Source organism: Lytechinus pictus, unplaced genomic scaffold, assembly GCF_037042905.1.
Source record: "Lytechinus pictus isolate F3 Inbred unplaced genomic scaffold, Lp3.0 scaffold_19, whole genome shotgun sequence".
NCBI lineage: Eukaryota > Metazoa > Echinodermata > Echinoidea > Temnopleuroida > Toxopneustidae > Lytechinus > Lytechinus pictus.
This window is the reverse complement of record NW_026974140.1, coordinates 13,155,670-13,299,160: the sequence shown is the minus strand read 5'-3', so window position 1 is coordinate 13,299,160 and position 143,491 is coordinate 13,155,670. Positions and strand designations below refer to the sequence as shown.

The 143,491-nt window shown below is 34.7% G+C and overlaps 5 protein-coding genes across 18 annotated transcripts; 3 read left to right on the top strand and 2 right to left on the bottom strand.

Annotated features, from left to right (window-relative positions):
• Positions 1-26,572: 26,572 nt before the first annotated feature.
• On the top strand, positions 26,573-51,481 carry LOC129260863 (apoptosis-inducing factor 1, mitochondrial-like). 3 transcript variants are annotated; one of them, XM_064114305.1, is made up of 17 exons: positions 26,573-26,714; positions 27,270-27,426; positions 30,936-31,301; positions 32,737-32,864; positions 33,552-33,682; positions 42,159-42,249; positions 42,750-42,834; positions 43,527-43,603; positions 43,898-44,006; positions 44,491-44,535; positions 44,855-44,917; positions 46,099-46,193; positions 46,720-46,860; positions 47,324-47,466; positions 48,002-48,155; positions 48,551-48,694; positions 49,415-51,481. In XM_064114305.1, exons 1-17 carry the CDS (start codon positions 26,625-26,627, stop codon positions 49,493-49,495), a joined length of 2,100 nt encoding a protein of 699 aa, XP_063970375.1. In that variant the 5' UTR covers positions 26,573-26,624; the 3' UTR covers positions 49,496-51,481. The 3 variants fall into 3 exon arrangements, with proteins under 3 accessions (XP_063970375.1, XP_063970376.1, XP_063970378.1); XM_064114306.1 differs by having other exon boundaries at positions 26,574-26,714; positions 46,099-46,197; positions 46,724-46,860; XM_064114308.1 differs by lacking the exon at positions 30,936-31,301 and having other exon boundaries at positions 26,574-26,714.
• Positions 50,751-72,154, bottom strand: LOC129260647 (protein phosphatase methylesterase 1-like). Its single transcript, XM_064114318.1, has 13 exons — positions 71,998-72,154; positions 66,060-66,168; positions 65,370-65,462; positions 63,467-63,576; positions 61,471-61,628; positions 58,812-58,902; positions 58,307-58,372; positions 57,443-57,578; positions 57,139-57,199; positions 55,356-55,421; positions 54,479-54,588; positions 53,859-53,926; positions 50,751-53,319 (listed from the first exon to the last, which is right to left on the bottom strand). The coding sequence occupies exons 1-13, from the start codon at positions 72,075-72,077 to the stop codon at positions 53,301-53,303; spliced, it is 1,167 nt and encodes a 388-aa protein (XP_063970388.1). The 5' UTR covers positions 72,078-72,154; the 3' UTR covers positions 50,751-53,300.
• Positions 71,803-85,159, top strand: LOC129260867 (pirin-like). Of its 10 annotated transcripts, none has more exons than XM_064114314.1 (10): positions 72,573-72,652; positions 72,997-73,135; positions 74,442-74,711; positions 75,949-76,041; positions 78,515-78,595; positions 79,032-79,238; positions 80,372-80,501; positions 81,248-81,330; positions 82,251-82,317; positions 82,731-85,159. In XM_064114314.1, exons 3-10 carry the CDS (start codon positions 74,466-74,468, stop codon positions 82,850-82,852), a joined length of 1,029 nt encoding a protein of 342 aa, XP_063970384.1. In that variant the 5' UTR covers positions 72,573-72,652; positions 72,997-73,135; positions 74,442-74,465; the 3' UTR covers positions 82,853-85,159. The 10 variants fall into 10 exon arrangements, with proteins under 10 accessions (XP_063970387.1, XP_063970379.1, XP_054754833.2 ...); XM_064114315.1 differs by lacking the exon at positions 72,573-72,652 and adding an exon at positions 72,658-72,701; XM_064114317.1 differs by lacking the exons at positions 72,573-72,652; positions 72,997-73,135 and adding an exon at positions 71,803-72,031 and having other exon boundaries at positions 74,506-74,711.
• A 1,557-nt stretch (positions 85,160-86,716) lies between these two features.
• Positions 86,717-111,564, top strand: LOC129260868 (cGMP-dependent protein kinase-like). 3 transcript variants are annotated; one of them, XM_064114365.1, is made up of 18 exons: positions 86,717-86,842; positions 93,507-95,171; positions 98,761-98,790; positions 101,806-101,876; positions 102,501-102,618; positions 103,421-103,495; positions 103,699-103,787; positions 104,440-104,602; positions 104,921-105,004; positions 105,477-105,619; positions 105,985-106,045; positions 106,325-106,448; positions 106,912-107,027; positions 107,778-107,898; positions 108,318-108,394; positions 108,805-108,894; positions 109,251-109,391; positions 110,491-111,564. In XM_064114365.1, exons 2-18 carry the CDS (start codon positions 94,158-94,160, stop codon positions 110,626-110,628), a joined length of 2,655 nt encoding a protein of 884 aa, XP_063970435.1. In that variant the 5' UTR covers positions 86,717-86,842; positions 93,507-94,157; the 3' UTR covers positions 110,629-111,564. The 3 variants fall into 3 exon arrangements, with proteins under 3 accessions (XP_063970435.1, XP_063970436.1, XP_063970437.1); XM_064114366.1 differs by lacking the exon at positions 86,717-86,842 and adding an exon at positions 92,241-92,282; XM_064114367.1 differs by lacking the exons at positions 86,717-86,842; positions 93,507-95,171; positions 98,761-98,790 and adding an exon at positions 99,579-100,633.
• Positions 111,565-115,049: 3,485 nt separating this feature from the next.
• On the bottom strand, positions 115,050-139,013 carry LOC129260648 (polypeptide N-acetylgalactosaminyltransferase 10-like). Its single transcript, XM_064114593.1, has 8 exons — positions 138,995-139,013; positions 137,318-137,507; positions 128,514-128,634; positions 127,752-127,862; positions 126,927-127,148; positions 124,568-124,675; positions 122,634-122,783; positions 115,050-119,695 (listed from the first exon to the last, which is right to left on the bottom strand). Exons 1-8 carry the CDS (start codon positions 139,011-139,013, stop codon positions 119,528-119,530), a joined length of 1,089 nt encoding a protein of 362 aa, XP_063970663.1. The 3' UTR covers positions 115,050-119,527.
• Between the last annotated feature and the right edge of the window lie 4,478 nt (positions 139,014-143,491).

Here is a 143,491-nt window from a genome sequence, read left to right as displayed (position 1 = left end):
GTGTTCAGATGTAATTATAACAAAATCAGCAAGCACTTGGCACTCGCATTAGATGACTATGATGAGATTTATACTCATCATAGATTCCTAAAATATAGTCTTTAAAATCTCCCTCTTTTAGGTCTGAATATAACAAACTTTCCGCTCAGTAGCGTTGTCCTTAAAATGTCTTTATTAGGTCAGTATACCTGCGCGCACACTAATTGACTAAACAAAAATTGCTGGTGACCCCCCCCCCCCCCAATGCCGTGACCCACGGTACGCCACTGAGTGTGACATCCATTCCCATTGTTTGTATGTTTACGAGCATTTTTCATACCATGTGTATTTTGGTAGAGCACGATGAAATCCCTCTGAAACACTAATTTGGTGGGAATTGGTCCATGGTGCCTTGTCGTTTATTTTCACTTGGACTGGTCTACTAGCCATTTCGTCCAGTTACCAAATCGTCTACTATCATTGGTATGCCATCAGTCTACTACCCACATGGCCTAATTGCCATTTCGTCCACTCACCATTTTGTCTAACAACCAGTTGGTCCAATAACCATTTAGTCCTAACCATTTGGTCTAATTGGACTAAGTGTTAATCGGTTAAAATTATTGGAACTAAAATGGATATTAGACCAAAAGGTTATGAGAGGAAATTGTCATAAACGAACAGGTGATAAGACGAAGTGATGATTGGAATAAACGGTTGGAGCGAAATTTAGATGGAATGTTAATTAGACTAAATTAAAGTAGACCATGTGGGAAGTGAACGAGTTGGCAGTAGACGAATTGGAAATTTACCTTAGATATGACCTCATGAAATATGAATACATGATTTGCCCCTTTGTAATCTAGGAACCAGTCCAATGATTTATTGACTTCAATGGGGCTAATTATGGCCTAATGTAACGGGATTCATTAGGTCTTAAAGCCCCTATCAGCCTATATGCCTACGGACCGATTCCCACCATGTTTGGATGTGGAGGTATTTCATCATGCCCTACCAAACTAGGCCTATAAATCACTCAAATTCGAAGAAGAAAAATTTCGTGACGTCATCACTTTGGTACTCTATAATTTTATTTTATCTAGTAGACTCCAGTAGATTTATAAATTGGGCCACTTGATTTTCAACTGGACCACTGCCAGTACTAACAAAATTGGATGGTGCTGTTTACGTGGTTTAGTTATTTGCATTTTTTAAAAGCAATAAATCATACTTTAGAGTGACAATGCAAAAGATTCTGAAGAAGTATGTGTAGAGACTTAGAATAGGCCCTCTATTTCAAATTAGAGCAGAAAGATTAATTTATGAACCATCTATTCCATCTCATTTAGAATTAGCTTCACGGTACCGTACGCCATGACGTATTTTTCTTTACTTGGGCAAGTGTTGGTCCTGAAAAGGACCACCCAATCTCTTTAAAAAATAATAAAAAAAGACGTGTTGCATTTTGACCAAGAAAGATCAGTATGGAATCCAGTTGAGTACTACTAGATTAGGACACAAGTAATAATATTGTGACCAGTAACAAACTCCAGTAGACTAATATTATATTAAGACCACTTTAATTTCGAGTTAGTAATTCAAGATCAGTTTGACAAGTGGAATTTCAACTTGTAACTTTTTAAATTGACTGGTCTAGCTTAGTTGATCCAGTCTAATTTCATATGGACAAATATACGCGCAGCACTGAACCAGTAAGACAAGTAACCAATGTTGCAATTTCCAGATCGAGTTACCAGTTGAAATTCTACTGGTCAGACTGGTCCAGTTTAAACTGGTTCTTTGTGATTTATTACTTTCTCCATTAGTTTGTGATGGAGGGCAAAGCACGTGCTCTTTCCGTAACCCGTTGGGAGAATCACGAGACTGTCATTTCCTCTCTGGGCCTCTTCCAGGGCCTGTTTTTGAGGCACCTTTAATTTTATTGCAAATTCTTCTTCAAGTTCCTCCATATTTGCAACGCGAACTACGTTTCTGACGTCAATGTCCCATGGGTTTCAAAATTGATATTAAGGTCTATAAATCGGAAAAATAATCTGTATGTTTCTTATATATCAAATCCAAATGATATTTCAAGGAATAGATACACGTCTTATAAAAATACCTTAACAACTACTCTCCGAATAGCAAAAAAGAGGTTTTATTCAGAAAAATTAAATTCATATAAAAACGACCTTAAAAATACATGGAAAACAATAAATGGGGCCCTAAACAAAATTAACAAATCTAGTGCTGTTCATAAATTATGTGTAGATGGAAATATGGTTGAAGATACTCATTCTATAGCAAATGAATTTAATACATATTTCTCTCAAATTGGACCAAAGTTAGCTGGAAATATTATGCCTGTAGAAAATTCGTTTAAGGACTTTTTGGATAAACAAAATGAAAGTTCAATATTTCTTACTCCAGTTCATAGAGAAGAATTACTTGAGATTGTATTTAATTTGAAAGCAGAAAAGACTCCCGGTTATGATGGCATTACAAATAGAGTTGTGAAAAACATTATACATTCTCTTGCTGATCCTCTGCTTCATATATTTAATTTATCGTTGCAGCTTGGCCAGGTACCAAAGAAGATGAAAATAGCTAAAGTTATACCCATTTTCAAGAAGGGAGACCAATTAATTACTAGTAATTACCGCCCAATATCTTTGTTAACTTCGTTCTCAAAAATTCTTGAAAGGATAATTTATAAAAGGACAGTTGCTTTCCTTAAGAAATATAGTATTATATGTGATAATCAATTCGGTTTTAGAGAAAAACATAATACAACTCATGCTATATTGACATTAATAAATAAAATATCTACTTCTTTTGACGATTCTGATCACACCGTAGGGTTATTCCTCGACTTCTCAAAAGCGTTTGATACAATAGATCATGAAATACTATTATGTAAGCTATCAAATTACGGTATCAGAGGGACAGCTTTACAATGGTTTAGGAGTTATCTTACTGATAGAATTCAGTTTGTTACAGTAAATGAATCAGAATCTCCAACAAGGCCAGTTTCCTGTGGAATTCCACAAGGTAGTATTCTTGGCCCTTTGCTATTTGTACTATGTTAATGATATGAAAAATTCATCTCATGTTCTCTCATTTATTCTCTTTGCTGATGATTCCAATATTTTCTTTACACATCATGATCCACATGTACTTGTGAGCACTATGAATGCAGAATTTAAAAAAGTAACAAACTGGATTAAAGCCAACAAACTGTCATTGAATCTGCAAAAAACTAATTATATGCTTTTTAGTCATTCATTGAAACATCTACTGCATCAAATACTTTTAGATAATACTGAAATCAAAGAAGTGCAAACAACAAAATTCTTAGGTCTTACTATTGATCACAAGCTTACGTGGAATGCTCATATCAACAATATTTGCAAAACTGTGGCAAGAAATATTGGAGTCATCAATAAGCTTAAAAACGCTCTTCCAGCACAGGCGCTATCCATGTTGTATTGTGCATTAATTCTACCATATCTTAATTATGGAATTCTGGCATGGGGTAATGCCTCTCAAACGAGACTCAATAAAGTCTTGCTACTTCAGAAAAAAGTACTGAGAATAATATGCAATATGTCCTTTAGAGCTCATACAGATGAATTGTTTCGTCATAAACGTATCCTTAAAGTCAATGACCTGTACCGCTTGCAACTATTCCAATTCATGTATCAGCTAGATAGAAATAGTGTACCTAATGTCCTACAAAAGAAATTTATGAAAAACAATACTTTACATTCATATAATACGAGACATTCAAATGACTATCACTTACCCAAAAGTAGAACAGTATTTTCTAGCAAAACTGTATTTTTCACAGGACCAAAACTCTGGAATTCTCTGGACAGAGTAATAAAAGAGGCAGCTAATCTAAACCGATTTAAATTACTCATCAAAAAATTTATTCTGAATTCTTATTGATTCAATCAAATATTTTGTGAACCTCATACTTACCCACGGTAGTATTGATTATTTTAAAGTCAATATTTAATTTTGTATATAGTGTAAATACATTTGTGTTACAGTGTTTATATATAATTTTATAGAATTTTGCTGATTATTTTACTCTACTTATATCATATTACCCTTGTATAAAATTTTGATAGGGGGTCTACATTTTACAAGCTTTGCTTTTTAGTAGGCCCCTCCACTTTTTTCATTTCATTGCTACGTTTCAATCCTGTGTGTTATGCATTTTTTTCAGTGTTAAAATGATTTATTATAAATGTACTTTGATGATTGTGGAATATGAATATATCAATAAAAAAATATGAAAAAAAATGTCGACTCAATATTGACCTTGATTCTAACTTATTACATCTCTAATTTAAAAAAAAATGTATTTTGTAAACGCAGTCATGTTTGTTCATAATATACAGATTGAGATAAATATAATTTTAATGAAATGAATTCTTCTTTAAATAATGTTTTTTTTTCTATGTTAAATGCAAGCAAGATTGATATCCATTATTACTGAAATACCTAAATCGCGATTTATTTGAAAAGCAAGTTCGTGATTCGACCGAAGTTTTCTTATCTCTTCTTGTAATGCATATCTTATAAATATTCATGTTGCGCATGCGCATACATGTTTTTCATTTAATTCAACATGGCGATTCGTACGAAATCCGAAAATTGATCCTCTATTGTACGATTCCATCGAATTTTCGTAATTTTAAGGAGAACGTATCTTGAACTCAGTTTGTTTAGGTAAGGTCAGTCCTAACTGTCGTATTTTTGGTTTCGTTTTATCATCCATGTTTTTGTAATTTAGCGATTAATCTAGTGCATCAGTGCACTCCGGTGAGAACGAGTGGGAGCGTTCAGGACCTCGACACTGTCTAAAGACGTCGTGTCGAGGTTCCCGGGGCAAGGCGACACCCCAATACTTACCCGTGCTAATAAACTGGGACTCCACTCACGCGCATTTGGGCCGCCCTAGCTTAGAACTAAGCTTTGTTTTACTAAAAAATAAATCTTGTAATGATTCAATAAATGTTACTTAATAAATTAGTACTGTTAAATCGGTACTCACCGGTTCTTTTCTTGAATTTTCTGGCAATTTCCCACGCTTCTGGCTTCAATTCTGCGGCTGTTCCTGTCGCGGTAGACAACTACATATGCAACTTTATTTATAAATAGAGCGCCCCTTACGATAGTTGTTAAGAACGCGGCCAAATTGTTAGGTTTTTTGCACTGTGTCCAAGGCGTTTTTATTTTGTTTGATTTTTTATTTTTAATAAATATTTTGTTAAATAGCGATTTTTACGTCAAATATTAAATTCATATCACAAAATATTTTTAATTGTAGAAATATATATAATATCATGCAATTATTCATTCTATATATATTTTATAATAAAATTTATAATTGTTGCGGTCTTTAAAAAAGGATAGTCGATTGATCAGGTGATGACCACACGTATCACGTGATCTGAAAATCAGCTTCATACCGCTTTGATCGCACTCGACGGTGACCGGACTGACTGCCAAAAAAAGATCGAAAAATGACTCAAATGTAAGTTTCCCTTTATTTTATTAAATTCAAATTAGGAATAGGAATATATTTAATGGGCAATCTTTTAATAAATGATAAACAAACGAGGACAAAACTCATATTTTGGGAGTAATATTAGAGTTACCAAAAGGTCGGCCGATCCACTGAGCAAAATTGCTATGGGCAAATGAAAAGCCAATTGCAAGTGCGTAAACAGTGTGCATTGCCACCATCGTCTGTTCTCGACGGCAAAAATGAGCATTGAAATGCTTTTCCTCAGCAAATTAGTTCATCTTAGTGAAAAAAATTAGGCCCTGTGTTTTCTATATGTAAATTGACTTATGTGGGATGAAGTGTCTTACCTTCATGTGGTATCGAAAGTGACGTTTGGAGGTTAAATCCACGAGAAATCCACAGAGTTTCGTCGCGTGTATTCGCTATGGAGAAAAATGCGTGCGATCGCATGCGTTATTGCAAGCTCGAGACGGCGCTGTTGAACTTGGTCTGGAAATTCATAAAAAATAAACAAAAATCCTGGAGTAGGCTTACAATAAAATCATAAAAAATATGCTTTATGGCTAAAACGGTAGTTCTCTTGCCCACACATATCATACTTGTTGTTGCGTAAGAAATCCTTTTTTCATGATAAAAATATAGCAATAAATGTTTTAAAAATTATGTTTTCCACATGGAATATGTTTGAAACATCTATATTAGAAGAAAAATGTGTTTTTTTAATGAATTCAAACTAAAATGAAGTTTATACATGCCTGTACTTTTTCATACTACTCAAAAAACTAAATGGGCCGTCAATCAACGTTGGTTACCTCGGCAAGTAGGCGTGGTCTATCGTGAAGTTCGCTGGTGACGTACCTTTCTCGCTAGACTTTACTCAGCCGCCGAATTTAATTCATTCTCCGCGCACGTGCAACTGCAACTTATTATCGTCACTGCACTGCTGGTGTTTGCCGCATTGAGGACAGATGAAACAATTCAGATAGAGTTGCGCGTGTACAATGAGTGAAACAGCGCGATCGTTTCATGATCGAATGAAACAGTGTGCCTGTCGAGATAAAATTCATCTGTCATGTTATTTTCTATCGTGTTTTATGCAACTGCAATTGATTTGTTATATAATTTTTTCTTTGATATTTCCTGTATATGTATGTATGAATTTTATTTGAAGTGAATGAATCATGCTGGTGTCCTTGCCATTGAGGACAGATGAAGATGAAACAACACTGATAGCAAGGCTCCACATTAACTTTTTTTGGTGGTGGCCCATTCGGGCCACCAAAACCTTCAAATAATTTTTTTTGGTGGCCCGATATTAAAGTTTGGTGGCCCGAAAAAATATAAAGAATAAACATTAAAAATGAATAAATGGGTATAAATGGTTTAACCACTGTCAAAAAAATGAAAGAAAATAATAAAAGGGCAAAAAAAAGTGTGAGAAAATTCCTTCCCTAAATTTGCCAAAATGTTGGAAAAATTCACATTTCATATTAATGAAATGCCTTCCCAAAGTATTTACTTTCTCAAGAGTTGTTTAAGAAGTCATTTATAAACAAGAAAGAAAGTAAATGTCTGTTTATTTTTGGCTAGAAAAGACCGGAAAAGACACAGCTTCGAAAGAAACCAAGTAACAACATACATACAAATGCACATGTGGGACTGTGATGTACTCACCTATGTGTTTTTATGTGTATTATTTTCATTTGGAAATCGGTCTTTTTGAGTCAAAAGAGAGGTCATGATTCCTCTTTTTAATGCTTGCAAATAATCAGGATACACCAGATTTTAGCAAAAAGGTCTGTAGAAGGGCATTTCATTGGTGTAAAATGTGACTTTGACTTGGATTTTCACAGTTCTGTGGAAGATTTCTAATAATAGTAGCAACATTTCGTATTGCAGCTCCCCGAGTCTGAATAGGTTGCTAACGCACAGCTGCTTCAAGCATGCAAAGCTCACGCCAGCCGGCCGGCGCGGCCGGCTGGATAAAAGCTACTTAATGCTATAGCGGTAGGCCAACTTTGTGTGTGTGTTTGTGTGTAGATCAACAAAAAGGGCGCATGACGAACTGGCTTGCAATTTGAACTGTAGAAAGTTGATAAATGCGTGCAAAATAGGGAGAAAAATTGCGCTATTCTGAAAATTATTGGTTGCCCGATTCGGGCCACCAAAACTTAATATTTTTCAATAATGGTTGCCCGAGGTGAATTTCTGGTGGCCCCGGGCCACCGGGCCACCGCTTATGTCGAGCCTTGCTGATAGAGTTGTGCGTGTACAAGGAGTGAAACAGCGCGATTGTTTTATGATCGAATGAACAGTGTGCCTGTCGAGATAAAATTTATCTGTCATGTTATTTTCTATGATGTTTTATACAACTGCAATTAATTTTTTTTAATTATTTTCTGTGATATTTTCCTGTTAATGTATGAATTTTATTTGAAGTGAATTATTATAAAGATTAATCCAAAACAAACCTAAATAATTGTCGGCTTCATTGTATTCGTGATGAACAAGTTAAGGTATCAAAAAATTATGCTTATTTTTTTTATTTGAATGACTTTAAGTAAATTGGAATTGAAAAGGACGTTTAGTGTTTCCTGTTCAGTGCAATTTTTGTTTTCTTTTTTTCATTTCACATTCTCGGGATGCGAACCTCCACTATAATTATAATTAATGAATACCATTATAAACAAAAATATTTGAAAAATAAAGACTCGCAAAAATTTTAATACTAGTGCAACGGTGATTTTTTGTATTTTGTTGTTTCATTTACTGGAAGGTACGACAGACAAATACCCGGTGTAGATCAAAATTTTGCTAATGGGGGGGGGGGGACTACAATTTTTCTCCCCGATCTGCGCCGTAAAAAAAAAAAAAAAAAAAAATCGCACCGCCAGTAGGAGGGGTTGCCGCCGCCCATAATTGGGTCCGGCACCTGGATCTGCCTATGGAATGGATGAGGAATAAGGAAAGGGGAGACAAATAAAGGTGCCCCCTCCCGTAATATATCAAATATTTGTTAGTGGATTTTGTCGTTCATTCTCAAGTGAGGACTTATTTTTCAACTTTTCCCAGGAATTTTGTGTATGGAATGATTTTTTCCTAGCATACTAGGTCTTGAATGCCCCCACTTTGGAAAATCCTGGATCAGCCCCTGTCAAGGTGTATATAGATGAAACTAAACTTGAATAGGGCTCCACATTAATGATTTTCAAAATTTAGCCATTTCCTATTTTCCCCGTTTAACACTGTGAGGTGAATAATTCAAATGCTTTCACCATCGCTACCATAGAAGGATCCAGGGGGCGGTCACCCCCCCCCTGTTGGCGGATTAAAGACCAAAAAATGGAGAAAGGAAGAAGAAACAGAAGGAAAAGAGAGTGGAAAAGGAAGAGGGGAAAAGGGAGGGAGAAAAGTGAATAAAATTAGGGAGGGGAGACTTTGATGATTTAAAAGAACATGCAAAATTGAAATTTTCGCTCGCGCTTCGCACTCGCATTGCTCATTTTCGGTGAGTACATAATTATTGCTCAATAGGCTGATATATATGAGCTTGACATTTAAGCTTTGCAGTCAAAATACAAAACATATACTGTACGGTCAGCTAGGACATTGAACTTTCATTATTCTTTTTTATTTATACCTCGGTCACATTTGCTCTGCGGCGGCCGTACGGAGAGTCGAAACAGCCCGGCGTTTTATTCATTTTTATTCAAACCACCTATATTTAGCTGGCACAAAAAAATGTTTAAACGACTGTTTTCTACTCGCCGTAGAAAAAGTGTGACCGAGGTATAACGAATCAATAAAAAAGTGCTTTGTAAAATATTCGTTTTATGATCTGAGTATCAACCTTTTTTAGCTCACGCTGTGCCCTAGCATTATTTCATTTGTGGAGTACCTATCCTCTTCATGTAGGCCCTATTCCATAAATTTATCAAAATATAACTTTTTAAGGTCTGATTGTCAAATCTTATCAGCTAGCATTGCACGCACGTGCTTAAATTGGTGAGTTATGTATACCTCAAATATATATAAATCAAAGTACTTAAAATCGCCTTTTCATGACAGTTTTTTGAGTTAATAATAAGTTTATTAAATTAAAAATTTGCTCGCAATTGCCGTTCGCATTAATTTCTAAAAGTACGTTACCGGTAATTAATGCATCATATTCATAATTACAAAAGTGCTTATAATGTCCAGGGTTAACACTTTAATATCAACAAATTTAGAGCTCTCATTAGGCTTATTAGATTAGTAAATATTAATAACATTTCATTAATTCCTAATACCGTAATTAAGTTGTCACTTTTTCAAAATGGAAGATCGACATGTTTCTTTTTGCGCTTGGGAAGAGGAATCAGAAGACATTCATAATTATGATGAAAAAATGTCCTTAGAATGTCCCGGTCCTAGGCCAGAATAACTTCAGCTCATGCTTTGCATTCGCCTCATTTTTTAAGAGCAATCCATGTCCACTTTACGATTATTTTCCTGCACAGTGCAGTGCTTAATTTGACCTTTTCACATCGGAATATCCAATATTATCAGTTCACGCTTCGCGCTCGCATTATTGATTTTCCGTGATAAAAAGTGTATTAAGAATGCACAAATTCTAGAACACGCATGTTTATTGAGACGGGCTGCTTATCCTTTATTGAAAACAGCATGCTTAAATTATCTCGCTTCAGATTAGAATATAAAAAAATTTCTTCTCGCTCTTGCATTATAAAATAATGTAAGACGGTAACCAATTACCCACCCTTTTCACGATTTAGAAAACATAAATATAAAATAGTGTTCCTTTTTAGGTCTATATATCTCAATTGTTATCCGCTCACGCTTCGTGCTCCCACTGTGTTCTGTTCATACACAAAGTGCTTGGAATGTCTATTTTTATGGTCAGAATTTCAAACATTTTAGCTCGAGCTTTGCGCTCGCATTATTTTGATTGAAATATGCATCGTCTTCTTGGCTAACTGTAAACCGCCATTAGCAAGTCCCTTTTCGATCAGGCCAGAACGTATATTTCTCTCTTTTCTTACTTACTTTTTTTTTTTGCTCCTTCGCGCTCGCAGCAATTTTAGTAAAATACGCATCTTGTTCAATTTCACAAACATTGCCCAGAATGTTCAATTTTGAGGATAAAAAACATGAAATTTCAAAAATATTTTAGCTCGCGCTTCGCACTTGCACTATAGGGGCTATGAGATTATTGTATATTGTGTTTTGTGTATGCTGTTTAATGAGAATAAAGAAGTGACTGTTTGGACTACCCCTATTAACTTTGAGCGGCTGATTGTGGAAAATACGGGTGCAAATATTTTTCGGCCCCTTCCCCGGTTTATTTCCAATTTGTCTAATTGCCAACTCGTCTACTATCGTTTGGTCCATCAGTTCGTCAACTCACCACATAGTCTTTTTTTTTCATTTAGTCTAATGCCATTCCGTCTAATGACCAGTGGACCCAAAAGCCATTTGGTCCATATACCATTTCATCTAATTGGACTATAAGTGTATTATTGTGCAAAATGAATGAAAATAAAATGGGTATTAGACCAACCGGTTATGAGACTAAATGGTCATAGACGAGATGGTTATTAGACGAAGTGATGATTGGACCAAATGGTTAATGGACCAATGGCTGTTAGACGAAATGTTGATGGACAGATTGGCATTAGACTAAATGAAAGTAGACCATGTAATGAGTGGACAAGTTGGCCGCAGACGAATTGGCACCCCCCCCCCTATTGGCGATAGATCCGCCCATGCACTACTACTTCTTTCTTATCTCATTATGATCTCTCAGTTCCATATCCCCCCTCTCTCTCACTTTTTCTACGAGGACTCTTTTATCGTATGCATATCTTCCTTCGATTTCCTCCCCCCTCTCTCTTTCCCTCTCCTGACTGCTGTTCCTTTATAGTTAATTCCCCTCTTTTCTCTCAAACCCCCTTTCTGTCTCAACATCTTTGCCCCCCCCCCCCTTGGCATCTCTCCCATTCGTGAATTTCATTCAATTATTCTACCCCTTTCAATATCTCCAACATGCTTCTATACTCCTCAATGTGCCATACACACCTTGAGAGAGAGAGAAAAAAACCCTCAAGAGATATATGGGCAGAAATAGCATGGGTCAAAGAAAGAAGCATTAATGGTTCAAGATTATGGGATTCACAGAATTTAATGCATATATATGTAGAGTAAATACATGGTTATAATGTAGTAACATATTGATAATGGCAGTTAAAAGGAGGGTAATCCTTGTGACTTGGCCATATAAAAATTTTGGCTTGCGACTTGCGCTCGCATAAACGGTTAAAAATATTACCTGATACATCATATTCATAATTACAAAAGTGCTTGAAATTTCCAGTTTTCATACCATGTTATCATCAGATTTCGCGCCTCATTAGGCATTTATAGATCAGATATTAATTTTAATGGTTAAATTGTCCTTTCTGTTTCATCTCGCTCTTAGCAAGAGGAATAGGAAGATATTCATCACTTTCATGTCCCGGTCCTTTGTCAAATCTATCAGCTCTTTATTAAGTGCGATCCAAATCCACCTCACAAAGTACTTGAGCTGAAATTGACCCCTTTTTCAGATCAGAATGTCAAATATTTTAAGGTCGTGCTTCGCGCTCGCTTTGATTGTCAATTTCATGTTAAAATATATATTCAGAATGCCTAGATTGTAGGCCTAAATCGGAAACACGCGAGCGCATGTCTATCTAGATACTCAACTTGTTAGTATTTCAACCATTATCCAGTTTCTGAAAAACAAAATTCTGCTAGCGCTTTGTGCTCGCATTTTTTATGTAGGAAGAACCCCTATTACTCATCCTTATTATACAAAACAGGAATAGAGTGTCCCATTTTTTAGGTCTAAATGTCGATTTTTTTCCGCTCGCGCTTCGCGCTCGCATTAATTGTTTTATAACGACGATCCTGTTCATGGTCACAATAATTGATTAAAATTTTCCATTCTTTATGTAGAAGTGTAAAAAAAAATCGGCTCGCGCTTGCATTATTTTATTGTTGAAATATGTAACGTCTCCATGGCTAAGTGAAATAAGCAGTCCTTAACAGGTACCTTTTTGATCAGTTCAAAACGTATACAAAAATCTTATGCTCGCGCTAATTTGCGCGAGCATTATTAAAGTAACAAAGATCGGCAATTTGACATCTTTTCCATGATGATTTAAAAGACATGACTAGACATGTCTCGTTTTTAGGTCTAAATCTTCCAATTTTGTGCTCGCGCTTCGCATCAATTGCTAAGTTATATACCTATCCTGTTTAAGTTACAAAAAGTGCCTATGATTTCAATTCTGTTCGCACTTCGCGTTCTTAGTAATTATTTAGTTGCATACACATCTTTTTCATGATAAACATTGCCCAGAAATTTCAAACTTTGGGGAAAAACATATTTTTTTTAAATAAATTAGCTCGCACTATATTAAAAGGGTTATGATATTATATATTTATGTTGATTTATAAGACAAAAGCTAAGAAGTGACATTTCTTCAAAGAAATAAATATAAATCATATTCGCGCGGCCGATTGGGGAAAAATAATGGTGAAAAAAAATTTGCCCCCCCCCCCCCTTTGGCGAAAGCTGGATCCACCCCTTCATCCTATTTATTTCTCTCCTTCCGTCCATCTCTCCATTCTTCCAGGAGCCGCGGAATAGTTTTGAAAAATGTTTTTTCAAAACTTTTTTTTGGTATTTCTACCAATAAATTAATGAAAATAATGCGGTACAAAAATCAATGTCATTCTTCTTCCTGTTTTAAACTATATACGTGTACAAAAAACGCACCACCAGCTAAAAAAAAAAAAAAAAAAACTTGGGGGTCACAACCCGAGCACCCCACTTCCCAGGGCCATATACAAGGATTCTAATTTATTAATTTTAACGAAAGCATGAGACATCATTTGTTGAAAAAAAATTAAAGAGAGCTATTAATGACTGCATGTGGTCCTACCGGTACGCTAGATCTGCGCACAAAACTGCTTTCATATGACACGCAAAAGGGATAAATCTTAGTGGAAAAGTGGGATAAAGCAAACAGGATTTAGAAACTGCCTTCGTTGGCGTTCAATAATATGGGTGGTATGATACAAATTCTGCTAGCTTATTCGTACTATTATTTCTGGCCATTGTACTTAGATCTATATTTTAATGTGGAAACATTTTTAAATTTTTTTTATGATACAAATCGAGCGAGGCAAGTACAATGATATGGGGCAGAGTTCCAAGTCTTCATGCCCCAGACTGAATATATTTTGACATCAACTTACTCCAAAAACAAGTGTTATGTTTTATTTTGTATTATTCATTTTTTAAGTATAAGGTAAAATTATAAGTCTCGGAGTGTCAGTTAATGCTGCAAAAGATGTATAAGGCCTACTCTTTTGCAGCACTATCCAGCTACCGCGGCGAGGACACCCTCCGAGAAGGTAGCCATATCAAAACTCAAAACAAAAAAATTCCACTTAGATTACTGGTGGATCCAAGGGGCATAATTATCGAGAGCCAAATTTGTAATTTGTAACATAAACATGCCCTTTTTACCCAAGCATGCCCCTTGAAAGTGAGGATATATATATATATATATATATATATATATTTATATATATATTATATAGGCCCTATTTTTTTTGCTTGTCAATTTTTAGGGACGAAATGACTTTGAATTTTTGGTAAAAACATTTTGTAATGCTTATCAAATTTGCATCGGGAAAATGTGCCCTCCATAGGCCCTGTCCCCCCTAAATCTGAGGTTGGGACCATTGGCAACGGAAAGCAAAAATTTAGGGGAGGGGGACCACCAAAATTTTGTGACAAGCCCCCCCCCCCCAAAAAAAAAAAGGTTTATCAACCAAAATTTAGGGGAGACCCCATGAAATTTTTAGGGGGGTCCACTGAAATTTAGGGGGCACGCAGGAAAAAAAATTGACAAGCAAAAAAAAAAGGTTATCGACAAAAAAATTAGGAGGGGGGGGCGATTGTCCCCCACCTCAAATTTAGGGGAGACACAACCCCCCCCCCGCTGCCTATGGGGGGACGTTGTTACCTTTTTTGGGGGCTAAATTTTTTTTTTCGGTCCCCCCCTTTGATAACCTTTTTTTGTCAAAAATTTTGGTGCCCCCCCCTAAATTTTTTTGATTGCCGCCGCTAATAGTGCCCTCCCCCCTTTGGAAAATCCTGGACCCTCCCTTGCCTAGATATAGATGTTTAAAGAATTTATTATTTTGAAAGTCAGTGCCCCCGCCCCCCATGCTTTAGTTATCATGGCATAAAACTTATGTCATATCTAATCCTTATATCAGCAAGAGGTCAGAGCATACTATCCGTCACCAAACGACTGCATTTGAGCCATTTTTTTTTCTCTTTTCTCTTCTTTCTATTTTTTGTTGTTATTTAATCATTGTTTATTTGGATAAGCTCGGATCCGAGACTAACTGGGACGGTGAACGCACTTTCGTTCGAGTTGTGTATTTGGGTAACAATAGGCCGAGGCGAGAAAGGACACGCCCACAATCCCTCGTTCAGTGCCGAGCTCTGTGCATACGTGTCGACGAAATTTCAAAATGAAATTTGTACACAAATCTGTCACAATTCGGACCCACTTTAGCCTCAGATTAACAGATATTTAGATCTCTTTGGAACACTAAAAGTCATTCACTTGGGGTTTTTTAATATGCTGATTCAGGTGAGGTACTTTTCAATGCTTTTAAACATAGATTTAAAAAATTAGATTTTCGTTTTGGGATCCCTAGTAATATCATACTTGGGTGCAGGAAACAGTACGTTTAGAAGTTCTAACCTGTTTTTAACGCATTGTCGCCTATGAGGTCCATACATGTTAATGTTTGGACCTCATTGGTACTAGGAGTGATTAAATATTAGGCCCTAAATGCAAATCTAATTTGAAAAAAAAAATAGAACAAAGACTAAAAACACTCTAGGTAGGTATGTGACAAAAAAAATGAAAATCGTCAAATATGAATAAATTTGGTATCACTTGAAAGCTCTTAAAAAGACCTTTAAAATGATACCAAGAACTTTAATTTTCATCAAGAAATTATAAAGTTATTCCAGTTTAAGTCGCGCATATTCATCAAAATTTGTGGTCATTGTCATAATGTAAAGTCAATGGAGTACAGAACCGATTTTTGTGACCATTTTGTGACCATTTTGAACCCAAGTCTTCAACAGGCTCTAACTTCTTTGTTTTTGAGCCCTATGAAGTAATTTAGGTATCAATGGAAAGGTGAGAGAAGGCTTAATTGATGTGTATCAATTCATCTTGTAACTTTTCTTATTATGTGTAAAATAATTTTTTCTAATTAATTCTAATTAATTATGCAAATAACACAAAATCACAATTACTCGCCTCTTTTTTTGCCAAATGAAGGTGATTATGATAGATAATTCATATAATTTAGTTGGCATCAAAACAGCATCATGTAGATAATTTCCTAAATGAATTTCTCTTAAGTATTGTTTTTGTAATTTCTAATGTATTTCTTTGTTTTTCTGATATAAATTACAAGCTCTTTTTCAACTTAGTATTGTAATTTTGTATATGTGTATGTGCGGGGGTCCTTTTTTACATATAAAAAAAATTCTTTTGTACTTTGTATGACCAAATAAAAAAATGTGTGCTTTTTTCTGATGTATTTGATTGTTTCACCAATTCCTTATGTATTCTATTGTTTCAACAATTTGTTATACATGTATAATATGTAGCTTTTGATTTGAGAGACAATGGACATGTGATTACATTTTTTTAGAAGGAATGAGCAGCTGAGTGTAAAATATGTATGTAGAATTGTATGCAATTTATTTCAAGTATCAAGAAGGACGAAAATTAAGTTTTAATATATTCTATCAGTTGTCAATTTCTTATATTTGTATACATACATTGTATTACAAAGGCCCTGTTTGAGCTCTCTTTTTAAAGAAAAATAAATAAATTCAAATTATTAGTCAAAGCCAAAAGAAAAGGAAAAGAGTGGTCTATTTCTTTAAAAACAAAACAAAAAACAACCAGGAAAAATATATAACAAAGCTCTAAACAACAACAAAACAGACATCAAAGCTCCAAACAAGCACTAAAAACAAGAGAAAAAAAGTGACACAAAAACTTGTACCAATCCCATCCCCATTTACCAATTCAAAACACAACCCCCACCTGCACCCCTAAAAAAAAGAAAAGTGAATAAAAAAATAAACAGTACAATATAATAATAAAGAAAACATAAATACAGGACTTAGACCCATCTGGAAATGAAATATTCTTTCCTCTGAGTTTTCATGTATTTTCTATTACAACAAAAAAATAAACAACATCTAGTTCGTGCATTTTAATAAAAAAAATCAATATTTAAGATATTCTCCTTTCAAAAGCAAATCCAGTCTCCAAATAATGAAATATGACAAAAAAAAAATGAAAAAATAAACAATACAATAATTTAAAAAAGAAACTTAAAAAAAATATATAAAAAAAGAAACTAAAAAATAAACATAATTTTTGCATTTTAATTAAAAAGTCAACATTTATGATATTCCCCTTTCAAAAGCAAATCCGGTCTCAAAATAATGAAACATGATTGAAAAGTTTCAAAATATATTTTTTTTCTACAAAAGAAAAAAAAAGAAACACTATAGATTTTGCATTTTAATTTAATAAGTCAACATTAATATTCCACTTCCAAAAGAATCCAGTTTCCAAATGATAAAACATGATTGAACAATCAAAGTAAAACATGTTGACTCTATAACCTTAGGAGGAAAGAATATTTTTGTGACAAAATGTATATATTTAAATCAATATCAGAATAACAATCTACGGTATAATGACAGACATTTTCAGAAAAAGGCACAATATTATCAAGTAAACAATTTAGATCCAGTTCAATCCAGCATGAACGACTCACTATCGACCGCTCCCGTCACCAAGCCCTCCGCATCGGGTACCGGTAGCTCGACTGCCGAAAGACCGACGGGAGCCCACCGCATCGGGCAGCTCGACTGCCGAGAGACCAGCTGTGACAAGGGTAGCTCGCTCCGCTTATATCTGGACTGCTCCACTAGAGAATCTTTTAATTTTACTTTTTTTGTCGATTTGAATATATTCTATAACAATTCATATACATAGTTGGATCGTACTTTTACTTAACATAAAAAAATTTCAATCATTTGCGCATCCAAAAATTTGATGAACTTTCAAGCTCCGATATCCACACTTTACAGGCGAGTATCCACATTGAAACTTATATGTACAGAAAGAGCACATTTTCAACTGTCTGTATAAAGGCACGAGATTGCATTAACTATGTGCGCATGCGCATGAAACCCCATTTTCGATGAGCCGCCCAGACAGAGGTGATGCCACTTGCAGCAAAACCCGTGCGAAAACCGTGCAGCCAAAACCAGCGCTCGCGATGCGCCCGTATTCGCACATACCTACTCTAGGCGACACCCCAATACTTACCCGTGTTAATAAACTGGGACTCCACTCACGCGCATTTGGGCCGCCCTAGCTTAGAACTAAGCAATATTATCTAGAAATTGTTAAACTGTAGTCATAAAATATGTTCTATTAAATAAATTGATAATGTTTAATCGGTACTCACCGGTTCTTTTGTTGCATTTTCAGACCATTTCTCACAATTCTTCGTAAATATTTGCGGCAAATTTTGTCGCCATAGACAGCTATACGTCCATCTTTATTAATAAATGGAGCGCCCTTTACGATAGTTGTTAATGCTGCGGAGAAATCGTTAGGCATTTTGGCCTGTGTTCAAGGCGTTCTTTCTGTTTTATTTTTGATATTGAAGATTGTGCATTTGTTGAATAGCGCCGTCTACGTCAGGTATGAGATCGAGTGTATAAATACACTCTTCCAAAATAATTATGATTCCGACCTGGCGCTGTTTAACTTCAATCTCTTTCACCTAAATTAGCGATGAATGCTAGCATTATAAAATATATATTATTAACGTCTGACGAAAAGAATAATCAACCGATCAGCTGACGAGAACGCGAATCACGTGATCTTCATATCAGCTTCGATCGCGAGTCAGAAGTGAAGAGCAACTGCCCAGAAAATCAGGAAAAAGCCGTGAAAATGTAAGTTCCCCTTCATTTCTTTCATTTTTTTGTTGTTGCTAACGATGCATTTACACTATAAAATTATAATTTAAATAAGAGAAAGGAATATAGCTTGTACTTGTGATATAATATAGAAATATCCTGTTCTCAGAGATTTCTAACCAAAAATACTACTGATGTCGCCTATGAGGTCCATACATGTAATGTTTGGACCTCATTGGTACTAGGAGTGACCACCGGACAGCCCGACCCTGGACAGCCCGACCCGCTGCCCTGGACAACTCGTCCCGGTCGAGTTGTCCAGGGTTGGCTCTGAATCGGACAACTCGACCACTTGAATTCTTCTTCAAAATTTCATGAAATTAAATTTCAAACTTTACTTCAAAAGTATTTTCCTGCATAATCCATGTTTCTACAATACATTCCCGACAGAAAATTTGACATTTCAGTGCATTTTGAGCTATTTTGAAAGAAAATAAAGCGAGCTCCCTTGCAACGAGAATATCTCAATAATCCAATACCGGCGAGCTGTGTTCATTCAAGGTCTGCAAATTTGAGTTGTTTTTTCCGTCACTTGACATATTTTAATGGTGAGGGTGTGCTATTTTGTATTTTCATATTCCATTTTCACATTTCCTCTACTTATTTAAAGTTATTGCATTTCACAAAACTGATACTTCGTGCAAACTTTTTGAGATAGTTCACCTGGAAAGGACACCGATGCGGTGCTTCGCCTCGCCGGCCAACTGGGCGACCGGCTGTGCTGTGATTGTGACCGAGTGTGGCACTCAGCTCAGCCAGCTGGCGAGGTCGAACCGGGGGTCGAGCTTACTTATGTTAGTTAACTTTTCCGTCTCTTGACATGGCGAGAGTGTGCTGTTTTTGTATTTTCACACTTCTTCCATTTATTAAAAAGTTTTTTTTTTCATGTCACTAAGCTGATTATACATGTTATAGGACAGTGACTGCGTGGTCGGAATGCGCTTCCCAAAACTAAAGTTAACCATTCTTGACGCCCCTTTTTGGAGGCTTTCAGGCCAGGGGGGCGCTTCCAACCCTTATCTAAACCAATTAAGGAAATAGATTTGAAAATGTCTCAGTATGTAAGTTATGAAGTTTACAATTTTTGTAGGAAAGTGTCTTAATTGTTTATTTTGAATAACTATTAGTACGGTATTACAAATTTGTTTTCTAAGTTTAGAGGAGCAGGGTGGGGATGCACAACTGACATAGATTGGGTAATATAAATTATCAAAGTTGAAAAACTTAGTTTTGATTTTGATTTAAAAATAGAATAGTTTTTTGAAAAAGAAATGTATTCTGCCGAAATTTAAAAACTTTTTTATCAAAATCTAAAAACTTGCTTTTCGTTATCGAAAAGCATGTCTCTCATTTTAACCTGTCAGTTACTGTCGCAGCTTTTTTTAATGCAACTTCCATCGGAAACAACAGGTCTTCTGGAGGATACAATCACTTGGGCTGGTACCAACCTACATCAGGGATGAGGAGAAGAGGTTTCATACTCAACAAGCGATGGCCTTTACATTTCTTTCACGAGCAGAAATAATACAGAGTTCTAATGACTTGGGCATCAGAGCAGCAGTCCCTTTGTCGATGAGGTAAATACAGCTTTACAATAAATCAATTTTTTTGTGCACTTCATGCAGGCATATAAAAGTTCAAATTTTTTTGTTGGTTTTTTCAAATTCTTTAAAAGAAAGAAAGGACAATTGAATTGAACAAAAAAATTATTTTTTTTCTCTAATACATTGTTTTAATTGAAAAAAATTACTTCATAAGATTATGGTTAAGAATTTACAGCGGAGCAATTGTTGCCAGAGCAAATGTCATGGAACCCATCACCACAGCTCTCATTAAAAGGTAAATAATCAGCGAGAAAAAGGATACACAATAGTGAAAGAACCAAATATTCAAAATACTTAGTTAAGTGGGTTTTATTAAGTAACGTTAAGGTAAAATTGATCAGATGTAAAATTACATAGTAACACATATTGAACTTCAGTGTATTATATAAAAGATATTATATACCACATAAATTACCAGTTCAAAATTTAAAATAGCATTACATTACCAAAGATATTATTATGATGATAAATATGACACAATTCCAGTTGGGAACAATATCCTCTGCCTTTGGTGTTTATGTAAAGCTAACAGTAAGGACAATCCTAAAATTACATTAGTGCCAGTATAAAATAACATTTATCCAACCATTGCACTTTCAGGAACCTGTTATACATTATTATATTTGGTTTCCATGGCAATTACTTAATTAGCTGGAAGGATTTTCATTCCTCCCTCATATTTTTTTGTCATACAAAAACTGGCCATACAAAGTTTGCAATTCAGGTGTTTTCAAAGAGCTGGAAAGATAGTATTGACAATATTATAGTAATTTCAACTATTTGAAGCTCTGCACCTTTTTTGCTACTGAAACAAATCAAACCATTTCAACCTTCAATTTAGAAGCAAATACATTTTTAAAATATATTTAAGTTACTTGCAACTAATGAAATCTTAAAGGGAAAGTTCACTCTGAAGAAAAGTTTGTTGTAAAATAACAGAAAAACAATTAAAAAAAATATTGGTGAATGTTTGAGGAAAAGATTAAAAATGTTATTCGAATTTTAAGTTTTGGATTTGTGGCGCCATAAACAAGCAGCTGCCCCATATGTTATGTAAAATAAAATGCATGAATTTAATTTTTTCAATGGTTCCTGATGACTTATTTTTCTGTTCTTTTCATGTTTGGGTGTAAAATGTTTTTTCTTTTGATATACAAAAGGTATAGTAAAACCATTTCCAATTTTCTGAGAAAATGACAATTAGTTGATTTTTTACCATTTATTATGTAGAAATGCTGCTCGCAATATGACATCACAAATCAAATAATTGAAATTATAATTATTTTTCAATTCTTTGATGGATTTTCCTAAAACCTTCGGCAATATTTTTAAATAAACTTTTTGTCAGGGTGAACTTATCCTTCAAACTCACTTGAACGATACTTTTATCATCTAGAAGATGTATATGACATAAATAATTTTCCACGTGAATTAAGCATAACCTCTACATACCCAAAATTAATTTAGAACGTTACAACCTAAAAATGTTTTGGTTACTCACATTTTTAAGAAGCAATTTTGAATTTTTATAAATACAATGTGTATAAGAAAAAATAAGTAATTTTTTTAAATTCAAACAATGTAGTAAAGAAAAAAAAAATTATTGTTCAATTCAATTGTACTTTCTTTCATACCAAAATATAAAAATTGAACATTGATATGCCTGCATGAAGTGCACAAAATTTAATTTATTGTATCTAAGAAGCTGTATTTACCTCATCAATCAAGGGACTGCCACTCTCATGCATTGGAACTCGGTATCGTGAAAGAAATGGAAAGGCCATCGCTTGTCGAGTATGAAACCTCTTCTCCTCATCCCGGGTGTAGGTGGTTGGTACCAGCCCAAGTGCTGGTATCTTCCAGAAGACCCGTTGTTTCCAATGGAAGTTGCATTAAAAAAGGCTGTGACAGTAACCGACAGGTAAAAAATGAGACACATGTTTTTCGAAAACGAAAAGCAAGTTTCAGATTTTGATTTAAAAAAGTTAAGTTTTTCAATTTCGGTAGAATACATTTCTTTTTTTCAATAAATTATTCCATACTTTAAACTTCATAACTTACATACTGATACATTTTCAAATCTACTTCCTTAATTGGTTTAGATGGTGGTTGGAAGCACCCCCCACCCCCCCCCCCCCCCCCCGGGCCCCCCTGACCTGAAAGCCTCCAAAAAGGGGCGTCAAAACTTTAGTTTTGGGAAGCGCATTCCGACCACGCAGTCACTGTCCTATAAGTATAACATGTATAATCAGCTTAGTGAAATTTAAAAAAAAACTTTTTAATAAATGGAAGAAGTGTGAAAATACAAAAACAGCACACTCTCGCCATGTCAAGAGACGGAAAAGTTAACTAACATAAGTAAGTTCAACCCCCGGTTCGACCTCGCCAGCTGGCTGAGCTGAGTGCCACACTCGGTCACAATCACAGCACAGCCGGTCGCCCAGTTGGCCGGCGAGGCGAAGCACTGCATCGGTGTCCTTTCCAGGTGAACTATCTCAAAAAGTTTGCACGAAGTATCAGTTTTGTGAAATGCAATAACTTTAAATAAGTAGAGGAAATGTGAAAATGGAATATGAAAATACAAAATAGCACACCCTCACCATTAAAATATGTCAAGTGACGGAAAAAACAACTCAAATTTGCAGACCTTGAATGAACACAGCTCGCCGGTATTGGATTATTGAGATATTCTCGTTGCAAGGGAGCTCGCTTTATTTTCTTTCAAAATAGCTCAAAATGCACTGAAATGTCAAATTTTCTGTCGGGAATGTATTGTAGAAACATGGATTATGCAGGAAAATACTTTTGAAGTAAAGTTTGAAATTTAATTTCATGAAATTTTGAAGAAGAATTCAAGTGGTCGAGTTGTCCGATTCAGAGCCAACCCTGGACAACTCGACCGGGACGAGTTGTCCAGGGCAGCGGGTCGGGCTGTCCGGTGGTCGGGCTGTCCGGTGGTCGGGCTGTCCGGACCCCGGAGTGACTAAAAAGAATAGTTGGATAGTATGATGGTGGTCCCCAAGTCTGCGCACAGTAACGATTTGAGTTAAGATTTAACATGAACTTATTTTTATTTCACAAAATCTTTTCGGTTAATAATGTTCCTCATATTATCATGAGTAAGTGTACAAAATATCTCATTAAAATTTGAAAGAAATATAGGATTTTCTTTGAGAAAACCTCAGGCAGTCATTTTCAGATTGAAAAAAAAATGGTACCCCATGTCTGCGCACCCATTCACTTTGCACATGATTCTGGTATTTTAATGACAAAGGCTGCATTTTGAGGCCGTCGCATGAAACGCCCCAAATTCATTATTTTTCCATTATTTTGAGTCGGATTTTTTAATGAATATCTGTCTATGAGGTGCATGCGTAAAGTTTTTGTGTTCGTGTTCGTTGCATATCTTCTTTTACTAGAATCGCACACTGATACACGTGTGCGCAGACAAGGGGGACTGCGCAGATTTGGGGGAACTTGCCATACAGAACAAGCTGAGATGTGAACCATGGAATTGAGATAGATAATTAAAACAAACGTTATAATAATTATATGGCGTTTAATCCAAAATTTAGCCTTTCTGAAGCATTAAATTTTCTTGTATATTCAGCTTCTTACCAAAACAATAGTCAATAATTATTAAGACGTTATACATGAAAGTCATGATTTTTATTGATAGATCAAACGAAAAGGATGCCTGGCCTGAAGTGGATGGATCATATGATTTGAGAATTAAAGGACAAGTCCACCCCAACAAAAAGTTGATCGGAATAAAAAGAGAAAAATCCAACAAGTATATCACTGAAAATTTCATCAAAATCGGATGCAAAATAAGAAAGTTATGACATTTTAAAATTTCGCTTAATTACACAAAACAGTTATATGCACATCCTGGTAGGTATGCAAATGAGGGAACTGATGACATCACTCACTCACTATTTCTTTTGTATTTTATTATATGAAATATGAAATATTTTGATTTTCTCATCATTGTCAAGTAAAATGAAGTTTCATTCCTCCCTGAACATGTGGAATTCCATTATTTTAACATTTTGTGCTTCAGGCAAGGAGGTCCTAATCGTCAAATTCGCAAAAATTGAAATATTGTATAATTCAAACAATAAAAAACAAAAGAAATAGTGAGTGAGTGACATCATCGACTCTCTCATTTGGGTGAAACAGGCTCGTTCATATTACTATTTTGTTAAAAATAAGCGAAACTTTAGATGTCATAACTTTCTTATTTTACATCCGATTTTGATGAAATTTTCAGCATTGTGCTTGTCTGATTTTTCTCTATTGATTCAAATCAACATTTTTCTGAGGTGGACTTGACCTTTAAGAAAAGGGAGAAGGAGAGGAGAAAGAAATAACTTTGAAGAGAAAAGAAATTAAAATGAAATGAGAGGAAGAAATGAAAAATTAAAAGGGAGGGGCTAGGTATTCTTGAGGACTCCATGATGTCTTTTTTCAATCTGACATATACTTCTTCATCATTGGAGTCTTGAACAGGCCTTCATATATGTATAAGAGAACCAGGTAAATAAAGATGGATTTCCCTAGGAATTCCATCTTTTGATAAAAGAATCACGTAAAATATTTGTATTTTATTAATTTCTACACCTTCCTATGCCTAATGCGTAGGAAGGTTTAAAAAAATCTCTGGTAAAAATGTTGCAAAATTAAGGTTTCTTCACTTGTTCACTGCAACCACCCTGCCTGTGGGGAATCTACAGGTTGGACTATGGCATGACAATGGCACTGTACAGAGCACACACTTTAAAAAATGATTAAAATATCACTTTTGTGACCAAAATTACTAATTTCCATACAGTTGCAATTTATTTTTTTCATAAGTAACTTGGGAATAATTTTTGTATTCACTAGAGCGCTCAAAAACTTGAATTATGGGCATATTTTTGTGTGCGCCCTCTATTGGTGGAAAATAATATGGCAAGAAAATTTTCATTTTTTATCTCTGTTTTTAATTAAGAAAAAAATAATTTAAAGAATCAAATTTACTTAAGGGCCAAGTTGTATGACAAAAAGGTGTAATGGAAACTATCAGTGTAAAAAAAATCAAGCATTTGTCCCAAAGAAAAAGAGAAAATAAGCCAAACATTGCCATCCTTATTTTGCCACACATGGAGATATAACTGAGAACAAGGTTATATCATAACCTTGTTCATTGAATGAGTGGGTTTCTTACCAGATTGATGTCGCGTAGACCCCTTGATCCACATGTAAACAACGCAAATACAATAGCGTCGACCCTTGAACCGCTTATGTATTACGTACTTCCGATAAGCAATGCCGTTTTGAAGAACAATTTATAGATAAAAAATATTATTTCACAAATACTAAAATTTATTACGTGATTATAAATTGGCAGTATTATACTAATTATTTATAATCACGTAATAAATTAGGCAAAAGTTAGGCAACACACAAATGCACACAATGATGTACAACAGGGCTTGTTGCATGGTGAATTGTGTAGGGATTTATTTTTTTTTCTCTTAGTTACGAACTTTTTTGAGTGAAAATAGTTGCAGTTTAGATATAAGAAATTAGATCTAAAAATTTTGTTAGGTATCTGTGGATTTTGTACAATGGCACTTGAAAGTCTGACTACTCATCCCCTCCCTTCTAATTCTTCTCACCAGAGTCTGGTAGCTTTATCTACCTTATTGAAGTCCCAATGCTCCCTATAGTGAAAAGAATGCTAGCCTGGATAAGATTATTTTAAGATTAGAATTAAAAGAAGGGAAAAGAAAGAACGAACTTTAAACTTCGAGAAAAAATGGAAGAGGTTAACATTAGATGAGAAGAAGAAAACATGAAAAACAGTCAAGGAAAAGTAAGGAGAAGAAGAATTAGAATGGGAGGGGATGAGAAGGAAAATGAGTAGGAGAGGAAAAAACGCACAAAAAAACCCAAAAATAAAAAGAAAGAGGCGATGTTATGTGAAGTCAAACTTGCAATGAAATAATTCAAATTTTACACTATTCAGAATATGTTTGAATACATGACTTGAATCTCCCACTCTTGGTATATGGTGCTCCGTCAGCAATATGCAACATATTCAAGACCTTTTTTTTTCCATCTGCTGGACAAGATGTCAACGCTGTTTATTTTTATCTTTTTACCTGAGTCGGTGTAATATCTGCCCAGAATATGTATATCATACAATAGAATCATTACCCATCAGCCCTTTGTTATGTTGATGCAATTATCTCCTTCTATTTTCCTATCTCTTACTCTAAATATTGTAGGATCCTTGTTCCAACTTCCTCGTCATAAAGTTCTGCAAACCACCACTTCTAGAACTATGGCTCACATAACTACTGAAGGAGTTGGTAAGAATGGAATTTACTGGGCTATCGGTGGAGTTACTTTCTTCATTGCCTCAGCTACATTAGTAAGTATATTATATTTACAATGTGATATGTGGGCAATCATGTGGGATTTATGTGTACGTGGTGTGGATTGGAAAATTTGGCATTTCAAGAGTTTTAAATCATCTGTTTTAACTCTCATGTGTAACTTTGCTTCCATTTTTAAATTTTGCCCAAAGAAATAAGATAAGTTTTAAAGCAGTAGATTTTCTTTTTTTTTTTTCAGAAAACAGTGTTTGTGTTCGGATGAAACTTTTCTTACCATTGACCATATCAACTCTAGTAATGATATAATCACAATCTGTAGAGAAAGCATTTGATGGAACTTCGGAAGTAAGATTCATCATGATTGTTTCAGCTCTTGATTGAAACTATCAATTGGGTGTTTTTAATTTTTTTTTTTCTCCAGAGACATTGATTTACATTACCCATAATTTATCTAGTTCTTAGAAGCACCAGAAGAATTAGTCTAGTTTGAGCTTAGATGACATTGGAGTGGTTTGATATCCTTGTATAAAAATTTGATTATCAAAAGAAGTATCCTGTGATATGATACATGTATATGCAATTCTCTTTAGGTTCAAACACAAGGTTTAGTAACATGGGGTGGCCCACCTAAGAAAGTAAATTTCAATCTGGCTCCTGCCAGTTCAGCTGGATCTGAAGCCAGCCCTGCCGAGCCTGCAGCCAGTACCGAGGCTGCTCCAGCAGAAGGGTCAACAACTACAGGTCAAGGTATGTCAGATGTGGGTGGAGGGGGGGTCTCTATATTTATGTACCTCAACGTTTTCTTTATGATAACAATGTGACATTAAAAGGGTCAACAACTACAGGTCAAGGTATGTCAGATGTGGGTGGAGGGGGGGTCTCTATATTTATGTACCTCAACGTTTTCTTTATGATAACAATGTGACATTAAAAGCAACAAATCCACTTATTTGAGTGCTCAAGGCACATAAAGAACTAAGAAGTAAATAGATGATTTGAGACGATTTTTTAAATATGAAAAAGAGATAAAAATTTGGATGTCTTCCTGAGGGGAGGCAATTCCACAAAATGGGACATGTATGAGCAAAGATTCTTACAATACAAGTTTTATGATAATAAATGTGAATAGAAACATTCTGTTAATAAAGTTACAAAACAGAAGTTCTTAATCATTTTGTGCAAAATACAGCAGACTCTGCTTTTTGTCTCGTCCACCAGAGGTGAAGGCGAGACTTAGGGATCCAAATGTCGTCCGTCCGTCACAAACCTTATGACTTATAACTCCACAACCGTAAGTCACTTTTCAACCAATCTTGGATGGTAGATGGACTTGGGGGAACCTGCATGTTATGCTGCAGTCGGAGGTCAAAGGTCATTTTCAGGTCAACGTTAAAGTTTACATGCAAGATTCTCTTATGACACCTTACTCCGCAACCGTAAGTCACTTTTCAACCAATTTTGGATGGTAGTTGGACTTGGGGAGACCTGCATGTTATGCTGCAGTCGGAGGTCACATGGTAAGGTCAAAGGTCATTTTCAGGTCAACGTTAAAGTTTACATGCAAGATTCTCTTATGTCACCTAACTCCGCAACCGTATGTCACTTTTCAACCAATCTTGGATTGTAGATGGACTTGGGGGGACCTGCATGTTATTGCTGCAGTTGAAGGTCACATGGTAAGGTCAAAGGTCATTTTCAGGTCAACTTTAATGTTTACATGCAAGATTCTCTTATGACACCTAACTCCGCAACCGTAAGTCACATTTCAACCAATCTTGGATGGTAGATGGACTTGGGGGACCTGCATGTTATGCTGCAGTCAGAGGTCACATGGTAAGGTCAATGGTCATTTTCAGGTCAACGTTAAAGTTTACATGCAAGACATTCTTATGACACCTAACTCCGCAACCGGAAGTCACTTTTCAACCAAACTTGGATGGTAGATGAACTTGGGGGACCTGCATGTTATGCTGCAATCGGAGGTCACATGGTAAGGTCAAAGGTCATTTTCAGGTCAACGTTAAAGTTTATGTGCAAGACTCTCTTATGACACATAACTCTGCAACCGTAAATCACTTTTCAACCAAACTTGGATGGTAGATGTACTTAGGGGACCTGCATGCTATTGCGTTGGGAGGTCACATGGTATGGTCAAAGTTCACTTTGAGGGCAACATTAAAATTTACGTGCAAGACTCTTATGACAAGTGTTATTCCATCCTAGTCATTTCACAATGAAGTTTCGTTACAATTCTGATGTAAATCACGATATTTCTGGTTATTTTCATAAGTGGGCGAGACACAAAATCTCTTTTTCCTTTTTGATAAATGTGTTGAGATAGTGCATTCAGATTCTCCTCCAGGTGAGGTATAACAACCATTATATGATGAATGTTCATAAAAAAAACCCAGATAACTTACCCTAATTTAAAGGTATAGAAAGTAGTTGCAGCAAATAATTATTAAATGAGAAAGTCTTTTACATCACAGATAAATGCCACCATATTATCATAGATCTAGTTCTGGTACATTGAGCTAAATTTATCTTTGTAAAATCATGAAATCTTAGCTGAAAACCGATAATTCTGATGATCATTAGCACAAAAAGGCATATGTGGGAGAGTTTATTAATATTTTTTGGAAAAATACCCAACATTTTATCGAATTTTGTGCTTATTTTGCTAATTTCTCAGCAATTAAACATTTTTATCCAGAGTCATTTGGCACATATTCTTTATTCATATATACAGTGCGTCCCAGAAAAAATGAAACCGAGATTTAGCGATGATTTATCATAACTTAATCACAAATACAATAGACAAATGACCTACCAATGTAAAGCTTAGAATCTCCTCTTTCATCTGATATGACTTAGATTATTCCTCATTCACGCATGAGTGAGCAAAAACAATTTGAAGAAAGGATACCAAAAACTCATGTGGCGGGGGTATCTGAATTTTAAAAAGAAAATCACATGCCTAAAAAGTTCAATATCTGCTCTTTAATTTGATACCTTAATCACAAAAAATTGTCAAGAAGTAAAAAAGTTACGTTCCCTCGAAACAATGCTTGTATTTCCATAATTTCATTAAATAAACGTGTTTTCACCGGTTTCCCACAGAAGCTATCGCATGGTTAACAAAAGACTTCATGCCTGGCTGATCGTCAACAAAACGGAGTGTCGAGTGAGTTTGAACGCTAGCCTGTAAAACCTCTTCATTTTATGAAATTATTGAAATTCAAGCCTTATTTCAAATAACCAGAACTTTCTTATTTCTTGACCGTTTTCTGTAATTTAGGTATCAAATTAAAGAGCAGATATTGAACTTTTTAGAAATGTGGTTTTCTTTTTGAAACCCAGATACAGCCCGCCAAATTACTTTTTGGTATCCCCTCTTCAAATTGTTTTTGCTCACTTATGCGTAAATGAGAAATAATCTAAGTAATTTCAGATGAAAGAGGAGATTCTAAGCTTTATAATGGTAGGTCATTTGTCTATTGTATTTGTGATTAAATTATGATAAATCATCGATAAATCTCGGTTTCGTTTTTTGTGGGACGCACTGTATATACAAACACTTGGGTGGTCATTTTATTGGATTCTGTTCGAACTCATTTTGAGATTGTTACCACAGCTGGTATTTGTCTTTAAACTCCCTTTTCAATTTATTGTGTAAACATGCTGCCTTTTTTCTGGCTGTTCAATATAAAATATCACTGCTTGCTTGCTTGCTTGCTTAGCAATGAAAAAAAAAAAAAAAAAAAAAAAAAAATGTTCAATACAAACTACTGTAAATTTGGTTTTGATTTTTTTTTAAATTGATTAAATCATTTTCATTTTGTTGCAAGTTCTCTGTACATGACACCGGAAGTTTTGCTTCATCTTCATGTGTTCTATAAGAGGAAACGTTTAAAATGTGTGTCTCATTCAGGGTATGATGTCATTCCAAGAGGTTTTTTCCCCCTCCCATACATGTATCTGAATGTGTTTGAAATTATTGAGCAGAATAATGTTTAGGGAATGTAGTGCCCTGAACAAATGAAAACTAGTTTGCATACCCAGAAATATGTGATATCTTCCTTTGCTGTTTTCCTGCAAGTTTAGTTATCTTTCTCAAGGTTTCCTTAAGCTTTGCCACTAATTTTTCCTTTTTTTTTTTTTTTTGGTAAGGCAGGTCACTTTGGTAAAATTTGCATGCATTTTCAATGCTCTGCAAAAAAAGGTAAATGTTGCTTGCTATGACATTTTTGGTTTAGATGAGCCAGATTCTAGTTCAGAATCAGCTGTGAGTACTGAAGAACCTGTTGCCGAAGAAACTCCCGTGGTTTCTAGTTCTGAGGAATCTGAAGCCAAAGAAACACAGGTAGTACCTGGTACTGAGGAAACTGCATCTGAAGCAGTTCCTAGTACAGAAGAGCCTGCAACAGAAGATTCTAGTTCAGAATCAGCTGTGAGTACTGAAGAACCTGTTGCCGAAGAAACTCCAGTGGTTTCTAGTTCTGAGGAATCTGAAGCCAAAGAAACACAGGTAGTACCTGGTACTGAGGAAACTGCATCTGAAGCAGTTCCTAGTACAGAAGAGCCTGCAACAGAAGATACCCTAGTGGTAGCTGCTGTGGATGGTAGGTCGTCAACGGGAGATATGATACTACTTTTTCACCTATATCACTGCCTGTAAAGTCACCAACCAAGTACTCAATATGTTTGATCTCCTTTCTACCTTTGTGTGCTATCTGTTCTGTAAGCTTATATTGTCTGCTTTTGGTGTCATTGGGAAGGCAGTGCTTACTCATAAATCTTGCTAACATTCATGACCTAATGAAATACTATAGGCACCTTTACAAAAGTCTCTGCTGTATATCGTAGCAAGGCTCCTGCCATATAGGCACTAAGCGGCTTTGACAACAGCTTTCCCACAATACTCTTTGTTTTGTCTACAATGAAATGTGAGGATTGATGATGAAAGTTAATGTTAAGGTTTCTTGTGCAACTGCTCACATTTCATGCAAACCATTTCTTCATATACCTGCTCCACACAATATAATTATAATCCATATTCTGATACCTCTCTCTTTCTCTTTCAGATTGTAACAGCATCTGTGTTTTATGTCACTAATTGTTAACTTTACCTTTTACTACACATGGTTCTATGCTCACAGTGACATTTGGCCTTCATTCTTTATCTTCAGACCTGGGGAGTGTTTCATCAACATTTTTGTCTGACAAGTTGTCAGATCTGACATTTTTCAGAGATTTTGATTGGCTGGAAGGCACTGTTACTATGGTAACTGTCAGATAAAAAGGGACTTGTTTGATAAAACGTCTGACAAGTCCTTTCATGAAATGCTCCCCTGATGTGACAACTAGTTGGACACAGTAACACTTTGGCAAATATATCACCCTCATGATAATCATTTATTTCTATTTGTGTATATGTGGTTCTTGATCCTTAATCTTTAAAATAGAAATTAGTGCTATTTTATTTTTATTATTTCATTTCATTTTATGCTGGCATTAAAATGGTGTATGAGCAATGAGTGCAAAATTTCCAAAAACTAACTTGACTTATGCATGTATGAGTAATGTCTCATGTATTCAGTTCCTTAACAATTTTACATGTCTATTGATTGAATGTATTAATTTTAGTTCAGTGAAATATTGCATTAAAGCAATTATTCAAAGTTATCTATATTGTAGTGAATAGAAAAACAAATCAAAAAACATTTCTGATGAAGATTACGTCTCATTCAAATGACAAAAGGATATAATTGGTATAAGTTATTCAATTTATTATTTTATGAAAACAACAATATGTTTTATTTCAAAGTGTTCAAATATAATTGTAAGGATACAAGTTAAGTTTGGAATTGAATTATTGAATTCAGATTCTGTAATATTATACAATAAAAGCATATGCTTCTGTTGGGATAATGCTTCATGCAATGTAGGTTGCAGTTGCGTATGTTTTCAGCATTTGTTGAATTTTCCAAGAATTTATTACTTTTAATCAGTGACATTCCCCATCTTTCTTTTTTTTATATGACATTCCCAACATAGCAACACCAGCTGATGTACCACCACCCCTACCAGAGATCCCAGAGCATGCTACCTACCTTCTTATTGGTGCAGGGACGGCATCGTTTGCTGCTCTCAGGGCGATCAGAGCAAATGACCCTAAAGCAAAGGTAAATGACTATAGATATGACATTCAAATGTACAGGATCAAGGAAATAATTGGATCTGTGTTAACACAGTTGTCGGTCCCATTTCATGAAGCTGTTCATAAGTCACATAAAATTTTCTTTAGTACTAATGATAATTATGCTAAATTTTTTGTCTTGGTTTAATGAAGTGGTAATGAATTTCCTATAACCTTATTAACCCATTGCAAACTGGAACCGTGTGATACCTGTACAAAGTCTATGGGATTTACAGAATTCAGTAGTCAACAGGTTAAGTACAAGTTTGAAAAATTATAAACTTTGCACTCAGATTCTTGTAAACCACTATAATTTTATTATTCAAAGATCAGCTTTCAACTTAAGATGATGAGAGTCAAAATGATTGAGAATAATAGGTCAACAGTTGTGAATGAAGACATCTGTAAAATCATGGTTAAAATCATGCATAACTTACAAATAGCCTTACGTAAGACTGTCAATTATTCATTTTGATTTAGTGGAAGAATTGGATATCTTATCAAATAGGGCCATGAGGTTTATGGATGGACGAGTTCAAATTGAAGGGATGGGGAAACAGTTCTAGTTAATATTTTGTATATTAAAATGCGTTAGCTGTTAGTTCTCTGTTCGAAAGATGCAATGACATAATGATAATGTATGTTTTGGTTTTTTTTTATAATTGTATTGAAGGTATTAGTTGTAGGAGATGAAGAAGCCATGCCATACATGAGACCACCCCTATCTAAAGAACTCTGGTTTAGTGATGATAAAGAAGGTGTTGATAATCTCAAGTTCAAGCAATGGAATGGAAAGGAAAAGAGGTGAGTCAATCATGTATTAGTGCTGTTCTCAAGTCTGTATGTCATCAAATTTATTGTTTCATAGATGCAAGTTGCGCCTTTGTGACGTCAGTCATACACGTCAGTCCTGAGAGATTGGTCAACCACGGTGAACTCAACACCACAAATTAATCTCTTGATTCTCTTTCAATTTAATTCAAAGTGATTTCAAACACATTTAAACAGTTTTCACTTGTGGTTCTAATAAGTAAGCCTTATTCTTCCATGCACGTGGGAATCATCGTTCGGTTCAATATTTCTGTAATTTTTGTCTCACCTGCATAGCAGAGTGAGACTATAGGCGCCGCTTTTCCGACGGCGGCGGCGGTGGCTTCAACACCAAATCTTAACCGAAGGTTAAGTTTTTGAAATGACAGCATAACTTAGAAAGTATATGGACCTAGTTCATGAAACTTGGCAATAAGGTTAATAAATTATTACTAAACATTCTGCCTGAGTTTCAGGTCACATGACCAAGGTCAAAGGTCATTTAGGGTCAATGAACTTAGACCATGTTGGGGGAATCAACATCAAAATCTTAACCTAAGGTTAAGTTTTTGAAATATAAGGACCTAGTTCATGAAACTTGGACATGAGGTTAATCAAGTATTACTGAACATCCTGCATGAGTTTCACGTCACATGACCAAGGTCAAAGGTCATTTAGGGTCAATGAACTTTGGCCAAATTGGGGGTATATGTTGAATTGCCATCATAACTTTGAAAGTTTATGGATCTGATTCATGAAACTTGGACATAAGAGTAATCAAGTATCTTTGAACATCCCCTCCGAGTTTCAGGTCACATGACAAAGGTCAATGGACTTTGGCCATGTTGGGGGTATTTGTTGAATCACCATCATAACTCTGTAAGTATATTGGTCTAGTTCATAAAACTTGGACATAAGTGTCAAGTATCACTGAACATCTCATGCGAGTTTCAGGTCACATGAACAAAGTCAAAGGTCATTTAAGATCATTGAACTTTGGCCATTTTAGAGGTAATTATTAGATTGCTGTCATAACTTTCAAAGTTTATAGATATAGTGACGTGGATATAGGGGTAATCAAGTATCACTGACAAGTTTTAGATCACATGATCAAGGTCAAATGTCAATGAAAGTAGTATTGTATCATTATATGAATGGTGTTTTTTGTGAATAATTATTTTATAGTAGTTTTCAAAGTCAGCACTGCTGCTATATTGAATCGCGTGATGCAGGTGAGACAGCCAGAGGCATTCCACTTGTTCCATTCTTACTCGCAAATCGTGCTATCTTGTTTGTCTTATGAAAAAGCGATCAACCCACAAACTTCTCATGATAATGAACGGCGGTGGTGCATGCAAATGAAATGTATGAGTCGTATAGTTTAAGGTGTGTTATGGTTTTGAAGGCCAAGACCACCCCAGAAAAATGTTGATTTGAAAAAATAGAGAAAAATCTAACTAGCATAACGCTGAAAATTTCATCAAAATCGGGTGTAAAATAAGATAGTTATGACATTTTAAAGTTTCGCCTATTTATCACAAAACAATGATACCTGTACCAGTATGCACAACTCAGTGACATGCAAATGAGACAGTCGATGATGTCCCTCACAATTTTTTTTTTAATTGTTTGAATCATACATTATTTCATTTTTTTACATATTTGACGATAAGGGCCAACTTGACTGAACCATAAAATGTTAAAACAATGCTAATTCCACATGTTCAGGGAGGAATTAATTGTTGTTTCACTTGACAATGAGGAGAATATTGGAATATTTCATAATTCAGGGTTGTTTGATTTAAATCATGTCGATTTAAATCATGATTTAAATCACTTGATTTTTTTCAAAAAAATCACTGATTTAAATAAACTTTTATGAAAAAAATTAGTTTTCTCTATTTTCTCTTCTTCTTAACAGATACTTTCAATGTAATCATTTTCATTTCTGTTCCACATGCTTTAGAGATACTTTAAAAGAATGATATACCCTCATGGAGTCTGATTTAACACCACTGTTTTATTTTCAAATTGTAAAACAAGCAAAACTGATGAAAACAACAAGTTTCTAACGAAGTAATGATAAATAACTCTCTGTATGTACACCAAACTGTTAAATCTTCAATAAAATAATATATAAAATCTACAAAGGTGCTCAAAGTCCACAACTTGGATACTTTTACAAAACAGCTGAACTACTTGTATGTACCTCCTTCTTGTTACTATTAATACCCATTCTTTCAATTACTTAAGTTGAAGGCAAATGTGTACATTTGATAAGAATTACATGTATATTTGCATGCTTGTGTATTTTCTTATGAATACCCATACATTCAATTACACAATTTCAAAGTACACATGTATACTTAATAAGTAAGAATTTAAAAATGGAAAGTTGCTGGGCAAGTGTTACTGTATGCAGCAATACAACTGCTGTGCTTGCTTGTTCATGTAATAGTTTGAAAAAAACAGCACATCAATGATATGGTGGACAGTGGTGCTTATCCTACAGGCCTTTAAAGGACAAGTCCACCCCAACAAACAAATTATTTGAATAAAAAGAGAAAAATCCAACAAGAATAACACTGAAAATTTCATCAAAATCGGATGTAAAATAAGAAAGTTATGACATTTTGAAGATTTGCTTAATTTCACAAAACAGTTATATGCACATCCTGGTCGGTATGCAAATGAGGAGACTGATGACGTCATCCACTCACTATTTCTTTTGTATTTTATTATATGAAATATGAAATATTCAAATTTTCTCCTTATTGTCAAGTGAAACAGTGATTAATTCCTCTCTATACATGTGGAATTAGCATTGTTTAATACTATATGGTTCAGTCAAGTCGGTCCCTATATGGTCAAATCTGTAAAAATTGAAATATTGTATAATTCAAATAATAAAAAACAAAAGAAATAGTGAGTGATGGACATCATCGACTGACTCATTTGCATGTCACTGAGTTGTGCATATCACTGTTTTGTGAAAAATAAGCGAAACGTTAAAATGCCATTACTTTCTTATTTTGCATCCGATTTTGATGAAATTTTCGGTGTTATGCTAGTTTGATTTTTCTCTATTTATTCAAATCAACATTTTGCTGGGGTGGACTTGACCTTTAATAATGTCAATTTTGTTGGAAATTCTCAAGTTCTTTGAGTACTTCATGCATTGGAGTAACACTTCGGATGTTTTGAACTGACTGATATAAAAATTTCAAGAGTTTAAATGTATACATAATACATAACATTACTTGGGCTTCCATAAAATGTCCCTCTCTATAATGCAAATAAATAAAAAAAAATAAAAATAATTACCTGTATATAAGTGGATTATTGTGTCAAATAGTACAATACACAATGTTCAAAAGACTACTTGACCACTATTATTGGTGTAAAACAGTTTAAATATAGTTTAAAACTTGTTAAGTGTGACCATTATTTTTCGTTGGAAAAAAATCAAAAAAATCTGATTTAAATCATAAAAATCCGATTTAAATAAAAAAAATCTGATTTTTTTGATTTTTTTAAAAAAATAAAAAAAATCAACAACCCTGTAATTCATATTTTATGTGATAAAATACAAAAGAAATAGTGGATGACATCATTGGTCTATGGCACGCTCATAGGGAATCAATTAAATATATATTTCACTTATAAAATATATGTTTCTCTTCCACTAAACCATTTCACTCAAAGAAATTTATATTTCACTTTTAAAAATATATTCCACTTTATCAAAAAAATATATTTCACTTAAAAAAATATATGTTTCACTTTTCCAAAAAAATATATTTCACTTTTCAAGAAAATATATTTCACTTTTCAAAAAAAATATATTTCACTTTTCAAACAAATATATTTCACTTTTCCAAAAATATGTATCGCTTTTAAAAAAATATATATTTCACTTTTCAAAAAAAATTTCAAAAGAAATATATTTCACTTTTCAAAAAAAAAAAATTTCGACGAAGATTCATTTCACTTGTTACATTTTAATTTTGAGAGAAAACAAATCCTTTCACTTTTGTTGGATATCACATGCGGCTGCCGTATTATCTCCGTATACGTAAAATCCATCTATCTTTCTACCTACATGATATATCTATCTATCTATCTGCCTAATTAGTATCTATTTGTTCAAATATGTCTATCCTTCTATCTATCTATCCATCTATCTGTCTTTTATAGAAAAATAAATAGACAGATCCAGAGATAGATAATATCTATCTCTGGATCTGTCTATTTATTTTTCTATATATCTGTCTAATAATTATCTGTTTAAATATGTCTATCTATCTATCTATCTACAAATCTGTCTGTCTATCTATCTATCTATCTAATATCTATTTATTTCGTTTAATATGTCTGTATATCTATTTATTTATCATTCAATTTATATATATATCTATCTACCTACATGATATATCTATCTATCTCTCTGCCTAGTATATATCTATCTGTTTAAATATGTTTATCTTTCTATCTATCTATCCATCCATCTATCTGTCTGTCTATTTATCTATCTATCTCTCGGACTATTTATTTTTTATCTATCTGTCTAATAATTATCTGTTTAAATAGGTCTATCTATCTACAAATCTATCTATCTGTCTCTTTATCTATATCTATCTATTAATCAGGGGCCGCGGAATGGTTTTCAAAGTGGGGGGGGGGAACCATGCAAAAAATCACAATCATATGGTCACTTTTACGTTTTTGTACACGGTTTTGGAAAAAAGTGTGGGGGGCTGAAGCCGGCCCCCTCCAGCTTCCGCGCCCCCTGTTAATATATATCTATCTTCTATTAATCTATCCACTTATCATTTATCTATCCATCCATCTATCTATTTATCTATCTTTCTTATATGTATCTGTTTGAATATGTATGTCTGTCTGTCTATTTATCTTTCATACTTATATCCATTTATTTGTTTAAATAATTATGTGTCTTTGTCTCTGCATCTACGACAGACCACCTAATTCGTCCGCCACGACGAATTGAAATCTAGTTTCGGAGTTTCACTTGTTTCATTTTAAATCCGAGAGAAAACAAATCCTTTCACTTTTGTTGAATAACACATACGGCTGCCGTATTGGACCGTAAGTAAATTTCGTTCCTCGCGTAAATATCCATTCCTCTCGCTACGAAAAACATTTCACTCATGTTGCAAATTCATTTCACTCAATTGCAAAAAATACGTTCCTCTTTTTTCTCGGCCTGTAGGGGGCGCGCACAGAGATGGTTGCAAAAAAAATCCGGGGACCATTTTTTAAAATCTTATCTTTTTTTTTAAACTTGTAATTTTATTTTATTCTATTTCTATGTATTTATTTTTCAAAAATTTTCCCTACTGTGGGAGGGGGGACCCCCTCGCTCGCTCCGCTCGCTTGGACTCGGTCGCTACGCTCCCTCGCATACCACCCCAACCCCCCCCCCTTTATAAAAAGCTGGATCCGCCCCTGGGTGATGACATCATCGCTTTCGGTGGACATTCTCGGCTAACACCACAGAGATGTATACTAATTACGCGTTATATCTCATGGCTAACACCAACCTTTTTGGGTTGAGCGATGACGTCATCACCCAACTTCAGTCCCGTATACTCACTTTTTATGTCTGTTCTAAAGATGGTGAACACCCCCCCCCCCTTCATGTCTCAGACAAAATGGACAGAATTTGGTTTTGCGGTGCAGGTACAAGTGAGTTGACCAGTGAAAGGTAGCTTTTTGTAAGCTTCATTTCATCAATCATTACGACTATCGTATGTCAATGAAGTAAAAGACAGACAGAATGGAGAAAAGGGAAATTTCAACACTTATACCTTGACCATTCAGCTCCGTAGATAGTGTATGTATAAAGCATTCATGCCTAATGCCTACAAAGGTTAGCGATTGATCCTAGGGCCGAATGCAACAGCTGATTGTACTGGCTATTGTGTTTGTATTTGTGTTTATGGGTCTACCTCGTGGTGCATTCTCGTGCACGTGGGAAAGTGATGCAATTGGGTTCGCTGGTATTCCCATATCCTAGTTATTTTGTGTATTGCAACCGCATTCATGATTTCTCCCCTCAGCACAGCGAAAATTTTGCAACCATCTCTGTGCGCGCCCCCTACAGGCCGAGAAAAAAGAGGAACGTATTTTTTGCAATTGAGTGAAATGAATTTGCAACATGAGTGAAATGTTTTTCGTAGCGAGAGGAATGGATATTTACGCGAGGAACGAAATTTACTTACGGTCCAATACGGCAGCCGTATGTGTTATTCAACAAAAGTGAAAGGATTTGTTTTCTCTCGGATTTAAAATGAAACAAGTGAAACTCCGAAACTAGATTTCAATTCGTCGTGGCGGACGAATTAGGTGGTCTGTCGTAGATGCAGAGACAAAGACACATAATTATTTAAACAAATAAATGGATATAAGTATGAAAGATAAATAGACAGACAGACATACATATTCAAACAGATACATATAAGAAAGATAGATAAATAGATAGATGGATGGATAGATAAATGATAAGTGGATAGATTAATAGAAGATAGATATATATTAACAGGGGGCGCGGAAGCTGGAGGGGGGCTTCAGCCCCCCACACTTTTTTCCAAAACCGTGTACAAAACGTTAAAGTGACCATATGATTGTGATTTTTTGCATGGTCCCCCCCCCCACTTTGAAAACCATTCCGCGGCCCCTGATTAATAGATAGATAAAGAGACAGATAGATAGATTTGTTGATAGATAGACCTATTTAAACAGATAATTATTAGACAGATAGATAAAAAATAAATAGTCCGAGAGATAGATAGATAAATAGACAGACAGATAGATGGATGGATAGATAGATAGAAAGATAAACATATTTAAACAGATAGATATATACTAGGCAGAGAGATAGATAGATATATCATGTAGGTAGATAGATATATATATATAAATTAAATGATAAATAAACAGATATACAGACATATTAAACGAAATAAATAGATATTAGATAGATAGATAGATAGATAGATAGACAGACAGATTTGTAGATAGATAGATAGACATATTTAAACAGATAATTATTAGACAGATATATAGAAAAATAAATAGACAGATCCAGAGATAGATAAAAGACAGATAGATGGATAGATAGATAGAAGGATAGACATATTTGAACAAATAGATACTAATTAGGCAGATAGATAGATAGATAGATAGATAGATATATCATGTAGGTAGAAAGATAGATGGATTTTACGTATACGGAGATAATACGGCAGCCGCATGTGTTTTCCAACAAAAGTGAAAGGATTTGTTTTCTCTCAAAATTAAAATGTAACAAGTGAAATGAATCTTCGTCGAAATTTTTTTTCAAAAGTGAAATATATTTCTTTCAAAAGTGAAACATATTTTTTGGAAAAGTGAAATATATTTTTTTGAAAAGTGAAATATATTTTTTTGGAAAAGTGAAATTTATTTTTTTGAAAAGTAAAATATTTTTTTTGAAAAGTGAAATATATTTTTTTGAGAAAGTGAAATATATTTTTTTGAAAGATGAAATATATTTTTTTTGAAAAGTAAAATATATATTTTTTTAAAGCGAAACATATTTTTGGAAAAGTGAAATATATTTGTTTGAAAAGTGAAATATATTTTTTTTGAAAAATGAAATATATTTTCTTGAAAAGTGACATATATTTTTTGGGGGGAAAAGGGAAATATATATATTTTTTGGGAAAAGTGAAACATATTTTTTGAAAAGTGAAACATATTTTTTTTTTAGTGAAATATATTTTTTTGATAAAGTGGAATATATTTTTAAAAGTGAAATATAAATTTCTTTGAGTGAAATGGTTTAGTGGAAGAGAAACATATATTTTATAAGTGAAATATATATTTAATTGATTCCCTATGAGCGTGCCATATTGGTCTCCTCATTTGCATACCGACCAGGATGTGCATATAACTATTTTGTGAAATAAAGCGAAAAGTTAAAATGTCATAACTTTCTTATTTTACATCCGATTTTGATGAAATTTTCAGTGTTATGCTCGTGGAATTGTCCTTTGACAGTTTGTCTTTTGGTCTGGTATTGATTGATTTTTGCCTTTCTCTACCCAGGTGAGATAAATAGCTGTCTGGTGAATAGGAAAGAAAGTGTATCATTAAATTAGATTTTGTGATGTGTACACTTGGGCTAAAATCTCAAATAAATTGATACACCATGGTCTAAATGCAAAATGTCTTGATTTCTTTTGAATTTTACTGACCATGGAGGGCAGAGATTCATAGCTAATAAACAATTATGTATCGTATTGTAATGAGTTGCACTGCTAATAATTTGTTGAGCAATGGCCTTATAATAAGATAACCAAATTTCACAAATATGTATTCAATTAGCATTGAGTGTCAGTACTAAATCCTCAGCGACCAGTTGGAAACAATTTACAGGTCTGTCCTTTTTTCTTTTTTTCTTCAGCATTTTCTTTGAGCCAGATGCATTTTACTGCAAACCATCTGAGCTACCAACAAAGGAGAATGGAGGAGTCGCGGTACTCAAAGGGCACAAGGTAATGTTCCTCAAACTTGTATACCGGTGTACTATACATGTAATATGAGCTGCAATATGTTGTATTGACTAAACCATATTTAACAAAGATATTCAGATATTAAACATGCATGTTTATTCATAAATTGGATAATTATATTTAATTTTGAAGACTTAAATTTAAATTTAATGATTGATCTTCAACAGACTAGTCTTCATCAATGACTTATTTTTATTTTTCACGATATAAATTTTAAACAGGTACTGTCAGTTACAAAAGTACTTAAACCTGAGGACCATTTTGCTTTGTAATGATATAAAATTTGGGTTTGAATGTTTCTCCCAAAATCAAATGTTACTCTTTCATGCATACTGTCATTTGGCTTCAACTCAAGTTGAATTTTAATTCCAGAATTAGGTCTTAATGTAAGTTTTTATGAAACAGTCAAAATCTAACTATGTAAAGAAATTGAATTCACATTTTGAATGATGATATTTTTTTATTTTAATCATTTTATTCAGGTCAAGGGGCTCAACGTTCAGAAAAAGAAAGCAACGTTGGAAGATGGATCAGTCATTTCATTTGACAAGTGCCTTATTGCTACAGGTAAAGGAGCAGTAGCTCATCTAACAAAGAGTTATAATGAATTCAAATCAAGCTCAAATTGTGATTGATCAGAATTTGTGGAGTTTAGAGATAGGACTTTAAGATGAGGGTTAATATGAGTTACATTTTAATCTATTGCAACACTTTAAGACCAGGTCGATTTTCTATTTGAGCCTGTATTGTGAACTTCAGTTCAACTCAAACCAAGGTCTAAAACCTGGTTTAAAATATGGGTATCTAGATGTGACATGAATCAATAACAGAATGTTTGATGGCTGATTAAGTCACAAAACAAGAGGGATAGTAAACGTAAGAAAGACAATATTGATAGAGTTTTGCCTTGATAAACTATAGCATGTACACACATTATGAGTATGTCATGACCTATGGAACTGTTTCACAATCAAATGTCTGCTAAATTTGTGGGTCAATTGCTAGTTGCATATGTATGTATCACTTCACCACGACAGTAATACAGAAGATATGATTATGGTTATTTTGCCTTGTAGTCAAATGCAGAGAATTTAGATACTAAAAATATGTTTGATTCTCAACCAACTTCGAAATTAGACACAAATTTATGCATCCCTGTTTTAGTCAACTCATTTTCCCAACCAGTGAGTATATTTGGGTAATATACTAGTAGTGCCTGTATGTTGATATAATTAACCAGTTGGGATTTTTGCTGACAGGTGGTGTTCCAAGGAATCTTGCTTCAATAGAAAAGGCTGGGTCAGAGGTCATGGAGAGGACAACACTTTTCAGAAATGTAAGTATCGGCAACATCAGAAATCTAATAATTGGAAACAGCTTAACATTGTTTTAGAATATTCATGAGAAATTAAAGCACCATATAATCATTGATTTCTATTCTTGACAGATGAACAATATCGCTATAAAACTTTAGAAGTAACAGTTGAATGTCTCTGAAATTTTATAGGTGATTGAATGATGAGTCAATATACTTTTTATCCAAGCTCAAATCCAAGCCCAATACACTAAAAACTGTGTAATTCTTGAAACATGCATTTATTCCTTTGTTGTTTTTTTTTTTTGGTATCAGATTAATGACTTCAAATCTTTAGATAAAGCGACTCAGGATGCTAAGTCTGTTGCTATCATTGGAGGTGGTTTCTTGGGGAGTGAGCTGGCCTGTGCTCTTGGCAAGAGAGGTAATTTGTTGTTTTCAGTTTCCCCACTGCCCTTTAAAATAACTGAATAACTATTATGCATTAATCATTATGTTGAAATGATACTTCACACATTTCGTAGATTTCTGATGTATTATTCAAACATTATGTGAACTATATTAAAATGCTTGCTAGTCTTGCGTATCTGTAATATGATTAATGGATTTCACAATATGACATCTTCTTTATTCTTTTGACATTTAGAATGGTAAAACTTATTTAGATTTCTATTTTAAATTAGAAAAAATAGATGAAGTGGGAGATAATAAAGTCCTGATAAACAAAATGTAGCTATTTGATTCTTTGATATCATCTGAATGTAACATAGATAGAGACATAAAAAAGTAATACTTATCACAACACTACACAATTAACCTTTGATGTTGCAGTGGTTCTCTTTTATATTATTATTATTATTATTAACTTTTAATCTGAAAATCAATGTATTATTTATTTTCCTTTTCAGGAAAAGAGACTGGAATGAAAGTCATGCAATTTTTCCCTGAAGCCGGTAAGACTAAATTTTTGCAATTTTTTTTAGGGAATCGTGCAATATCAAGTTGTACAGTTATGTTTTACTACAATTACAATCTCTTGTCTTTTAAAATTATTTTTCATGATTTCTGCAAGTCCGCCATTGCAAAATGTCTGGTACTTCATTGATAATCATTGCTGCCAATGAAAGCTATCAAAACTGGAAATTATGTTCTTAATTATCAAAAATAATTATAACCCCAAAAAGAATGTCATTATCCAGGAATATGATTAAATGATCAAAAATATGAAACAATTATTTTATCATTTTTATGGATATTTTTTCTTAATTGTAGGAAACATGGGCAGAGTGCTTCCAGAGTACCTCAGCAAATGGACCACAAATAAAGTCTCAAATGGTAAGTTATGATTATTTTAATGCTTATTCTCCATGATATATAATGGTCCCATCTAATTAATGCTGGTGAAATACCATTGGAAAATGCACACTAACGTGATTTCTAGTGCTATGTGATCTACAATATAAAAGAAACAAAAATATATCTAACTAGCTGGACTGACCACACAGAAGCGTTGTTAGCTCTAACAGTGCACTAACAGAGACCCTGTTACAACCGATAATGTGGCAGAGATGCCTAATGTTACAAAAATGCACTGCTTAACATTGAAATAAATGTTTTGACTTAACAATCTGAAAAATGTGACTGAGCTCCCTTTTAGCGCTCTGTCAGGCTAACAACGTTTCTGTGCGGTCGGCACTGGTTTCTATAAGCAACCTACACATTGGTAATTAACATTGTGCTGGGCAATAGCCTTATCAAGTATTTTGCAAACAATTTGGGAGGGGGTTACAAAATGCAGAATGAAAGATGAGGTGTGCATGTCATATATGCTTTTCACACTGCATTTCCTTAACCCCATACTATCCTTAACCCCATACTATCTTTTTTTCGATTCACACTGTCTTTCTTAACCCCGTACTATTTGCTTAGCCGGGGTTAACGCCTTAACCCCGGGCAATCACACAGCTCATAAATATTGATGATTTTACCATACAGAGCGCGATTAACGTGCAATTTCGACTTCTGTGATTGGCTAATGCTTAGCCCCACTTTTGCTTAGCCCTGTTTCGTTTCACACTGCATCTCTTAGCACCGCAATTGTGGTGCTAGCACCACAATAAGCCGGCTAACCCTACTTTTTTGCAGGGCCAGATAGTACCGTACTATTTACCGTGCTAGCCCACTTTGCTAAAACGTAGTGTGAAAACGAAGTGGGCTAAGCTTAACCCCAGGAAATTGGTGGGGCTAAGACCCCCCCCCCTTAGCCCCACCAATTTCCTGGGGTTAAGGGAAAAAAGTGCAGTGTGAAAAGCATATTACTGTACCTTAGGCCAGGGAGTTGTTTCATGAAAGGACTTGCTAGATGTTTTATCTCTGACAGTTTCCATGAGAACTATGCTTTTCAGCCATTGAAATCAAGGAAAGTAATCAGATAACAAATTTCGATGAAATGCTTTCCCAGAATCTGACTAATCCTTTCAATGTTTTCATTCATATTTGTTTATTTTTTCTTTCAGAGGGTGTTGAAGTCCATGCAGATATGTTTCTAAAGAATGTTTCTTTCGATGGTGATTCCAAGCAAGTAGAGCTACAGTTCAGTAATGGTGATAAGGTAGGTTCATCACATCATTGTTTCCTAATTTCAGTGCTTCTAACTTTATTCATTACATATTTATTTATTAAAGATTTTTATAGCAGGTTGACTTAAGCAGACTTTGATTATATTGTGAAAGTTTCCTCTACTGATTCAATGTTTCCTGAACTTTGGTGTGATATGATTTAAAATCATATCTACACTCCTATTGATTGCTTCCTTACATTTATCTCTGTTCTTACCATTTCTCCTTTTCTACTATGAGATAAAGTTGTTACTTGCTGTTAAACCAATGTTATCTGTGTTTGCTGCTCCTATATACTTCTTCCCTACAGAGCCTGTACATACTCTTTCTTTCCATGTATTCAGCAAGTTTTATTTTCAAGATTTTAGTTTTGCTTATACATTTATATTATGAATTGAGCCTGGTAGCACTTTTGAAGTGCTAATTTAAGCATCAATTTTGGAAAAGAATCTGCTCTTACAGTTTTATCTTCTCAATCCATATGATCATAACTTTTTGTAATTTTCATCAATATAACAGGTAGATGCTGACCATGTGGTAGTAGCAGTAGGACTTGAACCCAACGTTGGTCTTGCAGAGAGCTCAGGGTTAGAGGTCGATGATAAGTTTGGAGGTTACAGGGTCAATGCTGAGTTAGAAGCTCGCAGAGATGTGTGGGTGGTGAGTGGAATCATCTTTCTTTCACAGTAAATATAACAAATATATAACAAATAAGAACAAAAAGCAACTTTTACTATATACAGGTATTTTAACAAAATCATGAATCATTTGAAGTTGTAAGATCATGAACAATTGTGAAGACTGTCATGATTTCAGAATGTTCAGGAAGAGAATTGTTTCCAGTTGCTTAGTTTGCTGATGCTTTTGGACACAACTGTCAAGACATTTTCTTATCAAGGAATACTAATCTTTGTATCACATTAATTTCATATGATCTTTTGTGACTGCTATACACATGTGTTTTGAGTAGCATCTTTTTGGGGTTGTACAAAACTTTAATAAAATCGTTATCCTAATGACTGAAACCGATAATCATATTTGAAAAGGAAAATTATTCCCAGTTATCAGTAGTCTGATGTAATGGAAAGCGCTTTCTCTCTCTTATCTCTTGTACCCTTGATAGGCTGGTGATGCATCATGTTTCTATGACATCAAGCTTGGTCGTCGTCGTGTAGAGCATCATGATCATGCCGTAGTGAGTGGAAGACTAGCAGGAGAGAATATGACAGGAGCTGCTAAACCATACTGGCATCAATCAATGTTCTGGTGAGATTGTCATCCTTTTTAGGGCCCTGTTGCATAAAAGTTACTAGTATAGTAAGTCTGCCATTCACTGGTAACTACCAAGGTAACAATGCTCAGCATCCAATCAAAATCAAATGACCATCAGAAGATACCAATAATAGTAACTTTTATGCAACAGGGCCCAGAACTGGCTAGGGGATGTTTTCTTACGTATAATGTTAGGTTGCTTTGAAAGAAATATGAGCTCTCAAAGAATATATGATTGTTTAATGAAGTTCTTTTTTATGTTCACTTGTGTCTGTAGATCTATTTTGGGGAAATGTTAACTTAATTTTTAAAAATTGTGATGTTAACTAGAAATTGATAAAAGAAAAAAAATCATTGTACGACTAAAGGTTTACAAATTTATCAACAACATTTATTCCATTTTAAGGTGAAAAACACTGTACTTCCACTATGAAGTTTGGTATACAAATTCTGGTAACCATTTACTTGTTGTTGTTTTTAAGGAGAAAACAGTTTGTTGTGAAGATTTGCTTGTTTTGATCTTTTTCAGGAGTGATTTAGGTCCTGATGTTGGGTATGAAGCCATTGGTATTGTTGATTCTAGTTTACCAACCTTTGGTGTATTTGCTAAGGCTACAGCAGAGGATACACCTAAAGCAGTGGTAGAAGCTACTGGAGAAGGAATACGATCAGAAACAGAACAGGTAACAGATTTATTACATTTTAAACATAAAGTTTTAAAATTAAAAGGTGGGCAATTTCATTAAATACATGTATGTACATCTGATTTTTAAAATGTGGCACCTTTTTGTAATATGTTTCTGTTTCCTATATCATATTGAAAAACATGATACTCTTAAATTATCATCGCTTAAGCGGTTCATGAAGTAGGGTAATAAAATCGAATAATGGAGAAAATGGGGTCGAAGTACAAAAAGGTGATGCACATTGTCTTTGTCGGCACCTGGAAAAAAATCTAAATTCTAATTTTTATATTAATTTCTCCCCACCCTATTTTTTGTTATCCTTTCAATTTTGTTTTCTTTTACCTTTATGTACTTCACTCTCTTTCTCTATCATCACCTTTCTTCTACCACAGGCTGCAGTAGAATCTACCCCAACACCTACGGCTCCAACTATCTCAGAGGATTATGGAAAGGGTGTGGTATTCTACATGAAGGATAAGGTGGTAGTAGGCATGGTGCTATGGAATATCTTCAACAAAATGCCCATCGCAAGAAAGGTAGGGATATCATGATGCTGTAAGATCACTTTATAGTAAATACTTTGCTTTCAGGATCCAAGATGTCCCTGTATAAAGACTGTTGGTAATTATAGAACTCCATATTCAGTGGGTTAGTGCAATCATTCAATGTGGCTTTGGGTTGGATATTAGTACTTTTTTGTGTTTGCTGTCAAATTCTTTTTTGTGTTGTCAAAATATTTTTCAATTTAATTTAATCAATTTTATAAATCATTTGTTGTACAATGTGTTACACTTGGAGTCGGGATGCGCTAAACCAAGAGCATGGAGTATTTGTTTTTGGTTCAATGTTACTGTTATATGGACCAATAAAGGCCTTGTGGTAGAGCCAATGCTTTACCATTAAAGTAGTGAATGCTGCATAGAAAGATATTGTTTCATAATTAAAAGTGATTTAAAGATTGATTGCTGTTTTACTCCACATGAGCTTTTCAAAGATTTATATTTTTAAAGCAGTACTTTTGTGAGCAGTTGTTTCCTATGGTAATTACAATAATCTGAAGTCTCAAACTTGCATCTGTTTGTCAAACAATTCAATTGGGAGTATAATAAACAAAGCAATGCAAATAAAAGACCTTGCTGAGGGCATATTCACCTTATAACAGAAGTCAAATCCACAATGATATTATTTGACTTCACTTTATGACGTCAACATCCAGTTACCTCTTTTTTGCCTGTTTATTCTTTCATCCATATTAGGTGATCAAGGAAGGAAAAGAATATGACAATGTCAGCGAGCTAGCCAAGCTCTTCAACCTCCATAAATCAGAAGAGAGCTGAATCCCTCCATACAATTCAAAATTAGACTATTATAGAGAAATATAAATTATGATTTGGGAGAATTATGTTAAAATGAGTATACCAGGCCCCGGTTTCACAAAGCTTGGTGATTGATAATTATGTGCTAATCAAGCATACAAATCAACTGTACAATCAATGACTGAGCTTTGCGTTACTGGACCCTTTGAAAGTATCATGCCAGGGATACCATAGCCCTATGGGATTCATGTGTATTAAATACTGCCATTGGCATGTAAAGAGTGAAGGCAATTACTAAAGGCTTTGTAACTTTGCAGTGGAACGAACTCGTAAAAATGAGAATGCCATAGGGCATTTTCACATTTTGATAGTCGGTTGGAATACAATAAACCTTGTTTGAAGCCAATTAATGGAACTTAAAAAATCATGGTGACAATGTTTGTTGGAAATTCAACTTTAATACCTCATAAAATCAAATTTGAATTGTCTTGTGAATTTATAAACCTTCCAATATGCAAGGTAGATCATTTAAATAGGTAAGAAATTCCCTTCTCTTATATCTTGTCCAAGATTCATATTGACTTCATTTAGATTTCCTTGCCTTATTTAATATTTCTTGAATTTGCACTTTTTGTTTCTCTGAAAAAGAATGTCATGAAAAATTATGAACAATTTCATATTTTGGAAAGCAGGAATGCATTTGATACAGCACTTTGAAAATGTGTGCATATATATACTTGCCAACTGTTCCAACGCCTCATATAGGAATTCTAGAATTATCCATATTTTTTATAATACATGATAATTTATTCCTATGGTCACCAGGTTGGCAGTTATAGTGTGTGGTCCCCAAGTCATGAAATGACAAATGATATTGTACAAGGTAATTAAAGTATTGAGGATTGCAAGATACAGATGCGTTGATATTTAATATTGGACACCTTCAATTCAGGAAACATATTTTTGTTATTTAATACGGTATCATGTCCCAACGAGTATTCAGCAACAGCATTTATGTATGATTTGAATTTATGGTCACTATCATGTGTTTTGCCAATTCTGTGCCTTGAGTAGAAGTATTTGTACAATGTTTGTAGTGATACAATCTATTGCAATGTATTAAATTTGTTAATCACTTAAAGTGGTGTTCTATTCCTGCCGGGGCAATCCTTGTTAATTGCATCTGTGAGAATATGAATGCAATAATGAGATTAATAAAGAAATCTGAAACAATAACAATGTATCTATGGAATGCCCAGATATGAAGAATTCCTTTCTCCAGCTACAACTAATTGTATTTGAAAATATGACAGTCAGAATGCGAATTGCAGATATTATTTTAGCTGTAACATTTGACCAAAATAATAATTCATGAGATATGCAATTTGCATGAAAATTAATATTGGTTTCTTATTCAATTCCCAGAAGCGTAAATACCAGGAAGCATGGGATTTTTATATAGGAATATACTAACAGCTAGACCAATCATAATCTGAGAAACATGATTGTATCTCACTTAAGATTGATACTAGCCATTAGTGAAACTGTCCTTGTAGTCAGTTTGTTTGGTAATAAAACATTACAATGAACAGAATCAATCACATCCAACCACTTCATAGACACGTGCATTCACTTGGATTACAAATTGAATCAAATCGTACGGGACAAGGTGGAAAAATAATAATAATCTGTGATCATAGCTTGTGTCGGCTTGATCACCCTAAATGCTTGAATCTGCTTGAATCCAGAAGGCAATACTTCATATACTTTAACATAGCTGAAAGCTTTCTGGTTCTAAACAGATAGTATTCTCTTTGAGAATCAGAAAGGTATTAAATCTGTAAACATAACACCCTTCTGTTTCTCAATGAGGCAATATATATATTATGAGTTCTTATTGTGTGAAAACTGAACTGTGCTACAGTCAGAGTACGTTTATGAAATGTACACAGGTATATTTGATGAAAAGAGATTTTATTAAATAAAATCAAGAGAAATGCTATCAAATTCATTTGCATTATACATGTCTCTTCATTTGTCTCATCAATGCTATGATAACAAAGTAATATAAATAACAATAATTATGTACATAATATTACAGAATGATAATGAATGTCTTCAGGCAGACAATGCAATTCAAATTTAATGATGAAATATGTTTCAATAGTCCAATGCCATGCTGCTTCCTAACACTTCTTCCAATCATTGTTTCTTTTGACTATTTTCAGCAATTTAATTTAAGTAGTGGGTAGTTCATGTTTTACCTCAATAACACAAACAACAGCTTTACAATTCATATTTAGACGTCTGAAATTAAATTTTTACATAAATATTTCACGACTGGCTACTGCTCTGCACTCGTTTTTAGGCCTATCGTGCCAATACCAAAAACATTTTGTAACTTCTTCAATTTCATTGAAAAGCCCAAGTAGATGATCAAAATAAAGAGAATAAATTCATTTTCAATGTATGAAATTAATTCACATTTCATTGTAAATAGTACTAAAAAGAAATATGTGTAGTATCACTAGCCACTGTTTCTGTCAAACAAAGCTTTAAATTATTATTCCTTATAATGTATGGCAACTACCATGGTAAACTGTTCCATCGTAACGGCCTATCAAAATCAAGGACTCTGTCCAAGGTACCATCAGACATTTTCTTTGTCAATTGCCATTTATGAAATACTTATCATTATTGGACTAAGGATTGTTTCATGCAACGTCTTGCACACATTTCATCAACACAAATGGCATGCGTATTCTACATTTAAGAAGAAAACACTGCAGTCAATACAAAACTGTTGTGGATATCAAAGGGCAATGTTGGATATGTTTGACTAGAATGGAGACAGGTTTTCTTAACAATCATTTCCTTCAGGTGACAGTTTCACACTTGTATCAGGAAAAGTCTATCCAGTAGAAAGAGTTCATGAATAGCTTGGGCCTACCATCAACATTAATATTTCCAAAACCCTTACAATATTTTGGTACTATTTGCATGTAGTACAAATTGCATTTCATATAAGTCATTTTCGGGCAAAAACTTGTATTCACGTAAAGAAAATTTTGTCCATACAAATAGATAATTCCTTTTTTTATTCCTTGCAAGTTATATTTGATAAATGATTTCACTCTACTATTTCTTTCTCAGTCTCCTTTGAATGATAAAGGATAATTCAAATGTATTTTCATCTGGCTCTAAAGCAGTAGTTACAGAAGGTGATACAATGGTTCACTACTTTCAACCAAATCCCACCAAAGCATGCAGCAGCTACTGTGGATAAGAAGTAATCAACTGCTCACAGTCCTCTGTACCGACTGACAAAGTATGAACAGGGGAGCATTTCATGAAGGACTTGCTGGACATTTTATCTGACAAAGTTTGTTTTATCTGAGAGTTACCTTAATGAACTGTGCTTCTACGACAATCAAAATCAAAGAAAGTTGTCATATCTGAGACATTGACAGACAAAAAAAATGTTGATGAAATGCTCTTGTGGCTTCCATACAATAATCATTGAAGATAATCTTGAGTAGAATAAACTTTTAGTTCAATCTGATAGCCTTCTTCTTCATCCCCCTCCTTCCTTAATTCCTGAGACATACAGCTGGTTTGTCCATCCACTGCACACTAGGAAGCATTTTGCAGCTAGTAAGCAACATTTGCTATCAAGGTATAGTCCAGGAAATACCAGAAACTTGCATTCATTTCATCTTGGACGCCTGCATCCTATGCTTCTCAAGGTATGATGACAACACTTCTTGCTCAAAACAAGATAACATCATTTATTGTTGTGAGTGTGACACATCTTCAAGAAGACTCATCAACAGCAGGGGAAAGGTCTATTCATATTGGGATACATGAAATTCAGATACTAATATTATTTATATGAATACAATACACACATTTTAATAAATAACTGTTAATTCTATGTAAAAGGTCATAATTTTCTTTTTATTTTGTATAAAAAAAGCTTTGATCTTGGTCTTCATAAATAAATTTATCATAATAATCATTATATAATCCATACAATATACATAATATATCATATGAATCTTGATCTATAAAATGTATCTCACTAGAATAACCATGGTATAAGCTTTTTGTATCTATGGTTGCTCTCATTTACTCTAACACTTATAGATGGAAGATGTTTTCTTTTTAATTCACTACACCAAAATACTCATTATCACCATTCCTCCTGTACAAGTTGAACATCTTCAAAAAAGATTTTACAGTAAACAATGTTTTAAAAGGTAATTTTAATCTGTGGTGTTCATTTCGTCTTCACCTGCTAATGAGTATTTCCACTGATTAGTTGTTGATTATTTTGGTGTTTTGGGGGTAGTGTTTAAAAAAAATCAATGTGGATCATACTCACTGTTCAAAGCCACCAATAGTCTCTGCAAACTTGTTTCTTGTTATGAAAGTTGCAAGAGCATCAGCAACCTATCACAAACAAACAGACAATAAATTAAATACACTTATCCTGCGAATTATAATTTTTTTTAATTGTTTTTTATAAGCTTTACAGTTATGGCTAAAGATGAATAGTAAATCACTTCAAAGTTCTTTTACAAAGAACCTTATTTGCCTGTCTTAAAAAACCTTTTGAGAAGTGTTGTTCTTTCCAAAGAAATTTGAAGATATCTTGTTGGATACCTCAATATGTAGAAGTATGTGAAGAGACATATGCGGGGGCATATCAATGTAAAACTTAGAAGCAATTATTGACTTATTATCTCACCTTGTTACATATAATACAAGATATGGTAGGCCTATGGTTAAGTCTATCTTTCCTCACAATATGAGTTACTATCAATGAATATAAGCTTGGAGAAAAATAATTTCATCTGCATTTACACATGTAATCACATGGCTATTTATTTCACATTCTAAACTTACCTCTTAACGTTTCACGAATATTAGCTCTCTGGAATTTATGTGTATTATTTCGTACCATGTCAAGAGATTATTTATGGATGAAGGGTAGTTATTTACCTTTTGTGGTTGGTCTTCATGTACTGCGTGACCACACTGAGGTAAAACCTGCATCTGAAACTTTCCTTGCATCTGACCAATGGTCAAGTCTTTGTCCAGTCTGTCGACACCTAGCAAAAAAATAAATACATAGTATCTCATTATGTCACAATAATAATATTGGCTAGATTTATACAGCAATTTTCCAGAGTATTCAAAGTGTAATTAAATACCTCAGCTTTAGCTTATTAAACTGTTGCTTAATTTTGGCATTCAAGGGATTAATCCTGCAAGGTTACCTATTCACCTCAGCACAATGCCAATAAAAATACAAAATACAATCACCCTTTTACATCAATTTATCTAATTTACTGAAACTTACAATAAATTTTGACTTTACAACCAATTTTTTATTTGGGTGATTCTTAACAAGTGTTGCACAACAATTCAATTCTGAATGAAAAGAATTCATCTAATTATAGTCACTTTTGCCGGCGTTTCCCAGTGCATGTATATTTTTTTTTCAAGCATAATTTTGCCGTTGTGAAGAAATAAATGACAAATGTATGCTAATCACCTATTTTTGAAATATTTTCATTAAAAAAAAAGAACAAATATCCAAGGACGGAGTGAAAATTATGAAAGTTTGAAAGTGAAAATGATCGCCAATGATTGATCAAAACATAATCACTCTTAGACTTTAATCTTTTTAAAATCAACTATATATCAAAAAAGTCAGTCTTAACTCTTCTTAGTAATCTTTAGGATACATGAAATTAAACAAAAATAGCTTTAGCATCAAGTTTCTTTTAGACCAGTCAAGATATTAAACTCTGCTAAGAATTGGCTATCAGAATTAAAAATTGGTAGAGGAAAAATATAATCATGTGTGACTCACCAGCTAATATGAGCATCTTGGGAACATTGCAAGAAAGAAAGAGATTTGACATTCCTCTGAACCAACCTATAAAGCAATCAAACAAACAGGGAAGATAAAATGGATCATGACCAGTGATTGCATAATGATAATAATAATATGTCCATTTATATAGCAAATATACTCAACTGCGCTTGATCATATTATTACCCAGGCTGTAGCTGAGCCGCCTTACAGACGCCAAAGTGTTTAAGGAATAAATCCTACCAGGTACCTGTTCACCATAACTAGATTGAGTGCAAGGTCAATGTGGATCAGTTTTTTGCTGAAGGAAAATAAGCCATGGCTGGAATTCAAACCCACGACCCCCTGTTTCAAAGTCCAGAGACTAATCCACTGGGCCACAACACTCCACAAATGATGTGAGCCCTGTATCACAGAGCTCAGTGCTTGATCATATGACTGATTTTTATTATTGATTACATTTGTCATTACGTGCAAATCAAGCAGACAAATCAACTGTACAATTGGTCACTAAGCGTTATGTTACAGGACCCTGGTGTTAATATTATATTGATGTATGGTAGCAATTAGTTAAAAGGTGTTATTCTTACATGATATGGGAAATTAATAAAGACAGGAGCACTTATACATTATTACAAAATATACTTTATCCCATGATAAAAGACACTTTACAACCTTATAGGGATGTTCTGGGCTGAAAATATTTATATCTGAATAAATAAAGTAAAATTCACAAGGAAAAATACAGAAAATTTCATCAAAATCTGATAACAAATAGCGAAGTTATTGAATTTTAAAATTTAGCAATATATTGTGAAAACAGTTATATGCACGTCATCATGAATATTCATTAGATGGGCTGATGATGTCACATCCCCACTTTCCTTATTCCCATGTTATTACATGAAATTATAATTCTTTCATTATTTCATACATGTGTGAATGATATGTCTCCCTTATAATGAAATAAATTGCATCAATGAATATCTAATGCACTTAATCAGTTGTAATTCCAATATTTTTGGTTCTTGAAGGAAAAGAAAAATAATTAATTTCATATAATAAAATACAAAAGAACAAGGGAGATATGACATCATCAGTTTGCTCATTGAATATTCATGAAGACATGGCTAGAACTGTTTCACCGGAATAATGCAAATCTTTAAAATGCCATAACTTTGTTATTCCTTGACCGATTTTGATCAAATTTTCATTGTTTTGTTTGTGTTTGTCTTAATCTGATCAAATCATATTATTTTTTCAGCCTGGAGTACCCCTTTAAATGGTGACATGCCATTTGCTCCAGTCTTAATATCTCAGAGGGCAATAGAGTTAGGGTTAAAAGAGATTATTTGGTTCAGAATACTGTAAAGATAAGGATTAGGGTTTATTTAATTTTGGAGGTTAGATTTTATGTTTGGCATAACATGCAGATTTTCCATTGCCAGAACAAATGTCATGAAAGCAACCCCTTATACATTAGTTCAGCTTGCATATATTGAATTTGCCTGTCTATGTCAAACTGATGCATAGGCTGAAAGCAATTACAGTCACAGAGATGTCTCTCATTATTGCCTTTTTTTTTAGGTGTAAGTAAATACTATTGTTCAAAATATCAAATGCTCTGAGATTTTCTTTGCCATTTTTTGGGAGGGGGGTGTCATTGAAGGGTTGTTTGTTTAAAAATCTGCCATTATTAAACATGTAGATATTCTGCTTATGATGATTATAATTCAATCTAACACATTTTTTTCATGTTTCTAGTTAATCATATACTAACCTTCCCAATACTGTTCTGTTTTACCAAGGTCTGTCCTCCATGTGTACGGAGTATGGCTTTCCTGAAAACAACAAACATAATTAAGAAGTTTAAAACAAACAAACAAAAAGAGATCTCCCTATATATGTCAATCTTTACCTTCTCTGGCCATTTAATAATAATTATACATTCAGAAAAAAAGATAAAAACAAAGAAATGGCCCTAAAACAACCTTGAAAAACGAATATCACACCTAAAAAACTTGTATGGACAGTTTATCAAAGGATGAAGTCTTTGCTGGATTGAAATTAATGGTGTCCTGTACCTGGCTTGATGAGGATGCTTGCATTGAACTCTGAGGCACTGCCTCATTTGATTCTCCTTCTTCTGTAATAACACCATCCATAGACATGCTAGGTACTGGTGCATTGGCTTCTGTGTGATTTTGTGATTGTTCACACCTATTGAAGATTCAGAGAATCAGGAAAAATGATTTGATGACTCATAACAAAACTCTACTTCATGTTTGATAGTAAAAGAAATTAATTATTGTGATAATTTCTTTCAATTCTTGACTGTAGTTGCAAAAATAATAATAATAATTCCTGTTGCTCTTGCCCAATTAATTGACAGAATTCCATTAGCTTATTACTGTAGACTGTAATATAAAATCAAAATCAATTTTATGAAACATCACTGCAAAAAGGATTTTTTTTTTAAAATCCTTGATGTTTGAATGATATAAGTAAAGGGTAAAAAAAATTGTAAAGAAATTATTTCAAAGCCCCTTTCTCCGGAAATTACTACTCAATATTGCTATGAATTAAATAGTTATTTTCTTTTTATTGTAAATACTTATGGCTTTCACCCAGTGAATAAGATATATAAGCATTTATCATAAGTATTTACAATATAATGAAACCTCCCCAGCAAGCCTTCAACATTCCATTATTTTCTTTTATTTTCAATGATACCCAATCAATTTTTACAATTTCTGTTCTAGTAACATCCTAATATAATACCTAGACACACAATATTATTTATTCATTGCTGCGATCTATATGTATTTCTGATCTGTAATAATGTTAGACAGTGTACAATAAAGACTAGAATCATTACTTTGGATAACTGTCTCCAAAGCTATTCCATATCTTTCATTCTTATAGATGTAGGATTGAACTGAACTTACGGTTTAACTTGTCCAAGCATAGAAACTCTCGCTGATTCTACATTTCTGATTTGACCAGTTTTAACTCTGTCATGAGAAAATGGTGAAAATAAATATAACAATCACGATGGAAGAAGTATGTAATATATAACACTATTCATTACAAATATGATCCCAATAACTGAATTGATTCATCCACCATATGCGACATCTTCATTCAAGAGGATGATAATACCAAGACTATGATCATCACAAGGATCAATAACCAACACTAAGTATTTATCACTGTGCTACCTCCCATTACTCTCCTAGGTAGAGTAGCAAATCAAGAATTATGCCTTACAAGGGGATATCAAAGCTTTGAGAGGATTGAGCCCAGGATCTCCAGATCCCAAGTTTCTGCTTATATTCACCCACAAATATTGTACTCGAAATTGATACTAAGTACCATATCAATATAAAGAGTGTTTTATTCTACACCAAATAAAAGTAACTAGATCAATATATAAATAAATAAGGTACATACGCCCATTCTATTGCATATTCCAGGGATTTGAACTGTTTTGGTCTACCTCTTAAGAAGCTCTGCATAGACTGAAGTGCATCCATTGCTGTACCTATAATATAATCAAATATCAAAATATCATTACAAGAAAATGGAAAAGTGAATATTCATGGTTTTAATGTAACATCAATACATGTCAACCCTGGAAGCTAGACGAAGAGAATGATTAACTTTCAGAAATTGAAAATCAGAGATATTCCTGAACAAGCTATTCATTCTTTTTGAAAGGCAAATTTGTTAACAGATGAGGATATGATATTTTTTGCTCTTTAAAAATGCATTCACAAGGTGATTTGTTGGTGCTATGATAGGCAAATAACTTTTTTTTATTTTCCATACATTTAAGTTGATTGTGGGATGGCTCCTACAGAAGTTATTGCTTGATGATAATAAACATATATTTACAAGTTTACTTGCAAAAATGAATTCTCTTTGGGCCATAGAAATCTCTTTGAGATATACAGTGCGTCCCACAAAAAAGGAAACCGAGATTTATCGATGGTTTATCATAACTTAATCACAAATACAATAGACAAATAACCTACCATTGTAAAGCTTAGAATCTCCTCTTTCATCTGAAATTACTTAGATTATTTCTCATTCACGCATGAGTGAGCAAAAACAATTTGAAGAGGGGATACCAAAAAGTCATTTGGCGGGCTGTATCTGGGTTTCAAAAAGAAAACCATATTTTGAAACAGTTCAATATCTGCTCTATAATTTGATACCTCAATTACAGAAAATGGTCAAGAAATAACAAAGTTATGGTTAGTTGAAATAAGGCTTGAATTTCAATAATTTCATAAAATTAAGAGGTTCTACAGGCTAGCGTTCAAACTCACTTGACACTCCGTTTTGTTGACGATCAGCCATGCATCGAGTCTTTTGTTAACCATGCGATAGCTTCTGTGGGAAACCGGTGAAACACGTTTATTTAATGAAATTATGGAAATACAAGCATTTTTTCGAGGGAACATAACTTTTTTACTTCTTGACCATTTTTTGTGATTAAGGTATCAAATAAAAGAGCAGTTAATGAGCTTTTTAGGCATGTGATTTTCTTTTTGAAATTCAGATACCCCCTGCCAAATGAGTTTTTGGTATCCTTTCTTCAAATTTATTTTGCCAACTCATGCGTGAATGGGGAATAATCTAAGTAATATCAGATGAAAGAGGAGATTCTAAGCTTTACATTGGTAGGTCATTTTTCTATTGTATTTGTGATTAAAATCCCCATTCCACAGAGATCAAGACCGCTGAAAGACCTTTGAAAGACCATGAATTTTGGTTGATCTTTCAGAGGTCTCTCAATGAACCTACAGTGGTCTTTGAGGTCTTACACGAGTCCTGACCAATCTTTCAGTGGTCTTCGTGGTCTTCATGGGCTCCAAAACTTTTTGAAACGGTTCAAAACAGTCTTACAACGGTCTTACAGGAAAATGGTCTTTCAGTGGTCTTTCAGCAGTCTTTCAGCGGTCTTTCATTGAACTTTCAAAGGTCTTAATAGTCTTTCAATGATCTTTCAACAGTCTCTCAAGATTTTTGCGGAGATCACGGTAAGACTCATGAGAGATTATTGAAAGATCATTCAAAGATCACTGAAAGACCAGGCAAAGTCCACGGAAAGTATTCTGAAAGATCACTTGTTGTATAAAAGATCTCTGAAAGACCATTGAAAGATCTCTATAGGACTAGTCTAAGACCAGTAAGACAATAAATATCCATGAGTCTTTCAGAGTTCTTTGAGGGGTCTTTCTGAGCCATTCCACAGAGATTACAAATTTCAGTGATCTTGAAGACCGCTGTAAGACTTCACAAATTTTAAGTCTTTCAGTGGTCTTTTAACGGTCTCCGTTCTGTGGAATGGGGGCCAAATTAAATCATCGCTTAATCTCGGTTTCGTTTTTCTGGGACGCACTGTACATGTATATAACATATTAAAGGAGAATGAAACCTTTGGAACAAGATAGCTTGTATGAAAACAGAAAAATCAAAGAAACAGATCAACGAAAGTTTGAGAAAAATCGGACAAATAATGAGAAAGTTATGAGCCTTTGAATATTGTAATCACTAATGCTATGGAGATCCTCAAATTGACAATGCGACAAAGATGTGTGATGTCACTTGTGAACAACTCTCCCCATTACTTTAGTATATATTTCACTTACATTGCCTCTTTTATCACATCTATCAGTAAATCATGTGTTCTTTCTATAGGAGGGCATGTCATACAGCTTTTTAAAGAATACCTCATGGATAGAGAGTCTGTATCACCATAAGAAAAAGCAAAAAGAGACATTTTGAGGGAATTTTATAGTCCATCAAAGGGAAAGTTGTTCACATGTGACATCACACATCCTTGTCGCATTGCCAATAGGAGGATCTCCATAGCATTAGTGATTGCAATATTCAAATGCTCCTAACTTTCTCATTATTTGTCCGAATTTTCTCAAACTTTCTTTGATTTTTCTGTTTCGACACAAGCCTACTTGTTCCCAAGGTTTCATTTCCCTTTAAAGGAACATGATCTGAAAATTGCTTTATCTCATCAATTAAGGAAAGTTTAACAGTATTTTGAAACAATGATTTTGCAGTGATCAAATCTTCAATGAATATTTACCTTCTACAACATCAATGACAACAAGACCAAGTAGAGATGGAACCAGAAACTTGACGGCTGTATGAATAGCGATGGCTCCACCCATACTATGCCCTACTAAGATGATTGGAGGGAAGTCATTGTTTGGATACATCTTACCTATTACAGCACCAATATCACTGAGAATCAAACAAAAGTTACAATAAATTTATAAGAAATACATGCCATTGATCCCTATGTGGACTGGGTGCCTTGGGAAGGGTGTATAATATTGATAATTCTTAAAGCAAATCATGATCAAACTGTTGAAATATGTGTAGGAATATATATGTCATTCACCCTTCTAAAATGTGAAATGTATATTATAGTTATATCTAAAGTTTTCTTTCACACTTGTCTACCCATTGACTATATGTATTATTTCGCTTTGCGGTTAATAATTTCTTCTTTTTTTATATTTGGAGTAAACATAGCCCCAAATTTACAATGTCATTCCTGAAATAAACATCTTCTACTTTTTAGGGAATTATTATATATCAATGTCTGAAGCTACATGCAGTCAATTTCCAATCCACCCCCCCCCCCCCCGGGGGGGGGGGGGGGGCACTCAGTATATAATGCATAGTGGGTATGTGCCGCGGAGGGGACCCCCATTTTTACACTCAAATTTCTGTTCCGAGGCATAGCATTTTTGTCTTATTGAGAAAAAGAACAAAGAAAGCCGCTCCAGAGCATAGCATTTTCTTCTTCTCGAGAAAAAAAGAAGAAAAAATCCGCTCCAGGGCTTCGCATATTTTCCGTTACGCCGTTCCGGTCGCAATTTTTGTGAAAAGCGGCCGCAGCTCGCTGTCCGACCATCGCCTCTGCGCTAGCGCGCCCGTCAGTCGTGCCGCCGGGCTAGCTGCATGTACGTTCCATAGGGATGCATACGCACTCGCACACAGGCGACCCGTTCCAAGGACCCCCGTTTTCACAAACATTTGTAGTTCCGAAGCCCGTTCCGAGGACCCTCCTTTTTACATTTAGCCCGCTCCAAGGCCCCCGGTTTTTGTCTCGCCCGCGGCAAACCCCTACCACTTTTTTGCTCGAGTGCCCCCCCCCCCCCCCGGGCCACCCCCCTAAAAAAAAGATAACAAGAGTGTCGCTAAGGCGAGCACATAATACGCCCGCCTGTAAAGCGGAAAATGGAGATATCGTTCAAGCAAAAAAAGTGGAAGGTGGCGACTTCACCTTTGACTGTCTGACCTCAATATCAATAGAATTCCTGAGATCTATGCTAGTATCATACAAACCAAATTATATGAGCCTAAAGGTTAAGTTAAACTGAAGTTATCATGTTTACAAGGACTGCAGAAGGGTATGATGAAAATACGTCACTGTGACCTTGACCTTTTGACCTCAAAGTCAATAGGCTTCCTGGGATCCATGCTAGTATCATACACACCAAATTATATGAGCCTACGTTAAGTTCAACTGAAGTTAACGCGTTTACAAGGACTGCAGTAGGGTACGATGAAAATAGGTCACTGTGACCTTGACCTTTTGACCTCAAAATCAATAGGCTTCCTGGGATCCATGCTAGTATCATACACACCAAATTATATGAGCCTAGGTTAAGTTCAACTGAAGTTATCACGTTTACAAGGACTGCAGAAGGGTATGATGAAAATAGGTCACTGTGACCTTGACCTTTGACCTTTTGACCTCAAAATCAATAGGCTTCCCGGGATCCATGCTAGTATCATACATACCACAATATATGAGCCTAGGTTAAGTTAAACTGAAGTTATCGCGTTTACAAGGAAAAGTTAACGGACGGACGGACACCGAGCGTGATACCATAATACGTCCCGTCGAGACGGGCTTTTAAAAACAAGTATACACCGATGTATCCAGGAGAAAAATGCATATGGAATAACACAAATAGTGTAGCAAATTTTTTTTTTTTAATGTTAAATGTCTAGAATACTGAATTAACCACACCCCCTCCTCAATACATAGTAAAATGATAGCTCACCTGGCCAGAGTATCGGCAGAAAGGTCCTCACAATGGGATGTATGGGTATCTCCATGACCTCTCATATCCATAGCAACTACTCTACAATTCACCATACCAGTCAACTGTTGCTATGGTTACAATTAATCAAAAACGGAAAATAACATGCATGTAACTTACATTTTTTTTCGTGAGTAGATTTTTTGTCAACACAGTTGGGGGGGAAAATCATTCACAATTGAATATACATTGAATAATTTTACATATACTAGTCTATATAAAATCCTGAAAATTATTGAACATTATAACTCAAATTGAATTTACATGAATCAATGTCTATTTTGCATCATATCACATTATTGTAGGAAAACAAAATGCAACAATGTCCAATGGAGTACCGAAGTGTGATGTCAGTTGCCATGGTGTCATGGCGGGCTGGTTCTAAACAGAGTCACAAGACTTTGACTCTGTACACTTTGACCCCTCTGAAAAATAGGTTGCAAGTGATCAAATTCCGATAGCAGCCATTTTCTCCTATGAGAAACACATGCTTTCATTTGGCGGGTTCATTTGTTTAGAACCAGGCCGCTATGACACCATGGCAACTGACGTCATCGCTTCGGTACTCTATACAAATTATCTTTATATGCATTGTGCATAACTAGTTTATATTTTTCAGAGAAAACATAATGTAATCCTAAATTATTTTTTTTTAATATACCTTGGAGGACAGAAGTTTTAAATTAATAAAAAGGTAAAAAGAGAGTGAGAGAAACCTGGCCCCCACTCAGTGTTATTTAGGGTACGCCTATGCTCGTTCCCTCCCTTTGAAAGCACCCCCCTATCTCATGTCTGCCAAAATTTCTGAACCCCCTTTCGCGGGCTTTTCCTGCCTTGGAGACCCCCCTAAATCCGGAACACTGCTCAATGTACCCCCTATCTAATGTGAGCTCTCATTCCAACCCCCTATCTCAGGACAGACAACAACCCCCCCCCCCCCCCTTCATCTCAGGTATGCTGTCATTACAATAGAGGTTCCCTGATGTCATGATGGAGGACAGAAAAATAGCAAAACCATGAAAACAATGACTTTTCATAGTCTGATGCACAGATTTTATTGTCTGTCCTCCAATATGGCTGCTTGTGGGAACCCTCTATCCTTAGGAAAGATTTTTTTGATGTTCAAAATGAGATCTCAGAACCTAAATAATGCAGTCACAATGAAGGCAGCCACAGTACCCACAATGAGACTGGGTCCTGCTCAAAATCGTCGGAACTTTGACAGTTTTGGCAGTATCCCTGACTTATGCCTCACTTGTCTAACCCCATCTTAACAAGCCGATCGTGCTGATACCGTATAGCATAGTATACCGTACGGCACGCACACGCGTAGAGTACTACATGTAGATATACACGTTCTGTTGTTATCTCTCTCGCAGATTTCAAGAAGTCCGTACCATCGAGTTGATCGTGGGGGACTATGTTTTTACTTTTCAAAATTAAATAATCCTGAATGAGCTTTCAAAACTAGCAGGAATTTCAGGAATTTGTTCCCGAGATTTGATCAATTTTTAAATGATATTCAAGGTATTTTATAACCCCCCTTTCAAATTTCTCAGGAGTCCAAAGAGAGTGAAAAAAAACCCACCCCCTTTTTAAAGAAATCTCCAGGTGAAAAGTCAAATACACCCCCTTTTTTACAATTCGCGGGCCAGACTTGTCCCGCGAAAAAGTACCCCTTTACCGGATACTTTGGGAACATGCATGCGGTCCCTCCGACCTCTGAGTGGGGGGGGGGGGGGCCGGAGAGAGAAAATACGTAAAACGGGTCTACCACCAACTCCCATCCTCCAGCCTTTGATACAGTTTCCAGGTACATGCAACTATTCCTATTGATTTATGTTATGCCAAGTTGCCAACTTACTGCAAGCAAAGCCCATGAAAGAGCTGAATGTCCTCCACCATGAAGAAAGAAGACCACTGGACCTTCATTACCTTTCTTGTAAACTCTAAAACTGTGCAGAAGATAGTCAAGGATCATAATCTCATTTCATTACTATCATTTTACTTAATTTGAATTACATTTTCATTTCAACTATACATGTAGAGGTTTGGATACTGACTCTATGATCTGACTGAGGTAACTATTGCAGATTCCCTGAGCAAATAAAACAGTATAATTAAATATCTAATCTACACACCTGCCAACCCTTTAAAGGAGACAAACAGGTGCAAGTGATAAGGAACTGTGAAAAAAATAATAAATTAATGACAAAAATGTCATTATTATCCATAGGCATAAGGCTGGTGTGAAATGAAATTATTCAAGGAGGCAATTTCTCTTTTATTTTACCTTAAACAAAGTGTAAAACTGAGAGAGAAAATATAGTCTGCTAAATGAAATTAAAAAACACACTCATTTTAAGCAGATTCATTAATAAAATGTGTTTATATATTTGACAAAACTATCTGCAAATTAAACCATTAATTGCCTCTTCCATTTGTAAAGTGGATTTGGCTCGCTACTGTATTTCTGTAAACTGTATTGTATATCCCCACTCACTCCACCAACAGCCCCCATTGTGTGACAGATAATTATTTTTTTCAAGGATATATCATTGTGATTGAGTACAACATCTTGACAGCTGTCAAAGTAATTGCTCCATGGCAAGGGTGAAAAGTCCCGTTTCCTTCCAATTCCATGAGGCTTCCCACCTGAGGGCCTAAATAAATCACAATGAAAAGAGATTGATGCATATCAAGTATTGCTCAAGATGAAGAGGCTTCAGTTATTAATGCAGCAGGTGACTGATTAATTAGATATTGTTACATTTTTTAAATATTGTAAAAACTGAGCAAATATCAGGTCGCTAAATGAGCAAGAACTGGTATTTGGGCTGCCTCCTAAAGTCTAGTATATTAGCACCCATGCCACAGTAAGTAAACTCTCTTAAACAACATAGGTCTATAACACTTGTTCACTGCCACCACCCTGCCTATGGGGAATCTATATACAGATCTACATGTATGCAGTACACAATGCACATTTTGAAAAATGCATTAAAATATCACTTTTGTAACCAAAAATACTTATTTCCATATAGTTACAATGATTTATTTTTCAATAGTAGCTTGGGGATAATTTTTAATTTTATTCACAAGAGCGCTCAAAAACTGCAATTTTGAGCATTTTTGTGTAGGCCTCTATTGCTGGAAAGTAAAATTGCAAGAAAATTGTCATTCAACAATCTCTATTTCCAATTTTTGGTCATCCAACAATCTCTAATCTTAATTTATAAAAAAATAAAGAAACTTCCATATGAACAAAGATTGATTCAGCTAAAATTTCCTACATTAGCATATCGCCATGCGCGAGGAGATATACTTGAAACATACAAGTGATTTTACAGGTATGACCAGGACCCTGTCTTACAAAGAGTTATGATTGATCTGATCAACCTCAAGTATATGGAAATCCATCAATGACATAATTTTGTCTTTAGGAAATTTGCACAATGTCCTTTGAAAACAAAAAGAAGCATACTGGATTCTCGAGAAAACAGTGAAAGTATGAATATACATCATATCTACATAGAATATTTTGAACAAACATGTATTTTGAATGTTGACGTTGCTGGCTTTCCATAGTGATGGTTGATTGGATCAGTCGTAACTCTTTGTAAGACGGGGCCCAGGAGGTAGCTAGTGCCAGATTTGGGTCAGGTGCGCCCGTGCATGGACCTACCAGAGGTCATAACAAACAAGTGGAACACCTCTGGCAGTCTCGCTTGCATTATGCCATTCACTATAGCAGCAGCGCTGACTTTGAAAAACAACTACGGTATTGAATAGTTATTTACCAAAAAAAATCATACGATAATATAACATTATGTTCATTGACCCTAAATGACCTATGACCTTGGTCGTGTGACCTGAATCTCAAGCAGGATGTTCAATGATTCCTGATTACTCTAATCTTAAGTTTCATGAACTAAATCTTCAACTTTCAAAGTTATGATGGCAATTCAGCAAATACCTCCAACATGGCCAAAGTTCATTGACCCTAAATGACCTCTGACTTTGGTCATGTGACCTGAAACTCACAAAGGATGTTTAGTGATACATGTACTTGATTACTCTTATGTCCAAGTTTCATGAACCAGATCCATAAACTTTCAAAGTTATGATGGAAATCAACAAATTCACCCAACATAACCACAGTTAATTGACCCTAAATGACTTTGACCTTGGTTATGTGACCAAGCAGGGTGTTCAGGAATACTTGATAACCCTACAGTTAAGATTTTTAAGTTGATTCCCCCAACATGGTATTAGTTCATTGACCCTAAATGACCTTTGACCTTGGTCATGTGATATCAAACTGTTCAGTAATACTTGATAACCATTATGTCTACAAGTTTCATTAACTAGGCCCATATACTTTTAAAGTTATGATGACATTTAAAAAAATTAACCTTTGGTTAAGATTTTATGTTGGCAATGCCGCCGCTGTCGGAAAAGCAGCGCCTATCGTCTCACTCTGCTATGGAGGCGAGACAAAAATTGTGCATTCCAAGGTCAGTCACTGAGAAATGTAAGAAATATTTTTACATAAGAATGAAGACACCTTGGAATAATTTAAGTAATGAATAATGCACCCAGTGTTCACAGCTTTGAGAATGGACTGGAAAAATATTGGAGATATGAACCAGTGAAATGACCCACCATGACATGATCCAGCCAACCTAAAGAAGAGAAAATGGAGCTGAATCCAGAGTCTTTAGACTGTGTTCAGTGACATCCATAGGTATCCATAAGTAGGAAAGTAAGAATTAAATTTAGAGAAATGAAATATCGGACGGTTCCAAAAATCGGACGAAAATGACTTCAACTCCCTCCCCATAACTACAGGGACTCACACTAGCAGGGGACTTGCATGCATAAAACATATGAACATACCTGCTATCCAGGTTGCTGCTCAAATAAAAATATTCCAGGGGTTAAACCCAGGGGTAAAATCCATGATTTTGACCTCTAAAGATTCTTATGACCCTCGCTAATTATGGACTCCAAAATATCGATGACCAACAAAAAATCTCATAATGGGGAAGTGATTTCCACCTTAAATATCGCTGCAGAGATTGAACATGTTCGATCTATCTCAAAAAATATCTGCAATGGCCGCCGTGGGGAACCCCCGTGGCGACCATTGCAGATATATCGACACCCTTCCAAATATGGCACTCTCCCAAACATCGGACATATCAGCAGATTGAATTGGAAATGCGTGCTGTTGCGCGCACGCGCTCGTTTTCAGAACAGTCGCTCGCAGCTCAGCGAAGACGTCCGATGTTTAGAACCGAAAGAGGTACGTTCGGTAAGTAAATAATCATTTTTTACTGATTTCTATATCAAAATTATTGATAGTATAATGTTGTTCCCCAAGTCTGTGCACCTAACGATTTCGAGTTAAGATTTAACATGAATTTCTTTTTATTTGTCAAATCTTTCAGTTGATAATGTTCCTTACATCATTATGAGTTAGTTTGCCAAATATCTCATAAAAAATTTGAAAGAAATATATGATTTTCTTGGAAGAAACCTCGGACAGTCATTTTCAGATTGAACAAAACAATGTTGCCTCATGTCTGCGCACCCATTAACTTTGCACGTGATTTGGGGATTTTGATGAGAAAGGCTGCATTTTGAGGCCGTCACAAGAAATGCCAAATTACATTATTTTTCCACCATTGTGAGTCAGATTTTGTAATTCTGTCTATGCATTAGACGTGTAAACTTTGTGTTTGTTGCGTATCTTCTTTTCCTAGAATTGCGCAGATACGCGTATGGGCAGACTTAGGGGAACTTGCCATAATAATTAAAATCTGTATTTGCGCAGCTAAAATAAGTTATTTTCTCAACAATTAAGCAATGATTTTGGGGTCTAGAGTGCGATCTAAATTGCCGAAATAGATCCCGGCGCACAACTCTATGCAGCCGATATTTGGCACAAAACAAGCTTCTGGTAGTAATTAAATAATTTTGTTTAATTCTAGGCATTTCACTCTCGCGAGCGATCGTGCGGACAGAGCGCTGGACTTAGATTTTTGCATTGCAGTGAATGGGGAGTGCATGTCTAACACACACAGTTCGCTCCGCTCGGCACTTCGGGCGAGTACTGGAGTTGCATTCGGAATTGCTCAATAAAACAGAGTCAGTTTCTTCCTTTATTCCGCTGATTTTGATTGGTAAAAAATTCCTGTGGTTGCTTCGTACACCTTCGGCAAATATCAATAATAAACAACACGGAGTTTCACTTACCATAGTGGGATTAATTTTTCTTTGCTTGAAATCGCCTTCTCGTAATCATCGGATCTTATCGAAACTCGGTAAGTAATGAAATTGAATATTTGAGAACATTTGTGAAAGTGGAAGTGAATTTGGTTCGTAAAGAGCCAGCGGAAATTAACTTCAATTTTGAGTGTTGTGAGGTGTTTGTGAATCTGACTCGGCCGATCGAGCAGGGTTGTTTTGAGCGTATACGAACAGCTGTGAGTGACGTCATCCCCGCTGCGATGGGCTCGAGATTAGTCTCAGTATTCAGACACAGTATGTTTCAGCCGTTGTATATTTTTTTATATTACGATTTGAGCTCTGTTAATTATGAAATTTAAATTGTTATTTTGAAAATAATTTTGTAGAATTTGTGCGAAATAAGTATTAAGAGCAAAACTGCAAGTAAACTTCAAGAATTTTGTCTGATAAGTGAGTTTTTGTTAGAATGCATCTGAATGTCTAGAATATGGTATTGTTAATGGAAGTTGTATTTTTGAATGGCACAGAAAGCTCCTTTCATGAATTTAAATTAGAAATAGGTTTACATGTATGAGATACGCTTCATGAATTTGATATCTGATTATGGACCTTTGTTATGGTGTTGATTATTATTTTGAAATAAGATAAGACAATAATGAGGCAATAGTGATGATGAGACATTAATAATAATGAGACAATAAATATTGAGACAATGATAATTATTATTACAATAATAATAATTATTGAATAATTATAATAACAATTATAATTATAATGATAGTTAATTGTAATAATTATTGAGACAATAATGTTAATGAGACATCAATAATAATTATTATAAAAAAATAATAACCATAATTATGGAAATAATTATAATTATAGTAATTATAATTATAGGCCTTATAATCATTGAGACAATAATTACTATTATTACAATAATAATTATTTTTATAAAATAATTATTATTATAATAATTATGATTATAATAATAATAATTGGGACAACAATAATGAAACGATGATGAGACAATAATAATATTAACAATATTATTGAGACCACAATAACATTAATGAGACAATAATGAGATAATAGACAATTGAAATCAATCTGTCTTTATTTTTTTTCTAAAAATCCTAAGATTATTATTTTAATTCTCTTTTTTTGATTTCAAATTATATTCATTTAAATTTCATTTCTAATGTTCAAGCAAAAAAAATCCATATCAAGTCATGTTTACCCTTTGCACAAACCTACCAAAGGACAATTACCCCCGAAATAGGGTTAGGTGCACCCAAGGGTTCATTACATGCCACCGCGCACAGAAAAATCAAGCCATTGAAGTTGTGTGTTGTGGAAACCAGAAGTGAGATCCAAGCACGCGCGACCCACTAGTTAGAAATCCACTGCCAAACGCGGTTCATGGTGCGAGGTTAGTATACTAATACTAACCTCGCAATACGTGTGAGTGGGTTAGGTGTAGATTTTTGGATAGGGGTACAGTGTAGTTTTCCGGGGGGAGGGGGGTAATTGTCCAGGGGTAGTTGCCCTTGAACCAAAGAAATCATAATATGCCAAATCAATCTGAGTACTTTCAGATTTAAATAAAAAGCTTGTACAATTCCCCATAAGCTATGTATTATAAGTGTGCCATGCCCAAAACAAAGAGAATAATAAGATTTTGCAATCGTTTTTTGTCCACAAATAGCCGTTTTTGTACTACACAAAGACGACAATAACTCGACTTCCACTCACACGTATTGCGAGGTTATCAGAATTTGAAAATTCAAACAGTTTTGTGAATCATAGTCTTATTGAGCCTCATTGTGAGTATATCAAACATGCTGGAACAGCCTTTCCTAATTTTCACCTGAAGTGCCTTTTAATTCTATTTTTTATGACATTAAATATTCGACATTTACTACGGAAATACTCATATTTTTTTATTCAATGATTTGTTTTTTTGTCCAATTATGCTCAAGTGTCCGATATTTGGGCACACGAATGGGACACAATCCTGGCTCTGTGGAGAGTAAGCACACGTTATTGAATGATTTTTTACTCTCTCGGAGCCTCCTGGCTAGGATGGTTGCAGTGAGAGCAAGTGTTATTATTAGAGTACCATTACTAACACTGATTTGAATATGTGGGTCACCCCACAAAAAAAAACACTCACTAGGTCTACAAAAGATCTTGATTCCTGACATTTCTCCACTTCAAATGAGTCTTATAGCACTTACCTTCCTCCAGGCACACCTCTCGGAGGCATTGGTGGTAATCTACTCGTATTCTTTAACAGAACTTGCTTGTTCAATGCCATTTTACTCTGAATAATTCAAGCTGAGCTCTGTGCGCTAGCAGTCTGGCCAATACGCCGCTAAAGCACACGCGGGCTGCGGCGGCGCGGCCGGGACAGGGCCGGGATGTGGTACGGTATACCAGGGTATACCGTACCGTATTGGTGGACCGACGCCGACCGACCATGTACCGTACCAGTGCATGCAGTGCAGTGGTGGTGGGCGGGGTCAATTCTCAATGGTCAATGTGCTGACATCGGGAATGACTCAGCGAAAAGAACGGTATGTTTGTTTTTTGGGGGGGGATTTTCAGCTGTCTTTTGCGTTAATATTGTATTTATCATTTGTGGAAATGTATTTTATATGTATGTAGCTTATTATTTATAGTTTAAAATGACCTTGCTAGAGCTAGACAGCTTGCACTTGCAGCCGTCTGTTTCGAGGATTTTTTTAACTACAATTTTACTAACATTTTTATTTTTTTATTTTTTTTAAATGTCTGATTCTGTATTGGTGAGTGGAGCCAACGGAGTTCAGCGGAACAGCCAACATAATTACAGAGACCGAAGCTTTTGGCCGAAGCCCAGGAGTCGTCCATGTAATACTATTACTAGGGTCTAGGCAGACATGGGTACTCTCCAAAATGGGTTAGAATAATGGGGTCGCAACTATAGCACTCGAAATAAAAGGGGAAAAAATAATGCACTTACCTCGATTATATGGATGAAGGTCTATCGATCATGACATAGAATCCTGACATCGAGACACAAACTGGACCCTCAAAAAAAGGAAAAGTTAGACCTCCATGTCGCGTTCGTTCTCGGTATCGATCAAGTTAAGTGCATACCGGTAATTTATTTTTTCCATTTATTTGGGTGCTATTGCGACCCCATTCTACCCCATTTTTGGAGAGTATCCTCTGCCTGATATTACACGGACAAGTCCTGAGCTCCGCGTAGCTCCCTGGGTTAAGTGGATTATGCTCAGCCGAACATGTGAGCCGCCAATTACTAGGGCCTAGGCAATCACAATCTGCCACAGATCGTTAGACCTATACCGGTACTAGACTCGATACGACCCGGTATGTCAAACACTTTTCATAAATGCAGTCATATCAGACATAGAAAAATATTTTCTTAAAATTCATCAAACTTCCACCATACATAGCATGGACTAAATACCTACAAAAAATAAAGATATAAAATTTGTGCCAAGATAAGCTAGACTTAACTTAAGTCTTGTTTTTTACGATATCAGCTTCCATTCCAGTCGCACCCCTCTTCGAATATGAAATATTTTTGTCAATTGAAAAGGGAATCATATTTCTGAATGCGTGTTTTCTGTGGGAAAAGTTGGACAATTAACTTAGACTCTACTTACCTAGGGCCCTGGGGGGGGGGGGGCACTCAGTATATAATGCATAGTGGGTATGTGCCGCAGAGGGGACCCCCATTTTTACACTAAAATTTCCGTTCCAAGGCATAGCATTTTTGTCTTATTGAGAAAAAGAAGAAGAAATCCGCTCCAAAGCTTCGCATATTTTCTGTTACGCCATTCCGGTCGCATTGATCTGCTACAATGACCCACAATTTTGGTGAAAAGCGGCCACAGAGCACTGTCCGACCACCGCCTCTGCGCTAGCGCACCCGGCTCCCGTGCCGCCGGGCTAGCTGCATGCACGTTCCATGGGTATGCATACGCAATCATGCAGGCGACCCATTCCAAGGACCCCCGTTTTCACAAACATTTGTAGTTCCGAAGCCCGTTCCGAGGACCCTCCTTTTTACAATAAGCCCACTCCAAGGCCCCCGTTTTTTGTCTCGCCAGCGGCACATACCTACTACTTTTTTGGTCGAGTACCCCCCCCCCCCCCCCCGGGCCTAGGGCAGACCTTCTTATTACTTATTACCATTTCGTCCTCCATCTGATACAATTATTGTAGCCTATGCTGGTGCATTTGTCTTCTTGACTTCTTTTCTAAATCTTTGTGAAACCATCATGCGTAAATTTTTCATGACACCTTTTCATCTGAGGGCTCACTAGTCGATCATCACCAAAGAATTTTGAGATCGCGATACTACATCACTACATCGTAGAAAACCCTTGACCTACTTCATAATTCTGTCAAGCAATTTTTTAATCTAGATTATAGAATATTGCCTTCCATTTAGTATTTCTTATCTTAGTTGATTTTGTATAAACTGAGAATTTTTTTATTGAAAATGAACTCAATGATAATTTTTAAAATGTGTGCAAATTATGGTTACCCCATCATACATCTGCTTGCTCTACAGATTTATTAAATCCTTGCCAATTTCAGGATGAACAATGCATCAAATTAACATTCTTTAATCTAAATATTTTTTGTTCCCTTATTAACTCAACAGCTTTCACTTGTACAAGATCCTGCAATGCAAGAGATTTTACTCTGTTATATGATATCCATTGTAGCAGTATACTGCATAGAAAACCAGGACAAATATTCAGTCGTCCAGCTGGACTCTTCACCTACCAAGTTCCACTTTGCATCAGGAAACCTCTCCACTAACAAGATGGCTGATGAAGGTATACCAAGGAAGGTTGTCAAGTCTGTATTGAGTGTTGAACAGTCCGAGGGTGTTGGTGCCAAAGTCAGACGGAGCGTCGGCAGACCTGAGGTGTGACCATTTGTAGCTTTTTCAGAGTAGATGCAAAAAACAACATTCCTATAGGAATTTAAACTAGTGTAATGGACGGCAGAGGAACCTCCAAAACACTGGTTGCCTGACATTACTGTTATATCCAGGGATGGGTTTGTGTACATGATTATTAAGGCTTTGTCTTTGAAAGGATGGAGTAAAATTTCCTTTTTAGGATGGTTTAAATCAGCAGGGCAAAATAAAGTAAAACTACAAAAGGCCTTGGTTGTTACTCTGCTGGGGTAGTTTGTTGTGATTTCTTTGAGATTTTTCTTCTAATGCTTTCAAGGGGAAGTTTACCCTGAAAATGAAAATTATTATAAAGATAGAAAAATAATAAAAATATTGGTGAAAGTTTGAGAAAAATCCCTGAAAGATCTTTTTTAGTAATCTATAATTATGATTGTTTTATTTGTCACGCCATATGCAAGCAGCTTCCCCATCCTGTTTTAAAAACAAAAGTCAATAAAATGTTATTTCCTTAAAAAATGAAAATGGATTTGATTGTACTGTCAGTATATCAAGAGACAAATTATTTCACACCTGCTCCTGAAGGAAAAAAAGTCAGTCTTCATGAACCATTCAAAAAAATGAATTTTATATCACATAACATATGGTGGAACTGCTCATATATGACAATACAAATAACAAAATTAAATTTCTAATAACTTAATCTTTGATGGATTTTCCTCAAACCCTTCACCAACTTCCCCTTAATAATGAAAGTTGTTCCTTGGCCATGTAATATGAATTATAAACAAAAACAATCAAAGAATTGGTTGGAACTGTTCTATGACAAGCCAAGACTCTAAATTACAATGAATAGCTTATATTGATTGTATCACTTTGTGTTAGGACCCTTGTGATCTAGCCAGATATGTCATCACAGGTCTACTTACATTACATGCCTTCAGGAGTATTATACAAATAATACACATCATTGGGGGCATTAGTAAGAATTACCCGCCCGAGTTCCCTTTTAAATAGTTCTAGCATGCCCGAAGCATAGCCGAGGGTATTTGGACCATTCAAAGGTAACAAGTGTGTGTAATTTTTCAAATCCCTAAGCAAAATGGATATGGTGCCCAATAAATTGCATTTATTATTATTGTTTATTATTTATTATAAATGACTGACTGCTCATGTGATAGATTTTAACAAATCAATTAATTAGGCTCCATATCACCATTTTATAATTTTTTATCTACATGTACAGCTTCGTAACCTGGATCCTTTCCTGTTGCTTGATGAATTCAGGGTTGCAGCTCCGGCTGGTTTCCCAGATCATCCACACCGAGGCTTTGAAACAGTAAGTTGTTATTAAATCATGTTTAATACATAGCAGTCATCCACTATGTTTGATATACAGTATTTATCATGGTCACTAACTCACTGCTTCTTGGAATGGGAGACCATTAATAATCTATCCTTTTATCAATAAATCCCATTCTTACCTCATTTTAATGGGTGCAAAATTAGATAACACATAGAAACTGTCAAGTTTCTTAATATGTCATAAAGTTAACTTGCTCATAAAAATGAAATTTGTTTTAAAGTAGAACTATATTGAAAATCGTAAAAATGGAGAATCATATATCAAATTAAAGGAAAAAATAAGGAGAACACGATGGTGTAAATCATTTATCATGGAGACCGATGGAACTCAGTTAATTGATAGTTTAAAGTTCTCTCTCTGCATGCTTCAAACACGCAGAATTACGTCCGCGAAATTGGGGATTTTTTATGACGTCACTTTCTGTACGAGAGGCGTGATTGGCTCTCCAGCGTGAAGCTCCACTTGCATGCAAAACCTGTTGCGAGGGTACGTTTTCTCCACATTGTCACTGAATACTTCGATCCCGAAATGAAAGAAAACCCAGAATTTTATCTAGATTTGGATTTTCAAATTGATGATTATGAAGATGAAGAGAATGATGATGAAGTTTCTAGCTCTAGAAAAACAAAGTGACGTGGATAGAGGTATACATTAGGGGAATTACGCCGGTGATTATGAGTCGGGCAATTCAACTTGCATGCCGATTCGCTACCAACACATGCAGCTGATAGCTGCACCGCGGGTCAAATCCATGAAAATGAATTCCATCACGACCACATCCAGACAGAGTCTCTTTCCTCTATCAACAACATAATGAGAATGAAAATAATGATATAACTGTACTTACAAACAAGTGAATATATCCGAACCTAGGCTGAAGGTAAATCAACTCAAGGAATAACAGCAGACGATATGCACCGACGATGAATTTCACGTGGCTGGGAGATTGTCACTCGTTCTGTTAGATAAAATTTCTATCTCATTATTTTGACTAAATTACGAAACTCGGAGAATTAGCATTCTACATAAAAATTAAGTAACACCTGGTACTATTTTTTGAATTACGATAAAACCTTTTTAAAGCAAAGAAAATGAGGTAAATTAAAATTAGATATAAAAGATCATCCGCCTAGCTCGCATTCGATTGTAAACAATCAGCAAGGCGAGCACATAGAGTTGGATAAAGCTACGCTCCAACTCTATGGGCGAGCAAGCCACTGAACTGAAAATACGTATTTTCAGTTCAGTGGAGCAAGCTGGCCATGTGCTTTTGATTGTTTGTCTACAATCGCATGCGGCTAAGTGGATGATCCTTTATATCTTATTTTAATTTACCTCAATTTCTTTGCTTCAAAAATATTTTATCGTAATTCAAAAAATAGTACCAGGTGTTACTTAATTTTTATGTAGAATACTAATTCTCTGAGTTTCGTAATTTAGTCAAAATAATGAGATATAAATTTTATCTAACAGAACGAGTGACAATCTATTCCAGCCACGTGAAATTCATCGTCGCGGTGCATATCGTCTGCTGCTATTCCTTGAGTTGATTTACCTTCAGCCTAGGTTCGGATATATTCACTTATTTGTAAGTACAGTAATTTTATTATTTTCCTTCTCATTAAATTGTTGTTGATAGAGGAAAGAGACTCTGTCTGGATGTGGTCATGCTGCATGGAATTCATTTTCATGGATTTGACCCGCGGTGCAGCTAGCAGCTACATGCATTGGTAGCGAATCGGCTTGCAAGTTGAATTGTCTTACTCATCATCACCGGCGTAATTCCCTTAATTTACCACCATCCACGTCACTTTGTTTTCTAGAGTTAGAAACTTTATCATCATTCTCTTCATCTTCATAATCATCAATTTGAAAATCCAAATCTAGATAAATTTCTGGGTTTTCTTTCATTTCATGATCGAAGTATTCAGTGTCAGTGTGGAGAAAACGTACCCTCGCAATAGGTTTTGCATGCAAGTGGAGCTTGACGTGGGAGAGCCAATCACGCCTCTCGTACAGACAGTGACGTCATCAAATTCGAGTCAATTCAGAGACCGATGCGAGGCATATTTCGGAGAGGCATTTTAGCGCTTTTTAATTGGCGATTTCCACCTTATGTATTATTTTCGTTATTTTTGAATGACCTAATGGTAATCCTCACATCATTACCTTTCCACTGATATATAATAAGGCCATATTCATAATCAATATATTTCTCCTTTAACATATACTTGCACATATATTGCCTTCATAAAAATTGTACCTCAGACTAAACACCTGATGTAATCAATTAACAAAAGAATGGTTATTTAAAAAAAAATAGAAAGTGTTCATGAGATTATTATCTTTCATTATGGTCAGATGGGCCTATGTGAAAGTTCTGAGATTATATAATACAAATTAATAATTTTTTAATCTACTAGTATGTATGTTTGAATATCATCAGGTGACATACATGATAACAGGATCAGGAACTCATGAAGATTTTGCAGGTCATAAAGGAGTCATGCATGCAGGAGATCTTCAGGTAGAGGCCTATCGTATAATGTATTAAATGCTAGTGGTTTTCAATGCGTCGAATCTGATTTACCAACAACAATAATTAAATTAATATTCACCCTTTGCATAATGTCTGATACAAATTTGAATTAAACTTTGAAAAGTTTAATGAATTTGGAATCCTTAATTGTTTTACACTTATTCCTAAGTGGGCTAAAAATTGGTTAATGTATTTTTAAAGTATATCTGTAAAGTTGCAGATTTTGCTCATGGATCTACTGAGAGCTAACAATAGTTAATGTTATTTTTCTTTCTATCATGCTTTAAAGGCTATAGTTCTAGAGTGATTGGAAGCTTAAATCGAATACTTATCCATGCACTTTGGAGCACAATTTGATTCGTGCTTTGACTTCATTTCAGTTTAGTCAGTTAGTATATGACTATCATTTTTCATTTGACCACAGTGGATGACTGCTGGTCGGGGTATTGTCCACTCTGAGATGCCCAATGGAAATGATACTTCCCATGGTCTTCAACTATGGGTCAATCTGGCCAAAGAATTCAAGATGGTGGAACCGGAATATCAAGAACTCCAAGCAAAGAATATTCCTCTTGGTGAGAAGGATGGTGTGTCTGTAAAAGTCATTGCTGGTGAAGCATTGGGGAAAAAGGTATGTTAATAGGAAAAAGCTGTAATGTTCTGAAGTGCTATATGGTCTGTACTTTCCTTTTGTATGCTTATGACACTTGTAAAGTGGGTTCCAAAAGAAACTTATCAAACTTTACAAGGGCACTGCACAAATCCCACTTAGACAAAATGAATGATATTTCTACACGTGCTTGCTTCAATAATCTTTTATAAGCACGTGTCAATAATTAAGAGATTGCATGGTTCAGTCACAGAGAGGCTATAGCCCCTCACATCAATCGGTTTCAGAATCCAAATTCACAAAATGGCAAAAGAAAGACCAACGAAAATGAGATGGGATTAGACAAATTTCCCAGTTTATTACACATGTCCTACAAGGCCATGTTTAGTGATTGAGTTAAGCACATGCAAAGAAGCTAAAGGAAATTAAGATAAAAGTTGTAAATGACTGGAACAATCACACAGCAACACACAACCCCCCTGGGGATGTCCATGTAAGCATGGGGTAATATGAACACAGTAAGTGTCTGTGTGTATCTCACTCAGGCACACATCTTTTCCAAAGATAAATTCAAATTCAAATTTTCATAATATTGATGCATTATATATTTCCAAATTTTCAAAATTCAATCTCAAATATGTATAATGATGTATTTAGGTAATGTATAATAATATATTTAGGTTCAACATGAATGTTTTTCTTCTTTTTCTCTCTCTCTTTCTTTCTCATACTAACTTTTAAGAGCGCTAAGAGATTTAACTGTAATTTGCGCTATATAAAAATTGAGCATTATTATTTTCATACAGACGAGGAATATGTCATGCATTTAAACAGAGTTAATGCAATTCTAAATTTGAATTGATGATTTATACTTTGTACATGTAGATTTCTTGATTGAAATTACTAAACTTGGAAATAACCAGAGGACAAATGACTTTGAGTCCTCTCAAAGGGACATGGTAATAAGGTTGATGCCCTTAGCATTAGGGTGTTCATTTGGTTTTACATTGTACATGACTTTTGTTCTATCAATTCAGCTACCAGTATCATGCCTATTTGATGTGCATTATGCAATGATCTAGCATTTCTACTATATTCAACTCATGTTATGATCTTATATTCATAGTCACAGGCTCTATTGTTATCTTCTCCAGGCCAAGGTACGAACCAGAACACCTACTACATACCTTGATTTCACATTTGGAAGTGGATCAAAGCTAAGACAGCCAGTCACTAAAGGTCACACAGCCCTAGTATACATCCTATCTGGGAAGGCTCAGTTTGGTGAGTTTAATCATGCTGTTTCTCAAAATCTCAATGCATACCCATTCCATTCATGGTAACAAAACAGAAAGAAGGGAAATGCATCAAGATATAAAGTGGTCAATTTTCAAGGAAAATAAATTATATTGTCCTGTCTTGTAGAAAGATTTCTGATGCAAAAGGATTCTTCTTCATACAACTATAATTGAATTCGCTGAACTACAGTTGTGAATGATTTTATTCAGGATGAGCCCTTTCAAGAGATTGATTTATAATTTTCTGTACCCTCCCCCTTTCTTTCATTTATGCACATTGTACAGAAATAACTATTACGGGCTGTGTTAAGTGTTCTTAATATAAGTAGATACTGATTGAAACATAGGAATGTGGATTGGCATCAGTGAAAAGTAATGTGAAGCGTGTTAGGTTTCTCAGTGCAGCTTTCAAAATCATTACCCATCACTTTCTATAGTGGAAACCCTTTATAAATGATCAAATAATTATCTTAAAATAGCACTGCTCCGTAGATGATTAAGACAATTTTAGATTTTCACAAATCAAAATGTCATTTCCATATACAAATTATAAGACAATAATGAAAATCTGTTAGAGGGAATCATTTATCAAAACTTGTGGAGTCAGACATAATCTCCATTCTCAAAAGTATACAAGTTTACAATATGAAACAACCTATGATGAAAGTTATACAAATATTGAAAACTGTGGTCTTTTCATATTATTTGTTTTTGTAATTTGTTATGTATCAGGAACTGGAGAAGACAAGAAAGAAGGGGAACCACATAATACCCTTGTTCTATCTGATGGAGACTTTCTAGAGGTGGAGAATATGGTAAGTCATTAAAGGGAACAAATCTACATATTGACAGAAATCCCCTAGGGAAAAAACGGATGAAGACAATATGGTGATAATGCGCTACTTTTGCCATAACAAAATATTTATTAAGTATAAACTTTGATATCAACAACATTTTTCTGTGGCTAACTAAACCCAGGTTTCTATGAAAGGTGATGTAATTGTAAATCATACATTTAGTTACTTATCAGACAAAATATTTACTAAATAAAATTATTAACAAGTCTGTGGTTTAGCTATGAGTACCCAAGTGTGACAAATCTGCCGGCTCTGTTATTGCTTGTTTTTATTGAATTCTTTACCATTCCTAGAGAGTTTTAAATAGTGTGATCATCCCCAAAACTGATAAATCAAATGTCTTCTGTACAATATTTTCACATTTGTCTTCCTTGGAAAGACAACTAATTGAAATTATAATTAATCTGCTTCTTATCTGCAACTACATAAAGAACAATGAAGGAAAATTGAAGAAGATTTAAAAGTTACTGAACCAAATTTTTTTTCATAAAACTGTGCATAACATAAAGCATGGCTGGAACATGTTCTTGTGTGAAATGAGATCCTAAATTTTCCCTATTCAACAAAGTGGGATTGAATTTGCTATAACACTAAGCAAATAGTAAATTTTGTATTCAGATGTTTGTTAACAAAATGAGTTTTAATCTACAAAGATCATATTTAAACTCAGTTTATAGGGGGAAAAATGATTAAGAATCTGATAATAGCATCCAAAAATACATTCCAGTTGTGCATAAACTTGTAAACAACAACTTTATGAAACACCCCCTGCAAAAATATATATGAAATGACACGTTATATAAATGTGCAGTAGTTCTTTACACCATTGTCACAGATCTATTTTTGAAATGGCTGTTATTTAAACCTATTCTTGACAGGGAAGTGAACCATGCCGTTTTGTGCTGATAACAGGGAAACCATTGAATGAACCAATTGTCCAATATGGTAAGAAATGATTCAATGATATGTGGTATGTGATATTGTAAACAACTTTTGTGTCATTAATCTATATTGCTTAAATGCTTAACAGAGTGATCAAATATTAATTTAATACACAAAGTGTCTAATGTATTTTGTAGAAATGTAAATAAGTAAATAAATCACTTGTCTATTATCACAATAATAAAGAACAAGTTAATCTTCAGCTTTTTTTTCATTTGATTTTGGTAGATATCTCTATTTAAGAATTATGGCAATGACATAATGGGCAAATAGTATTGCAGATCATCTACCCTATCCATTTTTCAATCAACACTTGTGAAATTTAGCATACCATTTTGCGGTCTGGGTATCAATCACCTTCATTGATATTGATAGTGTTGCATAAAAATAGATCTTGTTTTACTTTATATTGTCAGGTCCCTTTGTGATGAATACTGATGATGAAATACAACAGGCAATCTCGGACTATCGCACTGCAAGGAATGGATTTGAGAAAGCAAGAACATGGAAATCAGAGACAGGCAATGCCAACCGATAATTTAGAATCATGGCATCTGTAGAAGTTTTGAAGACGTTTAACTGATTTTGTATTCTTTTCTGTTGTCAGTTTGTCAGAGACCTAACTTGATTCACCTACAAAACTCATCATTACACTTTTATATAGACTGAACAATATAGTTCTTCAGCATCATTGTACATCAATTTTAAAATAATTTTAATTTTGATCTTGTAGTGACATGATTTTCCTTGTACATCTAATTTTTGTCATTATTTCACAGGAGAACTATTGATGAATGTCATAGAATTCCTGTGAAATTTATGTAAGAAAAGAAGAATAGTTTAAAGAATAGGAGACCATTGTGTGATTGATCAACTTGAATTTATTGAAGAAGGAATGAAAAGGTTGTGTTTAGAAAGGTGGTATCAAATTGAATTTTTCTTTGTGAAAATGTGCACAGTGACTGAGAATTTTGTACTTAATTTCTTCAAAATTAAATGTTATTCTTGTCATCAAATAGACTTTGATAACCTTGTGTCTTCAACAGATGTTATTGTATTCTACATTCATTGTTAAATCAAATTAGGCTAAACCTATTATTTGTATTGAATGAACTTGTCTTTCACGAGAAACTGCATTTATAATGGAAATGCAGTATATTTCTCAATCATTTGTTTAATTGTTATTCATTTTTATCTTGCCTAGCAAAGATGAAAGGAAAACTAAGGGATCCAATCATCCAAATGACATTTTTCCCTCATCTGACACAAATGCCAGTTTACCTTTGTAAGACTCTACTGTGACTAATAACTTGCTCAGATGACAGTCAAATTTTGGTCACAGATGCATTGGGGGTATGTTTATGTTATGATGCTGTTGGAGGTCATATGGTAAGGTCAGTGGTCATTTGAGATCATACTTAAGGTTAACCTGCATTACTCTCTCTCTCTCTCTCTTGCCACATAATTCAGTGCATAGTATTGCAATAGGAAGCAAAGTTGAGTTATAGATGCACTTTGGCTGAATTCATGTTATTATACCTTCTGAGGTCACATGGTAAAGTCAAAGGTTATTTGAGGTCGTGGTGTTTAAGGTGTCACACATGTTTTTTATTTCAATTTTCATAAGTTTTTGAATTTGTATGATATCATGTGGATTATTGACTTATGATTAAAATGTGGCATACTCTTTTGCATTCCATTTTTTGACCTCTATAGTTTTTAAGTGAAAATGCAGAAAAACATACCCAAATTTACTATATTCCATAACAATGATTAATTGATTATTCTTGGTGTATGTCCACTCTGGGCCCTTTGTAAATACATTACAGTTAGAAGGCTTGGGATGTTATGACAAATAAAAACTCGGTTATATTTTCATTTTGTTCCATCAATAACAACATAGAGCTATAATAATAAGCAATAAGCAATAATACTACTAGTTCAGACTGTTCTGTATCAGATCTATTGACTGACTCAGCATTTCTTTTATTTTGATAGGGTTGGAAAACCAGGCTTGACGGATGTGATGGCAACTCGAACGTTGCTCAAAATAATGAATGTTATTCTGTTTTCGTATATTGTGTTTGACGAAGTTCATGTTTGAAAAGCACTAATCACAAATTTATGTTCACAGATACATATAGTCCTTGTACCAGTCTTACATGAATACACCAAATTTTGGTAAATAAAAAGCAGAGCATAATAGAGCTTATCGGTCAGTGGCAAATTTTACAAAATCTGAAGGAAATCAAAGCCGAGTTGTTGTTTTTCCCTTTGTAATAAAATGATCATCACACCTTAATTATGTTGTTTCCTTTTTTTCATACCAGGTCCCACGCGCCACTCTGTAAGGCTCCATGCGCCACCATTTAGAATCTCTGCTTTAAGTCATGCTTAAATGTTGTCACACACATAACATGAAAGGCCCAATATCAATTATTACTGCGCATTGATTATTGTGGTGCATTATATACCACATGCAACTGGAATTTAAATGCAGCTCTAAGTCACACTTTCCTAAGTTACACTTTAAATCTTTGTGAACCCATCCCCCCTCAGCTGTTTGCTTTAATGTATATTATAATTGTCCATTTCATTTTTTAATTGATGTATTATTGTTGCCTTTTTGGATGGAGTACTTGTTGAACTATTCAGAGAACTTTCTGAGTAAATATCTGAATGAATTTTGTGTAATATTTGTCAAAATATATTTAATCCAGTACTATAGCTTTGTAGACCACAATAGAAATATATGTATATGTTTGAATTTTATTTCATAGGCATTGTGAACTACAGAATTTTAATATAAGTATTTACAATAAATGTGTTTTATGTATCAATGTGATATACCGTATGTATGTCATTTCTTAAATATTCTTTTGATTATAAATATCTTTAAATTTCTAAGCCCCCCCCCCCAGAAAAAGTGTAAACAATAATTACAAATTTTAAGTCCTTTTCATGTTTTTATAGAAATTATATTATACATATTTAGACTGATGCCCTCATATTCAACATATGCCCCCCCCCCCAAAAAAAAGGGGGGTAATAGGGCAGAACATTGATGTGAGATCCGATATATGCTTTTATATTTAGACTCACAGCAAATTGGAGATAACTTCTTATCATTCGAGAGATTCCCCAAGTTCAAATCATACACTAATTCTTAGGTTCATTATACTTGTAATTCCAAACTCCTTTGAGGCAGTGTCTTTCCCCAAATCTAATCTTATGACTATGACTTATCTTCAACAAGTTGAAATAAATAATTTTTCTAATTTTGTTCAAAAAAAAACTCTAAAAAGTATTTAGTGGGCATTGATTTTATATCACAATGACCAGCATCTATACTACTATAAAGAAAGCATAGTTCATGTTTATGGAACAAAAACTGTTCTTGCTTGAAAATCAAGGCTTGGTCATGCAAAAAAAAATTAAATGATTGAAAGTGACAGCAAAGTAAAAGTTAGTATTATAAAGGACGCAGTCTGGGGAGGAAGAAATCGGCGAGTGAGAGAGTAGGTGAGGCCGTGAAAAGAAGAGCGGGGTGATAGAAGAAGAATGTTGAGGAATAGATGAAGAGGGAAGATGGTTCTGAGTGAAAGAAAGGGAACAATAGAGGACTTGAGTACTAAGGGAAAATACAATTGCATTCAAGGGGGTCTACTTTCACTTCTGAATTTTCTCATTTAAAAATAATAAAAAAATAGATTATGATTCATACATCGGAAAATTTATGAGAGCCTATATTTCATGAACAAACAAGACTTATTAATGACCATGCAATGTTAAAAAAATGATTTTACAGGGGAAAAAAGAAGATTTTGCAGAAAGCAATAACAGAATCATTCTGTAAATTCATAAAACAGGAATTTTTCTGCAATTTAACAGAACAGGTCTGTTTAAAAATGGTGTTTTATTTAAGGAAATTTGTAAGGTTCCATATAATACAAATTTCCTATAATTTTACATGATATAATGTAAGATTACGCAATCTGGTAAGATTACAGGTGTTCTCGAGACTCTGCTGCAGGAACTTCTTTTATTTTAAGGATAAATTTTCTAACAGTGTGGTGTAAAAAAATATATATGAATGCGTTATATAATAAGGAAAAATAAACATGAAAATGTGATATTTCTATAATATTTGTTCTCTAGTTTTATTGGGGGATGGGGGCGAGGTGCAAATACAGGAGCTTGCACATGTCACTTCTAGCACAAACCCAAATGAGACTCTTTCCACCTTGTAACGATCACAAATACTTTTTCTTTTATACCATTGTTAATTGTCTTAATGTTTACATGGATCACTGCAGTTACATACTAAACAAAAGAAAAGCCGCATAATTGAATTGTCAACAATACAAAGAAGAAAAACAAGATGTTCAATGTCTTGTCAAATATAAGACTGGGAGTAGAAGGTATAACGCTTAGCCTTGAAGAAAACAACGACAGCTATAATACTACTTGAGGATTAGGATAGGAATATATGCTGGACGATATGAGGAACGGACAAAAAAAATATAAGGTAAAATATCAGAATTATTACATGGAGCGAATATAATTATATTTGTCGAATATCAATTTGCCAGATTATCATAGAGATTATCGATCTGTCATCCTATTTCAGTTACCGAAATTGATTATTACAAGTTTGTAGCCGCGTATCAAATAATTTGTGAAACTAATTCAGTTATCCGTAATTTAAAAAAAGAAAAGATGAGGAGAGAACAAAAATTGTGCTTGTCGATGTTTTCAAAAAACGGGCGCAATTGGCAATTTCTTTCCACATGAATAAAGATTTACATTTTTAATCGAAGTCAAAAATAATGTGAAATAGGGAGAGAGAAACAAGTTCAACTCAGTTTCTATAGCACTTGATGGGATTGTGGTCTTACTTCTGAAAGTCGTTGAAATGGAAGAATGGAAGTAAATCCCTCATTACCTTTAGTCAGTTTTTTAACATTAGGCGCATGGAAACAATGAGTAATAATGTGATTTGATACATGATGTATTCTGCATATGCGCAATTTATTCTGGATTAATATATAGGCCTAAAAGAGACAGCACATGAAACGATTGTTAATTGTTAGTGCCTAATTAGTTGGGGGATATGTTGGAGGATAGTGGTAAAGACTTGTTTTCTGGTGCCTCGAACAAACCGAACTAGCTAATGATATTTTCAGTTAAGTTTAGTATTATTTTCATTCCAAACTTTACATCCCTATAGATTTTTAGGGGAGATACCGCATATGGGTCGACTGCCCCTACATGATTCTTTAAGGATTGAAAAAGGGGGAGAAAGAAAAACGAAGGTATATACCCATACTATTCCATTGAGAGAGAAAATTAACGATTCCAACTTTGGGTCGTCGTAACCGAAAGATTACAAAAACAATAAATCAAATCAAATGGGGTCTTTAGAAGCTAATCAATCAACGGACAGAGAAGATTTTCTTTTGAGGTATAAGAGAGTAACCAGCATAAAGGGAGCTAAATAAATGAATAAGAACGAATTACAGCACAGAGGGAGACAATGAATTCAAATGAAAGACTAAGTTTAAAAATTATAAGGCGGCAATGGTATCTGATCCTCATCCTTAATTTCCTGATGAGAAAACTAATGATGATTAAGAGTCGTTATATGATAATAGCCTCAATCAAGAATAAAATATCCTACTTGTAGTTAATATGCTGAAAATCATATTTTTATGTTTACATTCCATGCTTTTATACACAATGGAATGTGAATTCAAAGGTTACATATTATTTGTCAATGTAAGTTAATGTCCATAATTACTGTTGATGATTATTGTCCCAAAGACTCAAATTTAAATTGATACCAGAAGGGCGTGAAAAATATATTCCGTTCATAGGGAACATATTTTTATTTCTATAAGGGCAGGGCCCTGGGAATGTGTTTTTTACTTGGGCCGACCGGTGCTGAAGTAAATTTGACAAGCAACAACAAGAAAAGTTTTCACTACAAAATGAAGATCGTTTTGGTCCCAAGAAATTTGACAAGCAAAAAATATAAATGAATAAAACATAAAACAAAAAATGGTGGCCATTTTCAATACATTTCTCAAATTTGACACACCTATACCAGAATTCCAGGGGATGCTGCCTATGGAATATAATACACGCAGCACCCCCTGTGAAAATCTTGGGGGTGCTTCACCCCCCCCCCCCCCGCTTCACAGCGCCATGTATAAGGGGACACAATTGAGTAAAAATTGAATAGAAATATATTAAGTGCCCCTTTATTACGATATCTGATATTTACCAGGTGTACCAGGTCTAATATTCGTGTCATGAAACTTATATTTTACAATTCAGGCAGCAAAGAGATCATAAAATGTATTTTCAGAAATTTAATTTTAATTACGATACGGTCCTTCGGTGAATCACAATCGATAGTGTAATCAATTTTAATTTTATTTTGATATCGTATTATTTTAGCATTTTATTACATAAATCATAGTTGAAATGTCAATTAAACAAAACCAAAATCCAAAGATATAACAATAATTACAAAATATATATATATATATATATAGAATGATGTATATATTTAAGTGTAGCAATTGTTTTCTTGGGTTTTTTAGAAGGACAACCCAAAATAAATATGAAATCATTATAAATCCAAGATTGAAATTAAATAAGTCCTCAAAAAGAAAAGAGGGAGAACACAAATCAGTGCAAAAAAGTGATTCCGTATAATGTAGTCATATCATTTACAGTTTATATCGAGATAACAATAATAATGCTTATCTATATATGCTTCATTATCAAAATTCACTGTATGTATTTTCGTTTGATGAAAAAACACCTTCACAAATACTTAAGAGAAAAATAAAAGCGAATCAAAATAAAACAAATAAAAATAAGATAGAAGAAATATCATAAAGATACAAGAAAACTGACATTGGAATATGAAATACACTCTTTCTTTGTGCTTGTCATATCCAATCGAGGGAAGTGGATTTTGGTCAAGTAATACTTTGCAGTAGGTCTAATAGTTTTTTAAAAGTGACAATAATAATGTGTTTCATTATTATGATGTTGTATTGTTTGCATGTATAGTATAAATCGATAAATTAAAGAATTCATGTGAGCACTATGGGGGTAGGAATAGAGGGGCATTTCAGTTTGGAAATTATTCATGCGTGACATCATCATTATGTTACGTGTCAAAGGTTATTGATTTCTTTCATCTGAACCGCATGTTGTTGATAAAATCATGGTGATATAGAGACAAAGAGAACTATAGAAATATTGATTACTACAACCTTGCTGAAAGTCAAATATTGATGGACTGTCGAGGATAATTCATTTTATGTAAGCCACTTGACATAGTCATTGAGGTCAGTAAAATGGAATTGAATTTGTTTCTTTATTTCTATTTGTTTGTTTGTTTGTGGTTTGTTTCAACCTCTGGAATCATTATAGGACGATGTCACATTCATTTCATTTATATATATCACTGGCGTAAATCCCGGGGGGATGGGGGGGATATATCCCCCCCCACTTTTCGAGGAGGGGGGATGGCCTGTACAAACATCCCCCCCCCCCCACTTTTTACGAAAGAAATGAAGAAAAAAATAAAAAGAGATAATTGTTTTATCGGTGAAAATTCTTCCTAAAATACCGCTTAACAAATAAAACAATATTATTCAATCATAAAATGCAAATAAAGAGCCATTTCACCATTTCCAAACGAAATACTTATGTCCTTATTATAACATTGAAGAGAAACCCCCTTTTTCTTCCAATTCATCAATGTTGGGGTCTTTGGGAAGGGATTAAGATGGAATGTCAAAAAATTTTGAATATAATCTCTAATAAAACCATTAAACCATCATGGGGTAAAAAAAGATAATAATATTGGAGGGGTATTTGCCATATAGACATACAGTGGCGTAACTACGGGGGGCATGGGGGGCACATCCCCCCCCCCCATCGGCTGACCAAAAAAAAACGGGAAAAGGGGGAAAAGGAGAAAAAAAGGAGAAAGGAAGAGAAACGTAGTGGGAAAGAAGAAAATATTATTCATTATAATGTTATATTATATTATAATTATGTTATGTTACATTACAACTTTATGAAACATAATTTGCCCAGGGCCTACGTCTTTTTTTATTGTTCCTGGTGCTCGCATTGTCTGTTTAACGAGATATATAATCCTGTTGTACTAAAACATCCCGTTTTCAAGTCAATATAAACCAAATATATTTCCTAGCACTTGACTTGTAGTGACATATGCTTCTTTTTCATGACTCAAAAGTGATTGCCCCATGTTAAGGTCTTCGTATATTTGAAACATTTCCTGTCCGTGATTACGTTCGCATTAGTGGATTGGTGAGATATGTCTGCTCTTCATGAATTCCTAAAATCAGTCCTCAAAATGTCCCTTCTTCTGATCTGAATATCAAAAATTTTCAGCTCGCGCTTCGCGCTCGCATCATTTGATTAATGAAATACGTATGGTCCTAGTTAATTCCTACAAAGAAACCTTAGAATGCCCCACTTCAGGTCTAAATTATCTAAGTTTTCAGCTCGCGCTCGCATTGTTTAGCGAGACAGGTACCTATCATGATTACACAAATTTGATTATATTGTCCCTTTTTAGGTGTGAATTTAAAAAAATTTCAGCTCGCGCTTCGCGCTCGCATTATTTGATCAGTGAGATACATATCCGTTTAATGACATTGTCCTTAAAATGTCTCTATTAGGTCAGTATACTTCGCGCGCTCACTAGCGCACTCACTTAGTGATTAAAAAATTTTGCTGGTGCCCCCCCCCCTCCCCAATGCCGTGACCCACGGTACGCCACTGTGGACATATCAATGACAATTCCTTGCATATCTAAAAACATGATTGCAAAAAAATGCCAAAATATTTCAGTCATCCCCCCACCCATCAACACGGATTTACGCCAGTGATATATATATATATATATATATATATAGAATATTTGAAGTCATGATGGACCAGTATGATGGATACAAGGTGACAACATAAGGGACTTATAGCTTTCAACAGTGGCCATTCGTTGTCTTGATAAGTCTATCATCATCAAGATTTTCAACAAAACAAGAAACGTAATATACCAAAGAAATAATCTACTCATTCAACTTTAAAATCACTTCGAATTAATGTCCTGATCGACTTGAAAGAACTTGTTGTTGTCAGTATTCGTTGTTAGTATTCAATTTTGTTTCTTAATTTTTACTTCGCTTTCCAATATCTTCATTCATTTTATTGAACAAAAATATACCACAGAATGTAAATTTTCTCTAGATCAAGACGGCGTACCATTTGAAATATAATTATATCTTTGAGGAACTATATGTGTTCCTGCACGTATATGCACTTACATTTATTTGTAAAAAAAAAAAGAGTAGCTTATTGTATTAGTCAGTTTTTCCCCTTGATCGTTAAAGTGGTTGTTAAACAACATTTATCACTAAACCCATTTGCTCATTTAATCTTGGCTACCCTCTAATTTGTCATTCCTAATGTAAGGGTTGAATTTTGCCATGTTTAATCTAATTGTTTATTTTACACTTTGCTTTCCATACTTCTCTTCACTACCTATTTCTATACCATTGTCACACACCTGTTTCTCTCATTCCTTAGTTTCTTCATCACATCATTCCATTGCCATTCCAACTCCATACAGCTTCACATGTTTCTATTGTTATTTTCTCATTTACATTCAGAACATTCTTCTTCATTCATATCATCTTACCTCATCCTCATTGGTTCACCATTCACCCTTGGTTCCTCCACTTTTCTGGGTTCTTCCATTCTCTGTTTCTCTATTGGTTGAATTGATCATGTGACATTATTTTTGAATATATTTGAATATATTATTTGTGAAGGCAATGCCTTGTGAGGTCTAGATTGCAGACCAATAAATTAGAGCATCACTGGACTTCATTTTGTCAACATCTTTATTTTGAGTTTAGTTCAGCTTCAATTATATTTTATGTTCTTTTTATTTGGTGCTTCTGGCTGTTTGATATGATTTGAGTTTGCTTGTTTTACGACTGATTTTGTGAGGTGTATCATTGAACATTCGGCCACTCTACACTAATTGCATCCAAATTATTGAAAATAAAAAAAACACATAAAAGCCAGGTATTGCTAGTTCTTGCACAAACACAGCATGGTTGGTTCACTGGCGTACAGATGGGGGGGGGGGGGCTTGGGGTCTCCCCCCCCAAAAAAAAAAGGAAAGAAAAGAAAAGAAAAGGGTTAAGAGTGAAATGTGCTATTATTTTCTGAATACTGTGTCAAAATCTATCACAAACTTCGATTTTTGTAATAAAAATATCGATTATTTGCTCCCTTTTTATTTATTTTACGCGATACACCACATCGAGCCCCCGAAATGTTTGGCTCCTTACGCCACTGTGTTGGTTACATTGCAATAAATGATATTCACTCAAATGACATAATTTTTCAGAGTCTCTTTTTAATTTTTAAAAGCTACACTTTTATCTCTAATGTGAAGTCGTCAATCCTACATTACTTGAAAGATCAACCTCTTTTTTACACAAGTTTGTTAGTTTGTAATTTTCAGTATCATAGTGCCGTTGCCGAGTGGTCTAAGGCGCCTGGCTATATACATGGAAAGTCCGGGGTTCGATCCCCGCCCGCGGCACCTATGCCCGTGAGCAAGGCATTTAATCAACAATGCTCTTTTATCCTGCCTTCAAATAACTGGAAATGCATTATTGGTAACTAGGTGTGCACTAGTTTTTTTTTAACACCAAGTATCCGTACTAATTATTATTCGCTATGAAAACTTTCAGATCTCATTCATCATTGATTTATAATAAATTTATCATAAACTATTTTGCTTTAAATAATGGTTAACGAGTTACAACCTTTTGCTTTTAGGGGGAAGTTACTGTTTGAATTATGTTAAGTTGAAATTTAAACAATGTACATCGAGTAATAAAACATCACCTTACAAACTTCATTCAAGTTCATCATTGTCGAACTTCATTCATGATTTCCCCTCCCACACAGTCCCGTTATCACCGGGACAACGGAACAAAGTGCGCCCATTTCGAATCATATAGAGCATATCAGGTTATTATTTATTGGATTTGGTCCCATTCATTACACAGGGGGACGGGTGCACCATGTAATAAAGGAATTAAACCCTTTCATTTCAGAAGCACAGTGATACGCTAGAGGAGATAGGAATAAAGAGACCCCCGGATCCAACTACTACGTGCTTATACCCCCATGCAACTTATACTGGAAACATATTGAGTGAAGGAGTCGAAAAGGCAACTATATGTCAACAAATAAACAGAGTGGTGAAGGAACATTTAATGATCAAGTCATAAATAGTATTTATTGCCAATTGAAGTTTGGACTGAATTTCACATTTGTTCGAATCGATCAGTTATTGGAATGAACTGATTGACGTGTGATAACGTCGTTAAGTTTGATTAATCGCCAACGGAAAACAATATTCCATTGGATCATCTTCTCTGTTCGGGATCTCGGATAAAACGTTGGACCCATTTCCCGATTTTGAAAGGGAATGACAATTATTTGGGACATTCATGGAACGACTCGAAAAACCAACAAGTAACTATATCTCATTGGACTTTGGATCACGGTTATCATGTTAAGTGTATGTCTTTCAGAAGCTGTAGAACAGGACATGATAACGACACCCTTGACGATTTCACACGAACAGTTTAACAATAGTTTAGATATCTTAACATGATATTCGATTTTGAATTCGTTATGAGTTTAAGGTTTACAATGAATTGCTTATCTATCGATTGAGCCCGCTTGGGTCAATGTAAGTGATGGAGAAGTCAAATTTTCACCAAAAATATTCAGGGACTGTTTTAAATCGCCCACCTTCGAGTCGCAGAGTTGTCCCGAGGTCGTCAACAGTGCCAGAGGATGACGAACACAACGCCGGGAAGCTATACGACCATGCCGTGGAACAGGAGGAGAATTATAATGATCATAATGAGTCCAGACCCGGGAGTAGAGCCTGCACCCCTAGAGAAGATCGAATCGGTATCATCAACCAATATCGAAAACCATGGATTCGACCTCAAACAGCAGGTTGCGTGACGACGTCGACGCAAAGAGAAAGACAGATGGTTAAATATCGCCAAGGTCGGCCGAAGTCTAGCCCTGTCGCTCGACGTCATCGATCTCCTGATCGAGACAAATACGGTTACGCTATAAAACGACCTGACAGTCTACCACCCAGAAGTCGACCTGGTAGTCGACTAAGCAGACGGACGTCGTCATCCATATCAAGGAGACGAGACTCGATCATTGATAGCGACGTTGAAGAGATTATTGGTAAGAGTAAAGGTATTAGCCAAGAGTTACGAACTATGACTGGACACAGAGACGGAAATGACAATGATATTGAAACAAAAAATCATGGTTGGACAAGGGATTCTGAATCTACAGACACCAAAGATGACAAAACGGATGAAAGACGCATTCCAACATTAACCACGAGAGCACGAATGCACGTGTCCACTGAGGTCGATGATCGATCAAACGATGTCGAGAAAACAGAAAATGACACACAGGTCGCAATCACGACAACGATCGTTGAACCAGAGGAAGAACCACGGGATGAAACTTCCAATAAAATTGGTTACGAAAATCGAAAACAGAGCGTTTTTGACGTGACTATGATGGCTGCTGGAGGAATGGCTGGTGGTCGTGCACGGAGTCTTAGCTCTGCGTCAACTGATGGGAGAAGCTCACCGTCGCTATCCCGGCATCACGGAGAGTCAGTCGCTCGTCGAGCACGGAAGGAGAGATTGAAGCGATTGACCCAATATAGGGTAGGTAAAAGTAAAAAGAAAATGAAATAAAGAAATAAAGAGAATGAAAAGAATGAAAGGATTCGTGGGCACTGCTCAGTCATTTACATTTTAAGTTGATTGAGGTTATATGAAATAAATAAAAGAGGAATTTAATAAAAAATGATAAACAACCTTGCTATTTTGATAACCAATGAAGAAGAAGAAGAACTGATATAATTGTAATGTCAAAGCTAACTTTCCATGTTAACAGTCATAAAGTTATAAAAGTTGAAAATTCCTTATCAAGGTTCGAGAATTAGGACTCGGGAAAATTTTCTCTAAAGGAACGAAATGCAATAATATTTCCTTTTTCTTATAATATTCTTCTTAATTCATTTTCTCCTTCCTGTTCTTCCACTCTATTACCAGATTTTATGTTTAAACATTTTTGTTTTCTTATTTCCTCTTCTTATCCTTCTCTTTTACTGGCTTAATTCCCTTCTTTACCATCTTGGACTATGACAAACTGGTAAAAGAAAAAAATACAAACTAAAAATATAGGGTAAATCATTTTAGAACGGAGTACAATGACAATGATGGAGTATTACTTTAAAAACTTTCGAAGTGAGGCATATAAAATGTAATGGCAATTTCATGAAGAATCGGGTATCGTAAACGATTTTTCCACCTAAGTCTACGACAGCATCCCTTAAATTTGCTATGACATTTAGGCCTATCGATATAGCTGATTTGGTAGCTGGAGACCTTCCACGCATAAACCTCATTACCCTGACTGTATTTTCATTACATGTACTCCCTCCAAGTAAAATTGCATTTATTTTCATTAGCGAGACACATTTCTTACTTCTAAAAGAATCTGGTAACATTCTTGACGTTTTAAACATCACAATAAAACAAATTGATTTTTATAACACGCTGACGCACATAGCGACACGTTTGATAATGGTTTGATTCGATTGGTTGTACTCTCGCGGGAATAACTAAAATCGAAATAAGACAATTTTGGGTGCTATCCCATGGAGACTGGGCGTCTTCGTGGTCACTATAGGAAATTAATTTAAGGCAACAATGGCGTAGGAGTTGTGTTATGGACACAGTGCTTGATTCATACTGTGAATGGGGTATGAGTGTGAGGAACATTAAAGAGATGCATGAGAAAGACACTCTTTAAAGACTCAGTGCATAATACCATCCCGTCAATCCCCAATCATATATTGAGTGTCTTTACCGGCAATAGAGGCCTATGTAGTAGTAATAATAATAATACACTGTAGTATGTCGCTTTATATAACGCAGTTACTATGTGCATATACTCATCAACTGCGCTTTGATACTTGGTATCATAATTACCCCGGCTGTATATAGTCGAGCCGCCATATTAATAGGCGCCAAAGCGTTCAAGGAATAAATCCTACCGGGCACCCATTCACCTCACCTGGGTCCGATGCAGCACAATGTGGATAAGTTTCTTGCCGAAGGAAATTACGCCATGGCTGGGATTCGAACCCACGACCCTATGTTTCTAAGTCCGCAGACTAATCCACTGGACCACAACGCTCCACCATGTGAAATGTAAACGGATGATTCACGTATTATCCTTTTTCGACCAATGCAGTACTTTTTAGTAAAAGTACATTTTTTCAATATTGGCATATATTGAACTTAAAAGAAAAGTATACATACATTGCAATAATAATGACATATAAATAAAAGTATATAGACAATGCAGGACTCGGGTCAGTGAAGTTAATAAGATTTCTTTGTTGCGTCTATTTTTCAACACTCTAAAAATCATTTTTTATGTTGATATAATCACGCATGACCCATTTGTCTATCATTTATGGAATATAGCATCTGATGAATAAAAATTGAAATACTTCCGAGTCGCTTCTAATCAAACATCATACTTTTCAAAACAATATTTGCTTTTCAATAGAAGACAACATCGTTTTTAGGGAGAGTCCCATATTTATCACATTCTCTTTGCAAGCCACCGAAATCTAACAGTAGTGTTTAACAGACTGATGCAGATGCAGGCATGCAGCATAGGGGTATAAGAACACTTAATAGATTGTATTGATTATACCTGTCAAAGTTTGTCTTATTTATATCAACTTTGTCTTGAGAGGGTTCTATACGAAGAAAAGGTTTCTTGAAGACTTTCATCCTCGCCATTATCGATCCTGGTAACTTTCTTTTGCCTCTGATGGATTTACCCTTCTCGTTTCGATTCTCTCCGAGAATCTATTGTTTGGAGAAAACTGAGAGAATGAAACAGTGGCTATGCTACGTGGTTTCTCCGTTAATTGCCCCCAAATATACACTTAGAATTTGCAAGTGTTGAATTCTTGAGATCTCACACCATGACATTCCAATGGGTCAGCGACTTTATATAGTCAAGCATCGGCGTAATGAGCCAAATAAATTGAGGGGGTTCAATATGGCGTACAATAATTAAATAGGGCACAATAACTAGAAAAGTGGTGAGCGAGCGAAAATTTTAACCATAAGTCCAATTATTTTATTTCAGAAAACTATTTTACTTTTATTATCTTTGCCGTGGAACGTTTGGGGTCCAGTGCCCTGGCCCCGAATCAAGCCATCCTCCAATTATACGCTGATGCTGGAGTTAATGGGCCCTCTCTATCTACTTAAACAATTAAAATCCACTTAAAAAATACTCACTCATCTTTAATCATAATAATAATTGACTTAAACTGACCATCTTTTCCGTTTTGTTTTATCATTACAATCGTCAATTTATTCGTATCATATATCTCAATTCACTTAAATCAAAAGTCTTATATGCCTACTATGTTTTCTTTATATTCGTAAATGAAATTTAAATCCGATGGGTGCTAAAAAGTAAAATACTAAAATTCTGAATCTATCTAAAAAATACGATTCAATCTGTATTCTATGCATTTGACAATATGTATTTCACATACATCTAAAATTATAATAATAATAATGTGACTTATAAAGCGCAAAATCCACTCTGTAGAGTGCTCAAGGCACATAAAGAGCTAAGAGTTAAATAAAAAAGTTTTTAGAAGATTTTTGAAAGTCTCGACAGAGGCACATTTTTTATGTCTCAGGAAGGCTATTGCACAAAGTGGGGCATGCAAAAGCAAATGATCTTTTCCCCCAAGTTTTTGAAACTTTTGGAATAGCAAGGAAGCCAGAAGTGGATGAGTGCAAATACCTGCTTGGTCTGTAGTAATTGATAAATGAAAGACTGTATTGTGGTGCTGATCCAAGAATACTATGAAAAGCAAGCAAATACAAAATATGTGTTGTATCCCTTGTTCCCTGTGTATCCAGTTGCTTCTTGTTTTACGTTATTTTTTTTCTTTGTCTGGATTATTTTCACATTTACTATACTCAAGGTAAGTCTCTCTTATACAAGGAAATAGATAAAATATTATTATTGAACCTCATGAAAGCATTATTAAAAGATTCAATATTAAATCATGAGCTAGTATCAACATGCCATATTAAAAAAAAACTATTTAATGGATTAAACAATTATTTAATTTATGTGTAAAACGTTCACACAGTTAAAAGACGAAATTACCTTTATCTAATCTTTGTATTTTACTTACAGAATACTCGCTTTAACAGACCAGCAGAAACGGTAAGTTAAAGAATTGTTATGACTTCTTTCAGCGATTATAATTTGAATACAGGAATGATTTTTCCATGTTAAGTTGTAAAGTTAATAAACCTTATCATGAAAAGGCATTTGACTTCGCGTTTAGGCTTCTCTGTTACTACGATGATGCTATGGTAATATATAGTTGTATTGACATAGTGATAGTGAGTAAAATGCTTTAATCCTCAAGTTTACAGTTACACAAAAGCATTATATGAATTCAAATGAGGTATTTCATCTCATGTGAGACAGTTAATGGTGGTCATATCTAAAGTTGTACAGAGTACAAACGCAATGTATACTGCAATATAAAAAATCCAAACATAAAACTGCGATGATGATTATCAGTCAAAGCTTTAGCCAAGACTTACTTTTCCGCCAGAAATATGGCAACGATATATCTTTTGGGAGTGTGTGTTTTTGAAGGTTTTAATTTGCGCCATACAAAATGATGTGAACCACCGTCATCGCCAGATTCAAGCTTTATAGTGGTCTGTCCTGGGGAGCGTTTAATTTCGTTCGACAAGTTGTCAGATCTGACACTTTTCCTTGATTTTTATTGGCTGAGAAGCACTGTTACTATGGTAACTGTCTGATAAAACAGAACTTGTTGGATAAAACGTCCGACATGAAGCGCTCCTCATATCACGTTTCGTCACCTAATTCTTCCAAGATTATTGTAGGCAACCCGGTATCTCCTTGATTCAACATATTAGTCACGTGCAGAGAACGACCATTTTCTTATTTGATAGTTCTTAGATAAGGCTGGTATTGGACGGTCAGTTTTATTTACTGACATTCTTTTGGCTCAGTGTTTCTTTGCGAGGGAATACTGTCCGAAGTTTTAATTAGAATTTTCAAGTACATTAGAGATGGTATCCACTGAATTATTTCGTTCCGGGGAAACCAGGGCCTACAAGGGTTCATTAAGCCAATAATGGGTACTTAATGAATTCCTTTAAAACGGTGATGACCGTTTGTTTGTCTAGACGAACCTCCATGATTGTTAATTTCTCAAGTTTGGTGGTGTTTTCGTGAAAAAGGTTCGATGAACTGGTGGATTGAAGACGATTTGACAGTTTTGTGATGATCAGTGCCTCAGTGACAGTTATGCTACGATCGATGCTATCCAGAAAGCATAATTTCTTACGGTTTGGCTTAGAAGAATAAACATACTTTCACAAGTTTTGCTTCATCATCATTATAGTGGCCACTTTTCTTCTTGAGACTATTTCTTGAACTTTCGGACGAGGTTCATCGACTTTGTTTTCTTGGAGAATTTCTGATCGATATTTTAATCAGAATGTAAAGACCTTGATTTTGAAACATTGTATAGATCGGTATTGTCTTTGAATCAATCAGATCACCACCAGCTTCTACAAAGGATTACCACCCGCCAATTTGATATCACAATTCATGTTTCATTTAGGGGGAACGGACACCCTTAGTATTGGCATGTTACTTTTAAATGAATGCGAACATACTATTCTATACATGATTTTCACGGGGAAGGTACTAATTTTAATTCGGAAAGTCAAACATTTACTTTGAAAGAATCGTACGTCACCACCTTGTCAAGTTATTCTAAGAAATCGGACTGACAATGATTTCGCCCGATTTGCAATGCGAATCTTTGGATTTTGACGGAATCAGATGTGTTAAAAAGGACCGTCGTTCACGAGATGTATCTGGTAAATCAATGCACCCCGTTTTTAAAGGATGGAGCGGGGATGATTATATCAAAAAAGTAATTGTTAGAAGGAGAAATGCCGTGTCTCAAAGTGACTATATAACCTGGAAATACGGAGAGAGACCATCGGAAGGGGTGAGTGTATGGATCTCCAGTTTTGGCGGTGCCGGTGTGACGAATGGCACAAACTTTGTAAACCTGTATACAATTTGTCGTTATCAAGGGGAATTCAGTTACGGAAACAAGAGTAAAATTAAGGATAGGGGATATATATCACAAATAACCAGTTAATGATAATACACTTGTAGAATTAATTAAAAAAAAACATTCACAATTAAAACTTCATCTGACTTTATCAAATACCAAATAAAAAATTATACAGCTCATGAAAATTTTCTGGTGAATATTGTTAACACCTTTACATATTGAGTTAACCTCATTTGTTGATCGCCCTTTTAATTTTGCTCATTGCACTGGCGCACATATAGAAGCTATATATTATTTTTCTGGATATTATAGCCATATATTATTTCCTGGATATTATAGGTCAGAATATTATATATTAAAAAATACATACAAAAAGGTCAAAATCTTTGCTCCAAACGCCATATCTGGTGCCCCTTAAGATATTTGACTCACTACGCCACTGGTATACATAATATTTCTTGAATCATAAATGTAACAATGTTCCAAAACTAAAAAATTAATTTTAGTGGCTTTTTGCTTTTCAAACACATTGAACGGAATGTGACTTATTCAAATGTTAGTCATCTCTAAATCTTTTCGCACACAGGATCTCTCGTAAGACAAACACGGATCTTTGTAGGATTAATTGATCTCTTAAGATAGTCACCAAATAAATTTGTTACGAATAAATGTTTAACAGGAGTAAGATATCCACTATGATAACATATCTGATCATCTGCTCTATTCCGTATAAAGTAATTGCAAATTCGATTGTATTCATATTCAATTAGTGATTCAAGGCAAAATAGGAACTAGCAACTTTGGATATAAGTTAACACCATCACTCCCCCCCCCCCCCATATACAAACACAAACACAAACACTGCATCAGCTTATTCAGGTTACATACAGATCCAATGCAGTACACTCAAAAGACAAATTACGCATACATAGGCCTATATTTGTAATATACATTTTAGTCATTTAAGAACGGTTTACATGCCATAATGACTACCATTTTCCTTTGCCCCCTTCTTTCCCTCTTTTTTTCCTGGTTGTCTTTCGTCCCCCATCCACATCTCATCCAACTTTTTCGATCTTGCCTTTCTTTAATTGTTACAGGCTAGGGAAAAGCTTCTTCGGGTTTGTAAAACAGTTCGAGTCATAGCTGGGATTTGTCTTGCCATGAAAAGGTAAAGCAGCATTCAAATTACTCACAATCTAACTAAAGCATGCCAATGAAATGCTAGGTAATCACACACGACGACATATAATAGTCTGTTTTAAAATATAATAATTTTCGGGATATTGTAAATTTGTTAAAATCAAATATGGTAAATTTGGTATTTCCTTCGATTTTCATTTAATTTGATTTTCAATCTTACTGTTGTTTTAAAAGATATTCTGTCTGCTGAAACCGTCTGCGCTATAAACGTGTTTTCTTTTTACAAGTTCACATCAATATATCAATTCAATTCAATTCAATTCGGTTCATTATGAAAGACATTGTAAAACAGTCCGAAGACTGACACATACAAAGTTAACAGAAAAAATGAAAAATACATTTAATTATGTACCTACGAATTAACAAAATATAATAAGAACAGAATAGTAAGATTATATATACAGAACACTTTTGAAGAAGATTAATTTATTTAAATCTACATACATCTTCATGGTGTCATCGCCCATCAAATATATTGTTGCACATCTAATCAGGACAGATAATTATTTTTGTTGCACATTTAATCAGGACAGATAAATATTTTGGCATTATTTTATAATGATTGTGTATATATATTTCATTCTTTGCAAAGTTATGTGAAAGACGAAGCAACTAAGCAATGGTCTCTTCATGAGATGCATCTGAATCTGAGAGCTGATCTAGAGCAGAATCTTGCCTTTGATCTCATCATGTTCTCGAAACTCAGAGTGGTAAGCAAATCCTTGTTATTTTTATCAGTCATATTCTCGGAGAAATTTTTTTTTCTCTCTTGAAGTGGAAAAAAATCTTGTTAGTTGATTAAAATTGCCTGAATATTACTAGCTAAGAAAGGAAGGGATTGTGATGGAAACTATTGAAGAGTAAGAAAGAGAGGGGAAGATATAGGATAGTAGGGGAGCGACTCCGTAAGAAATAGAAAAAATGAAGAATTTAATACATGTAGAAATAGATGATCCACACAGACATATTTATTTATTTATTTATTTATTTATTTATTTATTTATTTATTTATTTATCTATTCATCTATTTATTTATCTATTTATTTATTCATTTATTTATTTTATTTATTTATTTATTTTGTTTTAGGGTAGTCTCTTCAGTACAAAAATGCTTTACAAGAGAGCCCTGTTAAAATATTTACAATATTATTCAATGTAAAAAGAGTAAAACATTACATACAACATACAGAGAAAACAACAACAAATAACACCAGCATAATAAATAGAAATACTTAAAAATAGAGTAATACAATAAAATCAGTGGCTGCCAGTTCACGTCATTAAACACACACACATTGAAAACAAACATTTGATATGGCGAACTCTCTCTTTTTATGTTAATGATTTAATTTCATCATGGATAAAAATGACAATATTTTCCTACATTCATTCTACATAATTGTGGGAAATTTTATCATAATTTATATATGATAAAATTTCCCGCAATTATGTAGAATGAATTATGCTTTATATTTCTTTTTCCCCCATTTATCAATTTATCATTCTTTGCAGACAAGAGGATCGGAGAAACTGAAGAACATTCTTTCTCTAAAACCAGAGCAGAGGACACGGGCAGATATTGAAGTGGTGAGTTTTTTTCCCCCGATTTTACTCTTCACAATTTCATCACCCTAATAAAACCAATCGGTTTAACAATATTCTACGGAAATATAATCTTACTTCTAACTTTTGACGTGATTCAACGATGCATGAAATTAGTTTAATTTGAAAATGATTACACCAATCAGATACGCATGTTTAATAATCTGAAATGATTTTGATTCTTTTAGGTCTTGGCCCTCTTGAGGAAGAACAAAGCATTCACAGAATATCAGCAGGAGACACAGGTCGCACTCGCAAAATATATGGAATATTTGAGGTAAATATCAACTTTTTGTGCAAATTTGATAACCAAGAATTTTTTTACATCCATCATTAACATGGTATGACATAAAACAATAACATTTGATAAAAGTAATTGACTGATTTCATACGTGTGCAGGTAATGGGCATATATACAATACAAGTCCATATACCTCTTCGATTAAAGAAAACAGCTTACAAAAAACTTTGTAATTTCGTATCTAGTCATTGTTTAATTTTGTTGATTTGTTTATATCTTGTACTAAAATGTAGTAACCTTCTATCTGCTACTGAAATTAATGAAGTTTGAAAACCCATCATCGAATTTAAATCATTTTCAAAACTATGATACATAACAATATTTAAGTTTATTTTTATTTTTTTGTTTTAAATAACGATAGTAACCCTTTTCTGTAAAAATAAACAAATATTACACAATGAAGACACTGTTTCACGAGTAGAAATTATACTAATTAATGTTCATGAGACGTGAATCTACTATATAAATCTATATGATTTATCATAGGTTTAACCTCGAGTATGTTTGTTAGCCCCAGTTGTCAAATACTATGTTACAATAATGACAAATGAATGTATGTCAGTGAGATTGCATAAGAATCTGATGAATAAATTTATGTTTTGATCACGGATGTTGTTTGATCCTATAGGTTCGAGCCTCGTCGGATTGTGGTTAAAGAAGGTCACGTAGCCTCTGGTTTTTATATCATTCTATCTGGTACTTGTCTAGTGAATCAGAAAGAGAATGATCCGAGGAATGGAGAGACCTTTGTTAGGACCATCACCCAGTTGACAACAGGGGAGTCATTCGGAGTAAGTACTTTATCAGCGATGATAATGTTTAATTGATAAGAATATTGTTATTGATAAGAATTTTGTTATTGATAGCCTTATTTGTTAATTATAATTCAATTCATTTTTTATCGATTATTTTATGATTGATATTTTTATTTGAATACATAATTATGTAATTTATCATTTAGGTATTTCTTATACATTTTTCCTACTTTCATTCAATAATTAACCTATCTTCATTCATTCATATCAATAATTATGATTAATTTATTTGTAAAGTTCACTAGGTACATCTTATAATAAACTTTGTTCATTATATTTAATGTTATATTTTAGGAGTATAGCCTACTACACAACACAGTTCGTTCAGCTAGCGTTGTCTGTAAGGATGAAGTTGAAGTACTTCTCATTAACAAAGACGTAAGTATATATTTTTTTCTTTCAAAAAAAGTTATTTATTCAAATTGGAAAGCGAAAAAGGTCAGTAATTTTCTCAAATATGATAAAGCAAACGTATTCCCAACAATCGCTTTCTCACTTAACCAATCTGTTATCAGATGAATGCAACGAATAAAGTTTGAATAAAACAGGAATTTAAAAACGTTTTCATTTGAATCAACGCAGAAATATACGTATATTTGAAATGCAGTTATTTCCAAATTTAATTGACCTAAATCACAGTTATTTCCTTGACAAACATCTTTAAATAAAACAAACTCTTATATCTTTAGATTTTCAGCAGCAAATCCTTTTCAGCAGCAAGAAGTATCCCCACAAATATCATTCGTTTGAAGGATATACATCTGAAACAAAGATCGATATACATAAGTGTAAATATTATTATGGTTGTATTATGATAAATCTCCACTATATGACCTATTTACTTGTATAGGATTTTGATAACATCATCAAGCGTCCTTTGGAGCAGAAGCGTGATGAGTTGATTGAATTCTGTCATTCTCATGATATATACATCTCAGCTACTCAAGAAACACTCAAGAATCAACCTAAAGCTATTTATACTAAATTCTTCAAGTAAGTTTGAAAAGTTCCTGATTTTATAGTCGTTGTTTGAATTATAACAAATCTTTATAATTGTTTGGACAGGTGAATTTTGGGATTGATTCCACAGGATTAACGGGATTAATCTATCGTAAAAGTCAACCATACATTACGTTGGGAACGGATCCGGGATCGATGACCAGTCGTCTATTAAATTATTTTGTCTGCCCCCAATAAAAAAAATTGGGGTGGGGTGGGGGAGGCTCCTCCGACACCGAATTTCAAAAGTATTATCACATCCAAGTCAACACTGCCAATGCTGAGCCATTTTGTAGTATCCCCTCAAAAGAAAAAAAACTTTCACAGTATATTTAATCAATTTCTCTTTTCATTCACAGGCCAGGCATTGTTATCACTGAAGATATAATGTCAAGCGAGTACATCTACGTCGTCAAAGAGGTAATGATTCACATTAGTTTGTTTGAAATAGTTCTAAGAGTAATCGAATCTGTTAAAAATGAAACTTGATCGTTTAATTGACAATTTGATACCAAAATCAATTTTTCTTCAACCTACACCTCAAAAGAAGTAGTGTTAAAATGTATAAGATGTTTGCCTTATCTGTTTATATATCGGAATTATATTGTGACTTGTTATCAGTTGACTGGAATATATCGAGCGATGTAATATTGGATAAGATAAATGTAATTGATAATGGGATCACAATACTATTCTCAGGGTAAATGTACAGTTGTAGCTGAAATTCGAGAGATGACGCCCCTGCCTAGAAAAGGCCAGCTACCTGACAGGTATTTCATGCACGATGAGAGCTGGAAGAAAGATGCAGCTATTAAAAGAAGTAGTAAGTTAAAATGTTTATTGACGATGATATTATCCATTGCAATTATCATAAGTATTTTTTCCAAATATAGCAGCTGCTGCCTTGACTGCCTATTACCATAATTATTTATAATATCTAGAAGTGTTCGCATCTCAATATGTAATTATTTCTAATTTCGGATAAAAAATTTTGTCCATAAATTCTTTATTGATACGCAAAACATAAAGGACTGGATTGAACATCGCCCCATCCTATACTCTACACAGCCCTTTCTGTCTATACACCACCCAAGGTGATTGACACTGTATAATATCCATGTATTCTCCGTGGGTATTCTTTCTCCTGAAGACGGTAAATTATGCCCACGAACTTGGTGTACAGGAACATTATGCCCACGAAAGAATACCATGAAACCACCACATTCGAAAAAAAATTCTTGTCATTCATGTTTGTAATAATGCATTGTTTCCTTCCCTCTTAACAGTGGCCGTACTCTCTGCCGGTAAGCGTCGCAGTTGGTCGGCAGCTGCCAGGAATAAAATTTACCCACCTGAGAAAAAAGAAAAGAACTTCTTTTCTATGAATGCCATGAATGTCGAGGTAAGAAATTCATTTTTATAAGAGCTCTGATAAACGTATGGTGTTCTACAAAATATAATTAAATCAAACATGATTTGTTCAACAAATTGATTTTAAACTTGAATAGGACTTCATATCATGATGTTTCCTATATGCACTTGAATTCATTGACTGATGGTGTTTGGTGACTAAGGTAGAAATAAAGCATTTTATCTCTTCTCCATGTCTGATTTTCATGGTAAGGTCTATCACTCATTGTGCCACAGTGCCACAGCCACACGGCGAAATTGACTTCAGACATTATTTCCAATGGTATAAGGCCTGCTATCGGTCGTTTAGGAGTCGGTTCCCGCGGTGTGATATAGCATTAGATTACGTGTGTTTTCATCCCACCGCTGCCACCACGCCAGACTAAAGAAACCAAAGGCATTCGATCACCAGCACAGTATTAAATTGTTTTTTTTTTAAAGAAATCATTCATGTCTTTGGTCCCTTTGCATGTAAAACATCATACTCTAACGGTATTTTTGTATTTTGGTGATAACTATGGAAATCTTGGTTTTGATTGGCTTCTTGAACCACATGTTACCATGGACATGGTAATTACCATAATAGCAAAGGATGCCCTGACCAAGAAGACATTTGCTGATAGATCAAATTACAATGTTTACCTCATTCATAAGTCTATTACGATAGTATGTTGCATATTGGCGATTGTTGATGTAATTTCGCCTTAAATTTATATATTTTCTTTTCTTTTTCTCTCGAAAGGACACAAGTAACAATTATCTTGAAGACAGGAGAAAATCTGTTCAGATGGCCACAAAGGAATCACCCAGATATCTACTAAAAGATGACCAGATGATTACAACGAAGAAGAAAGAAACAGAAAGTAAGTTTTAAAACTTCGCACATTTTGTGATTCTTTTTAAGTCTTATATAATGTTTGATGATCTTTTTTAAACATAAATCTCCAGGAATCTGTTACACGAAAAACCCAATATTAACAGTAACTTTATCATAGATGCCAACATCTTGAGCATGCATGCACGTCTGCCATTTTAGTCTTAATGTAACAACGAATGTGGTAAAATAAATGATATTTGCGAAATTATCTGTTGCACATAAGCAAATCGACCCTCAATATGAGCTCTTTATTGTATGGAAACTTAAAAGCAGATTATGCGAGATATCGGTAACAGTTTTTATTGATTTTTACGACACTTGCTCAGAATAGTTTTGACATCTTTTCATTAATATTTACTGTTATTTTCCAACAACTAATCATCACTTTGCTCTTTCTCCTTGTAGCTGAAAGTAAATCGGTGGGACTACAAAGAACATGGAAAAGAGTTACAATGTCAGCAAACGCTCTTTCACAAAAGGAGGTATACATAATTTTACATTAAATTGTACATAAAGTTGAGTTTTATGTATATAGCATTTTAAGGGACACTATCAATGCGCCTTTGATCTAACTGAAGGTTGTTAGTAAAAGTAGAATCTTTGTTTCATTTTGATTTTGTAGTAGTGGTAAAACAAAAGTAGTGACAATGTGAGATGCAGGGTTACCCTTCCAAACAGTAGTCAGGAGATTTGTATTTAAAGATTTGGTGGATTGTTTAAAACGTAACTAACTGTGGGCTTTTAGAGAGAGAGGGGGGGGGGGTGTAAACTGTTTTCTGTCATAAGATCTCTTCTCAATGTTTTCTGCTTTTCACTAGTAAAATAAACTGAAGATGTGTTCACAGCTTTTATCAATCTTTGTTATTATTTTGTGACTCTTATCTATCATTAGGAGAAGAAGAATCCAGTTGAGTATGCTCCATCCGGCAAAATAAAGACAACATTCGCAAGACTTGCAACATTGAAAACAGGAATGGCATTCGTGAGTATTTTAATTGTCAATTATAATCAAAATATAATCATACTGATATCATTAAAAAAGAATCCTCCTCAACTGTGATTACAAAAATATACAGGCGCACTGAGGGCCTGTTAACACTCCTAACAGAAGATGTAAAGAGGTTTTGTTGTCGCTTGCTCTGTTGAAGACTTTGATATTATCTTGTAATGATCTTGAAGGAAACATTTCCATGACAATTAAAAACAACAAGATTTCTTTGTATTTGCATATATTCTTTAACGTAAAAGACGTAGTCTACTTCTGCCAATCCCCTCTTGATATTTATCAATACTTGTCAATAATATTTTTTAATTTGTATTTGTATTTTTTTTTACCAGGGTATCGAATCACTTCTCCCAGGAACCCAGCCCGAGGCTAAACTATGCCTGATCAGTGATGGAGCTGAAGTCATTCTCGTATCAAAGAGACTCTTCGCAAGCGATGTGACATCTACCACCCTTAAAACAGCAAGCAAGTTGGTGAGAAACGTTATCACAAATATACAAAAGTAAACTTTACCCCCAAAAGCCACAATCATCTTACAATCTTTCAAATTTGTTAGTACTTTAAACTGTGCATGGTAGAATTTAAATTGATAATACACACGACCCTGTGTCTCTGAAAAATCACAGCCTAATTACCAAAGGATTGTCAGAATTGAAATGAAGATTGTGAAACTGATATACTATACCCAACTTGTAATTCAGCTAAATGTAAATTTGATTCTATCAGAAATAATGCATAAGAGACATGGCCACATGCAGAATTTTTGTCCTGGTGGGGCAGGACATGTAAAAATTTGTGAAAAAATTTAAAGCGAGGGAGCGAAGGCACCGAGCTTGTTATCGAGATGCTTTTTCATTTTCGAAAGTGAAACTGAAGGGTTTTGGTGAATTCTGTGAAAATTTTCAGGAGAAATGTAAGTTTTCAAAATATTTTTGGGAGCAACTGCAACCATGATAAAGGTTTTTAAAAAATAGCAAAAGATGGGGGAGGAAATTCGCAGCATTGAAGAGATAAGGCAGAATTCACCATTGTAGCTATCTAAGGAAGATGTAAACACATTCTCCTAAAATCTTGATCATTTCATTTGTACTACCTCCATTCATGACATGTCTCTCAATATCTATCCCCAAACACACACCCTTACATAAACATACTAGTACATTCATAGGCAAGCACACACACACCCTCCAGACACCCATACACACCTTATCTCTCTGTCTCATAAACACATACCTCACAAACCTCTCCCCTTTCTTTCAGACACACACCAACGTCAACAAACGCTTAGAAGTTCTCTCCCTCTCACACACACACACACCCTCTACACAAATCCACCCTATACCCCTCTTTCCCACTCACACACTTCAACATCCCCCTCTCTACTATCTTTTTAATTCAGGTCATAATGAAAATGCCCTCCGTGGGGTGCAGTTAATATCTCAGTTGGATATGATTTATTTTCATTAGAAAAATGTTCATTCCTTTACAAGTACATATAAGCATTTAAGGAATGCTTGAAGAGTTTGAATAGAAACATATGTGTTTTTCTTCATTTGTTTTTTTGAATTTTAGGCGGTGGATTACCCTTCAATAGACTTTACAAGAGAGGTTTTAGAAGAAGCCAGGACATGGGCTACATATAAGAACAGAGTCATCAAAGAGATATACAGCAAGAAACTAGAGAAGAGACCTGTACAACCAAGGAGATAATGAAGAATACAGATATATAGATAGATAGATACAAATAGATAGATATATACACAGATAGATAGATAGATAGATATATACAAATAGATATACAGATAGATATATACACAGATAGATAGATACACAGATAGATAGACAGACAGATAGATAGATATACAGATATATATACAAATAGATATACAGCTAGATATATACACAGACAAGATAGATAGATAAATATATAGATAGACAGATAGATAGATGAATGAAATTTCAACATACACAGGAACAGATAGAAAGGGACATGATGTAAAGAAATTATATCACACATCAATATTTTATATGGTGCATTAAGGTAGGTAGAATGATGTTTATAAAAAAGCTGATGATTGATTGGTAGACAGGATACAAATGATCAAATAAATGACTAGAAATGTTTTATTTTTAATACTGTTGAATATTTGAAGCATTGGTGTACCTGATCAATGGAATCTCTTGCCAGAACACAGTGACATTGTTTATAACTAAATGTTTAAATCTTGCCCAATCCCAGTGCTATAAAGAACACAGATTACCAGCTGTTATGGGACAAATAATGTAAATAGAAATGTTTTTATCAAGCAAATCATCTTTGACTGATTTGATAAAATCAGTTGAATAAGCTTTTGAGGTAATGAGATTTATTGAAAGTAGTAATTAAGGAAAATGAAAATGATTTTGGACACGAATACATATGCATCTGATATATCATTTGAGGTATTATGCAATTTAAGTATGCAAATTTTGTAGGAAATGTAACGATTTCATATATCAATACCATCGAGCTCACTATGTGTGTGGTTTACAAGTGTGATTTTGGTGAATGTTTTCCTTTTGATTTCTTATGCAAGGTTTTAAGTGCAATTATATTGTCTTTCAAGAAAACTGAATAAAATCAAAGACTATGCCTTTGGAAAATAAGCTACTTTGTAAGTCTTTTCTTGAAGTGGAGGTGAGAGAGAGACCACAAATTAAAAATAGCTGAAATTGGAAAAGCTCCTACACTTTTGTACAAAGAACACAAAAAAGCTTGAAATAAGATGAAATAAAGGTTGGAATCGGCAAACAATTTAGACTCTCACATCCCTGTTGAAAAAACCATGTAAAGAGAGAGGTAGAGAGAGAGACAGACAGAGAGAAATGGAGAAGGAACATAGAAAGAGAATAAAGAGCAATTTGCCTCCCCCCCCCCACTTTTCGATATCCAAAATAATAAGAAGAAATCAATCCTTAAACCCCGTCACACTAGAGGCGGAATGAGCCGGAATGCTGTCGGAATGAAAATTCTTGGTACATTCCTGGATATTCGAAGCGCATTTTAAAAATTCTGATTGCATTCCAGACATTCGGGTCCATTCTTGTGACCGGCCCGAATGTTTTGCTCATGTTCAAAACTTTCGGAGTGCATTCGAAGTGGAGAAATATCGAACGACATTCGAAGTGCATTCTGACTGCATTCTAAATATTCTTGCTGCATTCTAACCGCATTCTTAATATTCTTCCTGTGTTCCTACTGTATTCGAGCTGCATTCGACAGTCAGCATTCGACAGTCAATACACCCGGAATGTGCAAGAATCATTAGAGGCGGGATCAAAGGACGTTCTAAGTATTCGAACGACATTTTTGCAAAAGTAGTGAAAATTTCAAATTCCCTCCCGAATGTGGCACGAATTTTGAAAGTTCTTCATTCCGGCTGGTTCTGCTCGATTCCTGCTGATTCCGAATAAGTGTGACGGGGGTATTACAGAATGGCATATTCTGAGCAAAAGGCTTAGAAAGAGCATTTAACCTTATTTGATCAGAAAATGCACCCCTTCCCAATTAAAAAACAAGAGTTGCTGGGGCGAGCACATAATAGACCCGCCTGTAAGAAAATAGAGTTATTGGTCAAGCAAGAAAAGTGGAAGGTGGCGACATGACCTTTGACCTTTTGACCTCAAAATCAATAGGCTTCCTGGAATTTATGCTGGTATCATACACCAAATTATATGAGCCTAGGTTAAGTTAAACTAAAGTTATCGCATTTACAAGGACTTCAGAAGAGTAAGATGAAAACGTGTCACTGTTACCTTGACTTTTGACCTCAAAATCATAAGGCATCCTGGGATCCGTGCTAGTATCATACACACCAAATTATATGAGCCTAGGTTAAGTTAAAATGAAATTATCACGTTTACAAAGAAAAGTTAACAGACGGACACCGAGCATAATACCACAATACATCCTGTAGGATGAGCATATGAAAATACAAAGAGAATGCATAGCATGCACCTGGAGTGGATGGACACATACATTTTCTCAAAAGAAATGTTACTATGAGCCATTATGTTTCTTCAAATATACATTTATTACTTTTTTCCACTGGAATGATACTATTTCATGTGTACTATATATATATAATTTTATTCCATAATCCTCAAAGGCGAAGACAGAAACGTAAGAGTTGCTTTGATGAAAAAGATTTCATTAAACAAAGTGAAATTTGATATTAAGTACACAATTCACTTCAAACTTCTAGAAAATTCTCATTTGCAAGACTGAACATAATATTGTTTAAGAGAAGATCGTCGAAAAACTACTTGAAAAATAATATCTAAAAAACATCACCTAACTTATTATGCTTCTACATAAGATACATCAATAAATTAAGAAAAAAAAATCATCCTACTGCTTTGAACTTTCAGAAAAATGTTGATTTGAAGAGATTTGAAAAAATGTTCAATGTATGCAAACTTAACTATTAACGTTTCCAAGACTATAACAATAAACTGTGAGGACTAGCTCCACTACTCACATCAGACTTTTATTGCACACTTCAGAATGTCTACCTATACCACGCATGGATTCAATGTTGAATCCAAGACTTCTAAGGCAGGAAGCAAAAATGTCCCATATTTTTTGTAGACAAAATATAGCATGAAGGGAGCCCCATGTCTGCACACCCAACAATTTAACTTAGGATTAATCATTATTTTTTTGCCAGAAATTCATTATTTTTCCACTATTTTGAGTCAGTTATTTCAATGAATATTTTTCTTTGAAATGCATGTGTAAATTTTGTGGTCATCGCATACCTTCTTTTGCTAGAATCGTGCAGAATCACACAGATATTAGTATGGTGTTATCTGTTTGATAAAAATAAAGTTCATGATTGAACAACATTCTAACTCCAAGCACATTCAATTGATGTGGGCCCTATCTGAGTGTTAATGACTTTTAATGTTTATTTTATATTGAAATTTTTTTACCCTTCATATCAGTTAAACAAACAAATGGCATTTTCTATGATCTTCGATATCCTTTTTCAAGTAAATTTCTGATGTTGAAGACCCACAATGTTTGTCTTTCATAATTGAATTGATATTCTGTGTTGTCAACTTCTTAAGATTTATATCTTTGCCCTTTAAATGACATTCTGATTACAACATACATGTATTGTGTTTCATGGCATAAACATGTATATCAACTCCTCATAAACACACAAGTAAAAAGTGTTCATGAATATGAAGCACACAAAATACCATTAAAAAAAGAAACTTCTTGATCTGCAGCCAATAACCTCATGAACATTTTCATAATTTTTCATTGTTACATTCCACATTCCGTAGGAACTAATACAATGAATTCAAGAAGTTTAAAATTAAATAGAGATAGTAAGGAAACTCTCAATCACACTTGCATAATATGATTATATAGTTGCTAGGTAAATTGCCCCTGGCAAGAATTGAAATAAAATTAGTTTAATCACTGATAACAATAGCACAACTCAAATCAAGAATCAAAGTTGGAAATTCTTGCCCAACATTAAAATCAGATTGATATCAGAATACCAGAAAAATAAATAAAACACTTGAGTTTTAAGATTGATATAACAGTACACAATTCAGTATCATACAAATGTCCGCAGGGTACAAAATACACATTATGCAAAGCATAATCATCCTGAGCTGATTGTTTTGTTCCACTTTTTCTTGGAAAATATCATACTTTTAAAAGAAATATTACTATAGAATGTTTCAGAGACAAATTAGGGAAAACAAATATATATTACCATGTTGGCTCTTATGGCAAATGCAATATAATCAGTATATTTCATAACAGAAATACATGTATACCATCTTAGTCCTACAATGAACTAAATTGATTATGATATGTCAGAATTGAAATATTTCATCTTTTCCTCATCTCATTCAACTTCTCTTTTATCGTAAAGCTATGAAATCCAGCACTATCTAAGAATCACGATAAGTTACATTTTAGAACTTTGAAAATGGAATTCTGGGAAGTCAGAGTACTCAGTAGTAGTAGTAGTGATAGACACACTGTCAACCACAATAAACATTTCAGAACACTTACAATCAACAAATTAGTTGAATGCTACAAATAACAAACACTAGAATTCATTGAAATCAAATTGACAATTTCAGTAGCTTATTATTAGTATTATGCTACTTGCCATTGATCACATTGATTGTGATACAGGCTCCAGGTAGACTACGTCAAGAAATACAATGGTGTGAAAAGTCCCTTTCTAGAAAGTAGCATGATAAATAATTTAATACACATTAATTTCTACACGGATTGATCATGTGTCAGTGTATCAATATGACGTCTGAAAAATCAAGACTTCTTTTCGATTTGAATCTTGTGTCTTGGTGTAAGTCTATCCTTAACATAATCTAATTAAGTCAATAAACTGTTAAAAACTTTAATTAACCAACTCAGGTTAAACCTCCAAACACACAAGTTATCAGGAGAGGATTTTTAGACCCTAAGATTCTAAAACAGATGATGATAAACTTTTACACCATACATCAGCTAGACATAAGGTGTGAATCCCAAATGAACTTTTACACAATACATCATAAGCTAATTTATCTTATTTCTCAGGTCTACAGTAAAATCATAAACCTAGTAAATATGAATAAAATCTTCAAAAAGCAAAAATTCAACTAAGATCCCATTCCAGTAAGTTGCAAAGCCATTGAATTTTCTTCATTTTGTTTTTATGTGTGTACAAGTCATGTAAATGAGATTTTAGGCTACCTAACTAGCATGATATTATGAGAGTGCAGCATGTAAAAACACATAGGATATGAGAATCTTACAAATTCATATCCAGATTGCTAATTAAAAAAGCACATATTAAAACAAACATTTTTCAAAATATGAAATATACCTCTATGAAATCTTGTCAAAAAGCAGAAATATCCCACATTAAATTATAATAAAAAATAAAGTTGCCAAAAAAAAATTCAAACTAAAAATGGCACTACTAATGACATAGTAGTACTGATAGTAAAAAAAACTAAATCATTATAAATGACTATTTTCACTAAAAGATTAAAAATGTTTCCATAAAATGACAGATAAGCAGTATATTTGAATAAGAATTTGAACAGAAACAGAATATTGAGTACAACTAGAAAAAGAATGCCAACACCACCAAATCAATGCATTATTTTCCATTTTTGAACAGGAGCATATCTCTTAAATCAATGCATCAATGTGAAACTCACAGAAAAGGCAAGCAGGCTATTATGATTTAAAACTCTATGCTATTCTCAATTGTTTATATTATTTTAACTCTTTACCTTACTTCTTGTTAATGCATCATTTAATACATAGTGATATAGTATAATCATATCATATATCATCATTAAGTGAGTGTTACCATCTCATAACAGCTCATATCCGTGTCAAGCCACTAAACAATTAATCTTATCTCCAGATTTACTGATGATGTTCTGTAATCTTTAACCATCCCTATTTCCAATTACTTTTCCTTGAAAATTCATGTTTCATCCATTCAAACTATTATATTTTTTCAAATGATGAGTGAAAGAGGGATATTTTAGGTTAAAAGCATGATATATATAAGGAACCTTGAATTTTGAATTGACCAAATGGCTGAAAAACCACATAGAATTAATTGTGTAAAAACACAATCAAGTAAAGTATGGCCATTGTTAATTGAACCGGTTCTGAGTCCCAGCTTTGGCATGAAAATGGTCATTGATATTTTCTAAGTAATTGCTTTTAATAAATAGGAGGAAATCGAACAAGCTGAAAATTTCATGAAAATCGGATGTAAAACAAGAAAGTTAAAGTAAGAACGCTTTATGAAATAAAGTGAAACTTAAAAATTTCATCTCAAATTTTATTTGATTTTTTCTTCATTTTATTCATACTAACATTATCTTGGGGGTAAACTTTACCTTTAAAAAAGTGATTTCAACCTATATTGGCATCGAGCAGACAAAATGCTGACCTGCACTTTTGAACAGAAACGGACACCCTTCACATCTCTCTTAGCATGTTTCACCCAAATATCAATTAACACATTTACAGTTATGTCGTATCAAATACAAAAGTTAAGGCACTTGACAAAAATATCATGATATAGTGTGAAATATTATTGTCATTGAAAAGATATGGCTCAGCCATGAGTATTGTGATTGTATTGGAAGCGAGTAAAGAAAATGCATGAAAATAAAGATACAAAACAATGCATTCATCATTCATTTTGTAATTACTCTACAAAAAATAATTTCATACTTGTGAGAATGCTCAAGTATTAGACTATGGTAATGTACAGAGAAAAGGTCTTGGTGATTTTATAAAATGAAATTTTGTCTCGTAACAGGTATTCTCCTTTAGAAGAAAATAATTATATAATATTGACTGGTCTTGAGGGGAACATCAAATATATTGCCAGCAAAAAAAATCATATTGGCCCGGGTCTTTAAACGAGGGCAATATGGGTCTTTTAAGGGCAATATATTTGATGTTCCCCGAAAGAAGGGCAGTCAATATTTTTATTATCATCCAAATCAGATATCAACAGCAAAAATCATGATAACAGTGATATCTTTTAAGAATAGAGTTCTGTTGTGTCATGATAATATCAGTGTCTAGGCTCTGCACTTTACCATTATAACATACTTGCAAGCGCCCAGATCCAGCGTTGTCTTTATTATGACGTAGATCGTTGGTGCGCGGAACATTATGAAGCGTATCACTTCATTCGCATCCTCAAAGGCCCTGATGTGAGACCAGGGAAAATACAAAGGTATATTTTGCGTCGTCTCTGCATGCAAAGTCAATACGCGCATTGAGACCGAGGAAAATACAAACAATATACCTATCCCTTCTTGATAATAATAAAATACAGGGAAATACGGTTTTGTAAATGACCAGCTCAGATGTCTGATACGGGTGATAATGATATATATATATACTTTTAAAGCTCTTTTATTCAATGGTTTGTACTATGTATGAATGTATCCTCTTTCTATCTGACTGAAGTTTTTATTTCATTGAATGAAAAAAAGGGAAAAATTCACTAATATTTTTGAAATATTTTCTAATAGTCCGCTGCAATATTCAGCATTCCTATGGAAAAAAGTAAATATCTTTATTCCATGATTACATGGAAAAAACAGTCAATATCACTTATGTTGGAATTATATGTTATATAGTATGGAATACAAAAATAGTTGTGAAACTTTATATTGAATCACAGTTCCAACATTTGATATCTTAGTCTCATGTGAAATATACAATGGAACATATTAGTAATGCTAATAGAAACATTTCAGCAAGTTTAGTATTGATAAAAATGACAAACACACCAAACATCTATATATGAATAAACGTAATGAAAAATATCACGAATTAATCAAGAATTTTCTATTTCTTAAGTTCAATCCACATATAAGAATCAATGAAGGATCTAAAAAGAAAACATGATTTAAATGTACTAATGAAACAAAGACAGATATCTGTATATTGTACTATTGAATCTTAGCTAGGATGGCTGACAAATCTAAGCACCATATTATTAAAATATGAAACCAAATATGGTCAGAAATAAAAGAATGAAAGTACTGGTATATTCGATCAAGAATTTGCATTCTGTGCAAGGCATAACTCCTGTGACATTATTTGGTTGTTTTTAAGATTATATCTTGCTAACATTCAAAGATGCTTGAACAATTAATGCATGTTTTGGGCTTACACACAGTATGTGTCATAACATATTCATTTGTTCTACTATTGCTATCATTATATTATCATCAATACCTTACAGATTCCTTCTGTCACTGATTGCAATCTACTATCATTGAAATCAGAGTGTCCATATCAGGAATGGTCATGAATAAAAAGTAATGTGTATTTCTATTTATAAATTATATAGTACTCAACATTTAATCAATACGTTCTGATTTTTGAAGTGTTTGGATCAGGGACCTGTTTAATAAAACTTGTTATAACAAATTTTCGGTAACAGTTAAAAGCTACTGAAATCCTTCAATCTGATTGCTGATTGTAAATTTGTAATAGAAATTTTGCATTTTTCATTATAACAAGTCTTTATGAAACGGCACCCTGGTTTTTTATCCATCTTAATAATAATATTAATACTCATTCTTTCATAGCGCATCACACATAGCAGATTGCATGTCCCTATGCGCAAAAAGTATAGGGAAAAAAAAGAAAAAAGACTAAGACTGGGATATAATAGCTTATCAAAGTTTAAACATAGAAATGAGACAAGAAAGAGTTAAAAAAAACAAGCCACACTTGGATTTGGATAAGCTTTGATAAATTAATAAAGAAAATAAATCAGGGCTTTATGACACAAAACTCAGAAGCTGATCACAGGAATAATGTTCATAACTGATTTTTTTTCAAAGTAATCAGTCATAAACATCAGTCCTATAACTAATTGCTAAAATTATAAGCTTTTTATGACAGGGACTGGATGATGAAATTGTAATCCATCATTAAAAAAAAGATGTAAGAAACAAAGAGAGTACACATTGGACATAAAACTCATACAATGAACAAAAAATATTTGCACTTAAAAAAAATCTTTCATCAAAAGATTGCATGTTTTTTAACTAGTTCCCTTAGCTTTTTAGAGTTTGGTTCCGCCCAGGTCCACTTTAAATTCTCTTTATCCTCAACGCAATGAGACATCACTGTTTTGTCACCATCCACAGATAGACACAGGTGTGAGACTGGATGATAGATGACATGACGTTCCTGGTTTATTTAAAAAAAAAATCAAAGTGAAAACTTTGAGTAAATATTTTGAAAAAAATGTTGACTTGATAAATATTGAATGATGATGCATTGACACATTCATCATCATATGTAAAGAAACATCTATTGTAGCTCAGGTATGGGATTGTAGGCATAATAGACAGATTTGCAGAGAAACAATTTTAGTCTTATCTTTTCATCATGCACATGACATGCAATAGACTGGATGATAATGTTCATGATGTATGTTAAAGGAAAAATGAAAATAATTCAAAAGCTCTTTGTAAAATACTGAGTTGATAACAGCGGCGTAACAGGGGTCGGTGGCCAGGGAGGGCAGGAGCCAAAAATTTCCCGGTCATATCATGGTATGAACAGGCATAATGGTGTAATGAGGCGACTATTTTGAGAAGGCCAGATATTGTCAGGGGTGTGAGTGGTCACAAATAAAAAGATCTGAAAAAAGCTGAAGAGTGTTGAAAAAGTCTGAAATAGAAAGAGCTCCCATACTTTTTGTACAGAGGAAGGCCAAAAATAAGCTGAAATTAAGCTGAAAATCAAAACAAAAAAATCTGAAATCAGATAAAAATCTGAACTCTCACACCCCTGGATATTGTGTAATTTGCAAAATTTATCTTTAAAAAAAGTTGCGAGCGAGTGAAGCGAGCGAGCAAAAATTTTGACCTTTTTAATACAAAAATCCAATTTTGTGATAGATTTTTACATGATATCCAGAGAATAATATATTTCATTCTTCTCTCTTTAGATTCCTCTTTTTGTGGTCTGTACGCCACTGTGAACAAGATTCTTTGCGGCAGTAGCGTGGAGTAAAAAAAAAAAAAAAAAAAACGAGGGGCGCAGTATAGCACATGTGCTAAAAAGCTGCTTTAGTCCCGAGCGAGCGAAGCGAGCGAGAAACAATCACCTTTTCATGAAAATCTAACTTTGAGCTATCTTTTTTACATTATATTCAGTAAATAAAATCATATCCTACACTCTTCCTTTGCTTTGCTTTCCTCCTTTTTTTGTTTGTTCTTGTTTGTAGAACTTTTTGAAGCCATGGCCCAACCCTTTCATACGCAGTGCTGTGCGGTTGGGGTCCAGGGCGGACCCCCCCGGAACTTCTTGATATCAAAGCCATTTAGACCTCGCAGATTGCCGCTATTTTAATCAAATCGCGGGCATATACAGAATATAGCTTTTACACGACACATTTATTCAACCCAGTTGCATAATGAACCAACTATTTTGAAGGGGCAAAACATAGCAATGTTATGGAAAAAATATTGCCAATTGAAATTAAATTCCAATTATGTGATAGATTTTTCCATTATATTCAGCAAATATCATATTTCATTGTTACCATTCATTTCATTATACGTTGTCTCCCATCATTTTTTTTCCTCTTGGGTGTGGAACCAAGACCCCCCCCCCCGCCTGTATGCCAGTGATTGAACATGATTGAACGGGGGGGGGGCGTTATAGAGCCATTTGAAGGTTATAAATGAAGAGCCTTTACTGCGTGGGGTCTGGGGCAAAGCCCCGGTAGCTTATTTGCATAAAATTTAGCAAGCTTATAGCACAATGTTGTATGCAGTCCATCTTTCTTCCCGCTCTTTAATTTCAATCATCGGCAGCTCAGTCGTGTTATTATTTTTTTTTTGTCCCTTTTGTTTTCCAATTTAGCTTTTGATTAATTACATTCTACCTTCGTTTCCCGCTATTGCCACTTTGTCATCTTTTTATTTATTTCCCACCGTGCTATTGCATTACATAGGCCTATTTCGAAATGATATGTTCTTTCTCAAATGTTCTTCTTTCGTACTTTTCCCGCTTTCCTTCCTTTTCCATTTAAAAAAAAATGGTTTTCTTCGTTTTCTTTTCACTTTTTCCTTTCCTTTTCCTCCTTTCCTTTTTCCTCTTTCCCTTTCTTTCTCCCTCCTTTTTATTTCTTTTTCCTGTTTTTTCTTTTATTTTCCCAGTGAAATCCGCCAGGGGGGGCAGCTTGCCCCCCAGCCTGTTACACCACTGGTTGATAAAGGAAATCAAACATGTTGAATTTAAAAAAAAGGAAGATTGATAGATATCACAGGGTTCCCAGCTTTTCAAGAAAACAAAATTCCCTGATTTTACCTTGATGAAGTTTAAAAATTCCCAGATGATTATTCAAACCCATTCCCAGTTTTGCATGTTTTGTAAGTTGTTGCAGTGAATTACATGTATTTTTACTAACAAAGTTTGTACTGCAGTCAGAGAGGCTACACTAAAAAAAAACACCATAACTAGTCATTCAATGGATGTTGTTTTGATATGCAACAAAATATAAGAGTCTGACTGACTACCGTGCTCTTGACTTTTGGGCCAATGAAAATTCCCTGATTTTTCCCTCATTTGAGGCATTTTTCCCTGATTCTAGGTATTTAAAAAAAAAAAAAAAATTCCTGATTTTTCCCCTTCCCTGACTGGAAAAAAGTAAAATAATTTTCCCTCTTGGGTTGGGAAGCCTGTATCAATAACACACTGTAACTACTGAAATCACTTCAATTCAAGAATCATCTTCCTTACTTGTATTATCATAAGCATTGGTACAAATCATATTAAACTTTAATCACCACTTCAGACTTGTTCAGAGAGGGTGCAAGAAAGTGCAAGACATTTTTCAGATACAGGAAATCTTTTTGGTGTTGCCTGGCTACAAAATACTTAGGCCCAATCAAATTGCATAAAAATTTTGCAAAAAACTAGTCTGGTCCAGAGTAAAGCAGATTAACTTTGATGCCATGTTTTTGGACAATCTTTTTATTTCAAAAGCATAATGTGAAGTTTATGATGATGAGTTGACTACTTGGTTGCACCAGGTTAGAATACTGCCAATCATTGTCGCATCATATCTAAACAAGGTTCTATTGTTATTATGAATATTGCCATGAAAACTCACCTCATCATAAACCCAGAGCTGATTTCCTCCTCCGTGATGGCAGGGATAAAGGATAGGTTCTGCACCTTCCCTTCCATAGGGGAAGTCAACGCACTGCTTACGACCTTTTGACCCTGGTCTGAAATCATCATGCCATGTCATTTCCCAATACTACAGGGTGATAATAATAATATAATAATAATGATTGTGAATTTATATTGTACAATCTTTATGTGGATATATTCAACTGAGTATTACAAACATAGCAAATGATATCAAGAATACAGTGTAGGGAGACCAAGCGATATATAGCTACTCATTTTGGTATATCTTTCAATTCTTGCTGACATTCTATGACATTTCTTCTCATAAAATGAAGCCCTAAATAATTGGGATGATATAGCTCTGGACTACTTGTACTACTAAAACTACTATAAGGGCAGATCCAGAATTTACCAACTGAGAGGGGGGGGGGGGGGCAAAATATTTTTCTAAGGAAAAAAAAAGGGGGAAGAGGGTCAACGTCCATCATCACTTTCCCCTGAAAAAATTATGACAAACAAAACAAGTGTCGCTATTAAAGGTGAGCACATAATACGCCCACCTGTAACATGGAAAATGGAGTTATTGGTCAAGCAAGAAAAGTGGAAGGTGGCGACTTCACCTTTGACCTCAAAATCAATAGAATTCCTGGGATCCATGCTAGTATCACACACACCAAATTATATGAGCCTAGGTTAAGTTAAACTGAATTTATGGCGTTTACAGGGAAAAGTTAATGGACGGACAGAGATGGACAGACACCGAGCGTGATACCATAACACGTCCTGACCCGTCGCCGGGCGGGCTTATAAACAAGTGGAGCGCCTCTGGCAGTCTCACCTGCATCGCGCGATTCAATATAGCAGCAGTGCTGATTTTGAAAACTACTATAAAATAATTATTCACAAAAAACACGATTCATATAATGATACAATACTACGTTCATTGACAATAAATGACATTTGACCTTGATCATGCGACCTAAGACTTGTCAGTGATACTTGATTACCCCTATATCCACATTTTATAAACTATATCTATAAACTTTGAAAGTTATGACAGCAATCTAATAATTACTGTACCTCCAAAATGGCCAAAGTTCATTGACCTTTGACCTTCATCGTGTGACCTGAAACTCGCACAGGATGTTCAGTGATACTTGATGACTCTATGTCCATGTTTCATGAATCAGATCCATAAACTTTCAAAGTTACGATTGTAATTCAACAGATACCCCCAACATGGCCAAAGTTCATTGACCTTTGACTTTGGTCATGTGACCTGAAACTCGCACAGGATGTTCAGTGATACTTGATGACTCTATGTCCAAGTTTCATGAATCAGATCCATAAACTTTCAAAGTTATAATGGTAATTCAACATATACCCCGAATTTGGCCAAAGTTTATTGACCTTAAATGACCTTTGACCTTGATCATGTGACCAGAAACTCAGGCAGGATGTTTAGTAATACTTGATTAACCTTATGGCCAAGCTTCATGAACTAGGTCCATATACTTTCTAAGTTATGATGACATTTCAAAAACTTAACCTTAGGTTAAGATTTTGATGTTGATTCCCCCATTATGGTCTAAGTTCATTGACCCTAAATCACCTTTGACCTTGGTCATGTGACCAGAAACTCAGGCAGGATGTTCAGTAATACTTCATTAACCTTATGGCCAAGTTTCATGAACTAGGCCCATATACTTTTTAAGTTATGCTGTCATGTCAAAAACATGCCAAAAAGATTTGGTGTTGACGCCGCCGTCTCACTTCGCAGGTGAGACAAAAATCAGAACCACCAAAATATAAAACAAAAGAAAAAACAATCAGGAATGCATGGCTAGACGTAATGCTCTATCATCTTATCAACTAGTTCCCCCTTGAATAAAAAGAACTGAATTAGCTTACCTGTGAACCTCCCTCCTTTTTGAATCTCGGTGAACATTGCTCTATCCTCAGTTCATCTTTACCCGCCTGGGATAATGTGAGGCACTTTCCTGTACTCATATGTGTTATCTGTAAATCAATACATAGAGATCAAGTCTGCATGATGATACAAATGATATGAACCATGAAATCACTTATTTTACGAGCATATTTCATTTATTTTTACGAATTCTAATTGATAACAGTCTGCAGTATCTGTATGCACAAATTTTGATCAATGTGGATATAATTTCAGCAACCTTAAAAGGCCATTAGAGCCTTTGAACGTCAAATTAATTTAATTCTTGTAACTACTCATCGTGAATAGTAAGGAAAGGAGAGGGATGGGGAGAAGGGAAGACAAGAGAGAAAGAAAGAAGAAACAAGTGGAATGCCTCTGGCCGTCTCACCTGCATCACGGGATTCAATATAGCAGCAGTGCTGATTTTGAAAACTACTATAACTCGCACAAGATGTTCAGTGATACTTGGTTACTCTTATTTCCACGTTTTATGAACTAGACCAATACACTTATAGAGATATGATGGCAATTCAACAAATACCCCCAACGTGGCCAAAGTTCTTTGACCTTACATGACCTTTGACCTTGATCATGTGACCTGAAACTCGCACAGGATGTTCAGTGATACTTGATTACTATTATGTCCAAGTTTTATGAACTAGACCAACACACTTTCAAATTTATGGCTGTAATTCAACAAATACCCCAATTTGGCCAAAGTTCATTGACCCTAAATGACCTTTGACCTTGATCATATGACCTGAAACTTGCACAGGATGTTCAGTAATACTTGATTACTATTATGTCCAAGTTTCATGAATCAGATCCATAAACTTTCAAAGTTATGATGGTAATTCAACAGATACCCCCAATTCGGCCAAAGTTCATTGACCCTAAATGACCTTTGACCTTGGTCATGTGATGTGAAACTCATGCAGGATGTTCAGTGATACTTGATTAACCTTATGTATAAGTTTCATGAACTAGGTCCATATATTTTCTAAGTTATGATGACATTTCAAAAACTTAACCTTAGGTTAAGATTTTGATGTTGATTCCCCCAACATGGTCTAAGTTCATTGACCCTAAATGACCTTTGACCTTGGTCATGTGACATGAAACTCAGGCAGTATGTTCAGTAATACTTGATTAACCTTATGGCCAAGTTTCATGAACTAGGTCCATATACTTTCTAAGTTATGCTGTCATTTCAAAAACTTAACCTCAGGTTAAGATTTGGTGTTGACGCCGCCGTCGCCGCCGCCGCCGCCGCCGCCGCCGCCGCCGCCGCCGTCGCCGTCGGAAAAGCGGCGCCTATAGTCTCACTCTGCTATGCAGGTGAGACAAAAATAGAGAAAGAGAGAATTAGAAAAGACTGTAGGTCTAAATGAAAGATACAAGATGCAGAAAACAGAATGTGCTGAGGTACATGCAATTTTTCTTTTTCAACAAAACAGATTGTTGCATCCTTCAAATCCTCTCCTCTTCAACCTTTCAAAATCAACCAAGATATAATTTGATCACACAAAGCAATTGACAATTCGATGTTCCATATTTTGTGAGCATGCGCCAAAAAAAAAATCAATTCTTTACAGGCAACATCTGTACAAATTTATCGCACAGGGAGTGCATTTCAATTGTGCCTCCAGCTTGCTTCAGGTTTCAGCAATGGGGAGCAAGAATGAAACTTGAACTTGCAATCCAAACCGCATTCCTTGAAAGGAAATAAATGTATATTCTCAACGTGGGATCAAGATGCATGCAAGAAGCATTAAGAAGATGTATGCTCACGCTTCCAAAGTTTCCTCCATACGAATTAATATCTACCAACGCCTGGAATTCAATGTCCAAATAAATACCCAAAGAGGAAATAAGAGAAAATAGAATAGATAGCACCAATTGAAACACATAAACAAACACACGCATCATGTGTGCTCACATTAAGGACACAAGTCAACCAGGGGATGTTTCATAAAGCTGATAAGTACATTAGTAAAGAAGAGTAAAGAATTAATAAAGGAGAATATGAAATATTTATGGCAACAAATAATAGTTGATAGAGAGGGGAAAAGTAAACGGAATAAACAGTACAAAATACTGCAATAAGATTTGGTATTTGTTACAAGCAGGAACCCTTTTTTCTTCAACATTACGTACTTCAACTTTTGGATTGTTCCAACTTAAATGCAGAGCAAGACTTTATCTATGCCTAAAACATCAGTGGATTCCGTTCTCATTTATTCAAAATGTAAAACTAATAAAATATCTTAAGCTTGTTCTGCTGGCTATGAAGCACATTAAACTTGCATTCAGACTTACATGCCCCTTGGCCCCGCCTTCCGGCTCTACAGGAGGATAATACTGAAGGATGTCTGGCGCCACCTCAGTCAGAAACCAGGTGAAGTTTTTACACTGCAGTCTCTCTCGCAGGGCCATCTGTTTGCTGATATCGCCAAAGTCCTGCCCCTTGAGGTATGGCCGACGTTCATAGAAATACTTGCCCCATTCATCCATCCATACCTCAACCACTCTTAAAAGATTCTGGAGAAAGAATTGTAAATTTGAATGTCAAATCAAGTGATGAATTGCTACAATAATTTTTCTCAAGACACATCATAATGCCCTTAAGAATTAGTGTTTGCTCTAAGGTATAGAAATAAGCAAAATTACATGCATGATACATAGACTCAATTCTGTCAAGTCACATGCCCTGAACATGAAAATACATGTATAAGACTACATGAATACAAATTCTCAGTTAAACTAACATCCATATTATCCCTTTACAAAATTATACAATCTGGATAGATTCACTGAATATGGGTTCTACACAGACAAACATTTAATTCTAACCACTTGAGCTCTCCTCCAAGTCTCAACATTTCACATCCTTGAATTGCTACCCCCCCCCCCTTTTTTAAATACAAATAAAGCAAATTATCAAATCTGTTTGACTGAAAAAAAATGTTTTTCCACTGTATGAATAAAATGAGATGCAGGAATGTGGGATGGTTTTATCCCTGTCATGAGGATGTGCCAAGCTAATTTTCAGGGCGGTATTTTTATTCTCTCTTTGAAGAATCATGCCTCCAAGAACAAACTGAGGAATCTTCACACATGATTACTCAATTCCATCAAACTCACTTTATTGATCACACCTGCGCCTCCAGGCACCGTGTAAGACATGAATTTTCGATAGATGTGTCCGACCCGCGAACACGGTATCTCCTCCATTTCACCACCGCACATCCATACCTGGGGAAAAATGAATAACAAGATCACGGTCTATGAATAAAGGATTCATAATATGGTGTTCATTTGTCAGAATAACCAGTGACAATTAAAGAAAACTGAATTGTTCACAATGTAGCTCAGGGCAAGAGGGGATGGCAATGGGACGAAAGAAGAGGTAACTGGAGAGTGAACAAGAGAGATAGAGTATGGTGGCTGAAAAGAGAGAAAGATAAAGAGGGAGTTGGAGAAAGAGGAGAGATAGATAAAGTGACACTGAGAGACAGATTGAGAGAAAAAGAGTTAAGAGTCACAGCATGGCTTTATAAAGATAAATTGTTCATAAGAAGGTTACGGCGGATGGGGGTGTTCCGTAATGCTGTTATTGATTTTTACTGACACATCATTACATTTTTCATGACAATAACATCACAAATCATAGAAGTTTCTCTATAACTTTTTATTGAATCAGCAAAATATACATATAGAAAAGAAACCCACAATATATCTTACTTTGAATGACAATTACCTGAAATACAGATGTAAGTACACAAACAGAATATGATTAATGCCTGAAAAATTGCATTATTTGTCACTTCATATTCAAATTGTTTATGGGGTCATGGCTAATTCACAAATGGTTATAAAACACCCCTAGATATTGCCTATACTTACTTTGAAAGACAGATCATATTGTTCTCCTCCCCATATTTCTAATCCTTCATCATAGCCACCTAACTCCTCCATGAAATACTTCCTGTCTACTGCAAACAAGCCACCAGCCATGATAGGGGTTCTTTAAGGATGAGTAACATGATGAAACAAACATTACTTCAAAAGGAGACAAATTCTATCATCATCTAAATTTTTATCACCATCATTCTGATCATACTCATTTTGTTCATCATTGTTTTCATTATTACCTCCTTCACCGACACCTCAATCATCAAAATATCTCCTCTTCCATAATCCTTCACCTCCTCCTAATTCTCCCCCTTCTTTGTCATTCTACTCCTGATCATCAGCATTATGATCATCAAATAAACTAGTTTTTTCTTCATCATCACTATTCTCTCCTCCCAATCCTTCAATCTCCTCATCTTTCTTTTTTTCCTTCTTCATGCCCTAATCATCATCATCCATCCACATTATCGTCCTCATCATCCCACGTCTTATTCTATTACTCGTCATCACCATTCTCCTCCCTAATCCTTCAACACCAACAAGTTCTCACCATCCTCTTTTTCGCCTTCATCATCTTTATCATCAGCGTTATCTTATCAAATGTGAGGATTTAGGTAGCTTATAACAAAAAAAGGCAGTAAAAATCATACTTTAATAAATTGTTGAAAAAATGTGCCCCAGTATTTCAAGCTGAATTCAATAAACTGGTTTAAGAAACCATGGACCTATTACGAATGGACATTCAACGAATCCCCTCCTTTGACACAGAGACCGTCGCCGCTAATCCTTTTATAAACAGAGCGCTGGCAGCTGACACCCATCAAGCCGGTCGTAAAAAACGCTCTCACCATGCTCTCACTGATGGACAGCGGAAATCAATTGTACGCTGCTCCTACACATTGCGATGTTGTTCGTTCACTTTATCAACAGCAACGCACAGCAGCGAACGTTAGCGCTATGAAAATGATAGCAGAAACAAGAAAACAGGCGTGCATAAACGTATTTTTTACGTACATCGCTAACAACCGGAAATGAAATGCATTGACATCACCTTGCAGATCCGTATATCTATGGCAAAAAAGCACTTGAAATTCGACGAAAAAATCTGCGGAAAAACGTTAAAATTTCATCTTTTTCGGACAGTATTGATGTCGATAGTAGCGCTTACCTTCGGTCAGAAGTTGATTTTCATTTGGGCATAAAATTCCACAGGATTGATGAAATTTAACAGGATTTTTTTTTGATGGACAGACGACAATCGCACATTATAGACAGCCTAAAATAATGTACTGAAAAACCGGATATGAATTGCGCATTGCATTCTAGGTAATGTAGGGACTTTCCCTTTTGGCAATCGGGGCTAAAACATGACCGCATTTGGTCGAAAGAGGGCCAGTGATCGATCGGTGACGATCAGTGGGCGAAAGGAGCTTGTGTAAACAATCGCCCCGGGCGGTGGTCGTAAAAACCGCGTAAAGAGAAAGTTAAGGGTTAGACAGCGATTTTGACAGCTGGAAACAGGTGGTGGTCATAAAATACTCTCGTTGAATGTCCATTCGTAATAGGTCCATGAAGAAACCAACCCCATGATCCATGAGATTCCATGAATTCAGTCATTATAATTTTATTAACAGCTTAAAAAATTGCATTTTTTTTATACAACAGATGTGCAAACTTGACCATGGTAACATCTGGTTACATCAACGATGAAAACACTTCATAATTCATGAGTAAATTATTTACAGGTCTGAGTGTGAATGGCTACAAAATAATAGAACAGCACAAAATTCCCCTTTTCTTTTGTTCAAAGCAGCACATCAATGATGTGGAGCTCATCCGGCGTCTCGCAAAGAAATTAAACACAATTTTTTTTAATTTCAGCCCAGTTGACACTGTAGTGAATTATATTGGTGACATAAATTGAGGGAGCAGAATTGAAATTGATGAAGAAATGACATAGAAGAAGCATTTTTTGTGATTTATGAATAAATTCCATATAAAATAGCATAAATTTGCTAGTCAAAATGTCTAAATTCTGTGTAGAACCTTCGTGAACCTCATGTAGCTCTTAGATGGAAGTAATAAAAAATCGAAATCAGTCAACAAATATATACATGTAAGTATTTTTTTGTGAGTTTTGAAAAATATGCATAAATTAGCATATCAAATGAGTTTCAAAATTCTGTGTTGAAATTTTGTGACCCTCATGTAGCTATACCAGTGGATGAAAAAATAATCAAAATTGGTCAACAAATAAGGAAGAAGCATTTTTTTTTGTGATTACGAATAAATTTTGCATAAATTAGCATAAATAATTTTCTTCTCAAAATTTTTCAAAATTCTGTGTACAAGTTTGGTGAACCTCATGAAGTTCTACCAGATGGAAGAAAAAAAAATCAAAATCAGTCAACAGTTAAAGAAGAAGAAGCATTTTTATGTGAATTTTCAAAAATTCGCATAAATTAGCATCAACATTTTTATAGTAAAAATGTCAAAATTCTGTGTAAAATTTTGGAGAACCTCATGTAGCTCTACCAGTGGATGAAAAAAAATCAAAATTGGTCAACAAATAAGGAGGAAGCATTTTTTTTTGTGATTATGAATAAATTTTGCATAAATTAGCATAAATAATTTTTTTCTACTCAAAATTTCAAAATTCTGTGTACAAGTTTGGTGAACCTCATGAAGTTCTACCAGATGGAAGAAAAAAAATCAAAATCAGTCAACAGTTAAAGAAGAAGAAGCATTTTTATGTGAATTTTCAAAAAATTGCATAAATTAGCATCAACATTTTTATAGTAAAAATGTCAAAATTCTGTGTAAAATTTTGGTGAACCTCATGAAGCGCTACCAAAAGGAAGCAAAACAATAGAAATCGGTCAACAAATAATGAATGAAAAGCTTTTTTTGCGAATTTAAAAAAATGAGCATAAAGCATATTTCAGGAGTTTCAAAATTCTGTGTAGAAGTATTGAATCCTCCATCTAATGCTATCATATAAAGCATACAGAATTGAAAACAGATTTGAAATGAAGGAGAAGAAGCATATTGAAATTCGGTCAACAAATAAAGAAGAGGCATTTTCTGTGATTTATGAATTTTGCATAAATTAGAATGAATAATTTTCTACTCAAAATTTAAAAATTCTTTGTACAAGTTTGGTAAACCTCATGAAGCTCTACCAGATGGAAGAAAAAAAATCAAAATCGGTCAACAAATAAAGAAGAAGCATTTTATGTGAATTTTAAAAAATATGCATAAATTTGCATAAAACATTTCTAGTCAAAATTTCAAAATTCTGTGTAGAAGTTTGGTGAACCTCATGAAGCTCTACCAGATGGAAGCAAAAAATTCAAAATCAGTCAACAAATAAAGAAGAAGCATTTTCTGTGAATTTTGAGTTTCAAAATTCTGTGTAGAAGTTATGAATCCCCCACCAAGTGCTAATCATAAAGCAAACAGAATTGAAATTGGACTTGAAATGATGAAGAAGAAGCATTTTGAAATTTTGGACTGACGACAGACGACACGCCACAAGCTCATCCGGCCCAAAGGGCCGGAATAGCTAAAAAATAAAAATAAGCTGGAAATCAAAATAAGTTTTCAGCTTCAAAACAGAACTCTCACCCCCCCCCCTGTTTTGTTGCTGTTTTTAAAATGTAGGTTGAATTGTTCAGTGTACAATGCACTTTACCCATAACCATCTATTAAAATAAAAATCATATAGATTATAACACAAACTGAGAAGACAGAGTAAAAAATAAAAGGAGGAAAAAGTGTGAACAACACATTGGATTTCAAATTCTGAGAAAGCTTGCATTAAACATGGTCTTAACTTCAACAGAGGGGCAATAAGTTTTACACTCTGCATAATGTAGAGCTGTAACACCAAAATGAAATCCCTTTTAGTAGGTGAAGTTCACAATCTCTCTCATGGCCACTAGTAGTTGGCCACTCTCCATTTTTATCCTCTATCTACTTTAACTCTCCCTTCCATCTTCGATTCCCTTTCTCTCTTCTTTCTCACTTTTATCCTCCTTTCTCTGTCTCCAATTAATAATAATCTGATGGAATTCACTCAGTGCATACAAGTATTACGAAGTACTCATTTAAAACCTGGAATGGGAGGGGCACATCTAGATGAATACCTTACAAAAAAGATGCTGCTGCGGTGGGATTCGAATCCTGGACCTTATGGTTCGATATTTATCACTCTACCTTCCTTCAAACACTATCTCTCTAATTCTTCTTCCCATATCTTTCCCCAACATGTATTTTTGTCATTCTCTCACCCTATCTCTCATTCTTCCCCCCTCTTGCACATACACACCTCCTCACCCACACAAACACACTTTACAGCACAGCACAGGGAATCGGTTTGAGGAATTGCTGGATAGAAGCTGATGCATTATTGATTCTATTTGACCACCGCTATAAATATCAAAGCCTGTCGGTACTGCACCGTTGTGAAGGCAAGCACCAAGGCATTTAAACAGCCTGCTAAATGTTCCTTTCATCTGAGCATATGTGTGAGATTTGCCCACTAGGGAGCAGTTTCCTCATGGGGCTGTAATAAGGGAATACCTGTATAGAGATGATAATAATAATAATAGTATTTTTAACTTTATATTGTCCCAAATCCACTCTGTAGAGTGTTCAAGGTGCTTTTCATATTTTTTTCATGAAATTAAGAAGAAATGTTTCAGGTGCTTTTTTAAAGTTGAATATTTTTAATGACTTCAAGAAAGCTGCACATAACTTAGAGGATGAGTGAACAAGGTTTTGGAAACGTTGGGGATAACAAGATTCATAGAAAGGCCTACAAAGTATTTATGCCAAGATAATACTTTTCCAGATCAAGAACAGAAAATGAGCATTAAATTTCTCATCTGATTATATAAGAGGTTTCCCCCTCAACAATACTTGTACCTATTGGGCATGAAATCAGTATTTGATTTCTATCAATTACATATATGTATTACTACTTAGTTCCATAACATATAGATGTTATTCAGAGAATTTGATGAAATAATCAGAATTTATTGAAGCTAACTAGTGCATTTGAGATGGCACTGATTTCTGCAACCGACCACTTGATCTTTATGAAATGAATGTCAAACACACTGTGGATACGTCTTTGAATATTGGAGGGGGAGGGAAATGACTAGCCCCCCCCCCCCCAAGTGTATGGGTCAAGTTAAAGAGAAATGCCAGTAGTTGCAGTAAACACTGATTTCATGAGAAAGTCTGTAAACCAGGCTTAATTGTCAGTATATCATCGAGGATCTAGATCTGGTACAGTTACATAAACTGAACTTTGTGAAATCTTGAAATCTACGCTGAAAAATGTTCACACTGAAGATCACCAACACAGATAAGCGCACGTGGGACAGTGTATTATTATTGCCTTGAATGTCGGCCCGACGCTTGACCCGAATCCTGTACTGTGCTTATTTGCTGATTTCTTCTCAGCAATTACACAATTTCTTCCAGAATTCTTTGGCACATGTTTTATTTATACAAACAGACACTTTGGTGGTCATTTCATTGGATTCTGTACAAACTCATTTTGATATTGTTACCACAACTTACATTTACTTTTAACACTAGTTTCAGGGGCGGATCCAGCTTTGGCCAATAGGGGGGGGCTGAAAAATATTTTCATCAACATTTTTATCGATTGGCCGCTATAATCTGATTTTTTAGGGGGTAGTCCTAAGTAAAGACTGAAGTTTTAGTTTTTATTGTTATAAACAAGATAAGGTATCTCATGGGTCTTAATATAATATGCGAATGCGAAGCGCGAGCAGAAATTTTAATATAGTAACGTGAAAAGGGACTCAATTAGGACTGTTTTTAGTGATTAATGGATACAGTATCACCAATTAAAATAATGAGTGTGCGAAGCGCGAGCTCAAAATTTTTAATATTCCGACCTGAAAACTTGACAGTCTAAGCACGTTTTTATTTAAATAAAGAACAAGATGTGTCTCAAACATATGAATGCGAGCGCGAAGCACGAGCTTAAATTTTTACTGACATGATAAAGGGGCATTTTGAGAAATTTTGGTAAGAATTTCCAAAGAGGATAGGTATCTCACAAATCAAACAATGTGAGCGCGCAGCGCGAGCTGAAAATTTTTATGTATATTAACAATTGGTATAAATCAAACAAAATAATGAAAGCTTGATGCTCGAGCTAAAATATTGTGTGCAAATTGATTTCAGAACTGGACATATTAAGTGCCATTTAATCATCTTGAATGAGATTCATTACACAGGCAATGCGAAGAGCGAGTGAAATATTTTATGTAAATTCTGAGTTTATGAGGGCAATTAAAAATTTAGACTAATCTTGTTCTTTGCAATTCAGTCAGGCAAATGTAGGAATTCTGAATACAATACAAATAGCAATTATTCATACTTTGTCAGCCCCTATCCCCAGACACACTATACTCCCATAGATATTAAGTTTACACAACGCTTGCATTTTTACTTTTTACTCGTTTTTAAAAATGAAGAAGTTAAAAGTTTCCTTTTGTGTGTGTGATCTTCTTGCATTTTCATTAATTTTATCTGAAGAATATATATTGGTAAAAAAGCACCTCCCCTGTAAAATATTTGACATACATGTCAACCAATGAAATATTCTCTCAGATATTAAAAAATCACAAGTATGCAAAATAAAAACAACTTTGCCGAGCAATAGCAGTCTGAAGGCAAGGGGTGGAAAGCTAGACGAATGATCTCTCAATAATTCAAGCTACAGCTCTCTACAGTTCTCCCTATTGTGTCATATAAAACAGGCATTAAAGAACCATAGTATAATGAAAGATTCATGGAAAAAGGCTATCAGTGGTGGTGGAATAAGGAGGCACCATAAAACCCCCCTCCCTATCTCTTTAAGCAAAAAAAAAAAGAGAGAAGAAATCCAGTCAAGTGTACATTACTTTCCTTGCCAAATACTACATCCCCCAACAAAACTGCATCCTAAAATTTGTTGAATACTTTTGTCTTTTGGTACAACTGTCGAACCACCTGCATCTTTCCCCTCCCCTTGCTACTCTATAAAATCCTCAATCTGTCCCTGGCTTGGGAGAAAAGATCCTTGTTGGGAGACATGCTAAATGGCACAAAGGTACGTTCTTCTATTTAGGAGGGTTATCATTTATTCACCCTGATGTGGTGCAAGATATATGTAAGGCTGGAAGCACAGGTGACTTATGGGAGAAAAGGCTTGAAAGCAGTTGTATTGGATGACTTTTAACAAATAAATTTGTTTATATCTTCATAGATATGTTTTTTAATGTTCGAGTAAAATACAAAAGCAAATTTTTCAATTATTCTTTTTATTTTAATAGCAAGGCAGGTCTTGCTTGATAATAAAAAGTACGCAAAGGAGGAGGCAACAGGTTTGATAACTAACTATTTGCACTATTTTATAACAATACAATACTAAAGAAATATAATTTGATAACAGGGACTTTTCCCATAAGATACAAGATGCAAAATCTTTGTAGGTTTTTTTTTTGTAGAAATTCAATTTCACATTTGCCAGTTGGGGGATTCCATGTATCACTTGACCAATGACAATCATACAGATATCGACAAATAAACAATTCAAAAGCTGATGAAAGTAACATTGGCTAGATTCAGAAAAAAAAAGCATATCGCAACTGAATGTAAGAATTTTGTTGATTTTAGGCAAGCTACTACTACGTATTGGAGTCTTTTCATAAACACATTATTTAGGAGTTGCTGACTGATAGTGCGCACCATTATTGATGTGGACTATCGGAGCATATTATTGAAATGTTCATACTCACAATTTTTATATGTATTTTTTAAAAACAAATTGTGGATTCTTGCAATATCTAAAGCTCTTCTTTTCTGCCAAATGCAAAATTTACTTTTTTAAGTTTGGTTGTTTAACCCTTAATTTTGATTATGTTCAAACAATGTACTGCATTGTATTTAATTACATGTAATTAAAATATCAAAACATTTTGTGTATGCTTTGAAAGAAAAGAAAAAAAATGAATAAGGCACAAATAGGAGTGAACATGACAGGGAAACATGAGAGATGCACACTAATGCCAATCTTAATTGGTTGGGATAGGTTTGGGAGTTATCTTTGAATGCTCCGAGATGAAGAATACAAGCATCCATTAATAATTGACCAATTGAGTTGAGCCCTCTCTGATCACTGTGTATAAAAAATGCATTAGGTTGTCATGGGGACATGTACTATTTATGCATTGCTACAAGGAATGGCAAGCTACTATGATTTGTGATTTCCCAGAAATTAGTCTATTCATAATAGCCTACATGCATGTCTGTTTATTATTACAAAATAAATAAAACATAATAGATAATATCAATAAGAAATAAATAAACAATAAATTATCCTGCATTTAATAATCATTTGGGATGATTGAGAGAAGAATAAAAATTGAATACACAATTTGTTAATAGGAGAACAGAAACTAAAAACTAGGTATATTGAAATGTTATCATATGCAAACTTACACTCATTATATCACGATATTCAATCTCACTCAATTTATTCCTGTTCCATTTTGCTTACCATAAAAGATCACTCTCATAACTATGCCTCTTATTGTCTTCATTTCATACCTAAACATCCAGAATAAATGCCATCCCCTTCACTAAAAACACTGTCATTCCTTTCCTCATAACTGAGGAGATAACAGATGACAGGAGATATAATTCCATAAATTACTACATGTATGTATCCCAAAATTTCGGTCACATTAAATTAAAATCCATCTCACCTGAAAGGATCACTTTCATGACTCCGTCTCTTATTCTCTGCTTCACTGATTGGTATGCGTTTATAGTAAAGCTCCCAGTCAAACGCCCCCCTCATCACATCACCTGCCTGGGACTCATAGTGGAAATCCTCATTACTGATCACATCAATCATAGGACAAACGATGCGCCGATGATTAAGAGCAATCCGTTCTAAAGAGTAAAAAAATAATAAAAGGATATAAATATTAGACAAATAAATGACCAATTAGAACAGGTCGTGTTGCATGCACGGTGCATCTTTGATGCATAGCGATGCATTTTAAACAGGGTTAAAAATTGACAAATGCAAAATATCAAAACTATAGTGGACTATACTCAACAGGATGCATTTCCCAAGTGATCCATACATACAAGGATAGATAAAACTTAAATATGTGCATTTACTTCATAAAATCACTGTCATGTATTGATTTACATTTGTAATGAATGATAACATAGTCATAGTATGTATTAAGCACTATTATAAATGTTGCATATTCTTCTTATTATTATTATATATCAAAAAATTGTTGTTTTTTTCAAATCTTCACTCCGGCTTTATTTTTTTCAGGTAAAACAGTGATTATGAAAGAAATGTCTTAAATATACACTGATAACTTCATTTATATACAGAGAGCATAATGCAAATAATTGACCAAATTTACTCGGTGGCCTGCCTCTTTTTTTCATTCCTTCATTATCCTATATCATATACAGAGACGCTGGTGTTGAATGCTTAATTACAGTTCACAGACAGACTTTGATTTCATCACTGCCTCAGGATAATCAAGAATGCTTGATTAAACATGTGGTGCAGGGAGAAGTGTGAACAGATCTATCGAGTTAAAGGGTATGAGAAAAATGGAGCAGACAACTAGATAGAGATATTCCTAAAGTTGATTTATTTCTTCATCGTATTTTCTCCCGAGTGCCCTATCCCTTAAGGAGGGAGGGCGGCAAACATGGGCAAATTCGTCTGGAGTCTATTTTGAGTGCTGTGTATAAGACATAAAAGATTGAAGATTTCAATCCCTGCACAGTATTATGAACATTTTGATTTATCGCGTTCTACGAGTCTTACATTAAAAAATAATTTTACAGCTCCAAAGAAATTCGTATTTCAGAAGAGCAAACTGAAGGCGTAGATGTGCTGACAAACTAATATTTCTAGCAATAGCTTCATGTAAAAAGTAAAGATATCTCTTGAAATCCCAAAGCTCCTGATATTCAAATCAAGCCAAAATAGAAACTTTCACCACACTATTTTGATTAAAGCATACATGTAGTTCTAATATTTCTGAACAGTATGTTAAGGACAGTCAAGTCTAACTCCTAAACAATAAAACTAGCATGTAATATTAAAAGTTTGATTAAATCAGATGTAAGATAGGCACATTAGACATTTTGTATATGCAGAACAGGTGATATGCAAATGAGGGAAATGATATTAAACATTTCTTTTGTATTTTATTACCTCAAATATTAAATTTCTTTCCATGCTTTGACTACTACATGAACATGATGAATAAACATTATTACACCTCATTATCATCACTACAATTCAATCAAATGCTTCTTTTGTCTCCAAATTATAAATGAAATTAATACTAGGCCGATAGGTTTTAAAATATTAAAGAAGCAGAAAGTGTATGATGTACTTGACTCTCTTGTTTGCATCTCAACTGCTTTCTTATTTCTTATCTGATTTAGATTAAATTTTCAGTGAAATGCTCGTTTGATTTTACCCTATTGATTCAGCTCATCTTGTTCTTGGGGGAACTTGGCCATTACAACGAAAAAGTCACGAACACCACAAGTCTGATGCATGGGGAAAGGAAGTGATATGAAGGAGGGACGTAACAATAGTAATAGAACATTGAGACAGATCAGTTCTCAGGTTGGCTGGCTGAAGGAAACATTACACCATAATGATACACATGGGACTATCATAGAGACGGGTGTGATCAGCATTACATGAGGGATGAGGGAAGGCATGAGATCTCTTAACTATGCATCATGGCAGAAGTTGGTGTCAAAATGGGGAAGATAATGAAAGCAAATATGGAGAAAAGAAATTTGATTCTTTGCAAACTTTTTGTCTACAGTGAAAAACATTATAAGAAAACATGTGTCATGTACAAATTATAAAGAGAATATTCCTGGATAGATGAGCAGGTGAAAGGTTGGCAAACAGTACAGTTAAGATGGAAAATAAAAAATCAAAAGTTGAAGAATTCCTGATCGCTATTTAGGTGATTTGCCGTACTACTCACTGGCGTCAAACTGAGACAGCAAAACATAACGATGGGGGGGGGGGGGTTATTTGTTATTCTAGATCCTAGTGCCTACCCTAAATATAACTTTGAGTGTGTTCTATTGGAGAAAAGAATACATAGTGCACATCATTTTTTGTAGTTAATAAAACAATGAAAATTATGTGCAAGAGGAAATCATCATAGAACATGTGTTTAAAGAGCTCTCAAACCTAGTTCAGGTGGTATACAGGTAGCACAGCTGTATTTAACTATGGGTAATGATTCTGTGTGTTTAATCACTTATATAGTAAGGATTCAATCAATATTTGACAATCAATAAAATCTGCTTCAATATGGTATGCTAGGGCAGCTAGGTTGTGAAAAAATGTTTTAGAGGTAAATGATCCAAGAACTTATGACTCTAATTCAGTGGGCATTGGACTTGGTCATGAAAATAATTCAGAAAAATAACAACTTAATAAAATGAAAGGGGTGATGCTGGAAAGGAGAGGGAGAAGAAATGGGAGAGGAGGAGCGAGGGGTAGGGGAGGAGAGGGGAGAGTAGAGAAGGAAAAGGGGTGAAAAAGGGAGGGGAGGGGAGAAGGGGAGGGGAGGGGAGAAGGGGGGGGGAGGGAAGGGGGAGGGGAGAAGGGGAGGGGAGAAGAGAAGAGAAGGGGAGGGGAGAAGGGGAGGGGAGAAGGGGAGGGGAGAAGGGGGAGGGGAGAAGGGGAGGGGAGAAGGGGAGGGGAGAAGATGTAGGGGAGAAGGGGAGGGGAGAAGGGGAGGAGAGAAGGGGGAAGGGAGAAGGGGAGAAGGGGGAGGGGAGAAGGAAGGGAGAAGGGGGAGGGGAGAAGGGGAGGGTAGAGAAGGAGAGGATGGGAAAGGATGGGAGAAGGGGAGGATGGAGAAGGAGAAGGGGTGAAAAGGGAAAGGAGGGGAGAAGGGGAGAGGGGGTAGAGAAGGGGGAGAGGGGGGTAGAGAAGGAGAAGGGAGGGGATAGGAGAAGTGGAGGGTAGAAGAAGGAGGGGAGGGTAGAGAAGGAAAAGGGGGAGGGAGGAGAGGGGAGATGGGAGGGGAGAGAGGGAAGCAAAAAGAGAAGTATGGAGGGAAGAGGAAAAAGAGACAGAGGAGAGAGAGGTAGAAAATAGAGGAGGATATAGGTGTGAAGAACAGTGAAATAAAAGGGAGTGAGAAGCAAGAAGAGAAAACAAGAGTGATAAAATAAGTAAGAGGATAAGGAGAGAGAGAAAAAAAAGAGCAAGAGAAACTAATACTGAGCCAACATAAAAGGGGCACAGCATTTGAAGATAACACCATACAGAAAGTGTGGAAAATATTACAAAGTATCATGGGAAATATTTCTTGCCTTTTCTTTGGTCATGGTCTAGTGTTCTAGAAAGTATTAAAAGCACAAGATCTAGATTTAATGCGAATCTGAGGATGAACGCAATCATGTTCAGACTTTCAATATTGATTGTACCTTATTGTGTAAGATCATGTTTAGCAGGCTAATTATCCAAACTGGTCTAGCAAACAAACTTTGGCAAAACTTTGCCACAAACAATATCATGTTATACTCTTCATAGTTCTTGCCTTACTTGGCGTCATATGAAAATCATAAGACTTTTGGAATAAAGTGTGATCTATCTGGTTCGGGTTGGTTTTAAATTATGTTTTGATCGTTTCTATTAAAATCATACAGTTTTCTCTAGTCTGAACAGGGCTTGCAATTGAAGACGAGTGAGAGCCATTGCTCCTGTGAGAGAAATCTGAATCTGTTTTTATGAGACCTATCTTATTCCAAGATGTTTTGCATTCTGTGCCAGAGATCAAGAGACTTGATATCTGGAGTATTGAGATGCGGTCTAAATAAAACTCCCAACAAGGAAGAAAAAAGGAGAGTTAGAAGGATAGGACAATAAGAGAGATGATCAAGAAGAAGAAGAAAAATAGAGAAAATGAGTGTGGATGAGAAAGGACATTCAAAGGAGGGAGGAGAGGAATGAAACTTAAGAATAGGAGGATACGATGTACTTGAAGAGATTATTCTATAAAAGGGAACAAAAAAAAGATAATAATAAAAGAAATATAACAAGAGGAAAAAGGAAAGAAGGGAAAAGATGGTAAAACAAAAATGTGAAAGAGAATAAAAAAACAATTACAAAAAGTCAAGTAATAATCATTTGCCATAGGTTGAACAAAATTAATAAAAACTGGGTTGAAAAACAAGTATAGATTCTGCATTTTTCACTTCTGAACGTGAACAGGGAATTAATGTTTCCCCGCACCGACTGATCTTTGCAAAGCTGAGATGAGGTGCTTTTATATCGCATCTCTCAGATGCCACAGTGACACAAATCTATCCACCTTCTAACCACTGACTGCTTCACACCTGTGTGGAGGGTTTGAATTGTCAGCCAGAGGTGACAAACATTGGTTTGGGTGGTGAACCCAAAGAACACCTATCATTTACACCAGGGTATTCATGTCATCGTCTTTAATGAAGACATTTACCGGGTATCTGTAACTCTATTTCAAGCATTTCAATACGGTATCCAAGAAGCTTGTAAGATAACTTTGAAGGCACATCTAGCAAATACACAAGGGTGTCCATGTCAATGTCTTTAATGAAGACATCTGTTACTCCATTTCAAAGTATCTAAGAAGCTTTAATATAAGCAATAGCTTCGGGATCTGAACTGCAGTAACACCTACCAAATACACCAGGGTCTTCACTTCAACTTCTCTGATTAAAATGTCATACTCTAACTCCAACTTCAAGATATCAAGGAATCCTCTTATGGAATTAAAGGTATTGTTGAGGAGGTGATCCTAAGAAACACCTACCAAATACACCAGGGTCTTCTTGTCAACTTATTTGTTGGAGAGATCTTACTTGTAACTCCAATTTAATGAACCCTAGAAACATATACCTGGGCAATTCAAGATATACTGTATGTTTTCTGGAGGCAAAGAACCCAAGTCCCACCTAGATGTAGTTTGTACCATTTGCTGCCCAGATTAATGGGAAAAGTTACTGTTTATACCAGGGTAAAACAATCTGAAAAACTTTGAGTATCCATGCATCTCATTTGGATTTTCAATTTATTCAAGTTGTTTGTAATGTTATTTGTAACCAAGGTGACTATCACTCTTTATAAAACTGATCAAGTCTAAATTGTGACCTAGAAATGACAAGGAAATTAAATAAATTGGCCTATAGATACGTATGTATTGTCCTGGCAGCAATCATGTATATATTTATTTGAACTTCTATGAGCCCAGATATTTAAAAAAACAATTATGCATCAAGAATGATGAACTAATGAACCTAAGAAAGTTAAGCCACTGGCAAGAATGAATCTCAAAAGGAAAAGCCCAATAGACCCTACAAAAACAGTTCCAGTTCTCTGAGTATGTCGCTTTGACAATATGAAAAAGGTTATGCAAACATTCATCAAAATGATCTGCAATCGATATGAACAAATCATCACCGACTCAACGATGGTTGACAGTTTCTCACACCTTTATATCACCTGGGCCCCATAACACAAAGGTTTGCGATGAATCGCTAATTTCAAAGAATGACTCTGATTAGTTATTGGTCAGTCTTTTGAATAAAATGCGCATGCAACAAAGATCTTGATTGGCTATTGTCATTAGCGATTAATTTTCAAACCTTTGTGTTACGGGCCCCAGAAGTCAAAATTACTAAGCAGGAATGGATACATGTTTACTCAGACCTGCTCACATGGAGACTAAAGCCAACATTCATTTTGTCTTTTAGGTCACACAAATGAATCCTTCACTTGAAACTTTGACTACGTTACCAGTATTTTACTATAATCTGGAGCAAACATTCTCTACTTGTACATGTTTGTCTGAGGCCTAAATCAATCT

What these genes read in the sequence shown, in the direction of transcription:
- LOC129260863 (XM_064114305.1), top strand. Translation starts at nt 26,625, where the DNA reads ATGGCTCACATAACTACTGAAGGAGTTGGTAAGAATGGAATTTACTGG. An exon ending in AGTGGTAGCTGCTGTGGATG is followed by an intron (nt 31,302 to 32,736) that starts GTAGGTCGTCAA and finishes TTCCCAACATAG; the next exon opens with CAACACCAGCTGATGTACCA. An exon ending in AGTTCAGTAATGGTGATAAG is followed by an intron (nt 46,194 to 46,719) that starts GTAGGTTCATCA and finishes TCAATATAACAG; the next exon opens with GTAGATGCTGACCATGTGGT.
- LOC129260647 (XM_064114318.1), bottom strand. Translation starts at nt 72,077, where the DNA reads ATGGCATTGAACAAGCAAGTTCTGTTAAAGAATACGAGTAGATTACCA. An exon ending in CAAGATGCTCATATTAGCTG is followed by an intron (nt 54,589 to 55,355) that starts GTGAGTCACACA and finishes TTTTTTTGCTAG; the next exon opens with GTGTCGACAGACTGGACAAA. An exon ending in ATGAAGACCAACCACAAAAG is followed by an intron (nt 53,927 to 54,478) that starts GTAAATAACTAC and finishes TGTTTGTGATAG; the next exon opens with GTTGCTGATGCTCTTGCAAC.
- LOC129260867 (XM_054898858.2), top strand. Translation starts at nt 72,181, where the DNA reads ATGTGGTACGGTATACCAGGGTATACCGTACCGTATTGGTGGACCGAC. An exon ending in TGCATGCAGGAGATCTTCAG is followed by an intron (nt 78,596 to 79,031) that starts GTAGAGGCCTAT and finishes ATTTGACCACAG; the next exon opens with TGGATGACTGCTGGTCGGGG. An exon ending in TGAACCAATTGTCCAATATG is followed by an intron (nt 82,318 to 82,730) that starts GTAAGAAATGAT and finishes TTATATTGTCAG; the next exon opens with GTCCCTTTGTGATGAATACT.
- LOC129260868 (XM_064114365.1), top strand. Translation starts at nt 94,158, where the DNA reads ATGGAGAAGTCAAATTTTCACCAAAAATATTCAGGGACTGTTTTAAAT. An exon ending in TGTTCTCGAAACTCAGAGTG is followed by an intron (nt 102,619 to 103,420) that starts GTAAGCAAATCC and finishes CATTCTTTGCAG; the next exon opens with ACAAGAGGATCGGAGAAACT. An exon ending in ACATCTACGTCGTCAAAGAG is followed by an intron (nt 106,046 to 106,324) that starts GTAATGATTCAC and finishes TACTATTCTCAG; the next exon opens with GGTAAATGTACAGTTGTAGC.
- LOC129260648 (XM_064114593.1), bottom strand. An exon ending in GCGCAGGTGTGATCAATAAA is followed by an intron (nt 127,149 to 127,751) that starts GTGAGTTTGATG and finishes TTCTTTCTCCAG; the next exon opens with AATCTTTTAAGAGTGGTTGA. An exon ending in AGCTCTGGGTTTATGATGAG is followed by an intron (nt 119,696 to 122,633) that starts GTGAGTTTTCAT and finishes TAAATAAACCAG; the next exon opens with GAACGTCATGTCATCTATCA.